Genomic DNA, 112,870 nt, shown 5'->3' with positions numbered 1-112,870 from the left:
AATAACAATTGCTTTATTAGGAAGTTTAATTCAAACTCTACACGAGGAGGCTGAAGAAGAAATGGGTTTATTCCAGGTTTCCACCCCCACAACACACTCGGCAAAATACAGAGTGACGAGTCACTGAACGAGTGGAAGGAAGAGGGATGACATTGCCTGCCATCAGGGTGCTATGCCCAGCAGGCAAAAGAGAGCTGCCAGGCGTCCGGACCCCCCTCTCCTCTTCACATCCTTCTGTGTTCCTCCTGGAAGCTGCTCATGTCCTCCTTGCGTTGCGATCTCGAGCTGCATTTCCAAGGCCCACAGTTAGCAGAGGTTTCCTTCCAGCACAGTTTGTGGTGTTGGACAGCATGATGCTGGGGGGTTGCTCACAAAGCTCTTGCAGCTTATCCCTTCCAGCATGTGGCTCCTCCATTTTAGCTCTGTCACAGCACAGAGGCAAGGCAGAGCCGGGCACTGTGCTCACACAAGGAGCTGGCTTTCGTTATCCACAAGCAAACCCTATTACGATGAGAGCCACGTTCCCAACAGCACCATGAAGTTACAGCTTTTACATAATGGCCCCATTTTTCCTCATAAACCCTCTCCTTCAAAGCCTTCTCTCATCTCTACCTCCTGCATTCTACTTTCCATCACCTGACTTAGCTTAAAACTTAAGCTGAGGCCAGCCTTCCACATCTGTCAGCGTCCTCCCCAGGAGCAGTGCTCCGGGGACAGCGCGGTGCTTACACGCCCACTACATTATAGACTAAGGAAGCTTCCAGCTTGAAAGCCCAGGCTGTCAGGAGCCTCTGCCCACAGAACAGGCACATCAGAGGGGACCCAGTTTGCATTTGCCGGTATGGCAGTGGAAAGCATTGGCTAACAGTCTAGTTCAGACAGCCTACCTGCCCTCCGTACACGCTAAATTGTCATATGAGTACTCAAGCTTCAGTTCAACTAGTATTGTGCTGCAGTCTACGTTTCCTCGCCTCTACAAAGCTCTCGGCTCGTCTACCATCCCACCTTGCCTCCTAGTCTAGACCACGTTTTGGAACAGATCCCTCCGAGAGGGAGGGCAGCTGCAGAGGCGTCAGGGCTGAGGCAGAGCCACCCACCCAGGCACCCACCGGGAGCAGCTCGAGTCAAGCTGCAGTGCAGGCACCGGCTCAGCATGACCTGTCACTGCGTCAGAGCTGATCAAGAGCCTGAGACTGCGCTCCTTGTAATCCGACGGTGAAGGGATTCACAAAACAGTCCAGTTCCAAAAGAGAGAGAAAGCAAAGGAAAAAAAGAAAAAAACAAAAACAACAGACACTCGAGAGCAAAGCCATGCCCGGTGCTTTGGTTTCTAAAATGCTTCCTATTTTGGCACTTGGGGTAGAAGATAGACACAGAGGTTGTATGTGTTCCAGTGAATGCTTTTTGTTCTATGAAGAAAAATATTTGCATTGATTTGCTCCAAGCTAACATAAGTACCAGAGATTGTTGAAACACACGAACAGAGCCCAGTGTTCACATCAGCTAACGCGGTCCTGGCACGTTTGTCAGATTAGGCAATGGATTTGCTCTTCCTGCTCGTGTCTCAAAGGCTGCTAAGCAGCGTATCACCGGGGACCAGCTCCCTTGGCAAAGCCCCACGGCAGGGACGGCGCTGACAGCCTCTGCAGGACACACGGCCCCGCAGTGCCACCGCACGGCCTCCCCTCCCGCCCGGCCGGGGGGCATCTCAGCCAGCCCGCTTTATTGCCTCTTCAAACCAAACGCAGGAGGGCAAAAACTCAAGTGCTGGAGCACAGAACCCCATTTTCCTCAGGCTGGATTTAAAAAAAAAAAAAAATCGATACGGCGTTCCTGCACCGCGCAGCTCTCGGTGGGGCTGTCAGGCAGGCAGAAGGGCTCTCCAGCCCTCGCAGCGCACTGGCAGAAAACGGGTGAGCTGTAGCTGACAGCAGGGTCTTCCTGGTGACAACTGGAAGGCTGCTGTTGTTCTGCTATTGATCTAAGCAGAATACAAAACACCTGAAGTCAGCAGGGAAAAATAGCTGCAGTTGGAAAAGAAACCGGAGGTACGGGGGAGGGAGCAGGGGGGAGAGCAGGTAAGAAGTTTCCCATGCATAAAATTAACGGCCGGGCGTTTTATTGCAGCTATCTTGCCCGGCTACAATACTGGATTAAACGTAGGGAGCAGGAACGCTGCCATCATTGTTTTTTGCAGCCTCTCATTTGACGAGAAACAAAAGGTTTCGCTCCCGTTCCTGCCAGCGACTTGCCACCAGCAGCTCTGCTCTCCTGTCAGCTTTACCTCCCCTCGGCCAAAAACATCCTGGGGACGATGCCTGCGGGGCCCAGCGTGGCCTCGTAGCCTGGAGGCACAGAGCCTCTCGGTGAGGAGACCCTAGGAAGGAGCAGCCCGGACCCCACACCAGTTTGGGTTTAGCCCAAGCACCCAGCACCGCTGGCGGAGCTGAGGCTGGAAGGGATTTTGCTACCTCCCCTTTCTACCCCGGCTCATCTCTGAGGCTGAAAGAAGCAGGCACCCAGCCAGCTCCCGTTCGGTAAGCAGCTTCCTTGGGAACCTTTCCCTGTTGTGACAGCTCCAACATTACAGGGACTGCCAGGACCAAACCACTCGAGGAAGAGGTCCCCTCCCCCTTTTGACATTGACAACCGCGGCGGCGGCGGCAGCACCACCGCGTGCGGGAGCCGACCGAGAGCGTCAGCGGGGCACGGGCTGATGGAGGACACCACGGCGTCCTTCCTCCGCCCCGGAGGTGATGCTGGGGCGGGTCGCTGTGCGTTTTTGTTGCTCCTCTCCCGTGGTCTGCGCCTGCTGCAGTCTGACAGCCTCTAATCGCTCAGCGTGAACCAGAAACGTCACTCTCATCTGTATTGATGATGGTGCTACTCACCAGCGCAAGAACATACGCAGGCTCAGCCACCCACCCCAAAAGCGTGCCCTTAAGCCATCTCGCCCCTCAGCTTTCACCTTCAGGTCTTTTCCGCCTCCCTGTCACTCGAAAGCTGCTTTTCCTTCTCTCTCCCTCTCCACCTGACGCAGCCACAGGGCAACTTTTATGTCGCTTAAAGGGAAAGCCAGCAGTTTCTCGGGGACACGGGGCACACGGTGGAAGAGCTCCAAGAGCCAAGCGCAGCGCAATCCCCCAAAAAGGCCCACACCTTCCCTCCTTGCTTGCCAGCGCCGGAGGGGCTTCCCAGCAGTGTCATCTCCTGCAGCAGCAAGGCCTGAACGAGCCACAAGGAGCACAGCACGCGGGAGGGCTTAATTCCTCGCTGCAGCAGCAGGCAGCTTCCTGACATCCTGCTCCCATTTTGCTGGGAGGTGGGAGCCATCTTGAGCCCTTTGCAGCCTCGCTCCTGGCACTGCCAACAGGCGCAGCAGAGGGAAGCGAGCTCATCCCTAGGGCTGCTGGTGCTCCTCTCCCCCCTTCCCAGGGCGGATTGCTCCTCTCCCCCCTCCTCTATCCAATTCTCTTGCTCAAGTTACAAATAAAGCTGATTTTCCAGGTCCTTCTAGGCCTTTCCACCCACGATTCAACCACTCAGCTCCCCCTTGCCATGCTCCCTCTTTGTCCAACCATTCAGCCCAAGAGCTGACCTAATTAGCTGATTGCCAATTCCAGCTGTGGATGCACACTGCTTTGTTGGAGCAGAGCTGCCTTTTCAAGCAATAATTTATATCCGACAGGATCTGAAATGACGAGGCCTTCAAAAGGCCTTCAGCAGAAAGGTGTCTAACAGGAATTTCTCAGAGTTCAAACAGATTCTGAAAATAATGGACTGGTTTTCTAACCCAAGGCCCAGCACTGCACAGCTTGGAGGGCAGGGAAGCGTTTGGGAGGTTTGGCAGCAGGAGCCCAAAGGAGAAAGTGAGTTTGTGACATCCTCTAGCAAGGGATCACCTCTGGGTCTGAATGTGCATGTCCAGTGCACCACGCTTGTGTGAGATTTCCAGGCAATAAACACTCAGGATGTGCTAATTTCCCTACTCTGCTTTTCACCACCCTGTTCACCTCTAACTCTTGGATTAATCAGGGACTCAAAGATTTTGTCAATTTTATCCCGACATAACACGATTCAGAGCAAGTAACTCCATCGTACGACCGTTAATCTGCCTGTAAGGTGTGAGCACCACCTCTCTTCCCCAGGCAGCCCTTCTCATCCTCACCCCGGCAGCGTGAGCTCGAAACCAAGCCAGAGGTGGGCTCTGCTCCCAAACGCAGCCAGATCCGAGTCCCCACACCTGGGTAACGAGCTAACACCAGCACTAACCCTACAGCTCCAAGCCCACACGTCGTGTCCCAGGCTCCCCAGCCCCCTTCCCACTCGATTTTACAGGGGCAGCACCGGTGAACAGCCAACATCCAGCCCAACCAGGCCACCCTCCACCCACCCACCTCCACCTCCACCTCCACGGAGGAGGAAAGTGGAACAAAGCCACAATAATCCCCCAAACAAAACGACACCAAGAAGGAACTAGAACAAAGAATTGTTTAATTGCTTAACTCTTTCTCTTCCAGGGACCACAGAAACAAGTTTTCTGCTCCTTCTAACGAGGGCAGTAAGGCTTGTGTGTTACCTCTACAACTGCAGGGGCAAAGTTTACGAGATGATCATCTTTAGTACTCGAAAAGGCTAGAATTAATAATGGTCGGCGCAACACTACGAATCCTAGAGTCTCCTAACGGAGAGCCCGTTGCTAGAATACAAAAATAAAGGAGGCATCCCTGCATATCCCAGGCTAGAAAGAGTTAACCAGAAAGAGCAGGAAGAAGCTTTCCCGAAGAGGGGGTCGAAGTAAACGGCAGAGGTCAATAAAGCAACATCTTCTCCCTACTTCCCCAGCATGTTTTTTCCTTCACCAATAAATACAAATTCCTCATTAACAAGCGCCAAAGCAGGCAATCTGCCCGCAAGGAGGGGAAAAGGGGCTAGAGGCAGAAAGATTTTTCTCTCCCCTTCTCTCCCATTATTATTTATCTTTTTAATCAAAGCAGCCATTAAAAAAAAAAAAAGCAATCCTCTGCAGAGGCAGGGAATCTTGTAGCTTTCACACTGCAACTGGCAGGTAAAAGAGCTGCACTGTCTCACCAAGGTAAAAACAACAAAAAATAGCTGCCACAGCAAAAGGTGAACGGGTGGGGACAGGTCTGTTCTTTTCCAAGCTTTCCATCTCAGTCTCAGTTTAAAAATCAAAGTCTGCAGACATTGTCTACTGAAAGCTGAAAAAAAAAGTTTGAGTGGGAGGAAGGGGGACGAGGATGCATCTAGTAGGAAAGCCTGAAGCAAAAAAGAAAAGGCCAGACCACGTCAGAAAGCCACCCGAGTGAGAATTTTCCTTTACCTCTGGGTTTTGAAGAGCACTGAGTGCCGGGGTGGCCTTGGGAGAGGTTGTGGACAACCAAACAGGTAAACTGAGCAAGCAGTCGCACCTCCTGCACTGGTACTGCGTGAAAACAAGCACTGTGCCCTCAGCAGCCAAGTGCCAGCAGCTATCCATCCCGGCAGAGCTCTGGCCAGTCGTTTCTGGTGGCAAGGGGCACGCTCCCGCACGACCGGGGCTTGCTATGGCTCGGTTTCACCCACGGGTGACAGAGCAGACGGACCTCGTTGTCTGAAGGGCAGAGATCAGATCCCAGTCAGCTCCACTGCGACTGCAAGGAGGGAGCTGGGGGGGCCTCTCTCTGCAGGGAACAGCATCCTTTGAGAGACGCTGCCAGCCACGAGGCTCCGTGACCTCTCTCCCTCTCGCACAAGGCTCTCTCATCTCACAAAGACTGTTCTGGAAGGGAGAGGAAGCCGGTTACCTTGATCAGCCAGCACTGTGCAGTCTCTCTCATCAACGCCTGGCGGCCAGAAGCAGCCGGAGGAGGAAGGGAAGGCCTCTCATCCTTCCACAGCAGGAACAGGAAGACCAGGGATTGCACCACATGGAAGAACAGCCCGAATGCAGCACACACACATGCGCACGCTCCCAGACACGCATCTCACCCCTGGGACCAAGGTTAGCGTGTTCAGACCTTCAGCAGTAAGAGACACGAGACAGCGCAGAGCAGTTAAGATCTCCAGGGGCTCTTTGGTCTTAGTTGATAGTCCTAGAAAAAAACAACCTCTTCAGATTGGGTTGTAGCACAGCTGTGTAAGATCTAGTCGATATTTAGTGTTTGGCAACTGCAAGAGGGGGGAAAACAGGGCTGCATGTTACAGGAGAGGGGAAGGAATGGAAGTACAGTGCTGCATTGCTAGGCGTAGTCCTGGCTGTGCAGCCAGAGCCAGTGCGTGGAGAATGGGAGGAGGAAGGAGGGTTCCTGAGAGGACCACTAATCCATCAGCTGTTACTCCACCAAGGTGGGAAGGGCCCGCCTCGGCCAAGACAGAGCAGCTGGCTGCATAAAAAAAGCTGCTGTCTGAAAGCTCAAAACGTGAGTTGCAACAAACACATGATGGCAACGATCTCAGCTCTAGCACAGGTGACACGGAGAGAAGGTGAGTACAGCTACACACGTTTTGGGCAATAGAGAGAGAAGCCCTGGGAGAGTGCTGTTACCAGCCCCTTTCCTCAGCAGCTTCAGCTACACAAGTCCTAGGCCTCCGATAAAACCTGCTCCCATTGCTGCCACCTTTCTCCCCAGGTTCACAGACTGTAGAAGAAAGCATCAGAGCTGGGCGAGCACATCCTGCCCTGCTGAGCTGCACATACTCAGTGCCTTCGCTGATTCATCAACTAAGACAGATGCCCAGGGAAAAAGACAGGCAATATCCAGTCCTTAATACAACACAGCCACATCTGATGGCAATATGTTAGAGATGGAAGCCAGAAGAAAGAAATTATGGGACAAAACAGGTATTTCATGGCCAACAACCCAAAGCCAGGGGCCTCTAGACAGTCTGGCAGCGTTAAGAGCAGAGTCAGGCTTTCAAGACCAAGATCACTGCAGTAAATTCATTCCATAAGCCCTGCCCTAGGTTTGTATTTTATTCAGGAATTTAACATCCCCTCTACAAATGCATGAATGCAGGCAACATTGCTCTGTACCAGGTCATACAGCAGCTCTGGAAAAAGTCACCGGCTTACACCGCTTACAGACAACTCAAAGATCCCTGTCGGGACTAAATTCCACTAAAGGCAAACCCCAGACTGCACTGCCATGCTGCTCAGTAGCGTGACGGGAGAAGGAGGAGGTGGTGGTGATGGTTTAAAGAAACGGCCGCTCCTGCCCCTGCCAGCTTGTCCTACTCTGTGCATAGTGCGATACAGTGCAGTCATTCATCAGAGAAAGTTCAGGACCAAGGAAACTAGGTTCCCTTTCAGCCAAACAATTGGAGGAAGGAGAGGCAGTTCTGTTTTAGCTGGGCCGGCACTGGACTTGCCCCTCTGAGCTGTCTTCGTCGTCTGAGCCTCCAGCCCCACCACTGGTCAGTCCTGTAATCCGGTACCCCATGTTGAGCAACATCACCTCCAGCGGGTCCGCATTCATTCGTCTCTGGTTCGCTTGGGAAGCACCTTCCATGTCCACTACCACGCGGCCATTGAGGGTTTCGCTCTGCAAGACAAGAAGGGAGAGAACTCAGCAAGACAGGGCGAGGAACAAAGAGCTGCTGCAACTGTCAAGAGATCCCAGGAGGAAAAAGGTCTGTGTTACTCGTTGAGTCACCAAAACAGTTGTTTATTGTGGCTCTTACCTCTGGCCTGGGATTCCACAGCCGTACAACTGGGTCAATGCCACTGGTGGCCAGGAAGCAGTAACTGGGATGAGGCTGGAGACAATTCACAATCGACTCGTCTCCCTGCAGCACTCTAACAAGGTTGGTGGTTTCTTTCTCCCAGATGAAGAAGGAGCCGTCATCCGACCCACTGACTATGTACTGTGCATTGCTAGGGTGAAAGGAGCAGAGACTGGAGATCACAGCTCAGAGCCAAAGCTCTAGCAGACACGAGAACCTCAGATGGCTTCTATCATCAGTAGGCTGCCCCTCCTTACGCTTACGGATCCAGATAAAGCTTTCTGTGATAGTTCCCTCCATCCCCAGAATTTGTTTTCAATCCCAAATGGCTTTTTGGAAACGCCAGCCCCACTGGGTCCTCTGTGGATCTGCTACTGAACCTGTTGTTCACGCAGCCACACAAGGACGAGGGTTTCCATCATCCTTCTCAACCCTGCAAACCAGCACCAGCATCACTTCGTGAACGCTCACACGAGCCTACACGTGAGGCTTTATCCGATGGATGGGAACATTCTGTTGCTGCTCACACTCCTGTCCCACACCCCTACTATGCTCTACCAACATACCTGCCAAAGAAATTGGCCTCTTTGATGTCTGTAGTAGTGTTACAGTGGCCACAATATCGGAATTTGTAGTCGTAGCTGCGCTCCCTCAGCACCATCTCATCCTCTGAGATGGAATCCTTGCGGCCTGTGGCTCGCAGCCGGATGGGGCCACCTCCTTTCTTGTCTTCAGCTGGAAGAACAACACATTTCCCTCATCACAATTCGGGGAGGAACACGTTCTACACAAACAAGGCACTCTAGAACAGCATCAGTTTCAGAGAACAATTTCATCAGGGAGCAGGGCTCAGGGCACAAGCTCCCTTCCATACCATCTCCTGGATGCATTGCACTACCTTATACCACGCTCCCACTCGACACCAAACCAGGACCAGACACAAGGAAAGAACGGGCTGAGGCCAGTTTTTGTGCACAGTAATAATCAATCTCCCTCAGAAGCTGGAGCTTTTTTCCTAGGAGCAGTTTAAGGAGGAGAACTCCTTGTTTGTTCATGAGATTTTCCCCTAACCTTGAAGAACCACGCCGAGCAGCAGCACTCACCATTATCACTCTTGGAGAAGAGGGCTGCGTTGATATCTCTGTCTAGCGCGTCGCAGGCACTGCTGTGTGCTTGTTCTGGGAACTTCCCTTTAAAGTCATCCAGACACTCCAGTGCTTCTGCCACGTACTTGAGTTCAAAGAGACAGCGGGCGAGACGGAAATGGGCCTTGAGGTGGCATGGATTCAAGGATATGGCCTTCAGGCAGTCTCTCAAAGCATCATAATGGTCCCCATCCCTGGAGAAAAGGGAGGGGTGGATTAGATAGTCCGGGTAGCAACAGCACACTTTCTCCACCGCCATTTCCCAGCCCTTGTCTCTCTCCAAAGCTTGTTGTTTCCAGCACTCTCTATGCAAGCAGACACACCACAAGCTCACGTATTAATAGCATTTGCTGTGTCCCAGGGGCACCATCTGACCAAGGCCAGCTTCTCGAATGCATCTCCACATGCACACAGGCAGCCCTGTTAACGTGACCACGCGGGGAAGCCCAGCAAGTCTTGACCTGCCATTTTAAATCCGACAGAGCAGAGCTCACTGATACAACACATTTAGGGAAGTCCTTTGAAGATGGAGGATGCACAAGCCCTCTGGCCAAGCAGAGGCAAGGCCTCTCCTGCAAGGCGAGCGGGGCCTCCTCGGAGCACGGCAGCTCACGCGTGCCCCTTTGTGGACGCGCGGGGTGGCAGCATGTTTCCTTGCCCACAGCCAAAGCCACTTGGAGTCCTCAGGAAGGAGCTGAAGAACCTCCACGCTTCACAGTCCTGCTGGATACGTACCTACAGCAGCAGCCTCTTCCCACCTTTACAGGAAAAACTTGATCATTTAGAAATAAGCAGTAAAGCAGATTGGTACTGCAACAGATATTTATATCCTAGGTACAGGAACCAGAGACTACAATTGATTTCCCTATGATTGATTTCCCTGAACTCCATGGCAGTGGGGGTAAGTGTTTTTGTTTGTGCCCTGGAAGGAGAAGAGACATGACAAGCCTCTCACACCCATGTCTGATTCAGGCTGATAGAGGCTGAGAAGTCAGCCTGGGCTAACCGGCAGGTGCTTGTACCAGCATTGAGCCTAAACTGATCAAAGCCACCACAACCTTTCCTTAAAGAGGGCCAGGTCTCCCTGCGATGGCTAATAAAACTAATTAGGTTCACACCTGAAACCCACACACACCGCCTGGAACAGTCCCAGGGAGCAGGGGGTGAATTGTCCCGTACCTCCCACGGGGTGAGGATTCGGATCACGTGGAGCCTTTGTTAAGCAAGAGGTGCTCCTGTATCTGTTCATCAACAGGAGCTCCAAATGGCTGGGTTAACACAGCGAGCAGTGCTTATTCAGTGCCACGAGCACGTTCTGCAAGCCACTCATCCCACTGCTCCCTGCCCTCTCTAGGTAGATGTTGGCCACAAACTGCAGCTCGCTGGTACAAAACGTGAAGTGCTTTGTCCATAACATCTGCAGCAGAGCAGGAGAAACATGGATCTTGAGGCCTGCATCTACCTTTGCAGCACCGTGTCCGTGTTAAACCAGCATCTCACCACCTTCACTCTAATGAGGAGGTAACACAAGTTACTTGGTATGATGACAAGACATTTTCAGAGCCGGACAGGCTACAAACTGCTCTGCCACCCTCCAAAACCCTTCAACCCCAACTACCAGGGACAGACAGCCCAAGAGACCTGCGTGAAAACGTACGTGTTGAGATGTAAAACAGGCCCTGACTTCTCCTGTTGTTACAGGCTTGACTCAGCTTGTGAAAAAGTGCTCTAACTAGGAATCAGCTGAAGTACTGTCAACGCAGACAGTTAAAAGCCATCAGGAGCGATGCAGTTGGCTCTTAGGAGCAAGTTTTAGAAGGACAGTCTTTGAAGTGCTGCAGAGTACGAGCAGCATCTTAAGGGAGGTGAGCAAGGGGAGGTTAGGAAGTTAGGGCTTCCTTTTTCTGGATCTCCCTGCTGCTTAGAAGGAGGCAAAAGCAAGACCTGCAGTGTTCTGCAGGGTGCCTGGTCGCTGTTCCTGCCCCAAACGTGAAGGACACCTTAGAGGCACGCTGCGGTTCAGTGTGTTCAACTGCTTCACCCTCCTCCTCAGCAACATCCCAGCCTTCCTCTGTCATTTACCAACAGCTGTTCCTAGCAGAAAAACACATCTCTGCACCTGAGAAGGTATGAGCTCAGCACCATTTACATTCTAATCACTGCACACCACAGAAAGCCATCGCATATATTTTCACATCTTCCTGCTACTGAAAGCTGCAGCGAGCACTAGCTGACACGCAGAAAGGTTCAGATCTGCCAACATCCTCCGGGAAAAATGATGCCTATAAGAAAAATGTCATTCACTGAGATCAGCACTCAGCTTCCGTCTTCCATTCCTTAATCCCAACCCATTGTTCTTCTCCCTCTGAACGCTGAGGTCTTTTTGAGGCAGCTCCCAAATCTCTGCTATTGCAAAACAGCCAGTAGGCCAGTTACCAACAGTCACAACAACTGCTGGCTGCTCTTTATCTTGGCAAGATGATGGGAGAATTCATTCTGGGGATTTCAGCAGGGAGAGAAGGAGGATATCCTCACAAAGCAAATGGAGATGAAGGGCCACAGCTATTTTAAATATGTTAATAGCAAGCCATGCTACTGAGTCTTACTCTGCTCAAGGGGACAGATACCAAAATAACCCAGCTGTGTCTTGCAGATGCAGCTCTGGCTGTTGGTCAGAGAGGACACTACCTACTGCAGAGGCTAAGAGTATATTTTGCAATAAAGAAGAAAGAACCTCCTCTAGACTCTGAGGCACCAGTTGCCACCTCACCAAATCCCTCAGAGAGCTGAGCTTCCAGTTGAGGGGAATGTGGGCTAGCTGGGCTAACACAGGACCAGGCCACATTTGACTATCTCCAATACCAGCCTCTTGGATCAGGCAGCAACCAGAGCAGCTCCAGGCAGGCCCACAACAATCTTACATCAGGACACGTGAAATTACACAGCACGGTAACCCATCACCTCATCTGCTGACAGCAAATGTAGAGACATCATCTAACGCAGATCAGAACTACCCAGAGACACACAAACACCTTTGGAGGTGCTCATAATGTCGTTGCTCACAAGTGGATTTCTGGTTTCCTTTTAAACAGGAAAGGAACAGAACGTGACTCAGCATTCCAGTGGGCAAACCCACAAAGCTGCTACCAGGTGTGCTTGCCTGCACAACGGCTGTGGCCACGAGTTCTCCAACACATGCTGCTGTGCACCCCTTGTTCTGTGCCAGGGGTGCCCCAGAGCTCTGCTTACTTACCACTTGCGCTTCATGTAGGCAGCAGCTCTGTTTCCATACAGCATGGCATTGTTGGGGGCTTTCTGCACTGCTTTGCTGTACAGCTGGATGGCTTGAGTCCACAGCTGGCAAGCAAAGGCCTCGTTGGCTTGCTGCTTGATTCTCTCCAGATACGGAGGCAACTCTACCTGGGGACTGCAGGGAAAAAAGGAAAGAAGCACAGCTAAATGTCTCACTTGCTAACACTCCCATTGTTAAAGTTAACTGTTAACCCAGTTAAATACCTGCAGTGTTTTGTTCTAACTTAACAGGTCCCAGCAAGTATTAGCTAATACCAGAAGTTTCAAAGGTCCTGCACCTGAGTAACCTGAATTTAGGAAGAGGGAGTTTCTTTTTGACCATCATTTGACTGTTTCTATCTTTTCTTCATATACAGATGCACTCAAAATTCAACAGTGTTTTTTTTAAAGTCTCGTTCCTCAGACTTCACCAATATATCTGTGCTTTGACTGCATAAAAAAAAAAAATCCAGACTTCCTTTAGCAACATCTAATGGGTTGCAAATTCAGAAGGAAACCAAGTGTCTAAGTTCACAGGGCTGCACACAAGGCCCATGCTCAGCAAACCAAAATGAGCATCTCCGGTGCTGTGGTGGAGGGGCCATCTAGAGGAAACGAGCTGAAAGCATTCAGCAGTGGCTGGAGGAACCTAGACTACCCTTATATGGTATTAAGCAACTGTGTCTTGACTTTTAACCACATCTCATCAGCTGGAGGAAAACCAGTCTGCAAGATGTGCTAGAAGTCTGCTTCTGCTTCACCCCAACTGCTCTTTGTTCGTAAGGAAAAAAGGCAGCAGGGACAGTAAAAGAGGGCTCTCCATCCACCCCTAGCTCATATGCAAGGGTAATGACAGCAGTGTCATCGTTGTAAAGCAATTTTAGCAGCTTCAGTTCAGCTTGCAGCAGGCAGGTGCCTAAAAAACGGCCGAGGGAAGAAAGGCTCTTTCAACCCGACAGCCACTCCCATCTGTCAGATCACAGCCCCGGCAAGGTCAGGAAGTAAAAACCATGCAGGACAACTAAGAACACTTCGCTTCCAGGACTGAAAAGTCATTTCTTAGTTTGGTCTGCAGTAATTCATTGTAAGAGGGGAAAAATCCTAATGGAATATGCTTCTCCTAAGATGCTGTTGCCTGATTTGACTCAGGCTCATAGCCCACACACCAGAAACAAATACAGCCCCTAGGACAGAGACCACTCAACAATCAAATCAACATGCCAAGTGGGTTTGCACTTCATGCCTTTTTTAGCAGCACCTAACCCTGAGGAGAGGAAGAGGGCCTGAACAAAGCCATCGGCCCCTCACTGAGGCAGATCTATCACCTTACCTCACATGTGCTCTTCCTTCTGACAAGCGGAAGCCATTGCTGTGGAGATGGATGCCGTTGGACACCCCATTGGTAGAGGTTTTTCCATTCTGCACTTCTGAAGGTTAGAAAAAAATATATAATCATGCAATGGTTCAATGTAGATTACACAAACTAATCCCTGAAATATCAGGGTTACATTTTACAGCATAACGAAGCCAATGCCTCAGCCCCATTCAGAGCACAGTGAAAAAGAATTCCACAATGCCACACGTTCCCGTCTTCCAGCCACCTAGACTTGATTTGCCTTCAGAGAATCCTTTAGGTTAGAAAGACCTTCAAAATCATCAGGCCCAACTGTCCACCTGACCTGACATCGACCCGACATCACGTCCCATCACTAAACCACATCCCTTAGTGCCATGTCCCCAGGTCTCGTAAATAAATGCCTCCAGGGATAGGGAAGCCACCACTTCCCTGGCAGCCCGCTCCAATGCTTTACCAATCTCTCCATGAAGAAATTCTTCCTAATATCCAATCTAAACCTTAAACATAGCAACTTCTTTCTAAATGCCTTTGTATTTTTCAGTGAGGAAAAAAAAAACACAGGCCCAAGTTGTTTAACATTTTATAGAACAAGGAAGATGAGTGGAACCACTGGAGATATCTAGTAAGGGAATTCCAGATGCTTTTTTCCTTTCTTTCTTTTCTTTGCTTACCCTATTACTCAAGGAGCAGTTACAAACTGAAGCAATCCTCTGAACGTCGTGCAGGCGGATCACTTGCCATTCTTATAGAAAAATATTCAAATTCAAGTTTTATAAACTGCATTTATGTTATAGCTGGGAATACTCCCGCAGCCATTTCAGAGGCTGGGAAACTGGGGACTCTTTCCAAGCAGTCTACTGAACAGCTCGGAGCTTTCAGTGCGCAGAGACATGCATGCACACGAAGTTCAGCCTTTGTACAGATGCTGCTTTTTTCACAGCCCTTGCCTGAACTTTCTGTACCCAGAAGGGCGGAGCGTTTGCTGAAACTGCACCACGGTGAACCTGTTCAAACCCTGCTCTGCCATTTAAAGCATGACCTCACCAGATACCACAGCACGGATCACCCACATGCAGCCAAGGCAGAAGAGAACGGCAGGCAGGGCATCTACTCGCTACCAGGATGTGAGTGTTAGATTAAGGCCCAAGGCAAGCTGAGTACACAGGTTGAACTCTGCCAGAGTGCTCCGAGCACAGGGCTGAGCAGGGAACACTCCCTGATAAGAGAGAGCCAGCCTCTGCCCGGGGACAGCGTGCTGGACGTTCACTGCACGCTGCCTGCAGTATCTGCGTACGAACAGGCCCTGTAAGAAACAGGGCCAGGAATAAAAAGGCTCTTGGATTGACTTACTTGTGGAGTAAATGACTTTTTGAATCAACTATCTCACCACCAGGAAGGAGATTAGTGCCAGGCCAGACTCTCAGACCGGGGACGAGATTGTTCTGTCTCCTTCTAATGGGCGTTTAAAGGGGTAACGGCTGCACAGCTTGTAAGTTTATAAACGTAAAAGCAGCACACCATTTCCATGTTTGTCCACATACAAAGTATTTCCTCCTCAGTTAAAGGCAGGGTGGTAGGACCTCAATCACTCTACAAAGTCTACTTTATCTTGAGGAGAATGCTTAAAGCTATACCTAAGTTGACACACGCACACACCCCTCGACAGCTCATTTCTTCCCTCGAGACACATTTTGTCGCTATGCGTAAGGGTTTTAGAGCTCAGGGTATGAACTGCACTGCAGAAATTGCCCAGCAACAGCCATGTCATAATTCCTTTCCCTCATTCCTGCCCAGATGGGGCTGCACCCTAGAAAGAGTTGCATTGTACATGATTCCCCTCTGCCTTGCGCTCACTTCCATGACAGCATCACACTTACCCCCTGACGTGTGGCATTTCTTTGGGAGGAGGAAAGTGTATGGCCGCTGCTTGTAAGTTAGATCAAACAAATAGACCTGAGAGATCAAGAAAGAGAGTGAGACAAAAAAAAAAAAATGTCAGTGATACACAGAGGCTTAAGGGACAGAAATAAAACAAGGCTAGATGTTTCCATGCTTGTTTTACTATTTCCAGTTTTTAACCTTCTTGTTTATAGACATGTTCGCACTGAATAACAGCAGTACCAGTGTCTTGTTGCATACCAGCACTGGATTCAGAAAAGAACAGCACTGAGAAACAGGAGCCTTGTTTAACTCAAGAGGTACAAACCAACCTGTTGAAAAAGCTCCGACTCCAAGAAGATATTTTAGCCATTTAATTAATACAGTGATCATAAACAAATTGAAAGCTTAGTGGTAGAAAAGCAGTACACTAAACCAAGGTGTCTCTAAGCTGAACCAAAGATTTCATGAGAAACTTCAAACACAGCCCTGTGAAACCCTAATTTAAACTTGTACCAGTATAGGAATTGACAGCCCTTATCCATTCGTGTAATTCAGTACCTCCTCTTAAAGAGAAGTCCAAGCATGAGAAAGATCTCTAGAGGACAACCAGAGTAACCTGCTCACAAGGGAAGTTCCTACTTAATCCACGCTGATTAATACTGTCAGGAGGATTTTCTCATTTCACTGATAAGCTTTACAAAAGAGCCACAAATATCACCCAGTGCTTAAAATTAAAGCAATCAATATCGCAGGTGAAGTCCTTTGCTTCTGTAAGTTCCTTATGTACTAGATTGTATTACAGAAGCAGTTTGATGTTTCAGGAATGAGTTAAGAAATTTTTTTTTCTGCATCAGAAAAGGTCAGTACCAGAACTTTTCTTTCTCTTTCAAGAGAAGGAAAAGTGAATTACAAAACCAGATCAAAATCCCACATAAATTTAATCACTGATAGCATAACAAATAAATCCCTAGTACCAGGTGTTCAGTCCAAACGCATCAGAGAACGGTTTAAAAGCCAACGATGTTACCCCACAGAGGAGTCACTACATCCGTTTTGAAGACAACCTACAGTGGCCCGACAAACACAGCCAAAATGTTAAACTTTCTACCAAACTTTGTCTTCTTACCTGCTCCCCTCCCATGTTGACTAAGAGCTCAGTGCCATCAGGACTGAAGGTGACATACGTGGCCACCAGAACTCTCAGCCGGTTGTTGTAGTCTGGAAGCTTCACTGGAAGGTGTCCTGTGGGGGGAAGAGGTCCATAAATATTAGTGTAATAGGAACTGTTGTCTTTGTCCTACATCAGCTCCTCCCTTTTACAAGAGGTTGTTAGGACAGCGAGGGCATGAAGCACACGCACCAAAGCGATTTTCCATTTCCTACTGCTGTCTGTTGAATCCTTCCACCAGCTACCAAAACACTTAGATGTATGGAGCTGCCTTTTCACAAGTTCTAGATGCTATTTTTGCAAGGCCATTTCCATATGCAGACAAGACCAGATTACGACTATCTTGCTAACAACTGCAGGCTGCAGAACCCAGCAAATCACAGTTTTATGGATTCACTCAGGATTTAGCCTCCGTGATTTGTGGCCAACTGCAAACAAATAGCTCCTTTCTCAACTCTCTAATCACGTTTCCTTAATAAAGCTCTTAGCACAATCAAACCACGGCTCCTAAATATTCAGCTCACACAAGGGTTCTTTTGCTTCAGACAGCAGATGTGTTGCATGACCAATTCAGGGGACCTAAGAAATCCTCCAATGGGACTCATCAGAAGCAAGACTGTCAAAACTGGTCTGTTGAACATGCTGGTTTAAGATACTTTAAAAAAAAAAAAAAAAACATTTTGGGAAAAAAACAGTAAATGAGCACTGGAGTAGAATGACGTCTAGATTGCCCAGACACTGCATTGCTGACTCTTCATGTGCAGGATGAAGACAAGCCATTTCCCTTCTGTGCCAAGAAGATTTTTAAACAGCATCCTTGCTGGGACCTGTTCCAGAAGAATGTCTAGAGCCCTCAGGTTACCCAGTCCTTGACTTTCCAATGAAGCTGACAGAAAGACATTTACGCTAGACAAGGAGTAAGGCCAGCTCACCAACACACACTGCTGCCAAGTCAGGGAAGGTGGGCAGGTGGCGTAAGCAAGAATTCACAGCACAGAAGAGAAATAATCTACAATTTCACGGAACATTCATGTATTACACAAACACTTTTCCAAGCAGTGGTTTCTTGTGTGATGGGCTGAACTCAGTTTCTTCAGGCATTAATTTAAAGCCCCATTGGTGACCCCCAGGACACGTTCCAGTACCTGCCACGTAGTACTGTGCTGCACCATCCGGGAGGGGTTTCTGCCGGTCACAGAACGTGTGGACTCCAGCCGAAGGACTCTGCTTCATGCTTTTTCTAGCCAGAAAGAAAAGCAGTTATAATCACAGCATTCAACTGCTGGAAGCCTGCTCTATGCTAACACTTCTTGTTCATACACAAGGGCAAGCCCTCAAGCCCGTGCAGCTGTGCAGTCACAGACCTGCCTCCCATCACCCCAGTGTACTTACTTAGATAAAAAGGCTCTGTGGGTGCTAGAAAACACTGGGTAAAACTGCACAGTGAGGCAGGCGAGTCCCAAATCATCACAACTCCCCCTTCCCCACTCACACGTGCCAAGAAGGCCCAGAAGAGCCAGCTGCTGTTACCTGTGGTTGTGGATCATGCGTATGTCGTAGAGCCGCACAAAGGGCCCACTTGCCCCCACCGCCAAGTAGTTGTTATCCTGGGGGTTGACTGTGAGGCATTTGGCCTCCACCAGCTGCCCGCAGTACTCCGTCAGGTCTATCAGGACTTCTGAACGCTTGCTGTTCTCCCGCAGATCATACTGTCTGCAAAGGGAAGGGAGAGTCACCACATCTACCCTGCTCTGCAGCAACCTGTGTTTAATTATCTGGCTTGTATGCGAAGAGCTGACACTACCACTAACAGGCGTTTGTGCCACAGGTTACTGGGAGCAAACCAGTTCAGTAAACACTAGGCCCCAACATCAGGATAATCACTAACACCAGCTCTGTAACACGCACAGATCTAGTCAAGCTCCAAATTAGACTCCAGGCCATGACCTAACAAACAGTACACAGTATGAACAGACTCTCGCAGTTGCATCTACTCATTAAGTCCCAACGACTCTGAAGGGAACCTTCGCTAAGTGTTGTTCCTGCCTTCCTACCCTCCATTTGATACAGCTTTTCCCTTCTTGTCCTCCCTTTCCAGTGGAGGAAAGCAGAGGAGCTGGGTGAGTACTTATCAGAAGAATCTGCATTTCAGGAAGAATCTGCATTTCAAGATGAATCCTTTCAGCTTCAGGAAAGGGAGAGATTAGCTTGAGCTCTTTAGTACAGAGAGTCTCTCTCTAGATTTATGCTCATCACATATCACAATGGATCCTAATCCAATTCATTTTGGGGCAGAACGCGTTCTGTACCTGATTAGCCCATCTTCTGCAGCACTCCAGAAGGTATTAGGCCACATGGGAGCTGTGGCAATCCGCTTAACTCTGTTTGTGTGGTCTCCGAACATGTGGATGGTTTCCTTGACAGTCAAGTCGTGGACATGCACCTTAGAATCGGCAGCTCCCGTGATGAGGATCCGATCCCCCGAATGCGGCAAGAACTGCGGAAGACAGATTTGACATTCAGACCTGAGAGGTGCTGAGGCTCTTCACAAACACAGCGCTGAGCTTCCTTGGCAGGTCACAGAGCAGCTTGTTTTGGGAACGCAGGACGTCCCATGTTACCCCCTATCTTCCACATGCACACTCAAGAGTCAGTAATGACAGTAGCACACAAAATGCTCTCACAGTAACACACAAAATGCTCTCTTCATCTCGTATCTTTAACTCCTGATTTGCTACAACCATTTCCTTCAATTCTACAGAGGTAAGGAGCTAAGCCCAGGAGCTGCATGAACTAAGAAGCACAGGTATTAGATGTAATGCAATTTTTCCTAATGTTACAAATACTCAATGATTGGGGTTGAGGGAATGGATTGCTTGCACGAAAACATTTCCCAGCAACATTTCAAGAGCTACTCTCTGGCTGCTTTGGCTGCTGATTTCGTTAGTCATTTAGTCTTTCTACTCAAATACCTTGACAGAAAAGATGTTTGCAGTATGTCCTGTGTGCATAGAAAGGAGTTTCTTGTGGTGCAGAGGATCCCAGACAATGGTATGCTGGTCATCAGAGCCAGAGGCCAACAAGCTAAAAGAAACAGAAGAGAAGTATGCATCATGGACTCTTCTGTTCCAAGCTGTGACCAATTTCTGAGAGTGGTTTGACCACAGATAGCCATTAACCTTATTCAGCTCTAAGAAGCCCCCTTCCTTCCTCCTTTCTCAGCTCTGTTTTCTTGATGCTTTCCATTCAGCCAGTCCAAGGAAGCAAAGCAGCCAAATATCAACTCCACAGAAAATAAAGCAAGTTTTTTTTTTTGATGCTTTAGCATCTTGACCCAGCTCACCACAGACTCAGATGGCACAGCAAAAACAATGGGAATATTGGTCAATAACAAAATGCAGGGCCTCCACCTCCCTCATTAGCCTGGCTGCATTAACTGCTCCCACATCACAGCCGAGCTCAAGCCAAGCCATTCATTCCTGGACTTGAGATGTGCCCAGGCAGTCCCAAGGCAGGACTCATTAAGTGATTCACAGACTGCTTTTTAAGTGCAGGGTGTGGCAGCATTGCAAGGTGCTCGTACATCTATCTTCTGTTAAAGCAAAAGAATCTGACATCCGCAGCCATCAGCTGTTTCAAATTATTTCCTTGGAGCCAGATCTCTCTCAAGTATGTGAAATTTTCACTGGTAAATAATTCTGAAGACTATCAGACAGCAGGCTTTGGATTTTACAAGAGGCATGTCAAGAAATGGAGGCTTTTTCTTCCATCCAGTTATTTTTCTTGGAGATGCTCTTTATTCTACTTGGTTAACCGAACTGTTCTCATGATGAGTTTCTCTCTAAAATTGCAGAGGGGGGTGAATGCTGCTGTGCCTCCCTCCATAATGTGCACGTCCCCAGCATCAGCATTTAGCATCACAGCGAAGGGGGTAGGGAAATGTCACTTCCTACCAGCTGGGCAAATCCTGAAGATCCATTATAATCCATAATGCCACTTAAGAGAAGAGAGCAGCCTTCAGCCTCCACTTCTTAGCCTGACCATCTCCCTTCTGAGCTCACTAAAGGGGCATTTCTAATAATATCCAGACATACCCAACAAAATAAAGCTTTTTCGAAGCGCGAGCTCTCCAAGTTCCCAACTTTGAGCTTGAGCCCTCATCCATTTTATTAGGAATTTATTTATGGGAAGTAGCTCCTTACGATAAGGTGACCTACATGCTACTCTTGGGAGAACCTGGGTTATCACTCTGCTGATCCCCCGAATCAAGTCGCATACTTACTCTCCTTTTTCGTTCCATTCTAGGCAGTTGACACACCCAGAATGACCCTGAGCAAAAAAAAAGGGGAAGAGAGTATTACACAAACTTCAGGCTTATCAAACAGAGCTGTTCTAAGACAAGGACGCAGCGAGCTCCCCACACATAACAACTTGTTCTAAAACAAGCAGCTTTTTATTCCGCAAAAGAACACCCACATGGCAGATAAACACCTCCAGAAAAGACAGACATGCTATAAGCAGCTGGGGTAGAAAAGACAAAATGAAACAAATAATAAAAAAAAAAACACGTAGTGTTGAATAAAATGGCAGTTCAGCCTCACAGGCTACTGATGAAATCCTGCTGTACACGTGGAAAGGTGACTTTGCTTCAAAAGCCCTTGGCTAGGCTGACAAATTACATGTGCAGGTTCTCTGGGATTGCAGGGAAAATGCAGTTCTGGTAACTCTTTCGGAAGCACCTTGCTGCTCGGTGTCTGTATCATACATCCTCAACCAAATTAGCTAACAACTGCAACGGGGAAGACTAGGAGAGCAGTGAGCAGCAGCTGAGAGGTGGCAGGAAAGGGAGACAGAAGAATCCTTTCCTCCCCCAAACCAAGACAATCTTAATGTGTGTTTTTTTTAGGTTGTGTCAGACTGCAGTACAACAGCCCATTCTTTAGACAACACGTTACACTTCGGCTTTACAGCTGAGTATCTGGAGGAGTTGACAGCTGCCTTTTTCAGACAGCACTGTTAGGGTCAGTTGATGCACGCCCAAAGGCTCCAGCAGACAGTTTAGGGGGCTTAATAACCAGCACCTCTCTCCCATATAAAAGAGAGCTCCATACTCTCCAGCCCGCTGTACTTTCCACATCCAGCTGTACAGCCAGTGGCTGTGTCTGCTGTTTGAGCACTGCCCACTCACCTGCAGTTCTGCTTCCAGGCCCAGGCGTCGAATGAACGGGTCGGTGACATGATAGTGTCGCTCAAAGCCCAGGGCGCCCCTCTCCTGCACGAAGCAAATAAACGTCACACTGACTACAGCAAACAAAACGCTCCTTGTTCCCTTTAAGAGAAGATTCATGAGCCATAAAAATCAAGCAGGGACCTTGCCAGATATTGGGGTGTCCATAGCATCAGGGACGTGTCCTGTAGAAGGAGGACATCACTCACAGCATCTCCAGCTGCTTACACAGTTTGCAGTCCTTGTCCTGGACTGCTCTGAAATATTTCTACCTAATTGATGGGCTCCAGCTGGGCAGCTAAGGCAAGGTTTGAGGAAGCCTACACCAAGACCAAGTTGACTGCTTTGTGCCAGAAACAGAAGATACAAAAGAGCTCGAGTACGCCCGCCTCAAACCCTTGGCAAGGATTTCAGAAACAACTGACTCCTCAGACTGCAGAATCTCTCCCGAAGCACCAAAGATGACTTTGAAACTTGAGTCAAGCGCTTGTAATCTCAGCATTCCCAGGTCATCCTCACCGTTCCCCGCATCTACCATCACCGTTGGGAAATGTAATGGGGAACACAACTGGACAGCATCCCCTAGAGATGGCTTATTTCATCAGAAACGGAGCAGGAGCGCGTGGCTGCAGCACCACAGCACAGCCTGTTCTACAGGGAAGGGAACAGCTGCCACAGAACTGCGTCAGTACAAATGAAGGTGAAGAAAAGCAGGACAGTTGTTTCCCCTGTGATCTCACAGAGTTCACAGATGCATCAGCAGATGGCTTCGATGAAAGAAGGCCAACTGCAGAGGCAGGCATGAAGGAAAGGGAAGGCAAGTCGTATTTTGAATGGAACATCAAATGTCCGAGGAGATCCCTTCCCAGCACCTGACCCAGCCCCAGCCCTGTCCCGTGATGTACCACGGTCAGGTGAAGACAGCTTGAGCCTCAGTCATCGCTATTTACAGAGGAGAACACTGATGTCAAAAGCTGTCACAGTGCTAGGAACGCACCAGGAGTCACAGAACAGCCCCAAAGAACAAGCACAGCATGCAGCCACTGCAGACCAATAGTGAACTGTGAACTCCATGTGCTAGCAGATATTTGAGAACAAAATGGAGACAGGTATAAGGAAAAGAAAAACAAAACAAAAAACCCCCTGGCTATTATAGAAACTTCCATTACAAACTTCAAACCTCTTGACTTATCTCCATGGATAGTGTTCCCAGAACACTCCCAGGTCCAGCACAAGGTGCTGCAGTTATAATTTCTTGCTCCTGCAGCCTCAGTAGCTTTGTGAGGTCAGTGCAGCAGGATATTGCTTCTCCTGCAAGGAACTGTCAGACTTAGCAACCTTCCCAAGGTCACGGATGAAAGCCTAACAGAACAGACAGCGTGAAAAAGTCCCAGGCTAGCGCTCCAACCACAGACCCATCCCTTCCTTGTTAAGGCAGCAAAATAAATCTTTGCACATGGATTAAATTACAAGCTTACACAAGGTTCGGTACCAAACTGCACGGTGAACTGTGGCATCCCAGCTCCTAGTTCCTTATTCGGGCCCCTAACAGGCCACTTCTGTGAATTCTGATTACCAACAAAGCTGCAAATGATTTAAGGCCTCCCAGTCCAAGCAGTAATTGTCTATTGTGTCTGCTGGAGCTAGTCCTTTCACGTTAAGAGATATTTCACTAAGGCAGCCATCAGATGACTGATCTGACCACAGAAGTTTCTCCCTACACAAAGGAAGCAAACACATCACTCTTTAAAGAAAAAAGAGACGGCAAAAAAAGACAGAGACACAGAGAGAGATCATTAGCCTCACTACAGTCAGAAAATACCTTTGATGGCAAGATCACACAAAAAGAACACAAAGAAGTCGGCAAAAAAAACTCGTGGGGGAAGCTAGCTAAGGGTCCTTTATGTTGCCCAAACACAAGCAGTCAGATTTCTCTCTTCAGCGGTGTACTGTAAAGGAACAGAGCTGCCAACGTGGAACCAGTCTGGTGCGTTCCTGCTAGGGAGAAGGATTGTGTTCTCGTTACGCCATGCTTCGCCCCAGCTCCTCATTAAGGACAACGCTAGGTCCTGTGCGTTTGTTCTCTTCAGCTCCTTATGCAGCTGATCAACACGCAGGTGGCAGGATCTCTTCAGAAGCACAGGCAACACCACGAGTATTTCCCAGCCCCGCGTGAACGCTGCTTCTCCACCAGCTCCCCGCTCAACACGAGTGGATGTTTGGTAGCACGTACCTTGATCTGCCTGTGGATGATGTCTCTGGTAATGTTTGCTTTTGCCATCTTCTTGCAAGAAGCTATCGGAAGAGCCGCTGTGCATCCAAGCATGCCAACAGAGCCAAGATCCACACCAAGGGCATTTAATTACCTGCAGAACACGAGAGGGAGCAAACAGAGACAGGCAAACACGTTAGGACGTCCATACAAACGGGGAAGGATGACCCACCCCCAAATAGCAGTGGCCAGGAACTGAAGGATTCTCTACAAAGGCTCCTTGCAGAAACTCAAGGATGGGCAGGAGCAACCCAGGACTGAAGGACACCCAACTGAAGAGGTCACCGCCAGTTTGCAGACAAGTTCAAGAAGAGAGGAACTCCAGGACAACATCAGCCTCAAAAAGCCATGCAAAGAGACCCTGCAAGTCCGGGGTCAGGACGCAGCCTGTTCCACGGTTTCCACCTTTGTATGTGCAGCCTACTTATGTCCAATTTTGCTTTTCCCATTTCCCAAAACCAACAAGAATTATTACACCGTGAACCTATAAGGCAGTGATATTTTCGGCCACCTCTCCTCCCTTATTTACTACATTTGATTATTTTATTTTTTTTAATTAAAAAGTAAATTTACTGTATTTGGTCATAGCAACTATTATTATAATAAATAATCAATTTATTTAATTATTTTATTATATTAATTTATTAATACAATAAAATTAATTTCAATTAATTTATTATAATATGTGTTCCTTAGAAACCACAACAGCCAACCCTTAGGTGACACTCCCATCAGAACACCCCGTTACATTAGCAATAAAAAGGGGTGCCCTTTTCTAGTTGTATTTTAGAAGAAATTAGAGATTTCCGCATACTTATGGAGCTCCACATTGAATTCACTCCCCTAAATAACTGAAACCCTGTAAGATCAGCTACACTGCTAGAAAATCTTCCAGCTGCAGGGTTATTGTCACAACCCTGCTCCAGTCAGGCTACCTAGCAGAACACCAGCTCGTCTCTGCGAAATGATGTCATTCACCTCATTTCCATACCACAAACCTTGTGCTGTCCCATTTTGGTATTTCTATAGTTCTCTGAAAAAAAAAAACCAACTCGTATTTTAAACACCATTTTGTCCTACATAAGCCGAGAGTTTTAAATTCCCTTTAACGAGCAGTCGCGAGCAGAACAAGCCGAAATATTCCAACGAGTCCTCCTGAACGAGGAAATGCTGATTCACCCAAACGAGGACGTTTCACAGAAACGCAGCACCCAACAGCTCCGCTGAGTTTAGCCTGACAAACACTGCCCCTGCTGGTCCAGCCACCAGTTTGGGTCAAACGAGGGCTTTTTGGTCAATGCCACAGCTGACCCTACAAGTCTCGAGGCTCCTGCACCTCGGCGTGCCCCACTCCAGCTCCACCTGGCTTTGGGCAAAGCATCAGTGTGTGGGCATTTCCCCGTGGTTGGTACCAGGAGTCCACCTCTCTTCCCAGCTTGCAGGCTTGCCTCCAAGCGGAGGCTCTGAGCTCCTTCCTAGCTCAGCTGGCTCCTCCACGCGACCCTGGAGTGAATGCAGAAAGGACATTAAACCTACAGGTGGCAAGGAACGCCATGCAAACTGCAGATCAGTTGTGCAGCGGGCTCCTAGGCAGGATTTAGGGTGGTCATAGAAGCTCTCAATACAGCACAGAAAGGCAGAGCTGTTTGAGGAGCTCTGAAGATCTCCCTGCTGCAGCAAGCAGCCCTTATGGTTGTGCTCGAGCCCTGTTTTGTCCATGCTGAGGCCAAAACGGATGAAATTCCCTCAGCCTTGGGCACAAGGCAGCAGGAGGGGAGGACCCAGCACCGTGTGGCCACTTGCAGCCAGCACGTGGGACCAACTCCTCCCTGGTGTGAGCACTGGCAGCCACCTCACCCACACCACGTGTAATTTCCCCAGCAGACACATCCCAGTAAGACCACAGCCTCCACACACCTCCAGCTCACTGCAGAGGAAGAAGCTCGACCCGTTCCCCATCCGCTGGGGCAATTGGCTGAGCTCGTGCTGCACCCCATCGCCTGCTCAGCTGAAGGACACTGGATCAGAGCTCCTTGAGAATCCGCTGGCCTGAAACTGTCCTCGATCACCAGATCTGGTGTGCGTGTGCTTCTCCAGCGTGCCATCACGTCAGCACTTCAGCCAAGTTTCTTCTGCTGCAGAAGTAGCACCAGGAAAGCCAGCACGCATGCCCAAAAAGGGACTTTCGTGTTTTAAGCTTCCTAAATGTTATTACCCTCCTGTTAAGTACGAGTCGCCTCCCTCCCAGGCTTAATGGCAAGAGGCAGGGCTGTGAACGCATCTCCTCATCAATATTTCACGCCAGTTCCTGTCGTAGGATGACGAGGCTATCACATTTTGATACCTATCCTCTGCCTTTCCAGGCGAGCTTAGAGCTGGCATCGTTCTGCCTGCTGATGGAGACCAGGTCTGCAAGGGGACAGCAGCAAAGGGCTCTCCCTCCTTCCTTCCCTCCCTCCTGAGCACAGCCCCATCCTTCCACAAACCCACTGGGACACACGAATGTTTCCTCCACCTGTAGCTACAGCAGGGCAGAGACCTTTATCCCCCCCACGCAGGATCTGAATCCCTCATCTCCCTGCTCCAGACCAGCTTGGTTTTCTCTGGATCTCAGGAGGTCTCTCAGGGCTAAAACCAAACCAGAGCACAGCAGGCAGTCGCCTCCCAGCTGACAAACACCCAGTGCTCTTCTCAAGACCTCTGGAAGCGTTTCTGTCCCATCTCTTACCTCTAGTCGTGGCTAATTTCTGAACAGCTCCTTTTTATTCAACCCCGACCTGCCACGACAGCTCACCCAGTGCCCTGAAGCACACGCCTGGAGGAACGAATGTTGGTGGAAAGGCACAGACCTGCCACACTGCAATTTGCTTCTCAATAAGTTACTGCAAACCCACTGATAATGCCATAAATCTACTCTTTGACTGTACGAACAGGGTGTTCAGAAGAAAATACGAGCATCAGAATCCCCCTGCTCCTTAACACAGACTCAAATTCCCTTCCTCTCCAACAAAGCCTCTTCTGCCACGAAGCTGTACGCGTCCTGGAGCTCATTTCATGCCCATCTTCTGCAGGAGCACAGGAACACACCGCAGGTTGGTATCTCTGTGAGTGTTTTTGGGATTGCAGCTGTGCTGTGGAGCTTCCCAGCAGTAACTCGGAGGCGTTCGTGGCTGATCATCCTCCAGCAGGTCTCAGCAAGAGACCAACATCTTAACTCTAGCTCTGAACAGTTAAAGGTCAACAAAATCACCCATGAGATCAGTCCTTTGCTTGACAAAGTTGGGCGAACAAGGGTTTAAAACGAAACATTTGATGCAAAACTGACTTTAAAGGTCCCACTGCCAGCATCCAAGGCTGCACACCAGCACGTTGCTGAGATGCCAATGCAAACTTTCTAGTGTTTGACTATTAAAAAAAAAAAAAAAAAAAGACAGGCTTGGAAAAAAACAGTCAAATGGGTAAACATCAGTCTAAGGTGTCTCTCTTGCTGACACAGAGGTTTGAGTGAATGCTGTTACACGCTTAAAGGCCTCCCACAACACACATGTGCTTGGCCAAGGGGACTCGTGGAGCTTTTCTTGCAGTTTTTTGCTGCTCGACAGGTATTCAGCAATGAGAAACCACCGCTGCCAAGTCTTTGGCAAGCTTAAATGACCGTGGAATCACAGGCTAGGAATTAAGGAGTCCCAAACTCCCATTCCAGGCCAGACTTTTTCCATCAGGCCCAGCCGGTCACAGCCCCGGCCCCACACTCACCACAAATACCTCGTTCTTCACCACACCGTTGCGCACGTAGGTCAGCAGCCGGCGATTTAGTTAAAAACTGACCCCAATATAAAGCACGAAAACCCCTAAGGCTTGTAGGTCTCCTGGAAAGTAACCACGAGTAACTGGAGAAGAATAAGCAGGGCCTCCGACCCCTTCCAGTCACCAAATCCCTTCAGAGCCCTGTCCAAACGTCCCCCCAAAGGGGCATCGCTCTCTATAGGGCATCTTTTGGCAAAACCTCACTGCCGTACAAGTTCTGCTCGCTTTCCAAACATCCTTTCCTAACCACTTGTGCAGTTCCCTGGCCGTTCACTACACCAGCACAGCCAGCTCACAGAACGAGAGGATTACATCCCGCTTACGGAGCAATTTGGGATAAATCCACGCTGTTGGTACCAGCGATGACCACAGAAGCAGCTCCGCTTTGCCTACACCTAAGAGACCACCGAGAGCTTTTCTGCTCCTCTATTACACGACCACTGCAGCACGTTTCACCGCCAGCCTTCAGGAGCATCTCCACCAGCCCATCCCGGCACCAGCCCCTTCCCAAACCGCACCCTGAAGCCCGGACCCTGTCCCACCTGCGGTTAGCGCTGGTTCACTTCTCCGACCCTCCTGCAGCGCAAAGCTCCAGAGACAAATAAACCCCAAACTTTCGCAACGCTTGGCCTTTAAATCCGCAGTCAAAAATTAACAAGCCACAGCTTTCTGCAGGCTGCGCTCTCGAGACCTGCTAAGGTGCATTGGCACTGACGGAAACTGAAGGGTTTCCAGGGAGAGAACTCTTCCAAAGAGAGCTTTGGGGAGGGGGCGCTTCCAAGATTTTTGGCTTTTCCCCAGCCGGCTCTCCTAATTTTCCTGAAACACTCACTCGAAGTCTAGGAGCAAAGCGTTGACACCCGTAACGCGAACAACTCCATCCTTTTACTATCAAACGGTCCCAAAGCGGCCGGTGTTGGAGGGGTGTTCTTGTGCCTCAATATTTCCCCTGGCAGAGCCACCCACACGCCCCCACCCCACTCACACACACGGCGAGGCAGCGCCACGGCCGAGCACCCCGCAGAGCTGAGCTCCAAAGTCCAAAGCTCTGGCCTGCTGCCCTCCCAAAAAGCTCCAGCAACGCGGACAGCGGCCCCAAAGCAGCCGGGCCCCGCTCTCAGCTGAGCGACGCGACCCCAAACCCTTCGGATGCGCCCGCGTTTCTCAGTCCCTGAACTCAAGGTCATCGGAAAACAAAAAGCACCGGCTCACAGCCCGCGAGTCCTAGCGGGGAGGTGATTCATCCCGAGGGAAGATCCCTCTTACCCTCCCCTCCAGCATCTATAAACGCCTTCAGTTGTCCAAACACCACCAGGACCCAGCTCAATCCCTCGGCGGGCTTCTTTAGGCTCACACCTCACTTTCCCTGCCCCCTTTACCTTGACTTTCCAAGAGGCCACGGCTCAAACTCAAAGATACACGGCCGGATTTCTAACGAACCCAGGGAAACGAGAGGAAGAGACCTCGTTAGCGAAAAGGCGGCTCTGCTACAGCTGGAGGAGCTGCCAGGAGCAGCAGCAGCAGCAGCTCCCCAGGACAGACGGCCCCGCAAGCAGCACCAGGGGAAGGAGCCGCTTGCACCAGGACAGGCAGGACCTGAACCCATTGCAGGTGGGCAGCAGCAGGGGGGGCTTTGAGAAGCCCACCCCGCAGCGCTCCAGGCTCCATCCTGCAGCTGACGTGGTGGGGAGAAGGGGAAGGTGCGAGAGCTGCCCGGTGCCTGAGCCACTCGGCCCCAGGAAGGAGTTTAATGGGATCAGGGAGCCAAGGCCGGGCCCCTGCACAGGTAAGGGGCTGCAGGGTGCCCAGTGGGGTCGGGGAGAGTCCCATGGGAAGGGCTGGGGGGGGAGAGAGGGGCTGGGGGGGGCAGGGGGCAGAAGGGCTGGGGGTGCTGGTAGATAGTGGGGTGTCCAGGAGGGATAGGGAATATGGACTAGGGGGGGGCTGGGGGGGATCTGACAGGGAAGGGGGGGCACTGGGGGGGGAAACTGATAGGGGAGGAGGGCGTGGGGGGGGGAACTGATAAGGAAGGGGGGTATGGGGGGGGTACTGAGAGGGGAGGGGGGACAGGGGGGAATTATTGACAAGGAAAGGGGTACGGGGGGGGCACTGAGAGGGAAAGGAGGTAAAAGGGGGGGGGTCACTGATAGGAAAGGGGGTGTAAGGGGGGGTCACTAACAGGAAAGGGAGTAGAAGGGGGGGGTCACTGAGAGGAGAGGGGGTATAAGGGGGGGACTGATAAAGGAGAGGGTATGGGGGGGTCACTGAAAGAGGGTACAAGGGGGGGCACTGAGAGGAGAGGGGGTACAAGGGGGGGGATAACTGACGGGAAAGGGGGCACGGGGGGGTCACTGAGAGGGAAAGGGCTGCGGGGGGGAATGCAAAGGGCACGTTAAGGGGGGGGGGAGCTGACAGGGAAAGGGACACGGGGGGGGGGGCGTGTCACTGAGGGGGGTGGGGGGGGTCCCGTGGTCCCGTTACCTGTCAGGCCTCCCGGCGGCGGGCGCAGCGGGCAGCGGGAGTTGCGCGGCTCCATCCATGCGGGGGGGGCGACACCGGGAGGGGGCGACACTGAGGGGGGGGGGGGGGGCACACGGAAACGGGGCCGAGCGCGGAGAAAGGGGGGGGGGGGGGGAGAGAGAGAAGCCAAAAGGGCCCCCCCTTAAAGCGTCAGGGGCCGCGGCCCGGCTACGAGGAGGTCCCTTGGGAGCGGGGAGGGCCCCTCAGGAGCGGCCTCGGCCGTGCCCCCCCGCCCCGTGCCCCGGTGCCCCCCCTCCGCCTGTCCGGGGCTCAGCAGCACCCCCCCGCCGCCACAGCCGCCGCCGCCCGCCCTACGCATGCGCTACGCCAACTGCGCCACCACCCCCCCGGCACCAGCCACGGCTTCAGCCCCGCGCAAACGGCGCAAATCGCTTTCGAGAATACCTTCCCCTGCCCGTCCTGCCGAGGGACGCCGCCCCGTGATTGACAGCTCGCCCCCGAGCCAACGGGAAAAAGGGGAGAGGGCGCTTCGGGAGGGACCGGCCAATCGGCGAGGCGGGGGGGCGGGACGTGTGCCGCGCGAGGGCTGCTGGGAGTTGTAGTCCGCGGAGGGGGCTAGGCCTCGGGCCTCTCCTCACGCAGTCCCCTCAGGGGGCTCCCGGGGCCCGCGGCGGCCCTCGCGGCGTCCCCCGGCCTCCCCCCGCCGCCGCCCGCCTGCGGGCCGGGAGCCTCCGGGCTGTGCCTCGGTGGGCACGGCGGTAGCAAGGCCAAGGCCTGGGCTCCCCGTCAGCCTGAGAGTGCGTCCCAGTGGAAATCCTCACCCCCAGCCCGACCCCAGTGCCCCTTCCACAAGCAATTCCCACCCGTTGCGCCTCAGGCTCCCCCAGGCAGCACAAAGTTATTTTTCTTATGAGGAGAAATAACCTTGTGCAAAGAGCCAGGGGGCGGCAGTGTTCACAAAAAACCTTCCCTTCGGCCTTCCAGCTGCCATGGGACGCCCTGAGGTCCAACGCTGCTGGACACGGGGGAAGCAGCGCTCCCGACACCAGGAGGCTGTGAAATAAAATATTTCAGGAGTTAAACATTCATCCCTCTGTGACTCACATCCCCAGCTAAACGTCCTGAAGCCTATTAATAAACTTTAATGAATAAACTCTCGTTGAGAACTTCGTTTTACAGCTCCGAGATAAACCCGGCTGCTCAACAGAAGGAAATCGCTACTCCCCTATTCTGTGTTAACACAGCATAAAGCCTCTTAGCTCAGTTATCTGCGAGCTTGAGGAATTTCCCATATACCTCTCAATTTATAAAGAACAGATCAACCATTAGCTTTAACAATTTGTCTTCATCTCGTAACCCATTAATTTATTTAGCTGTGGTCAAAGTTTTTACAGGAGATAATTAATTGTTGCCTCTGAGTCTGTCCAGGCTCTTTTAATTAAACAAAAAATAATCGGTATCCATCACTACCATCTGTACAACAGGGTTTTATCTTTTTTTCTCAGATGCTGTCCTCATGGGGATCTGAAGCTCCACGCAAAAATCCGTCAGGCTTCAGATGCCCTTGACATGTAAGTTTTGCTTGCTGACAGCGAGGAAAGTGGGGCATGGAAGGCTTGATTTTTTTCAGAGCTGGTGATAGACATAACAGTGGCTGAAGTCAAGGAGAGCCTGGGTACTTACTCTGAATTGCAGATCCGCAGAGTTTAAGGAACTCGCTGTGGTCACAAAGGGAACTGGAAGCATGTTGGGGAATGTAAACATGGCTTTCTCATCCCAGCACCCGATGTTGTTCCATATAAACACCACCACGGTGAGCGTCCTCATGAAATAGGGTGGCTGGATTTTCAGTCTCAAGAAATAGACAGGGAGGAAGGAATAAAACTGCCTGAGAGTTGGACTTGGCCTGCTTATTACACGAGGGAAAATAATTTAAGTCAGACAGAAGGCATTACTTAATGCTGTCAATAAGTACACGTCTCCTGTCATCAATGTATGCTGCACATATGTATGCAAACACACACAAAAAATAGCGTAAAAAATGTAGAAAATTCATGATAAGGTTAAGTTTTCCACACTGTGACATAGTGAGGCAGTCACAGTGAACATGAACACAGGTTTATAGGTGTAGACCTTGCTCTATGAGAGAGAAGCATCACGGTTTGTCTTGCAGACATCAGATAAGGAGTGCTGGAGCTGGACCAGATATTTTTTTTTCAGGCAGAAATGGTTCAACTAAAGCAGCTGAAATAAAATTTAGTGGCATGCATTCTTTACTTTCCACTTAACTCTGTTGTTTATTGGAGCAGACCAGAGAAAAAGAAAATCATTTGACAGCCTGACCTGCATCCACTTTGCCCAGCCAATTGTGAGTTGGAAGCGGGGATGGGGGAACAGCAGCAAAGTATAAACCAAGAGGCAGTTGTGCCGAGTTCATCTTTTTCAAATAAATACACAGAGGATGAGAAAGAAACAGCTGTGTCCAATATAGAAATAGACTATACATGTATAAAAATACTCTTGTAGCCAGTGTGGATTGCAGCCAGTATGTACAGCAAGGTTTGCGTTCCTGGCTTCTTTGAGCAAATCTACAGAAAACGGTTCCCTTCTCTCGTGTGTCTGCCTGGGTTTGCCTCCCTGAGCAATGTAAAAGATGTTTACCTTTTGATGATTAATGTCCTCTGGAAAATATTCAGACGCTCTGGTCAAAGCCTTGCTGCAGATTCAATATGAGGGCTGAATTCTGCATGACTTGGATGCAAACACAGCTCTGGGCATTTGCTGGGTACTGCATTAGTGTGTGCTGGGTTGTGAAATAGCGTGCTTCTGTGGCCTGGAGGAGCCTGGGTCAGTGCAGGTGCCCAGCTACACGGCTGCTTGAAGGAAAGAGGTGCAAAGTATTTCCAGGGACACACTTGTCTTTCCAAGGAAGACAATTATGAAGTTAAATGCGGAGGAGCTGTATCCACAGTGTGTGATTTTGCTCTCCAGGATACAATAGGATAAGCTCTGGTGTATTATAACTTATGCAATTTGCTTGATTGGACATTTTTAAAGCTCCAGGTGCCCATTCACACAGTAGTTTTGCTCTCCCTTTGCAGGCCAAGCAGCTCAAGCCTCGTTACGCTCCCTCCCAGCGCGAGAGTGGTGCAATTTCCAAGACTCTCAAGCGGGCGTCTTGGCTGGGCCGTAAAAAGCTGCAGGTAAAGGGACTCCTCTCGTGGCATACGAGCTAGAAATTGCTGGAAAAAAAGCACCAAGGCAGCAGCCCGCAGGCCCTGATGGGGATATTTGCCATTATCAGAGCACTGCAGAGACGATTCATTAACTCCAGTACGCGGATTTAATTGAATGTCTCCAAGTCTTTGTGTCCCAATCAGGAGGAAGCTCTCTCCCTTTTGTCACGAATTTGCACCAACTTAAGTCATTTCCAGAGCACCAGCCTGTTCCATAGGTTGAAAGGCCTCTGTCCAGCCAGCGTTATTCAGCCAGGCGAGTGCAAGCACGCTCCCAAAGTAGCAAGAAGTTAATTTGATGCTGCATCCCCCACTGGCAAAGGTACAATGGGGAGATACGAGACGGTTCGTGCCAGCCCACCACGGCTGTTGATTGATCTAGGCGTGAGGAGGTGGACGAATCTGACCCAGTTATTTCAAGGGAACACTGTACTGTTTTTAGCTTCTCAGAACTGTTTCTGAAAGAAAACCAGAGCCAGTGTTTGCTCCTGAAGCGGCGTCTAGTTGCCTGCGTGTTCCCAGCACCAATCCTGCTGCAGCTGAGACACAAATTAGCTGCCATAGTCTAGGATCAGGCTTCTCACCCAGTTATGACTAAGCTCTTTCAAAAGGAGAAACATTCAGGATTTCTTGCTTAATTGGTAAAACAGATTAATTTGACTATTGAGAACATAACCAAGCGGAAGAGAGGAATTGACACACCTAGCTGGTTCCTGCTCAGGCTCGTGATTCACGTTAATTGATGGGTCACGTTTGTCGTTGATCATTTCCACCAGCAACACGGCGTGCTCCCTCTTCCCGCCCAGGTCTGCCAGAGGACGAACGTCGGCGTTTCCTGCAGCTTTCCCCAGGCACCATCACTGGTAGCTGATGCCGTTTTAAAAGAGGAACGTCACTGATTGAAACCAGCAAGTGAAACCTTCAATGTCTTGGGTTTTAGCTGCCATGTGCCTTGCCAAGAACCCACGTCTTTCTCACACCAAGTGCCCCCAAGGATCAGGGGCTGCATCTTTAACAAAAAGCTCCATTTCCCCTGACTTTCAGTTGTTAAATCAGTTCAAAACTCGCGCCAGCTTTGATGGCTCCAGTGACGCTCAGGAACAGCGCGGCAGAGCCAAGAAATCAGGCGCGTGGTGCTGAGCAACCGCCCCACACTACGCCTGGGGTTTTATTAGATCCTTATCAGATTTCCTGCAGTCTAGGATGAAGGGCACGGAGCTACCAGCAGGCGCGGATGGGGTTACAGCAGCCCGTCGGCCTGGAATAACAACCAGTACCCACCAGGCCCCTTCTAACCCCGCTGGAAGCTTTGCAAATCCCACAGCCCCGTTCCCCTCTCCCAACAGCAAACACGGAGGGGGCAGGAGGCTGCTCTGCTCTCCCAGTGCTCTGCTGTCCCCAGCCCTGCAGTGCCACCCCCCTGCACCCCTCCAGCAGCACGGCCTGGGCCCAGGTCCCTGTTCCCTCCCTTCCTTTGGCACCTTGCATTATGGCCCCTTTGCCTCCTGGTGCCCACCTCGCCCCTGTGTGTCCTTCCACGCATTTTCACCCCCCTCCACGAGCTCAGCCTACCTCCACGCACCTCCCTTTGGCGCTGCACCACCCCGCACCGCACCTACCTCCGAGGCTTGCACCCGTGCCCGCCTCATGCTTCTCCTCCGTGCACCCTTTTCAACCCAACCGCGCCCTGTGCCGCACTCCACCTCGCTTTTAGCACCCCCTCGTTTCCCTGCCCCACCCTTTGCGCTGCACCCCGCTTTGCCCCGCACCCCTTGCCCCCACGCACCCCCCTTGCAGCTGCCCCCTGCCCTGCAGTAGCTCCCTCCTGCTCCTCTGCTCCCCCTTTTGGGTTCTAACCCTGCTTTGCAGCTGCCCCCCGCCTTGCCGTGCACCCCTTACCCCCGTGCACACCCCTTACAGTTCCACCCCACTTTGCAAACCCCCCCACACCCCTTCCAGTGCCCTCTTTCCAACTGCACCCCACTTTGGAGCACACTCCTCAGCCCTCCAACCCCCTTTTCCAGTTGCAACCCCCTTTTCAGTGCTCCCCTTTCCAGTTGTACTGTTTTACAACACACTCCATTGCAATGCCCCCTTTCCAGTTGCACCCCACTTTCCAGTGCCCCTTTCCAGTTGCAGTTTCAAAACACCCCCCCCTTTCCAGTGCCACCCCAATTTGCAGTGTCCCCGTCCCACTTGCAGCCTGTTTCACAGCACACCCCCACTTTGCAGGGCTCCCTTTCCAGCTGCACCCCGTTTCAAAACACCTCCCCCTTTCCAGTCGCACCCCATATCACAGCACACCCCGCTTTGCCGTGCCCCCTTCCCAACTGCACCATCCCAAAACACCCCCCCCTTTCCAGTTGCACCCCACTTTGCAGCCCCCCCTTCCCACTCGCACTGCTTCCCAGCACCCCCCACTTTGCAGCCCCCCTTCCCAGTTACACCCCATTTCCCAGCACCATCTCCACCCCCCTCCCCGCTTCCCCCATTCCCCGCTTCCCCCATTCCCCAGCACCCCCTTTCCGCGTGCACCCCCCTTTTGCAGCACCCCCTTTCCATCTGCGCCCCCCTTTCCATCTGCACCCCCATCTCCCACCACCCCCTTTCCACCCACCCCCGCTTAAATCCCGCACTCCCCCACCCCCTTCTCTTCTCCCACCCCCTTCCCCTTTATTTTTTTCCCCTTTTTCCCCCTTTTTTTTTCCCGCCCCTCCCCGCCCTGCCCCCGGCCCGGCCCCTCCGCCGTGCCCAGGGCGCTGCATTCCGCAGGCGCTGCGGGGCCGCCTCCGCCCCTGCCTCCTCCCCGCGGCCGCCCCGGCCGCTCCGGGGGATGTTCCGCCGTTCCTCCGCCACCCAAGCCCCGGTCCCGGTCCCGGCTCTTCTCAGCCTGCCGCCGGGGCTGCTCCGAGCCCGCAGCACCCGTGGGTCCCGGTCCCCAGCGAGCCCCCGCCGCGCCCTGCGCCCTGCGCCATGGCCGCGCTCCTCCTGCCGTGGGTGCTGCTGGTGTTGCTGGGCTCGCTGCTACCCGGGCAGGGCTTGCAGGCCAACCCCATGTTGGCTTCCGAGCCTTCCCGGAGACACCCGGCACCGCTACCGGGTGGGGAAGCCGGGGGTATCACGGCCGCGCCGCCGCCGGCCACGGCGCAGGAGATGCACCCGCTGAACAAGCAGGCGGCCAACCACTCGGGCGAGGGGCACAACAAGCACCGCAAAGCCTTCCCCGTGCTGGGCATCGACTACGCTCACGTCCGCATCCCCTTCGAGATCTCCCTCTGGATCCTGCTGGCCTGCCTGATGAAGCTGGGTAGGTCGGCGGTGGTGCTGGGTGATGGGGAAGGGTCCCCACCGCGAGCGACCCCGGGGTGAGCGCCCCGCGGTAGCCCCGGGAGGGACCCCCTGGATTCCCGGGGAAGGTGCTGTCAGCATCCCGGGTGCGACCCCCGGAGCATGCAGGGTGCGACCCCCTGGCTGGACGGGGCAGCATCCCCGGGCAAAGCCCCCTTTACGCCCCGGGCACCCCAGGATGGGGGGTGCATCGCTCTCCCCGCGACCTTGTGTCTGCTGCAGGCCCGGCAGCCGGCGCAGTGGGCACCCCAGCCCCCTTGGTTGGGGCAGGCTTGCTTGTCCCGATGCCCAGAGCATCAGCGAAGATGCTCCCCGAGCACTGACCATCCCCTCTTTGGGCAAGGGGCGTTTTAGGTTTCCCTGACATCATTCGGGAGGCAGGCAGCACCGGGGAGGAAGCGTCGGCTGCGTTGCTTTGTTTCCTTCCCGAACCACAGCCGCCTTTTGTAACCTTGGAGAAATCACTTACAATTTCTCCCCGCTTCGGCCTCCCCTTCCTCCCGGGCATTGGGCTGGGCATCCCAAACCCCCGAGGATCCCTGCGGGAAGGGTGGCGAGCGGCCGGGGGCAGAGGCTGGGAGCAGACCCCGCGGGATGAGGGCTCCGGGAAGGCAGCGGCGTGCCGGGGTGGCCGGCGGGTTTTGGTTGAGTGTTTCCCAAACTTCTGCAGCTGGATCGATCGCGAGCCAACCACCCCACAGCGTGCCGTGGTGCCACCACCTCGCACCCACCGGCACCCAAGGGCCAGACCTGGGGAGGTCGCGTTGGCCCCGCTCCAGCTGGGGATTTCGAGGGCAGGTGAAATGTTTGCCTGTCCCAGCCCTAGAGTGGGCGACGGGAGGGAGGGAGGGAGGATGTGTGTTGCCTTAATTTTGTTCCTTAATTACCGTCAGAGCCGTAGCAGCGCTAGCAGCTCCTTCTGGAGCACTGCAACAGATTGAAATCTGGCTGGGGGTCCTGAGACATCACAGCCAGGGACATTTCCCTCGGGTGCCTGCTTTAAGCCGTTCTCCATCCTGCTCCACTGGGTCCCAGAGACCCCAGATGTGGCCGGGATCGCGGACACTCCCTGCCAAAGTTTTCCCCCAAAGCACCTCACCCCGTTCCCAGCCTGCTGCGAGCGTGCACAGGCCGGTAAAACCCCATTTTCCGAACCCCTCCCGCATGTTTTATTCACGCGTAGGCAAACGAGTGAAAACGTTTCCATGCCAGAGGCTTCCCGGGCGAGCAGAGCGGCGTGGCGAGGCGGAAAGGGGACGTGTGGGTTTCGGCCCTTCCGGGCTTCCCCCGTGGAGCAAAGTGCTTCAAAAGCGTGGGTGGCTGAAGGCAGCCTCGCCGCAGGAAACGCGGCCCTGAAACCTCCTCTCCCATGGCTCACCTAGCATCTGTTAAGCGACCTCTGCTAGCTGCTCGGGGCTACTGCACCGCCGTCTCTGCCGCCTGTCTCGGGGAGTAAAGAGTGATGAAATCAGGAGGATCTGCGCGGAAGCCAGAGGAGAAAGGAGGGGCCAACACGGCTGGCCCCTCTCCAGCCAGGGCTCTGCTCTCGGACGAACTCAGGGCACGATTTGGGAACCTCGGCTCGCTGCCCGAAGCCCCCCGTGGGCAGCGGAGAGCCCGTGGGGCACGGGGACATCCCCACGGGCAGCCAGAGGCTGTTCTGGGAGCCTGCCCTGAAAGTTAGGGTTTGTTTGCCTTGCGTGGAAAGTTATTTCTGGCCGTCAGCTGAGCTCGGTTCGTTCACAGTAAAAGTATTCCGCAGGGCTGTGCGGTGATGGGGAGTATTTTAGGAGCTGCCTCGCAGCTCTGGCAAGGGTCCCTCGAGGACGGCAGGTGCTCTGCAGGGATGCTGCTGATGCCAAAACCGTACCTTCAGCTACCGACCTAGCAGGGGCTTTGGTAGCAGAGCCGTAACGGGGCTTCGTCCTCTTCCTCGGCCTCTTCCCCAGGGTTTTGAGGTTGCGTCAGAGCGAGGGGGACGGCGGGGCTGGCTTGGCGTGCTGTTCCCACGTTGCTGGTAGAGCTGAATATTCAGGCTCCCTCAGCTCCATCCCGTCCTGCATCAGAAGAAGTTACACAGAAGTCAGCACGTCGCCTCTGGGTGTCCCCAGCTGGGGTGCCAGGGGGTGACCGCACGGTACAGGCAGTCCAGGGGCTTGGAAGCACTTCCAGAGCTCTCCCTTGTGCCAGGAGATGCAGCCAGAGCCTTGTCCTGCTGCTGGGTTTCTCCTGATTGCTCTGGGTAATTCACAGGCAGCCTTTGGGGCTTAAAGGGGGACATAAAGGCAGCGTGGGGATGCCCCTTTGAGGCATTTCACCCCTCATTTCACTCCTGCACCCCGCTTTTTGGGACAGGACACGTCGCTTGTGGCCGCCGCGTGCCTCGCAGGCGTGGGCTGCTTCTGCGTTGCCTCATCCCAGCACGGAAGGGCACGGCTGCTGCTGCCTGCTGCCTGCTTCCCTTTGCGCTCGAGCAGCATTTTCAGCCTGTGGGGGAGAAAATGGGGGAGGGACAGCCATGACTGGGCTTTTCCAACGCCCCACCAGCTACGTGCAGGCCACATCTGGCGGTGACCGTGCCAGGAGCGGAGCTGGGTTAGCTCGCGGTGTCGCAAGGAGATTTTGTCTCAGCCTGTTGCGTGTCCCCAGCACGTCAGACCTCCAATCCCTCTGTCCCCGGCCTCCCCGCTGCCTTACTCACTTCCTCGAGGCTGTTTGCGAGGGCTTTGTAAGGGTACCGGGGGGTTTTCCTCAGCAGGGTGCTGGGGGAGCAGCTGGGGAAGGGCTGGGTGCCGTGCCCAGCACAGGACCGGCTGCACGAACCCGGTGTCCTGAGCCCAGCAGCGGGGGGAATGAACGACCTTTCAGCTCCAGCAGAGGATCAGGAGCATTCGGGTTCGGCTGTAAACATTTTTCTATTTCGGGGGAAAGGGAAGGAGTGAGTCAGGGCTGGGAACAGCCGCTTGTGGTGAGCAGTCCCCTCGCTGGCTCGTCCAGGCGTGGGCTGGGGCCTGGTGGTCGGAGCTCTGCTGCAAACCAGCTCCTGCCCACCTGCAGGGTTAGCTGCGTCCCCAAAGCCCATCTCAGGTCCTGCCTTTTGCAACAGAAAAGCACAGCAGTCCTATTTCCCTCCCGGGGTCAGGTTTGATGCAGGACGGCCGTGTTATTTGCAGGGTTAGCTGCACCAAGTGGCTGTCCTGCATCGGAGAGCTCCCAGGTCCTTCATGGAACAGCCTCACCACTGCACCTAGCAGCTCAGGCAGGTACCGGGGTCATGATTTCCTACACGTCTGCTCGAGGGACTGCTGCAGAGGTTACCTACGAGGCAGTGCTCTGTGGCCGAGCTCTCCTGCCCTGCTTTTGCTCGCTGGTGCGTGCGAGACGTTAATTCAGCGCCCGGTGCAGCAGGCTCTGCTCGGAGCCCGTAGCAATCACTGAGTCATTGCTCTGCCTTCTTTCTTCCCCCTTCACAGCCTTTTTTCTGTTTGTGTGCCTGGGCCGGGGCTGTTTGGGGTGTCTCCGTCTCTCACAGTCTGGCAGCAGCCAGCGCCGTCCCCATGCCTGCAGGAAAATCCCCCCCATGGCCCCTGTCCTTATCAGAGCCCCATAAAACCACCTGGGGAGCGTGTCCCTGCAGAGCCAGCTGTCCTGGCAGAGAGGGAGCCCAAAGCCCTGGGATTTGGTGTCACGTCTCAGCTCCGTTTGCAGGGCACGAGGCAGGCACCGGGTCCAGCTCCTGCGTTCAGCGGCGGCGCTGCGGGGGCGGTTGGTTGCCTTTGGCCAGCTCCAGCCGGCCGTCCCTGTCACTGCTGGTGTCTGGAGAGGAACGAGATTAAGGAAGTCCCTTGGGGCCTGCGGGCTGGTGATAGGAGCTGAAAAAAGAAGAGCAAAACGTGACCAATGCACGTGGGGTTGTGGGCAGAGCGAGCCCGGCGGGGGCTGGGGGTAGCTGTGGGCACGGCGGGTCGGATCCTGCGCTCGGAGGAGAGGGGACGGTTTCCAAATTGGCGAGGGAATGTTTTTTAGAGGCTGACAGCTGCAGTCTGACAGCCAGACTTGGGTGCTAAAACGCTTGAGCGCTTTTCAAATGCCACCCTCTGGTTTTCAGCCTGCCGCATCCATCTCCTGGGGCTGGGTGCTCCTGGAGGGGCCACCCCGGAGGTCTCACAAAAACCCGTGGGTTTGGGGCGAGGACTTGTTGGGGTGAACGAGCCGGGTAGCAAACCTGTCGTGCTGGAGGCAGGGAGCGGGGAACGGCAGGTTTGGGGTGCAGAAATTCATCCCTGAGACAGGACACGAGGGGACAGCACCGGGAGAGCAACGCCGTTTGCAGGGCTCAGGAAGGAGACGAGAAGAAACGTTCGGACGTGCTTCAGCCTTCATCATCGCGTCGGAAATACGTCTGCGTGACGTGTGGCGTGAGCACACCCGGAGTTATCTCTGCTCCCCGTTATCTGGGAGTTATCTCTGCTCGCCGTCTGCCTGGCAGGGCTCTCGGGCTCCTTGGGGTGAGGACACGGGGAGCACGGCGGGGTCACTCCGCTGGGATGGGTTTGGCTCCGTGAGCTCTGTCATCTGGGTCTGGGCTCTCTGATGTGGGTTCCCTCGGGGACCCCAAGGCTTGTCCTACAGCCTGCCTGCTCGTTACGTGCAGGGGCTGCAATTACCAAGGCAGAAATACAGGCTGAGAGCGCCCCAGACCTCGCCACGCGTCGCCCCGTTTGTGTCGGTGAGCTGGGGGCTGTTCTGCAGGGGACCTGAGGCCTGGTGAATAACCAAGGGAAGGAGCTGGAAGAACTGCTGCAGCTGGAGCCACCCAAGTGTAAATTGTCGTGCTAATGAATTTAAACAGCCTCTTCTAATGCTGACTTGTTGCGTTGGGCTTCCTGGTCGGGGAATGATCCAGCGCTCGCTGTGGTTTGCCTTCTCTCCCTTTCTGGTTTGCCTTCTCAGAAGGAACGTCCATGGCGTTGTTTTCTTCCTGTTCTGCCCGTTGCTGATGTCTGAGCAAAAATAAAACCTCCAAACTGTTCCCTCCGTGGATCTGAGAAAACCATTACATTAATTAGGGCTGGAAGAGCGAAAGGTTCCTGCTGTGGGGTACAGGATGGTGATGGAGTGGGGAAGGATGAACGCGTCTGAGCGCAGTGCTGCTAATCACAGCCCGGACCTCCCCAGCGAGGCATAATGCCCATTAAAACAGAATTATGTGTGTTTTGCAGTCACGACTTTCCCCTGTACGGGAACCTCGTCACCTGCTGTGCTTTCTGTACCCGAAGGCCATTCGGGAACTGAAGCTTTTGTTTCGTCCCATTTATTCATTGTGCCAGGGGCCGGGGAAGGGCGAGCTTCCCGCAAAGCTTGCAGGTGGGATTTGGGGTGTGAGTGTTGTTTGGCAAAGTCCTGCGATGGCCAGAGCCTGGATCAGCGCTGGCCCAGCTTTTGGGGAGATGTTGGGAAGTTGTCCCTCCCCTGAGACCTCAAATAGACCCGGGATGGTTTGGGGTTAGAAGTAGAAGGAGCTGATATTTGGCCCGTTTGGTTTACAGGACCCCACATCAGATGGTCCCAGTGATGTCCTCCACCCCAGCACGTCTCAGACATGCAGCCACGGCTTATCCACAATACCCAAAGCTGCCGGAGATCCCTTAGAAATTACTGGGGTGGAGAAGTAGCCTGCTGCCTTCAATTAGTGTGGTAAAACAGGTTGTGAAGCATTCATGGAGAAATGCAAACTGGCTGGAGCTGGAGGGAAGGGAGAGGGTCCTTCTTTGGGTTACGGCACAGGGAAGGGAGCTCCTTGTCTGCAAGGGAGGGACAGAGAGCTCAGGGGAACTGGGGAGCTCAGGGGGCTGGGGTTTGGCTCTGGGCTGTCCCAGGGTCGTGCAGGAGGCAGCCCTGTGCTGAGAGCATCGCCCCAGCCGGCGCTCTGTGGATGCGGCTGTGGGCACTGAAAGAGGAAACTTTAAGCAAGCAACGATGAAGATGAATTACTGCAGCTGCCTCGTAAACATTTGATTACTTTTTTTTTTTTTTTTTTTTTTTTTTCCCTTTTGGGTCCCCAAGGCTTAATTTGTTCAAATAAAACCAAATCCATCAGGAATACTCTGCGAAAACACGGGCTAGCTGAGCCGAGACGGAGCTCCGGTTCTGGTGCTGGAGCCGAGCTGCACTTCTCTGGTGCACCTCTCTCTGGTGCAGCTTGATAACAGCCTCGGGGGTTTGAAATCTCTGCTGGCTGGCTTCAAAGTGAAGCTTTGAAGGGGAATTGTGGCCACAGTTTGGCTTTGGCCAAGTGTCAATGCTCGGTTTTCCTGCTCATGGATGCGCTGCTGCTTGAGGCGAGTCGTATGATCACCGTCTATTCAATGTGATGCTTGATGGTATCTCGCTTCTCTCTCTAATTTTCCAGCACCTTCCAGTTGTGTATTAATTGCGGGAGGGATATCTTGCGGTGTTTTGTTCTCCTGCTCTGTCCTGGGGCAGAAGAACACCCGTGTGCTTCTGCTTGGGAGCGAAGAAGTGAAATTAAAATCGTGGCAGGCAGGCAGGCACGCACACGTTGCTGCTGCGGGTTGCTCAGCAGTGGTGAGATCAAAGATTGATCGCTGCTCACAGCCACGTAGGGAGAATTGGGCAGCTTGTGCTTTGGTGAGACGTCACCACGTGGCTCGGGGTTGCCTCCTAGAGAGCTTGGCCCACTTGCTAGCTCCATCCCCGGCACGATGGATGTGATGGGGACAGGGCTGACCGAAGGCTCAGGAAGTTGATCCCGGAGTGGAAAGTTGAAGAGTACAAAGTGCTTCTCGTAATCAGAAGGGAACAAATGCGTTTCCTTGGGTTGCCCAGGAGTGACTCATAAACATCATAGCATGCAGCAGTCTTTGTCTCCAGAAAGTCGTAACACAATCAGCCTCGAGGGACGGCTCTTGAATTCCACTTAATAGTGGGTGGTGGTAGAAAATCATTCCCCTCTCTCTGTTAAGCCTGCAAGAGGCACATCTGCAGTAGCAGGCTCCCTTTTGCAGATTTCCAGCAGGGTTTTTTCAGGGCTTGGAATTGTTTAGGAGTCACGACATGCCAAATCTTAGTGACAAATCCGCAGAGCAGGCAGCTTCTCGCCCTGGTGCTGGAGGTTTTAGCAGCACAAACGCCACAGGCACAGGCTTAGGCGTGCACAGACCTTTAAGCAGGAGAGCTGGAGTATCCAGCCTCAGTTTCCCTCTGCAGTCCCGGTCCCTGGGGTAACGTATGGGCTCTTCATGCCTGTGAAATGCCACGTGGAAAAGAGCATCTGCAACCAGGAGCATGCGTTTTAGGTTGGCTGGGTGTGAAATCGCACCGTGCATGCTCCTGCTCGGGAAGGATGCTGGAGGACCGGTGGTGTCGCAGCGCAGGAAGGCTGAAACGGTGCCTGAAGAGGTGGCTCCAGGCCCCTGGGACTCGTCAGCCCCTCGGGTCCCGGCGTGGAACTGCGTCACGGCAGCTCCCGTGGGATGCTCAGGAAGAGGATAAGTGGCTGGACGCTTGCTCCGGCTCCCGGCTCGCCGCCGTCGTGTGCTGCAGGTGGCGGGGCTTTGTCTGGCTTCGCCAAGTCCGGTAGTAATCGGGGAGATATTGCAATCGCATCCTCCCTCTGGTCGCAGTGGCTACCAGCAGGTTGTTTCCTGAAAAGCTTTTGTTTGTCTTTCCTGCCCCTGTTTCCGGGAGGAAATCTGCCCTTCCTGGGAAGGGCGATTGGCATTGCTCGGCCTGGGGAGTTTGCCAGTGGTCACCTTGGGCTCGTGGGGGTTTAACTCTTGCTGGGGCTCCAAGGGCCAGCAGGAACCAGTTAATAAATGCTGCACCGTGTGGTTGAAGGCAAGAAGCTGGGAGAGCGACTGCAGTCTTATTTTGGGTGGCCAGCAGTCTCCAAACATCGCCTTGAGTGTCTCCGACTCCAGAGCAGTCCAATATCTTCACGGAGCAGTGTGAGCTTCAGCTTTGTGCTCTACAAAGGTAACCTGGACGATTTTATTGCAGAAAGCCCACGGCTTCAGCCAGCCTGGCTGCACCGACCCCTCCTAGCCCAGCTATTTGTGGCATCCAGCGCACGCTGCAGCAGCTGAAGAAGTCTGAGAAAAATACGGCTGCCGAGCGGTTGTGTTTAGCTCCTGGCCCTTTTCCGTGGAGCTGGAACGGTTTTTGGTAGCCCTCCTTTTGTTGGGCCGTCTCAAAGAGCTCTGCCCCAGCTGCTGTCCCCTCTCTGATGCGGCTGGAGGATGCAGACCCAGACGAGGATGCTGTTGCCATATAGAAAAATCAGACTTTTGGGGTAAATGCGCCGAGCCCCCAGCGTGCCGCTGCGATGCCACCGGGCCGGGGACGAGGCTGCGGGCTCAGCCTGAGCCCTGCAGCAACCGCAGCAGAGCTTTGGCCCCGCGTGCCCAGCTGCTGCTGGACCAGTGCCACGGGCAGGGGCAGGTTCACATGGTCACGCCTTAGCAAAAGGGAGCGTGGAGCTGCTCTGCAGGCTCTCAGCAGGTTTGGTAATCCCAGCCCCTGGCTTGGGAGCGGCCGGGGAATGTGCCCGCCGGAGCAACGCCGGCACCGAGCTGGTGGGACCGGGGCTACCGGGGGTACCTTGGACTCAGTGGAGGTTTTTCACATCCAGCTTGGCACCTAGCGCCAAGCAATTCCTTCCTTGAGCGGTTTTCCAAAGCTCCTCTGGAGGATGTTGGGTTTTGCAGCATCTCGTCGAGCAGGAGCCCTGCTGAGGCTGCGTTACACCTCCCTCGTTCCCGTCAGGAGGCAAAGGGGCACTGCTGTGCTCACAGCTCTGCCCCACGAGGTCTGGGAGAGGGCTCCTCAAGACACCGAGCAGCCCAGGGCTCTTCGAGATGCCAGGCATCACTGCTTCCCTCAGCAGCATCTCCGTGTGGCTCCGTGTTTCCTCCCTGCTTGAAATTCTGGAGCCGTTGGGTGATGGTCCAGGGCGCCACGGGTCCCTCCTGTAAGAGCAAGTAGCTCTTCCTTTGTATCTGCTCCTCGTGCAGAGTGCCCTTGGCTTTCCTTTTGGTTTGAAGGGGAGGCATTATCTAAACATAGGACTGGAAATTGGGAGCTGCTGAGTTCTGATGCCAGCTCTCACGCTGTTCGCTTGGGGACGCGGGCAAGTCCATTTAATGTCTTTTGTTTCTCATTTCCTTTTTACAGCTGAGAGGAAATTAATACCAGCTCTGTAAAAGACTCCCAATTGATCTGTTAATTTCTTGTGAGTGCTTCGGAGATAAAATGAGGGTACGTGCCTTTTGTTGCAGTGGTTCTCCCTGCTCTCAAACAAATTCAAGTGCTTCTGCTAAACGCTCCTGTCCGCGGATCACCGTCACGGTGCTCTCCTGCGGCGCACGGATGCTTTGTGCTGGAGTTGGTGCTGCCCAGCAGCTTCAGCAGTGCTCTGTTAACCCAGCCCAGGTGCCACCGACTGGGTGACGAGGACCTGTGGGACACGGGAAGGCTTTGGGCTGCCCCAGCCTCATTGTCCTGTCCTCTCTTGGAGGCCATCTCCGTCCCACGTGGCGGCTGTCCTGCTGCTCTCCCCTAAGCCTTCTGCTTGTGCTGCGTGCCCCGTGTCAGGGCCAGCTCTCAGCGGTGCTGAGAGGGCTGAGCCCTGCACAGGCTGGTTGAGGTTGGTACAAGTGGCAGTAAATTGGTGCAGAGGCTCAGGACAGGCCCCTTCCTGCCCAAGGGCACCAGCACCGCCGCTGCGGTTTGCTGCCAGCAGCACGGCGCAGCACAGTGGAGCAAAGCGTTTAATGTCAGTTCGTCGTGGTTAATTAGGGCTGGGGAGGGAAGATGAAAGAGTGCTCGGGTTCAGCTGGCTGTGAGCAGGCATTCCTGGTCAGGGCAGTGAGGTTTAATTTGGGAAGAGCTCGGCCTTCGCCGGGGGCACCCTCGCTCTTGGTTTTCCAGCAGGAAATCCTCTGAGCTGGACGGGGTGCGGAAGGCAGCGCCTGCAGAGCGTGAGCCGGCGTGGGGAGGATGTGGTGAGGCTGAGCATCGAGATGTTCCAGCTCTGTGCTGGGCTCGCTGCTCTGCGAGGGAAAGCCCTGGTGCGTGCTAGGTTGTGCCGCGGCACGGCGCTGGGTAAGCTGCTGGGATCCCCCGGCGTGGTGAGCTGGGAGCCTGCAGATCCTCCGTGCAAAGGTCTCAGCGGGTTTCACCGAGCTGTGCCCTGCTGGGTGATTGGGAAGAAAGGGAGGGAAGAGCTGAGCTGGCAAATTGCAAATCCAGCAGCAGGCAGCCGTCCCCAGCTCCGTGCCGGAGGGGCTCTGGGTGCCTGCGTGCTCGGTCTGCGTTGGGCTCCAGGAAAGGGAGCTCTCATTGTCGTCGTCGGTGCCCTCACCGTTTGCGTAAGCAGCTTGTTTGTGAGTGCACACGGCAGCTCTCTGCAGGGCGCTGCACCCATCCTGGCAGGCTGCTAGCCAGGGTTCCTGCAGATGATTCAGATCTGCCTCGTGTGCCTGGGCTCGTTGCATCCTCCTCCTCCTGCGCTGCAGTACTGCAGCGCTGCCGTCAAGGTCCCAAGGCACCAGCATCTCATTTGGCTGCAGCGCAGCGGCCTCACCCCCTGCGACCTTCCAGCAGGGCTCTGTGCAGGGGAACGAGGTTTCCCTCACCGAGGGGGGAGTTTTGCCTCCGCAGGGGTGCACGCACAGAGGGGCATCAGGGAAAGGCAGGGAGCGCGGCTCATCTGCTCGCAGACCCTGCCTGCAGCTGCTGCAGGATGAAGGGGCGCTTTTGGTTGCGTTCCCCAGACTGCTCGTCTTTTTGGGACCCTTCTGCATCCCCAAATCCAGCCCTGCACTAAAACACAACCTTGTGTTTTCCTGGTGGGGGGCAGTACCTTAAGCATCTGTGAGTGTTTCTCTGCTGGTGCTGCCTGTGGCTAGGAGGGGGCTGCACCACCAGGGCATGAAGTTTGGCCCTCCTGTATCCCCCTGGGGCCAGACGACGCCTGCCACGGCTGGTACAGCCCTCGTTGGAGCCAGCAGCCCTGGGGGGGCCACACGAGAGCTTCCAAGGAAAGAGCAAGGCGCTGGCACCAGGGGCTGGCTGAGAGGCACGTTCCTGCGTGAAGTTGCTGCAGGCGCTGGGTTACCAGAAGAGGTTTTTCCCTTTCCAGGACTCCTCGCCCTGCCCTGCCAAGCTGTTCCAGACCCACGTGGGGTTCGTGGGCTGCTCCTCGTGCTCTGAGCCCTTCCCACCAGTGGCAGGATGGAGAGGAGCAGTGCCACCAGTGCCCTGCAGCGACGGCTGGTGCCACGGCACACCAGACCCGCTCCAGGTATCACCAGTCCCTTTGGCTGTTGCTCGTCCTAGAAGCCAGAATGCATTAAATGGCTCCAAAGAACCTCTCTCTGAAAGGCTCTGGGCACGGAATAGCACAGCCTCTCACCTCGGACAGGCTCTGAGCTGTCCTTCTCCTTGTCCCTGGATCCTGCAGCGTGCCAGGCCAGCCGTGCTGACACTCTAGCTCCTGTCCTCGGCGCACAAGGGGCACGAGGAGCTCTCACAGCATCCTGCTGAGGAAGGCTCTGGCTTCCACATTTTCTCTGTTTACCCCATTGTGAGGCATGGGCTGTGCTCCCTGAAGGTCCCCAGAGGAGATAGGGGAAAGGCAAGCACGTGTGTGCTTCCTCCAGCCACCCCGGGGGTGCAGGATGCCTCGACTTGTCTCCTCCATCCGAGGCTTTGCTGGGGGCTCACGAAGCGCTGCAGGAAGCTGGGGCAGCTGCCAGGCTCTCCGACTTCACCAGCCCTGCTGCGAAACCCTCGCCAGCCCCTCCTGGCGAGATGCGGAGGCACCATAAGCTCTTTGCCTGGGATGAAGGCTCTCTCCTGATGCAGGCTGTGGAGCTCTCATGGTTTGACTCATTCATGAGTCGTCCCAGCGCTATCAGCGCCGTTCTTATCTCTTGTAGAGCAGCCGGGGCCGGGCAGGTCACCTTCTCGTGCACGTTTGCCTTGCTGTATGCAGACGGGCTGAGCACACAAGCCTGGGCGAGCTGGAGGCTGTGCCAGGCACCTCTTGATCTCCTATCGCAGCAAACTCCCTTCCTTTCACCCCCAGCCTATTTGCTGGAAGGGAAGGAAAACAAGGGGCAATTCAGTGGCTGGGCGGGGGGACCGGCTGTTTGAGCACGGGCAGCGGGATGGGAACGTCAGACCTGAAAAAAAAGAAAAAATAAAGGCTCTATCTGCAGCAAATAGCAACGGGGCTTAATGGCTGTTGGCTGCCATGCGGTACCAAGGTGGTTTCTGGAGGCATATATGTGTAATCGAGCTCGTCGACAAGGTTTGGGAGCCAGCCAGGGCTCCGTGTGTGCGGGGGGACGGATCCTGCAGGGATCCAGGCCAGGGGCGGCTCCGTCCTGAGCCTTGGGTGGGTGCTGGCCCTGCAGCCCCGCTGCGGGATCTGCATTAACTCAGTGAGTCACGAGAAGCAGTATAAATTAATTAAGTTCCCATTTCTTGGCTTTTCTTCCTAATTAGCCACAGGAAAATAATGAGGGTTGCACAGAACGTTTTGTTTGATCTGGAGCAAATCGTTCCGCTTGCGAGCTTTTTATGTACCTGTACCTTAAAGAATAGAGGGAAAACGTCAACTCCCGAGCAGAAAATGGCATTTCGGAGGGGAAGATCAAAAGATTTCCATTCTGTGCATCGAGGCCGTGGGATGCTTTTCTAAAAGGTCTCCCCCAGCCAACACAGATCATTGCCGGCAGCCCGCCGGAGCTGCAGAAGTGTCCTCAGGAGACCTGGACCTGCATGAAAATGCTGCCTGTTCCGTGGTGGAGCAGAGCAGGGCTTGTGACCAGCCCCACCGAGCTGCCCAGGCTGGGCAGTCCCCGAGCGAGCCCGTTTGGTACCCCGGAGGGTTGGAGGCTCAGGTGGTGAGGCTGCAGCCTGGGAGCCACGATGGATGTAATTTAAGTGCCGTGCTTTTCCCACTTCCCCTTGCAGGGTGACAGGAGCTGTGGCTCTGCTCTATTTTTAGGTGTAAATCACCAGCTCTTTAATTCCTTCACAGCGAGTTCAATTTTCATCCCCTTCCCTGGAGACTTCCCCGCTCCGTCTGCTAGCGGCGGCGGGGCCGGGTGCGTGCGGCTCCATCTCCTCCCTCCGTGCCCTGCTCCCTGCTCATGTGCGCAGGCTGCTCGCTGGATCCTCTCCCTTTTACGAGGCAGACGGAGGCCAGACGCACGTAGAGCAGCCACGAGACGTCCCGGGAGGAGGCCGTGCTGCAGGCCAGGAGCAATCAGCAAAGCCTGGCTGAGCTTTGGACAACGGCAGCGGCGGCGCACGGCCGGGTGCTTCGCCGCTGCGCAGGGGAGAGAGGAATCTGGCTCCTTTTTTGGAGCCACGGTCAGGGTCTGGGAGCACAGGACGGGTTATTTCCCCCGGGGACGGGTTGCAAAATTCGGTCTTGATGGGTTGCAGCTGGGAGCTGAGATTAGAGGGGATGCCAACAGCGAGGCCCCGGGGAGCTGCGCTGCTGCGCCATGGGGAGCCCTCTCCTCGCAGCCCCAGTGGGCAGGACAGCAAGGAGGAACACCAGAGAGCTGGAATCACGGCTGTTTCTACAACCACAGGCTGTGAATGCCCTAAAAGCTCCCACACACCAAGGGAAGGGCTGGCAGAGCGCAGGGACCAGCTCCTTGTCCCCTGCCAGCCCTGTGCCGCGGGGCAGACGTCCCCAGGGACAGCATCCTGGTGCTGTGATGGCCCCGTGGAGCAGGGGGGACCCGTGGAGAGGGAGGGAATGTGGGGCCTCAGCAGCACGAGAGGTCTGCTGTGGGAAACAGTTGGCGGGTAAGGCAGGAGCTAACGAGACAGCAGCGTGGCAGGAGAGCTGGCAGCAGGGCTCTGTTCCTCCATCCACGTGGGGTTTTAGCCCTGCCTGTGGTTTGCTCACACATCCTCAACCCTTTGCCACCCCAAAATGCAGAGTCGGAAAGCCTTCCCCACTGCAGCACCCGATTTTGTGAGCCGAGGTGCAGCTCTGCTCTGCGAGGGGGTTGGGTTTGCTGGAGGGGGAACTGGGAGAAATCCCCCGGACACCACTTGGCTCCGAGGTCCCGGTCCTGTTCTTGGCCTCCCCGTGCAGGCACCGCCCGGCTCCGTCCCTCCGGCCCTGGCAGTGCCTCGGTGGGCTGGGAAATGGCTTTGTAAGTGCCCAGCCCCTGTGGCTGGTGACACACGGGTGGCTTCACCTGGGGCTTACCCAGGAAAGCGTCCGTGTGCCGGGGCTCTCCGCGGTTCCCGTGTCACGAGGGAAGGAGCCAGCACCTCCCTGCGTCTGTCACCGCTGGCTGGTGGCTTTGCTGATGGAGCAGGATCCACCTGGCTGCAGCCAGCCTGCTGCCCAGAAGGGTTAAAGTGGCTTTTGGAGGGGCCCTGGCGCTGCTGAGCCACGTGTGCCTCCTTCAGCCGGTGCTCTCTGCAGTGTCCTTCAGAAGGGCAGCCCTGCTGAGCATGCCTGCCCCCCCCTCGCTGCCTCCTTCCCGGCTTGGTGCCTTCTCCCTGGGCTTTTCCAGCACTGCTGCATGTCCCACAGCACATCCCTGCCCCAGCCACGATGCCACCGGTCCCACCGTGGGGTCCCCGGGGCTGCAGCGAGCACAGTGGCATGGCCATAGGACGTTGGTACACCTCTGGGACCTCCTCGTCCAGCCTAACCCCGTGCTCACCTCCTTCCTCTCAGCACAAATCTCCCAGGGGGTGGAAGGGCTGTGAAATCCCTGCCAAAATAACCCTTTGGGTTCTCCCCAGGGGCTGCCGCACGCTTGCCAAACCCTGCAGCAGCTCTTGTAGACTCCTGAAGCCCTGGGAAGGGGGTGTTTTTGTAACTGGCCTCGTTTCTCGTGCCTCCTCTCAGCTAGCAGACGTCCTCCTGGAAGCAGCGTGGCTCTGCCATAAATCTCGCTGCGTGGGCACTCGGGAAGCCGGGGGTGCAGCCGCAGGAGCGTGACATCCAACTGTGAGCGTGCCAACGCCGTGCGCTGCCTCCCCTCGTGGCTGCCGGCGCTCCCGGTGCTGCCCGTGTCAGAGGAGGGCTGTGCACAGGGTGAATTTTGGGGTTGAGGGTTGGGATGCAATGCCCGGCAGCAATCCAGCTCTGGGATTGTGGATGTGAGCATGTGGCAGCTCTGGGAGCTGTTGGGACCTGATAATGCTGGTCCCCAGGGCGGGCACGCCATGTCTCTGTACCCTGCGGGCATCACCGGGCACTGGGACGTGGGCTGAGGTCGTGCTGGGACCAGTGGTGGAAAACTGGGCTTAGCACTGGGCGATCTGAGGGGTGGGCTCGCCTTTTGAGTCCTGCCAGCCCCCAGTGCCTCGGGTCCTGGCAAAGAGCGTGAAAACGGAGCCTGGTGGGTTTTATTTCTGGCTTCTGACCATCAGCAATTTTTTAGGGGCTGGGGAGTTTTGTGGCTCAGACTCCAGCCATGTCCCCGGGGTGGGAGCTCGTGGCATAGGGCATAAGCGCATAAAGGCTTCTCCTTTCTTTCTCCATCAGCATTCTTTTAAAGGATTTGATTAAAACACTATTAAAACATTCCTTCTGCACTGCTTTGGGAAAGGTCCTTAAAGCAGGGGAGCGCTGCCAGAGCCGTGACTAAGCCCAACCTTGGATCCCGTGCCACACGGAGCTGTACTGCAGCATGGCAAGAGGGGACAGCACGGGGTGGGTGGGATGGGGGACTTGCTGGCGGGCAGGTGACCCCATGGGCACGCCGTGCCCCTGGTCCTGGGGGCTTTCTGCTGCGGGGTGAGGCTGTGCTGAGCGCCCTGAGGTGCCGCTGGCCCCCTTTCACAGCGGGTTGCCAGCTCCCGGGGCGGCTCTCAAGTGGCCTGTGCTTGGAGAGCAGCAAATTGGCCACTTTTGGCCTGGAGAGAAGATTTCCAAAGGGCTGCGAGCAGCTCAGGGCACTCAGATCGCCTCTTTGAGCTGCGGTGCCAGAATGGCAAACGCTCGTGTGGGGTCTGGGTCTCTCGGACAGCTGCGCTCCGCGGCTGCTGCCTCTGGGCTGCTTCCCAGCACCTCTCCCTCCGTATCCCTTCAGGCTGGGGCTTGGGCAGGAGGTGGGGGCAGATCAGATGTGGCAGGTTTCGAGTCGTTAGGCAGGGAAGGAGCAGACGCAGTGGGACAGGGCTTATATAATGCCAGGCACGGCACCCGCCCAGCCGACAGCGCCGCTGCAACCCAGTTACGGCGAAGGAAGGGGGGGAAAAAAAAAAAAACGCATGTAGGTTGGAGTCTCTCCCAGGCTGTTGGGTTGGGAGTAAATATTTACGTGGTGCTGCATCCATCAGCATCGAGGTCCTTGGGGAAAGCTGCCTGGGCCCCCCCTGGTAGCACATGGAGCAGCCGAGATGGGAGCCTTGCGCCTGCTGGGGTGCGGAGCAGCCCTTGGCTAATCTCTAGTACAAAGCTCTGTGATTTCCAAACGTCCTTCCTCGACCTTTGCTAATGGTGAGGCTGGGAAACCAGTCCCACAGCTGGTTTCTGCCCTGACCCAGCCAAGAGCTCGCAGAGTCCCCGTGTTTGCCTTGTAGGGCAGGGGCTGGGCAGTCCCACGCCAGCCAGGGTAGGAGCAGGATGCGTGATGTGGACAAGGAACCGTTGGAACAGAAGCCATTAACGTGCAGATTTCCCTTTCCGTGTTTGCCTAGGCCGTCGAGGTTGGTGTTTACTCAACTGTTCTTGCCTTTAATAGTTTTGATGTTCTTTGATAGCGGAGGAACCGCCTCTGTGGGGTTTGTTTTCCAAGGCAGGAATCACGAGTGGCTGTGCACGCTCTGTGCTGGGGGTCACCGTTAGGGCAGGGGGGGAAAAGGGGTCCAGAAGGAGTTCCCTACTGATGGGGCTTGCAGAAACCCAGAGGTGCTTCTCCATCCGTCTGTCGGAGACCGGGCTGCCTCGTCCCCTCTGCTCCTGCAGGACTTGGTGGCTCAGGGTGTCCTGGCAGCGGCGTGATGGGTGCTGCATACATCTGGTGGCCAAGCAGCCTTTCCATCCGTGCCCCTCGCTCTTTAGGGCAGCTCCTCTTGTGCCAGCAGCGTGAGGCAGCGCCCTCCCTGCTGGGGTTCCCACTGGGACCCCGCACGGATGCAGCCTCCTGCCCTTTTGCTGCAGCAAAAAGCAGTTGGTGCTTAAAACAGGGAAAAAAAAAAAAAAAAAAGGAGCGCTGCAGGTGTTGCTGTGCCTGCCCTGCTGCTCAGCTCCTGCTGGGTTTGCACTGGAGGCAGAGGAGGGGTTTGCAGCACGCACAGAGGGGAGCTGCAGTAAATGAGTCCCGGTTTGTGCAGAGCCATGTTTGTGCCAGGTAGCGAGGGAAGGGGGAGAGGAGGGTGGCAGCAGGTACCCGGCATGGCTCAGCCTTGGCAAATAACCCTTTACCAAAACCCTGGCAGCTGGGAGCAGGAGCAGGAGGTTTCCGTAAGGCTCAATCCACTTCCCTCTTCGCTGGATGTGTCCCGGCCACGTGCAGCATCCTGCTGCAGCCCCCCTTTTGTTCCAGGAGAGAAATTCAGAGGCAGAGCTGGGCTCTGGCTGCTTCCCCCACCTCACCTGGGTCCCTCGCAGCCAGAGCTCAGCTGCATTTTTCCCCACAAACGTCCCTATCCCTGCCACGGGGTGCCAGCCTGGCACCGGGAGCAGCATCCCTGCAGGATCCCAGCAACAGATTGGTGCCGAGGAGCTTTCAAGCGCTCTAAAAATACTCAGCGGGGAAAGTGGGGAGCGAAAATGGCTGAGATTCAGCGAAATCAGAGGCATAATTAACATGCAGCCCATGTGAATGTATTTTTAGGGGCCTACAAAAAGGCTCTAAAACATTGAATTCACATCAGCACGCGAATGTTCCAGTTTAATGGGATCCTGGGGCCTGTGGGGAAGAAGTGAGAGATGCTTAATTGTCAGTGTTTGTGTTTTATTCATGACTGAACGTACCCAGCAAGCGAAAGCCAATTTGCTGCAGGCTTCTCGCTGCTTGTGTAGCTTTAAACTTTATTCCGGCCAGGGATGGCATATGCTGAGACATGCGATTGCCCAGTGTGCTAGAAGAGCTGGTTGTTTCCAACGAGCTGTGCTAGGAAAAGGGATTATCACCTCCGCTCTGGCTTGGGCCCCAGCTGCCCCACTTGTGTGCGACCGTCCGGCACCGTGGGGCCCCTCGGCTTTGAGCTTTGGGGTGCTCAGAGCTTGTGTGGGCTCCAGGGGGGGCTGGAGACCAAATTAAAATCCCATGGGGGTAAATCAGGAACTGCACCCAGTCCGGGAATCCCTGAGTGTGGATGGCCAGACACTGGCAGAGCGTTTGGAGGAAGCTCAGGCACGTCCCCTGCTGCAGCAGCCCCTCCTGGAAGAGATTTGAGGGGGGCCACGACTGCCCCGCTCCCCCCATCCCCAGGGGGCTTTGCTGAGAGTGGGTTGAGCCCCGTGGTGGTGCAGGGACCGCAGCCCTCCTGCCCATATGGTTCTGCTGCCACAAAGCAGAGAGAGAAACCGGGCTTCTTGCCCCTTGCCACAAAACCCGAGACCTTCCCGAGCCGCCTGTGCTGTGCCGAGGCCGTCGTGGGGGCTCCGGGTGTCATGAACCCTCCATCCTCCGCAGTGCCAGGCTTGCAACTGGACAGCAATTGGAGATCTGCTCCTATCCTTGGAGCTGACTCACTGCAGGGTGTTTGGGGAGGCACGGGGGAAGCTTTTCCCTCCCCAGCCCTATTTGTGCGGCGCCGTCCCCGCTAGTGGAGGACGGATGAGCCGGCACCAAGGTGCAGCCGTTGTCCTGCAGGCTCGGGGAAGGTGAGGGCTCACTGCCAGCTCAGTGGCTCCAGGTCGGTGATGTGCTGGTGGCGAGGCGCCTGCCTCAGGAGGGAGGTTTTTATTGTTATTTTTTATTATTTTTTTTTTTATCTGCTGTGAAACGATGTGCAGATGGCACAGCCGCGCGGCCGGAAGGAACTGAGGAACATCAGGGATGCCAAGTCAGGGTTCCTTATTTTAAACCGATTCCCCTGCCAGGGAACAAATGTGCCTCGCTTCAAAATAATAATTATAAATCCTGGGAGGGTGTCCAGGAAAACCTCTGGTCCCAAATCCTTCTGTGGGTATCAGTGCAGCGGAGGAAGCGCTGCTGTGCCCAGCATTGTGCTGCCTGCCGTGTCGGGTGCCCACGTTGCTGCAGGATTTTTGGTGGCTGCGTGGCGTGCCCGTGGGTCGTCGCTGGCTCAGAGACCTGCATCTGGGGTCAAGCTTTGGTTCAAAAGGGAATAAAGAGCTCTGCCTTACCTCGCACCCCAAGGAATAGCTCTGCTCCCCAGAGATACGTCCCACCCGCCTCTGTGCCCGTGTCTGCGGGGACAACAGGCATCGCTGCAGCGTGCCATGTAAAATGTCCCTGCTTGCTCCCAAAGCTGGCAGGAGGAGGAACAAGGACCTGCTCAAATTGCTGTCCCCAAAACCCTCCAGCGCTGCTCCAATCCTGCCACGTGCTCAGGGCAAGGCACGGAGCGCCTCGGGTAGGAGCCAGGCTCCAGGGGCCGGGGACGGCGCTGCCGCCTCCTGCCAGAGCCTGTAACGGCATCCGTGTGGGCAGCCTGCCGTCTGACGGGAGAGAAATGCCAGTGCCTACGTGTGCTCGGGATTAGTAACTCTGACGGGAAGAGCTGGGGCCAGCGACAGCTTGTGTGAGAACCGCCTGTGCCGCGGGCGGCTGGCGCAGGGGCTGGGGGGCCCCGGAGACCCCAGGCAGCGGTCACCAGGTGTTGGGCTGGGGCTCTGCTGGGTTCTGGGCTGTGAAAAAGCAATGTCCAGGGGGTGTGAGCCTGGTGGAGCTGCAGTTTCTGCTTTACAGCTTGGGAGCACGGGGAAAAAGGGGGTTAGAAGGGGAAACTGAGGCACACAACTGGCCCCTCGCTCCCACAGGGGTGCCCTCCCTCCGTTCCTGTCCCCAACGTGTGCCTTGCTCTGTCCTTCCCTCCAGGTTTCCATGTCATCCCCTCGGTGTCCAACATCGTTCCCGAGAGCTGCCTGCTCATCGTGGTGGGCCTCCTGGTCGGCGGGCTCATCAAAGGGGTGGGCGAGAAGCCTCCCATCCTCAGGTCCGAGATCTTCTTCCTCTTCCTCCTCCCGCCCATCATCCTGGACGCCGGCTATTTCCTCCCCCTGCGCCAGTTCACCGAGAACCTGGGCACCATCCTCATCTTCGCCGTGGTGGGGACGCTCTGGAACGCTTTTTTCCTGGGGGGGCTGATGTACGCCGTGTGCCAGATCGGCGGCAGCGGCCTCAACCACATCGGCCTCCTGGCCAACCTCCTCTTCGGCAGCATCATCTCGGCCGTGGACCCGGTGGCCGTGCTGGCTGTCTTTGAGGAGATCCACATCAACGAGCTGCTGCACATCCTGGTTTTCGGGGAGTCCTTGCTGAACGACGCCGTCACCGTCGTAAGTGCAGCCCGGGGGCTGGACGAGGGGACGGGGTTTTGCTTTGGTGTGACACCGGGATTGGCACTGGTGAGCTCCGAGGTGCCTCCTGCCAGCCAGGCCGTGTAGCTCTCTGCTTGCTTCTAACCTTTTGCAGGTGCAGAGCTAAATATAGCAGCCTAAAACACTGCAGAGGTGGTTTAAGGTGAAACTTTGTGCTTGGCGGACTGGGGGAGCCAAGAGCACGTGCCCAGCCGGCTACTGCGTCTCGGTGATGAGCCCGGAGCCCCTCTGCACGCTCTGCTCCCAGCTGCGGGGCGAGGGGACGTGCAGGGAGGGGACCAAGGGACGCTGCTTTCCTGGGCCCCTTGTGCAGGGACCCTGCCTGTCCGCCCAGTGGAGGCGAGCAGGAGCATGGAGGAGCTGTGCTGGTTCCAAAGGACGTCTGTGTCCAGTTGCTGGTGTGCCTGTCAGCCTGGCGTCCTCCTCTCTGCAGTGCTGACCTCTAAATTTACGTCTAGCCCACTGCTTTTTCCTGGCTCTTCTCCCACATCCCATCTGTCTGCTTCAGGGCTGGCTGCTCGGCGTGCTGCACAGGGTGAGGAGGAACGCGCTGTCCCAGCACGGGGCTTTTCCCAGGCGTCGTTCTCCCCTTTTGGCCGGGGGCTCCCTGCAGGGTCTGTGTCCTCGCTCCCCATCCCTGGGGAATGCTTCTGCCTTCTGCTGTCACATCTGTCCCTGCCCGTGCCCGAGGAATCAGCTCGGGCAGGCTGGAGCTGGCACCTTGCCCTCTCACCGCTTCAAGTATCCGTGTGGGATGCTCAGAAACCAGCGTCCCCCTCCTGACACCTTGGTTTCTGCTTTAAAATCTCTCAAGAAAATGCATCTAGGGGTTGGGAGATGCAGCCCGGAGTGGGCTCCTCGTTGCCCTTTTAGCAGCAAACCAGCAAAAAGGTTTGGGCTGTTCTCCATGCTGAGCAGGGCAGGTGCTGGCTTTTCTCCCCATGTGGCTGTTGGGGGTCCCCCAGCCTGGATCCGTCCTGTTGGGAAGCAGGAGCGGTCTCCAGCTGGCTCATCCTTGACCGAAGTCCCTCCTGAGTGAGTGCTGGGGAGCAGAGCTGTCCTGGACACGTGTCCAGCTGCTCCGTGTCCCTGCAAGCCATGGAGAACGGGGAGCTGCCCCCCATGGGGCTGTGTCCGTGTCAATGCTGTCCCTGAGCAGCACTCCTCCGAGGTGAGGGTGTCTGTTGGCAGCAGGGCAGCCTGAAACCCCCTCTCCCTTCTCATCCCCAGGTCCTCTACCACCTTTTCGAGGAGTTTGCCAACTTTGAGCAGGTGACCATCATCGACATCATCCTCGGCTTCCTCAGCTTCTTCGTGGTGTCGCTGGGCGGCGTCTTTGTGGGCGTCATTTACGGGCTGGTCGCTGCCTTCACCTCCCGCTTCACCTCCCACATCCGAGTCATCGAGCCCCTCTTCGTCTTCCTCTACAGCTACATGGCCTATCTCTCTGCTGAGCTCTTCCACCTCTCTGGCATCATGGCGTGAGTTGGGCACGGGTGGGATGAGATGCCCCCCTGTCCCCAGGGCAGGACCCCGTTTTTGGAGGATTTTCTCTGGTGTAACCACATCTCTGTGGCAGTCCCAGCACACCCAGTGCGTGCCCGATGCGGGCCAGAGGTGTGTTTGAGCCAGGATATGCATGAAGGCAGATGAGGGAAGAGACTGTCCTGAGCTGTCCCACGGATCCCAAAGCACTGGCAGCCCGTTTCCCATTCTTCTGGGCACGTGGCAGCGGGCAGGGCCTGCTGAGCACTCAAAATGCCATGGTTTTGAGCTTCCTGGCTCCAATTCTCATTCCTGCCCTACTAGGGGGAAGGAGAAGCCTTGTGTTGTCTTCCCTGGAGGCCTTGGATAATTGCTGGTGTCTCACAAGCCCTGTCCTGCAGGGCCAGGGCTTGGGACTGTCCCCATGGCTGCTGAGTGCCCCGACCTTGCCCCTAGGCTCATCGCCTCCGGCGTGGTCATGCGGCCCTACGTGGAAGCCAACATCTCCCACAAGTCCCACACCACCATCAAGTATTTCCTCAAGATGTGGAGCAGCGTGAGCGAGACCCTCATCTTCATCTTCCTGGGTGTCTCCACCGTGGCCGGCCAGCACTACTGGAACTGGACCTTTGTCATCAGCACGCTGCTCTTCTGCCTCATCGCGAGGGTTTTAGGTGAGGTCCCGCTGTGAGGACAAGGTCCTTGGGGCCACTCCAGGGCTACGAGGTCCTGGTGTGCCTTGCTGGGGAGACTGGGGTTGACTGGTGGAGCACTGCTCCACCGTGGGCATTGGACCTTGCTGGTGGTTGGCTTTGCAGGAAGATGGGGTGAGGCCAAGACTACCCTAGACATGGGGTTGGGATGAGCAGGAGAGCACTCGCCTGCACCCGCGGCCCTGAGGGTATGACACTGCTCTGGCCTGCAAGCTGGGCTCTGGGAGGGGGGCTTCCTCAGGACCAGGGGTGTCCTTCACCATCTGCTCACCTGAGGTCCTGCCCCGCTCCCCCAGGTGTCCTGGTCCTCACCTGGTTCATCAACAAGTTCCGAATTGTGAAGCTGACGCCAAAGGACCAGTTCATCATCGCCTACGGGGGCCTGCGGGGAGCCATCGCCTTCTCCCTCTGCTACCTCCTCGACTACGAGCACTTCGACATGAGGGACATGTTCCTCACGGCCATCATCACGGTGATCTTCTTCACGGTCTTCGTGCAGGTTGGTGGCTCGCAGGTGGTCGTGCTGCTGTTACGGAGGGGCAGCGAGCGTTATGTGTGTCTGGAGAGCCAAGGAGCGTGGCCACAGCCTCTGCCACTGTCCTCTCGTTGCTTTGCAAAGCTCGTCAGGCTCACAAGTGACACCGGCAGCACAGAGCCCTGCGGTTCGGCCGTGCTGAACCCAGCCAGCTCCTGCAGGGCACCTCAACCTCCGCGGTGGGAGAGGCCTGACCTCCCTAGGGAAGGGTTACAGAGATGGTGAAGGGCCTGGGGGGGAAGATGTACAAGGAGCAGCTGAGGGCACTGGGCCTGTTCAGCCTGGAGAAGAGGAGGCTGAGGGGAGGCCTCATGGTGGCCTGCAGCTTCCTCACAAGGGGCAGGCACCGATCTGTTCTGTTTAGTGACCAGTGACAGGACCCGAGGGAATGGTGTCAGGCTGTGGCAGGGGATGTTTAGGCTAGACGTCAGGAAGAGGTTATTCACAGAGGGCTGTCACGCACTGGAACAGGCTCCCCAGGGACATAGTCACGGCACTAAGTGTCAGAGTTCAAGACTTGTTTGGACTGTGCTCTCAGCCATACGGTCTGAATTTTTGGGTAGACCTGTGTGGAGCCAGGAGTTGGACTCGATGGCCCTTGTGGGTCCCTTCCAACTGGGGATATTCGATGATTCTGTGATTCTTCCTGCCCCGGTCCCTAGGGCATGACCATCCGGCCCTTGGTAGACCTGCTGGCTGTGAAGAAGAAGCAGGAGACGAAGCGCTCCATCAACGAGGAGATCCACACGCAGGTAACGTGCTGCACCCAGCCTTCCCACACGCCTCTCTCCACCACCTTAGCCCTCTTCTGCTTCCACCACCTCCACCTCTGTAACCACATTAGGTTTATGGAGCGGGAGCTGCCCCTATATTGGTGCCCAAGGTAAGGGGGGACGGAGCGAGGGGCTCTCCCCCATCTGTGTCACCCAGTAGCCTGCTCCAACCCAGATCTCCACCTGGTAGCACTGCAGCCAGACCATTTGGGACTGTGCCACCCTACTGAGGCCCATCCTGGCCCCACAGCCCCGATTTCACACCCTATTGAGTGCCGTCACCCCTGGGGCAGGGGGCGTCAGGGTGGTGGGGAGAGACAGGCAGCAGCCCTGCAGGCTGCCCACACCCTGGGCCTTCTCTTCTAGTTCTTGGATCACCTGCTGACGGGGATTGAGGATATCTGTGGCCACTACGGGCACCACCACTGGAAAGACAAGTGAGTACGGAGCTTTGGTGGCTTGGGGGGACCTGGGGGTGAGGTGGGGAAAGATTTGAATCGCCACCTAGCAGGATGCCCCAGCCCAAGGCCAGGGTTTTCCTCAGGCTGGAGTAGCAGCACAAGTTCCCTCCCTGATGATATATGGCCCTGGGTTGAGCGTAAGTGAGGCTGCGGGGCTGCACCCCTTTGTCACACCACAAAGTGCACACAGCAGTGTGGGAACAGCTGGTGGCCAGTCTCTGCAGGAGCTCAGGTCTGTCCACTGTCAGCAGGAGCAATGGTGTGGTGTTTTTGGAGGCTGCTTGGTTCTGACCCGTGCTCGAGGGAGATGATCCATCTTCTGCTGGCCTCAGCAGATCGGGGAGCAGGGAGTGGGTGCTAAGGCGGGGGGAGGACTGACGTATTGTGCTATTTCTTCCCCTGTGTCCTCGGGAAGGCTGAACCGCTTCAACAAGAAGTACGTGAAGAAGTGCCTGATTGCAGGGGAGCGCTCCAAGGAGCCCCAGCTCATCGCTTTCTATCACAAGATGGAGATGAAGCAGGCAATCGAGCTGGTGGAGAGCGGGGGTTTGGGCAAGATCCCCTCTGCTGTCTCCACGGTCTCTATCCAGTGAGTTCTCCAGCCCTGGCCACCATGAGCCTCCCAAGGGCCCTGGCTACGGGGTGAACACTCCCAGTTTGTGGCCGCGGGGCAAGCAGCCGTTCAGCCCTGCCATGAGCTCTCACACTGTGACTCTGAATCTTCTCTGTCCTTGCAGGAACATCAACCCCAAGAATCTGCCCGTGGAGCGCGTCATTCCAGTCCTGTCCAAGGACAAGGAGGAGGAGATCCGGAAAATCCTTCGCAATAACCTGCAGAAAACCAGGCAGAGGGTAAGGCATGACCCTGCACGGTGCCTCTGCACCCCGCGTGCCCTCTTTGCTTCCCTGGGGGTGGCCAGCACAACTTCAGCCAGAAACCCTCGGGGCCAGGTCTGTACTTCTCCCAGGGCATCTCTGAGCTCAGCCCTTTGTGTTCTTAGTCTGGCTTTCTCTCCCCAAGAGGCTTTTTCTCTTGGGACAATGCTGAGGGGAAAGCTGGCTTGTTGGCTGAGCCTGGTGTTTAAATCCTTGCTGGGTCACGGTGGGTCAGGATGGGGCACCCCATGCTAACGTACAAGGGATGAGCCACCAAACTGCTTGGACGCTCTGTGCCCACTGGTGGCTGTTTCATCCCATCCCTAAGGGAAATGATAAGACCTTTCTTTGCCTTTCTGCGAGGTTTTTAACCCGTCTCCTTTTCTCGGGCATTTTCCCAGTTGCGATCCTACAACCGGCACACGCTTGTGGCTGACCCCTACGAGGAAGCCTGGAACCAGATGCTCCTGCGCAGGCAGAAGGCCCGGCAGATGGAACGAAGTGTATGGAGGGGACGCTGGGGCGGGGATGGGGAGGACAGGAATACAGACTGCTCTTCCCAGCCTAGGAAGGACAGCGGTGTGCTGTCTGTGGGTATCTGCCCTCTGATCGTCCCAGGCTCACAACAAGTCCTTGCAGCACGGGCGGGAGGACGCGTGCGTTTGTTCTCCGCATGCTGCTGTTGCTTTTTGCTCGTTCCTGTGGCCTGGGGTCCTGGAAGGCTTCCCCTTCCCTTTTCATCCCAGCCACTCACCCAGAGGCAGCCCCTCACGCTGCCTTCCCTGCGCTCTCATTGCAGAAACCGACCTACCTGACGGTGCCGGCTCACAAGCTCGACTCACCCACCATGTCCCGGGCTCGCATAGGCTCAGGTAGGGTGGTGCTGAGCTGCTGGGGAAGTGCTGCTGTCGCTGTCACGCTGAGCACTGCTGGCATTTGGGTGCTGAGGCACTCAGAGGCTGGGCTGTCCCGTGTCCCCTCTGCCAGCTCTCTGACCCGGATTGCCCAGAGCTCCCCTTACCTCGTCCCTGCAGCCGTATTTCCCAGCCCTGCCTCTCCCTGACCATTCTCAATCTCTGCTGGGGAGAGGAGCAGGATTTCCCAACACCCAGACCTTCCCCTGTCCTCCTGGCTTCTCCATCACACATTCACTTTGCCATCTTTGTCTCTCTTCTGCCCTGTGTGTCCTTCCCTCCGCTTTTGGGGACAGCTTGGAGGAGAGGAGGCTGAGTGTAACCCGCTCGGCGCGACGCGGCACTGCGCTGCTTGGGTGCTTGCTGAGACCGTGTTTAATCACCAGAGGGCAGCTTCGCCCCATGCAAACCCTGCAGTCCTGGGCAGCCGGGCTGCTGCCTTTCCAAATAGGATGTGGAGATGGGAAAAAGGGCTTAAACAGCGTCTCGGAAACAAGAGGGAGTGAGCCCAGGGGTCCAGACCCCAATCACCTGGAGTGCATTATAGCTGGAGGTCCTGAGATCCCCTTTCCCTGCTGGAACCCCCCAGGTTGACCCAATTTGTTCTTGACAGCAGCAAAACGTGAGCTGGGCTCTGCCTGACACCTCTCTGCCCCCCCAGATCCGCTGGCCTACGAACCCAAACCGGACTCGGAGAACCTGCCCATCATCACCATCGACCCGGCCTCCCCGCAGTCCCCGGAGTCCGTGGACCTGTCGAACGAGGTGCCCAAGGGCTGCGGCGGCCTGCCGCCCTCGCCCGAGGAGGATGAGGAGGGGCTGGTGATGCGGGTGAAGGAGCCTTCCTCCCCGGGCACTGACGATGTCTTCACCCCGGGGACCAGCGACAGCCCCAGCAGCCAGCGGATGCTGCGGTGCCTGAGCGACCCGGGGCCTCGGCCGGAGCCGGAGGAGGGGGAGCCCTTCATCCCCAAGGGGCAGTAGCGCGTGAAGCCTCGCACGTCTCCGTCTGGTTTCTCTCTCTCTCTTCGTTTGTTCTTCTCTCTTTGACCCCCCCGCCACCACCTTTTTGGTTCCTCTATCACTACACGCTGGGTTCTGGAAGGAGAGACCGTCCCGGCCGGCCGGGGACTGCCCGCAGGGCTCTGCCCAGCAAGCCACGGACCGGCCCCGAGGAGCAGGATGGAGCCCCTGAGCCGGCGGTGAAGGGGACGGGGGCACCCGGCACCGCCGTGCCCTGGGGGGGACACGGACAATCCCAGGGCCTGGGACTTGCCAGGCCTCGGCAGGGCTTCCCCAGAGGCTGCCCCCACCTGCGTTGACTCAGGACCAGTGAGCGGCTCCTCAGGGTGGCTCTGGCAAGCGCAGCGTGGGCTCTGGCTGGACAACTCGGGGGGCCCGCGGGGGCTGCCTCGCAGCACGGCTTTGCCTCTCCTTTGCTTCGCTTTTTATCCGCCTCCTCGCCTCGATTCTGGAGGGGGGCTGGGGCACACACCGCCTCCCTCGGCAGCCTCCCGGGGACCGCGGGCTCGTGTCGGCGTCCCCTTGCCTTGGCTGCTTCCCCTGCGGGGCTGGCTGCTGCCCGGGGGCACCTCCTCCAGCGCTGCATTTCACGCCGGGTCTTGTTAAATTTAATATCCTATAGCCATGCGAGGGGGACCCGGCTCCCCTCTCGCTCCGAGCGGCCCTGCAAGCGTGGGCCTCGATGCCTCTCGTCTCCTGGAGCTGCTACCTGTCACCCAGCCCTTCGGGGACCCCGCTGCGAGCCACCACCGAGTGCCCTGGAGGCCTCAGAGCCGTGGCGAGCACCTCCTGCTGCCCTCGCCTGCCCAGCAGCACGGCTCCGGCCCCGTGCACGACCCCTTAAAATCCCATACAGGGGGCACAGACGGCACCGGGTGCTCCTTAACCAAAGACAGCCTCCGGGTTCGATGTCCGCGGGGAGGTGGCGTGCGGATGATTGTATTTTCTCCAGGGTTTGGATGTTTTTTCCTTCCCCCACGACCAAGAGGAGCTCGGGAAGAGCTGGGGACCGGCTCCTGCTGCTCACCCAGCACGGGGGCACGGCGGGGCCGGGAGCTGGCAGGAGGGGGCCAGCTGGGGGTGCTGAGGGTCCTGAGCTTGGAACGAGCCCCGAGACTTTGCTGGGAGGGAGCCTTGGGTGTTCGGGTGGCTCGCAGCCCTCCCTGGGCTCAGGACCATCCCACGTCGTGCTCTAGCATGTCATCGTGTCCCCCGTGTGCCGCCTGGTCCCCACCACGTGCCATGGGGTGCTCAGCACCCCGGGGGGGGGCGCCCAGAGCTGCCTCCCCTTCCCCGTGCCGTGCCTTGTCACGCGTCCCTGTCCTGCTGCCTTCGTGCGCGCCCATTCCGGGACCCCCGGACCTTGCCTCGTGCCTGGCCCCGGGGTCTGGCATCCGCGCAGCTTCCTCCCGCTGGGGCGAGCGCCCGCCGTCGCTGTCTGTGTGTGCCTGCGTGCCCTGCTCTGTCTCCAGGAGGAAAAAAATAAAAATAAAAGCAATGAAAATTCTCTTGTATAAAAAGGAAAAGAAAAAAGGAAAAAAAAAATAAGCCACACACATGTAAAGAGAATCTCGTTTGTTGTTGTTGTTTTTTTTTTTTCATGAATAATAAATTAATGTTAATTTTTCGTGTTTTCTTTCCGGCTGTTTGGACTCCTGCCCCTGCCGCGGGGCACCAGCCGTGTCTCAGGGGGCAGCTGCAAGACCTCACCTCGCTCTTTGGTCTCTGTGGGGGTGCTGGGTCCATCCCTCAACCTCCCACCGGGGCTCTGGGGGCCCTGCGGGGCAGCGACAGGCTTGCACCAGCCCCGATGCGTCGCTGCTTGTCCCAGCACCCATGGGTGACGGCACCGGGCGCGTCCTGGAGCAGCAGGGCTGTCCCACACCCGCAGCTCATGCAGCACAAGCCAGCTCCGTCAGCACAAAGGATCCCGAAGGCAAACCCAGCCCTGATCTCCTCATCTGGGTGCTGGACATCGCCGAGCCCGGAGGAAGCCTCGAGGTGTCGGTGGTGCCCACCCCGGTGCATTGTCCCCACGCTGTCCCCAAGGAGGAAGGACAGACCCTGCAGCAGGGCACGGCCGAGCCTGTGATCCCATATCTCAGATCTGTGCCCAAATTCCTGCCCTCAGCTCACCCTCCTGGCCCGGGGAGCTGTGCTGGGGCAGCAGCTCTGCTGTGGGTGCGTGAGGTGCCTGGCGCTGGCTGCTGTCCCCAGGGTTGGGGACATGGGGACCCCTCCTGCCCCGCCAGCTAGAAGCCAGCTGGGTCTCTGGCTGCCCAAACTGCAGGATGAGGCCCTCCTGTAAACCCTGGGAGCTGTAGGGACGGCTGATTTGTGCTCCCAAGCTCCCTCCTCTTTTGGTTTTTGTTTATAATTGGGATGGGGAAGCGCAGGGCTGGCGTCGCGCCGTGCTGGGGAGCGGGGAGCGTGTCACCCGCCTGGTCGGGCTGGTCGGGAGCCTGTGATTAACACAGGGCCTTGGGGACCGCTCTGGGCCCTGCTGCTGGGGAAGCTGGCGTGGCCATGGGGCTACCAGCACGGCCATAGGGCCACCAGCACAGCCACAGGGCCACCAGCATGGCCACAGGGCCACCAGCACGGCCAGTGTGTGGCGTCAGGCGTGGGGGGTCCCCAATTCCCTGCCCGGGACCCACACCTTTCACCCAGCTGGGCACTGGGGGACGATTCCCCCATCCCCGGAGCAGGGCCATGCAGCAGCCCCGACCCCAAAGCCCCCATCCCTCGGGGCTCCCTCTCCCCTCCCCAAGAAGCCCCTGGCTTTTAGGTGGCCATAACTCGAGCGTGTTTCACCGCCGCGCATTACAGCTCTGATTCAGCGCGGCCGTGACTCACGCTCCTACAATCCAGCAAGCACATAAGTGCTGGCGTTGCTCATCTGCTTAAAATACCTGAAGCCCAGGGTCCCCCGTGCGTCTCAGGGCTGGATTCGGCCCCGCTGCTGCTCCGTGGGGCTTCCTGATGGCTCCCTTGGGGCAGCACGGTGGCAGCGGGTGCCGGCCTTTTTGCCCCGCACGGGGTTTGGGGTGCCGCGGGTCCCCAGGGCTGCACTGGGGATCTGGTGCTGGGTGTGCTGGGAGGCGCTGGCACAGCCCGGCAGCACGGTGACGGTCACCAAACCGGGCACAGGGGGTGACAGCAGAGCTCGGGGCAGCCCCGGGCTGCGGCCGGGTGTGAGCCTCTCGCCCTCCACACGTGCCAGGCTGCATCACGTGCAGCCGCCCTCCCCGTTCTGGTCATAGCTTTAATGCGAGAGCTCGCCAAACAAAGGCATTTCCAGGATATTCTTGTTTCTGTCGGGGGGGGTGAGTAACTTTTCTTAATGAGGGAGGAACTAATAATCCCTCCAGGGATGGGCTGTCACCGCTGAGCAACTGCTGAAGCGCACGCAGCGAGGCCACGGGGTGGATGGGTCCCGGCGAGTGTCCCCGAACCCGCAGTGCCCGTGGCCGTGCCGTGTCCCCGTGCCCTGCCCGAGCCCCCGGTTCCCCCTCTCCCCCCCTCCCCAGTCACCATTGCCAAGGACAGGGAGAGCAGCAGGACCCTGATCAGGCCACCCTTGTCCATCGCAGCAGCAGGAATCTGCCCGAGCCAGGGCCGCTGGGCTCCCCGTGCCTCAGTTTCCCTCCCCGAGGTGTGGCACGAAGCCCAGGCAGAGCAAATTGTTCCTTCCTCCGAGCCTTCCTCATCCTCCCTGCACCCACGGCGGAGCTGTGGCAGCTCCGTGATGAGGTTCTCCCAGGGGATGGGGCCGGGAGCCCTGCAGCTCACGGGGCAGCTCAAGTCCTGAGCATCCCATGGGATCAGGCATGGGCAGGGACTGGTTGCTGGTGACCCCATAGCATGGGGGGGTTCTCCCCGTCCCTAATGCTCTCATCCTGGTGCTCGGGCCCCGTCTCAGCTCAATCAGCTGAGTAGTGTCCAATTTGGGGACAGCCCAGTGCGTCGGTGACCACTTTGCAGGAGCCTCCTCAGCTTGGCAGGATCTGCTGATATTTACCCCAAAAGCTCCCGGAATTCCCGATGCTCCAGGCACACCCCAACGAGCTCTGCACACCCCAGGCTGGGTCCTGCACCGAACACCAGTACCAAAATCCCTCAGGAAGGGCCATGGCCATGAAGTCCCCACCGTTGTCACCAGCCTGGGACTCAGCAGCTGCCCGGAGCAGAGCTCCCGGCCGGGTCCCTGCTTTCCTCCAGCGGTGCCACCACCTGGTGCCATCACCTCGGGCCTGAAAAATAATAATAATAAAAAAAATCAAACAGAAAGGCCAGAATCCTCCCTGGATGGTGATGGTGACAGTGATGGTGACGGTGACAGCCCCAGCGTGGCTCAGGCAGCTGGGATGGGGCTCGGTGGCTGCTCCTGGCACCTCTCCGGGGACACCCAGGGGCCGTGTCCCCCGCTGCGCCCCGGGCAGGGTTTTGCAGCAGCCCGGGGAGGTGACGGGTGCCATTCCCCAGCCCTGTGTCACCGCCGTGATGACATCGTGCGCTCCCGCAGCGCCTTTCATCTCAGCCCCTTGGTGGTGGCCCTCGGTGGCTCCTGACCTCGCTGGGTGGCATCGTGGCCACCAGCAGTTATCGGTATTTCCGAGAGGCAGCTGGGGCTGGGAGGGCTGGGGGGGGGCTGGGGGTGGTCCCACAGGGACCCTGGGCTCTGAGCAGAGCCACCACGGTCCCCTCCAAATCCAGGTGGTGACAAATTTGGACCTGCCACAGCTGGCACGGGGACATCGCCTCGTGGTGGTGCCGCGCATGGGGGTGCCCGGGGTCTGGGGGCGGCAGGATGGGGTGGGGGGGTGCTGCACGCCCTGCCTCAGTTTCCCCACCTGCTCCAGGTGAGGCACAGCAGGAGTTGGGGGTCAGTGAAATCAGGGGGGGAGCAACACAACCAGCTCCCAAACCGCCCCCAGGAGCCAAACCCCTGCCCAGGTTTCTTCTTCCCTCTTTCGGCTTTTAGGGTGAATTCGGCAGAAATCAGCCAACTCCTTCACCTCTGCGAAGCAGAGCAGTGCCACTCCCCCTGCCACACCGGTGCCCTCACCTCGTCGTCCTCCTCCTCCTCAGCTTCTCCTCCTCATCCTCACCTCCTCCTCATCTTCACCTTCTCCTCCTCATCCTCACCTCATCCTCTTCATCCTCACCTTCTCCTCTACATCCTCACCTCATCTTCCTCATCCTCAGCTTCTCCTCATCCTCGCCTTGTCTTCCTCATCTTCACCTCCTCCTCCTCCTCATCATCTCATCTTCCTCGTCCTCAGCTTCTCCTCCTCATCCTCACCTCATCCTCTTCATCCTCACATCATCCTCTTCATCCTCATGTCATCCTCCTCATCCTTACCTCATCCTCCTCATCCTCACCTCATCCTCCTCATCCTCATCTCATCCTCCTCATCCTCCCCTTCTCCTCCTCATCCTCACCTCATCCTCCTCATCCTCCCCTTCTCCTCCTCACCCTCACCTCACCCTCCTCACCCTCATCTCCTCTCCCCGGAGCACGAAGCCATTGCCCTGCAGGGCCAGGAGCCCCGGGGTGCCCGCGGGGTCCCTGCTGCCAGCGGTGGCACCTCGGGGCCCGGCCGTGCCAGGCACGGGGCTGCTCGGGAGGGAGCGGGGCCGGTGGCCACCCGCAAACAGGAGGTGGCCGGGAGCCGTGTTTGCTGAAGGAGGCTGCAGGGATGGGACCCACCTCCTAAGTCTACAGCGGGCGCGAGGCAGCGGGGACGTGTGCGGGGACGGCGGCTCGGGCACGGGGATGGTGGCACGTGTGGGGGGGGATGGCACAAAGGGCCTGGGGATGGTGGCACCTGCGTGGGGACGGTGGCACCTGGGGTTGTGCGCAGGGACAGTGATGTGCGCAAGGGGATGGCTGGGGTCTGCGTGGGGACAGATGGTGGGGGCACGGGGACAGCTGCCATGGGCATGGGGACAGGCAGTGGGGGCACAGGGACAGGCAGAGGGTGCGTGGGGACAGGCAGTGTGCATATGGGGACAGCTGCCATGGGCTTGGGGACAGGCAGTGGGTGTATGGGGACAGGCGGTGGGTATATAGGGACAGTGGGTGCATAGGGACAGGCTGTGGGTGCCTGGGGACAGTCAGTGGGTGCATGGGGATAGACGGTGGGTGCATGGGGACAGGCAGTGGGTGCATGGGCACAGGTAGTGGGTGTATGGGGACAGCTGGTGTGCATATGGGGACAGCTGCCATGGGATTGGGGACAGGCTGTGGGTGTATAGGGACAGTCAGTGGGTGTATGGGGACAGGCAGTGGGTGTCTGGGGACAAGTGGTGGGTGCACAGGGACAGGCAGTGGGTATATGGGGACAGTGGGTGCACAGGGACAGGCAGTGGGTGCACGGGGATGGCCACAGCGCGCGGTGTCGACGCCTGGGCTGGCCGTGGAGGAGGAGCTCCCCCACCCCATGGGGAGCGCTGCTGCTCCCCGGGGTGACGCTGGGTGACGGAGGTGGCTGTGGGAGAAGGGCTTGGTCCCCGCTGCGTGCTCAGGGAGGCGGCACACGCCCTGGGGAACGGTGGGCAGAGCCGGTCCCACGCGGCTCGGGGACTCCCCGAGGTCTCCCCTCTAGGTTCGGCTTTTTGCCCTCCCAGCCCCACACCCTGTTCCCGCACGCCCGGCTCCCCGGGTGGGTAAATTGCCCAAAGGGCTGGAAAATGGCCCCAAAAAAGGGCTCCACCTCCCTGTGTCCCCCAGCCCCGTGCCACCCCATGTGGGTGCCGGCACAGCCCCGGTGCCACCCGGCCACCCCGCACCAGTGCTCCTACAAAGTTTGGGGTCCGGGGGGCAGGACCCCTCCATCCTTCACCCCCAGACGGTGATTAGCCCTTAATTGCTGGCAAAACAAACGAGCAAAGCCCGGCCGGGCCTCGCTGAGCTGGAAGGAAATGGTGGCGGGGCCGTTCGCTCGCGGCGCCTCTTTGGGGTGCTGCTGGGGATGGATGTCACCCAGCCACCCAGCCAGTCCGGCCGGGGCGCGTCAGCGCTTTTTAATGGCACGGGGTTTTCTCCGGGGCCACCAGCGTGCCTGTCCCCTGTCCCCTGTCCCCTGTCCCCTGTTCCTTGTGCCCTGTCTCCTGTCCCCTGTCTCCTGTCTCTTGTCCCCTGTCCACTGTCCCCTGTGCCTTGTGCCCTGTGCCCTGTGCCCTGTGCCCTGTCCCTTGTCCTGTGTCCCCTGTCCCTTTTCCCTTGTTCCCTGTCCCCTGGCCTCTGTCCCCTGTGCCCTGTCCCCCGTCCCCCATCCCCCATCCCCTGTCTCCTGTCTCCTGTCCCCTGTCCTCTGTCCCCTGTGCCCTGTGCCCTGTCCCTTGTCCTGTGTCCCCTGTCCCTTTTCCCTTGTCCCCTGTCCCCTGTCCCTTGTCCCCGTCTCCTGTGCCCTGCCCCCTGTCCCCTGTCCCTTGCCCCCTGGCCATGCCATGTGTGCCCCCCAGCTGCTCCCCAGCTTCTTTTTGGCACCCATCGCCCCCCTCCTGCCATCACCCCACATCCAAACCACCTCCGATCGCCCCCACCGCCCTGATCCTGCCCTGGGATCGTGCTGTGACCCTGCCACCGTCCCCTCGCACCCCGCAGTGTGGCCCTGGTGCCCCCTTCATCCCCACGGCCGGTGCGTGGCGCAGCACCCGGCCCACCCGCGGGCTCCTTCGGGTTCCCCGCACCCCTTCCAGGGGACCCCAGCGCCACGGGAGGGGGGTGCTGAGCTCGGGGCAGGAGCTGGGCCGCGTCCTGCACCAGTGACACCCTCCTCATGTGGTGTGGGTGTAACTGGGAGCAGCGTTAATCCCAGTGGGGAGATGCCCCGACTGCACCAACAGGGGAGCGAAACCCCAATACGGGGATGGAGCCGAGCTGGGGTACACAGAGCCCCGGACAGGGCAGGCACACAGGGTTTGGGGACCCCCCTGCTCCGTGGGGACCCCTGGGGACCCCCGGCACCGTGTCACCGCCCCGAGGCACGCTGTGTGTCACGGGGCTGGGAGGGTTTGGAGGGACCTGGCTATGGGGACACGCAGTGCCGCCTCTCCCCTGCAGCACTGAGGATGCTCCTGCACCCCCATCCACCCCAAAACCCCAATTCCCCCATTTCTGAGTCTTTTTTTTTGCAGAAATTCCAGCTTTTCTGTCAGACCCCTGTGCAGGGAAACCCTTGGAAGAGGAGAAAACCCAAGAGCAAACCTCGGCTCCGGAGACGTGGCCTCGAAGGGCTTTGCGGAGGCTCCCCAAAATGAGGTGCCCCCCTTTGGGGACTGCGGGGTTGGGGTTTGTGGGTGTATGGCTGACCCCGTGGGCAGCTGTGGGAAAAGTGGAGGTGATGGTCCGGCACCGAGGTGATCGGGGAAAGGGATCCGGGCTTATATGGGCAAGGAAAGGGTTTTAAGGCCATGGGCATAGTGGGGATGATAACGGCGGGTGGCCGGGAGCGGGGTTTGGGGCCAGGTTTAGGGTCTGGGGCTGAGCTCCTGGGGCAGGAGGCGCTGGGCATCGGCACCCTGCTCGGGGGGCTCCATCCCTATTGGTGTCACCCCCCGGTGTCCAGGGATGATGCTGGGGAGGGAGCAAGGGGCATGGGGTGGCAAGTGGGAGGTTGTAGGGCACGGGGCTGTGGGGCACCAGGCCATGGGGTGTCAGTGGATCGTCAATGGGAAATCAATGGGGAATGAACAGGGCAGCAATGGGATGCCTATGGGGCAGCAATGGGAGGTCAATGGGGAATTAATAGGGAATCAATGAGACAGCAATGGGATGTCAATGGGAATCTAATGGGATGTCAATGGGGAATTAATGGGAGGTCAATGGGGAATTAATGGGGTAGCAATGGGGCGGCAATGGGATATCAATGGGAAACTAATGGGATGTCAATGGGAAACTAATGGGATGTCAATGGGAAATTAATGGGGAAACATTGGGACGGCAATGGGAGGTCAATGGGGAATTAATGGGGCAGCAATGGGGCAGCAATGGGATGTCAATGGGACGTCAATGGGGCAGCAATGGGATATCTATAGGGAGTTAATGGGGCATCAATAGGAAGCCTATGGGGCATCAATGGGATGTCAATGGGGCATCGGTGGGATGTCAACTGGGAACCAGTGGGGCAGCAGTGGGGCCCTGTGCAGGAGCCCCCCACCCCTCCCCCAGTGCTGCGGCCCCTTTAAGCCACCGCCCTCCCGCGCTCAGGGGGCGGGACAACGCGGCAGAGCCCCGCCCCTCCCCTCTCCACCCCGCCTCTTTCCCCGCCCCTTTCCCTCGATTGGCTCCGCGGCGCTTCCCAACCCCTAACGGCGACCAATGGAAGAGCCAGAGAAGCGGCGGCGGCGGGCAGCGATTGGCGGAGAGACCGGACCAATGAGGGGGCGCGGCCGGGGGGCTATATAAACCGGCGGCGGGGCGCGGGCGAGCGCAGTGCCGAGCGCGGCCGGCGGCGGGCGGAGCTGAGCGGAGCGTGGCTGGGCCGGGCTCAGCATCCCCCCGGGGCCGCCGCCGCCTCCTCCGCCCGCAGCTCCCCGCGCCGCTTCGTTTGTCATTAATTTAAAAAAAAAAAAAAAAAAATTTTTTTCCTCCCGTTTTCCCCATTTCCGCGGGGTTTTCGGCGGTGATGCTGGCGGCGGCACCGGGGGGGCCCGCTGCGGGCTCCGGGGGGCAGGCGGAAAGCGGCGGCGGCGGCAGCAGCGGCGGTGGGGGCCGGTTCAGCGTCCTGACATGGGAGCAGGTGCAGCGGCTGGACCAGATCCTGGGCGAGGCTGTGCCCATCCACGGCCGCGGCAACTTCCCCACGCTCTCGGTGCGGCCGCGCACGATCGTGCAGGTGAGGACCGGGGACCCCCCCACCCCACCCCCGGGACCTGGGGAGCACCGGGGTGTGATGGGGTCGGGGTGGTGGGGGGGGCTGAGCACCCCTCATATCGGTAGGGACCCCAATTTGGACCCCCCGGTACTGGTAGGGACACCCCCCCGGGACTGGGGGAGCACTGGGACACGGTGGGGTCAGGGTGGTGGTGGGGGCTGGGACCACCCGGTGACCCCCCCCAGTAACAACAGGGACCCCTCTGGAATAGGCAGAGCCATCCTGCCGTCCCCCCCCAGTGCCTTGGGACCACTGGGATGTGGTGGGATTGGAGTGGCTGCAGCGTGCAGAGCCCCCTTGGGACCCCCCAGTTCCAGCAGGGACCCTCCTGGGGTCCCCTGGGACCAGCAGGGACCCCCCCTGGGGTGGACAGCACCATTCTGCCCCCCCCCCCAGTGCCTTGGGACCACCAGGGCATGGTGGGATCAGGGTGTTGGACAGACCCCCCAGAACCTGCAAGCCCCCCCCAGTACCTGCAGGGCCTCCCTCAGTTGCTCCCTGCCTCCCAGTTCCCCCCTCAGCCTTTGAGTACTGGGCACTGGGGGGCAGCTGGTGTGGGGTTGGCAGCCCCAAGTGTCCTCGGGGTCGTGGCACACGGTGTCCCCCCCCCCGATTAACGTCGTCGAAGAGTTCCTGTTAGTTCAACCATAAAGCAATAACTGCGTGTAATATTCAACTGGCCGTGCAGCTCGGCTACGCTGCTGCATATTCATGGTTGGGAGGTAACTTCGTGCCTCGGTAATGACTCATCAAATGTAAAAAATCGGGCAATGCCGGCTTCTAATTAAAAAGGCTGCTCACGAAGCCACGAGCAAACCGGCTTCACAATAAACCGAAGGTGAGGATCAGGGGGCCTGGGCTGCTGGGGGAGTATTTCTGCCTGGGAATGGGCGAGTGACGCTCCAGCCAGGCTGACTCCAAATTCCTCGAGTTCCTGCTGCATCTGCTGGGGGCAGGAGCTCTGGATGCCCGTGCTCCTGAGGTTTTATGCAGAGCAGAAGATGGGAGCTGACCCTAAGGTGTTGCCTTGGGGTCAGGAAGGGCTGGAGAAGCCCCAGTGTCCCCCCTGATGTGGGGCAGCATCAGATGTTCCCCCAGCGAGCTGGATTTTTTGGTGCTGAAGCTGCCCGAAAGGATGCTGTGGATGCCACCAGCACCTTGAGATGCAGCGAGGGGCTGGCGTGCTGCCCCCTGTGTTTAGGGCTGACTAACGATGTGAGCCACCCCAAAGGCACTCGTTTGGTGCGTGCCCGTGGCTCGGGCTTGCGGTGGGAAGCGGCAGGTCGCGGGCAGGCGCAGGGCTGGCGAGCGCCCGGCTGTCAGAGCAATTAGCTGACCCACACCCCAGGTGGGGTGCTGCTTTGGGAAGCAGGTCAGCAGCTGCATAACCCCCCAAATATCCAGCCCCCAGGGGGAGAGCACATACCTGCACCCCCTGCAGCCAGGGAGTGACTCCGGGTGCGCTCCGCATTGGGGCTGGGGGTGCTCATCCTGGGGTGCTGGGGCTGTCTGGGCTCCTCTGGGGCCAAACTGGGGTGGTTTGCCCCTTCTGGTGGGGTTTTCTCCTCTTTTTCCCACTATTCCTCAATGGTTCTTGTGTAGGCAGAGCTGTCTGCCCAGGGTCATGGGTCTGTAGGTCCCAAGCCTTGCCCAGGTTGATATTAAGCAACAATCTTTGATTGCGGCTGGGAAATTAATCTGGAATGAGATCTTAGCTAGGACCAACACCTGGATCTGTACCTGACACTTGTGACCTGTGTCCCATCTCGCATTAAACCAGGTAGAACAACCCCTAACCCCTACCAGGCAGCACCGTGGAGCTTTGCCTGTGCCAGCAGCTTGGTGACTGCCCAGCCAGCAGCGGTGTCCCACCAAGAGCTCATTAGGGTCAGCTCAGAGCTGTTTTCTATGTGTAGGAATAACCCAGCGCCTTATTTCAGGAGTAAATCTGGTTCTGGGCACCGCCTGCCTTGGAGAACAAACGCGTCCGTGGGGGGACTTGGGACTTCCGATGGTGAATAGCTCACTGGTTAACTGGTGCCTGGCATGTGACCGTGGCCATCGGGCTGGCCACGAGCCCTGGCGCATTTCCAGCCCGAGCAGCAGTTCCTAATGTCAGGGAGCAGTGGGGAAATGCCAGCAGAGTAGCTGCATCAGGAGATTTCGCAGCGCCCTGGACTTAGGGTTTAACAAGTTGATTAAAAAACGCTCCCAAAACCCTGCTGAAATGTCTCCTCCCTGCACAGGGGGCTGCCTGCTGGAGCCCTTCACCCTCTGCTGCTTGCAGACTGAGTTTGGGGGCAGTCCTGCTGCAGACCCAACGCTCAGCATCCCCCAAAAGAACAGGGCTGAGCCAACTTGAGCTCCTCGATGAGGTTTTGCATTTCTGTGGGGCTCCGGGACAGCCTCATGGGGCCGAGTAGCCCGGTCAGACTGGCTTCTCAGGAGATAACGTCTCCATTTGGAGCCCGAGCTTGGGCTCTTTCAAGCTCCAGCCGTGCACTGGGTGAGCAGGATGAGGCTCGCAGGGCTCCTGGCGGCGGGTGGTGGCTGGGGAGGGACATGAAAGTGACGGGAGGTGGGACGAGCTGGCGGGGGACGTGAGCCTCATCCCCTGGGATCCCTGGGCTCGGTGACACTCAAATTACAAGCTGGTGTCCAGAGCGGTTGATCTTATGGTCTTGGGGTTATTTCAGCCTCCTGCATGTTAAGTAATCGGGCGGGTGATTCAGCGCCGTGCCGAGCGAACAAAGCTCTGCAGGTCGGGTGGGTGTGCCGGCACTGAGCAGGCAGCATTAAAATCAGGGAAGTAACACCCCGAAGATGAAAGCTGCCTCCTGTGCTTGATAGCACGCCAAGTTCGGCACGAAGCTCTGACACACTGGAAATTGTTAGGATACACTTACTAGTTAGGACACGAACTTGGAGACACCTGGCTGGGGCTTTGGAGCAGCTCGGGCGTTTTGAGTTGCTTCTGATGAATGCTGACAGGTAAAGGGATGGCCGGGGTGGGTGGGTGCCCTGATTAAATCTGGTCCTAGAGGGAAGGCTGGCTGGCTGGCTGCTCCTCCCCTGGGTGTGCAGAGATCGGGGTTGGCTTAGGGAACATCTCACCCTCGGTGAGGGGAGGCAGGGAAGAGCAGACTCTGCCCTTCAACACTCCCAAGAGCTGCTCTTGTACACCAGGAGCCCCATAACTCAAAGGGGTGAGTGGGACCCACCAGCAGTTGGGGCTGGGTCACCCTCAAGGCTCTGGAAGCCTTCCAAAGTGACCTATTTCTAATGGATTAGCTTTTTATTTTGCTGTCTTGCCTTGGGGTGACCCGTATGAGCAGAGGGAGCCAATCCTGCTGCTGTAGTGGGGCTGTTCCAGGAGTGTTTGCCTGCTTCTCACCACGTTTCTCTCTCTCAGGTTGTCCGTAGTCGTCTGGAGAAGAAAGGAATCGCAGTCCATAACGTGAGGCTGAATGGCTCGGCAGCTAGCCACGTCCTCCACCAAGACAGTGGCTTGGGGTACAAAGACCTGGACCTCATTTTTGGCGTGGATCTGAAGACCGAAGACGTCTTCCAGCAGGTGAAGGACGTGGTCATGGATTGCCTGCTGGATTTCCTCCCGGAAGGCGTCAACAAAGACAAGATCACCCCCGTGACTCTGAAGGAGGCCTACGTGCAGAAGCTGGTCAAGGTGTGCAACGAGACCGACCGCTGGAGCCTCATCTCCCTGTCCAACAACAGCGGGAAGAACGTGGAGCTCAAGTTCGTGGACTCTCTCCGACGGCAGTTCGAGTTCAGCGTGGACTCCTTCCAGATCATCCTGGATTCGCTGCTGCTGTTTGGGGAGTGTTCAGAGAACCCCATGGCCGAGAACTTCCACCCCACGGTGACCGGGGAGAGCATGTACGGGGACTTCGAGGAGGCCATGGAGCACCTCCGCAGCAGGGTCATCGCCACCAGGAACCCCGAGGAGATCCGAGGCGGGGGGCTTCTGAAGTACTGCAACCTCCTGGTCAGGGGGTTTAAGCCCAAGCTGGAAGTGGATATGAAGGCGCTACAGAGGTACATGTGCTCCAGGTTTTTCATAGACTTCTCCGACATCGGCGAGCAGCAGAGGAAGCTGGAGTGCTACCTCCAGAGCCACTTTGTCGGGATGGAGAGCAAAAGATATGACTATTTGATGACCCTCCACAGGGTGGTCAATGAGAGCACGGTCTGCCTCATGGGACACGAGAGGAGGCAGACCCTGAACCTCATTGCCATGCTGGCCGTGAGGGTCCTGGCTGAGCAGAACATCATCCCCACCGTCACAAACGTTACCTGCTACTACCAGCCAGCTCCCTACGTCAGCGAAATAAACTTCAACTACTACGTGACCCACGTGCAGCCCTTCCTGCCTTGCAGTCAGTCCTACCCAACGTGGCTTCCCTGTAACTGAGCCGGGACAAGCTCCAGGGGCTGTCCCCCGAGGTATTGCCTTGCCTTGGGGAGTGGGGAGGGACGGGGGGACCCTTCCCAGGACTGCACCGAGAGGAAACTTGTTGTTTTTTTTTTCCTGGACTCTTGGCTCGAGCGTCTTGTTCCTGGGATGGTTGGGACGAGACCTGTCTGCTGTACACTGTGATGGGATGTGCAGTGCGATGGAAGCTAGATGACGTTTACGGGGACGTTTATGGGGAGACTCGACGGCTTCCCGAATTCTGTGGGCAACGGGGGGGGGTGGGTGTGTGTGTGGGGAGATTGTAGAATTACAGTAAGGTAGAGCTGCACTGCCCTGAAGCGGATCCGAATTCGTATTTTTTAGTGCAGGAGGTGTTATGGGAGTGCAGACTTGTGGTTTCTGAAGCCAGAAGCCAGAGTGGCTAATTCCTTTGAAGGACCAAAGAATCCTGTTTAAGTGCCTGTAACAATATAAACACAACTGTACTGTAAACCTTTATTTTTTTTTTTTTTTGCAGGGGCTGGCATCCCAAGAGCTTGAGTGGGATGTCCCGAGAGGAAAATATTTCTGTTGGGGAGGGAGGGTCGTGAGATCATTTCTAGTAGCCTCGCTGAAGCAAGGATGGGACTGCAGGTTATGTGTTGCTGAGGTTTTTTGGCATGGCTTGCTGCCTGTGAAGGACCAGCTGTAGCAAATAGCTCTCAAAGCTGAGTTGCATAAACAAGGGTGGGCTTGTAAATGCCTAAAACTTGGGGGGGGGGGAGGAGGGAGGGAAAGTGCATGGTGGAAAATGCTGGGCGAAGCTTCGTGGAGACAAGGCAGCAGGGACCTACCAATGAATTTATTGAAGCTCCCGAGTCTGCAGTGCCAAAATGTTAATTGTGTCCCTAAACGATGAGGCAGATCTGTCCAGGAACCTGCCCTAGGCTGCTGTACCAAACCGTGGATTTTTCTAGGAGAATTTGAAATGCTGTTTTCTTTTCGGCTTGCAGTGTGGTTTTAATGCCCCAAGCCAGAGGCCGGCTGGGTTATCTGGGAGGCTGAGGCTTGTCCTTGAAGCACAAACTGGTTAATGAGCCCGTTATCTCCAGCTGTTCTGGGGGCTGGAGCCTGTGTCCTTCCAGGAGAAGAGCAGACCTCTTCCAGGATCTCTTCTCCCAGGGCTGGGATCTTGCCTCCTGTCCCCAAAACAGCCTCTTCCCAGCTGAGTGATCCCACGTGTGAGCCATCGATAGCATTTGAAATTCGTTCTCCTAGCTAGAAGTGGAGACTGGGGCTCTGTGTGAGAGTCAGTTGGCCTTGGAGGGGGGTGGAAAAAAAAGTATGTATTTTCTGAACAAACCCTCTGTGTCTGGAGGGCTTGGCTCTGTTGGTCAGACGTGGCTTTGAAGCTGTTGGGTGTCCAGAGCACGAAATCTCTCTGAGACGCCTGGATTGCGGGGCCCGCTCTCGTGGAGCATCATCTCAGACTTAACTATGCACGGACGGGGAGGTGGGAAGGCAACCAGGCGCTCCCTAAAAGCTGCTCTGGGGACGCCGGGGCTTCATGGTGCTCCCTCCGAGGCTAACCTACTGGAGTTACCCGAGTATCTCTACTAACTTGTTTCTTGGTTTTTGTGACACCTGTACTAGCCGGGCAGACCGAACCCTAATAAAGTCTAGAATGCCTTTAGCCAGATTGCGACATTTTTTGGGGTAGGGGCGATGTGGGGCGGGGAGGGGATGCTGCGGGGGCTCTCGCACTTAACACCGACTAAAACACCAACTAACTGACCAGCTCTCAGTCCAGCTCTGCTTCCCAGCCGGTGAGCACCGAAGAGAAAGCACCAGTAACGGAGTGGGTGCCGCAGGTCCCTGTAGCTGGGGTTGAGACTTTTTGGTGCGAGGTAAAACTGCTTTAAGGGCTGCTTTGGACACCCCCAGTACGCCCCTTTATGCCTCTGTAGCTCCTTCATGGTTCCAAGGGATGATTTTTCTTGCATTTTAATCTTCAGCTGGACATAGATGACATGTAGCATGCTCTTTCTTCTTTTTTTACAGGCTTCTTACTCTCTACCCCCAAACACAGATGCACTAAACTGAGATTCCCTCCTTCCTGGTTAAGATGTCAAAAAAAAAAAAAAAAACCTACAGCCAACAGCTCGACAGGGCGACTTACGTTGAGATTGCACTTTTGGTTTATGATGGAGTGTGTGTGGTGGGACTCCTGTGAATGAGTTGAATCTGAATTTTCTCGATCTTGCAGTGATACTGTGCTGCCTCCTGTGAGGGGGCAACGGACGATTCCAGTAGCTTGAATGGCACTTGATTTTGTTTTAAATGTTTTTTTTCCTACACCTGTATCACTTGTCATGCGATGGGCTTGACATAGACTCACTAGATTCTTTAGAATCTGTTTCAAATAAATACAGTGTATTCAAATCTGTTGGGTTTTTTATTTTGCTTGTCCAGCAGGGCAGGGGGGTGCTCCCTTTGCTGCCCCCTACCCTGTGAAGAACCAGGTCTGAACCCACCCGTGGCCGTGGAGGAATCGGTGCGGGCACCCTGGGCTCCTGCTTCCCCATCCGGGCAGCAAAGCCTGGGAGCGTGTAGCTGCTGGCAGGCTGCTCTATGCCAGAGGTTTCTATTTATAATGCTGCTCCTCGGTGTCCTCTGCTCCTGGTGGCTCCTCGAATTGCTCGTGGCCCCATGGGCATCCCATTCCCTTGGTCATCTGAGGTCCCTCTGGCTGGGGTGGCACCGGGAGACGCGCCTAGGGGTCCTTTTTGGAAAGGTGAGCAGCTCCAAAAGCCTTATCTTCCCCAAAAGCTTGGGTCCTTGTGCTTGGGGCAGGCTCCCACCCTGGCTGGGAGCTGGGTGTGAGCTCTTCTGTGCCTGGCTGCCCTCCAGCCTCAGCTGCAGTTTCACTTCCCCATGCAGAGCTACAGGCACTTCTGGTTCCACCGCACCGAGCGAGCTGCCGGCATGCCAGTCCTTGTTTGGGACGAACTTGCTGGCTCTGCTTCTCCAAATTCTGGCAGTCCCGGGGCTGAGCTTCCCCCTGACATCGGGTTGGGGTTGTTCCTGCAGGGCTGGCGTGGGGACTGTCCCCATCACCTGGCTCAGGTAGGGCTGTTCCTGCAGAGCCGCTCCAGGAGCTCTGCCACCTTCCCTGACCCCATGCGTAGGCAAGATAGGATGACATTGCCTTCCCCAGGTGTCCCATGGGCAGGACTGACCCCAAAATACTCATTTTTTTGGCTCCTTCCCCTGCCAGCAGCTGGTGCTGCGCTGGGGAATAAGCTCAGGGTGTGTGACCCCGAGCAGAGCAGCAAAAGCCCTGACAGCGTCGGCTGTCATTGTTGGGGCGGATCAGGCTATACAAAGGGACAGTGGTGGAAAGTACTAGTTGTGGTCAGAAAGGAGCTCTCCGTGTTTACAGCTGAGATTTGGATCCCTCTTTTGTTAATTGTCAAATAAAACCATATATTTTTCTCACGGCCTGTATCTGTCTTTTTTTTTTTTTCCCTCCTTTGGACAGGGGGTGACGGACCAGCGCCCTGAGCACCTGGTGCAGGAGATGAGGGTTTCGGGTGCTGGGTGCTCTGCGGAGGGGCTGTGCAGGGGGCAGGATTGGTGCTGTGCCTGATACCAGAGACAATCTGAGTGCACGAGGAGCTCCTGCTGCTCTCCTGGTGCCCTTCCCTCAAAAGGAAGGGGAGCGCGGAGCCGTTTGGCTGCTGGAGCTCTCCGGGGAGCCGTGGGCGCTCCGTGTGCTGAGGCTGCCCGCAGGCTGGGTTTCCCTTGGGCTCGGGGCTCTGCCCTTATTTTTAGACCCTTGGTGCGGTGCCCGTGGTGGGGCTGGGCTCTGCTTGGCTGTGGCCAGCAGCTCGGGCGTGGAGGAGCCTGCTGGGCACGTTGGAGCAGTTGGGCGCTTGCCCTGCGGTGCAGCTGGATGGAGGGTACCTTGGTGGGGTCGGTATGATGGGGTGGGCTGCGGTGTGGTACTTTATTTGCAGGGCCTTACAGCTGCAGGGCAGCCTCCTGCAGCTTTTCTCCTGCAGCCAGGTCTGGCCAAGCTCCAGATCAGTGAAACGGGAGGAATTTGTCTCAAACCTTCCGCTTGCAATCCTGTTCCAACCCCTCAGCTGCCACCGCTCTGCTCGGCACCAAGGGTGGCACCATCCCGGTGCGTGCCAGGGCCGCCTTGGGGCCGTACTTCGGGCTGTAATCAGCCTCTTTTGGGGCACGCAGGAGCTTCTGTGCGCCCCTGCTCCTCCGCAGGAGCTGCTCGGGCAGCGCGGGTGTTAACCGTGCTATTTGAGAGCGTGCCGACCGCGAGAACAGCCTGTCTGTGCGGCTCCTCTTGCCATTTATAGCTGTGTTTGGGCGAGCCAGCGCACGGACCCTTGCGCTCCGGCGCCTGGTGCCAAGCACGAGACAAATGCTCCATTGATACGTGCGGGCCGGGAGGGCGGCGGGGCCGGCACGGAGCTGAGCTGCCGCGGGATGGCACCGGGGGCCGGGGAGCAGCCAAGCCCCCAGGGAGCAAGGGCAGCTCGGGGCGAGAAACGCGTGGAGCGCGGCTCCGCTGAGCCCTGGTGTCTTATCTGCTGGCCCTGGTGGCGGTCTGCCTGAGGTCCTGGTTTAGGCTGAAGGGTTGTGAATGGGATTTCAGCTTCACTCAGCACCGGTTTGGGGGCGGGGAGCGCTTTAAAGGCTTCTTCTTGTGCCTTTTGTGGTGTGCTTAGATAGAAGCGCAGCTTGGTGCGTTGTTGGGCGAGGAGGAGCAGCAGGCCCAGTGCCTCGACTTGTTATGAACAACCTGGAGCTGGGAATTCAGCTGTCCCCTTCCCTTGGGAGCCACCAGCCAGCATGGAGCAGCTCACCCATGCCCCAGGGCCAGCAGCCCGGCTCCCTGAAGCACCACGGGCATCCCCACGGCTGCTCTCCATTCCTCCCCGCTGCTCCTCTTCCCTTCAAGGCTCAGGTCGTGGCACCCGATGGTGCTGGCGAGCACAGCACCCGCTCCCTGAGCACAGCACCCCTTCTCCTCCACCCAGCACCTGGGCGCAGCCCTGCCCGGCCGCTGGTGCCAGCGTGTAGCAACTCGACCGATGTGATTGAAATCATCCGCTGGCATCCAGCGTTATTAAGGGGATGAGTGACAGCCCTCGCCGAGTCATGTTTTCTTGGGAAAGGAATGAAAGAGATTATCCGCAGCCTCCAGCTCTTGCACAACGGAGCCGGGAGATGCAGCGGGGCTGGGATTTTGGGGGGTCTGTGAGCCCCCTGCCCCAGCCACTGCTCGTCCCTAAGGCAGAAATAGCAGAGGGTAGGGGCGAGGAGGGGTGGGAGCGTGGTTTTGGGGACAGGCATTGGGCTGGAGCAGTGCCGGCGAGGTGCAGGGTGTTATCTCTCTCTGCTGTGCAAGAGAGAACACGTATTTTTACTCCTCAGGCTCTCATCATTTTTCCAGAGTCTCATAGCCAAGAGTGGAGGAGCCGTTCCCACATCGTCCCGGCCAGGAGCGACGTTTCCCTTGGGTGATGGATGGGAACAGCTCCCCGACGAGGACGGCTTTGCCCTGCGTGCCCGGCTGTCCCGGGCTCAGCACCGGGGGCGGTCGATCCTTGCCCCGTGCTGCCACCACGACATATTTACCCTGCTTATCTCGCCGCTATCAAAACCCAGCTTCAGCAGGAGCAGTGTCACCCTGCCTTCAAAGGGAGAGCGCCAGGCAGCGCGTTTCCCCGTGGCGTTGGTGTGGCCTACATTTTTGCCCGGTAATTTAACGAGGGGCTGGCTGCATCACGCCCCGGCCAGCCCTCCTCCCTCTCCCCACAGAGGCCGGGCCGGGCCGGGCCGGCCGATTACTGCAAGCATCCCTCCGCTGATGTGCAATTACAGGTCGCTTGGTCTCGAAATCCCGGCTAAATCCGCATGGCCGCGGCGTGACTCACGGGCCGGCTGCTCCCCTAATGGATCCTGGCTGCATTCCTTCCAGGCTGGACGTAAGGCGAACGTGCCACTTACTAACCACCCTCTTCCATCTTCGTCAGCGCGACGGGTCGAGCCTGTTTCTTCCCCTGCCCCTCCTCTGCTGGGGCAGGGATGGCTGGAGCCGGCCCTAAATGCTGCAATTTGCCAGCGTGAGCATCCAGGGTGTAATTCCCCTTAGCAGAGGGGTTTTCTCGCTGCTGAGCCAGGATTCAGGGAGCAGCCTCTGCCCCGGGAAAGGAAAATCGCCTGCCCGGGTGTCTTGTAGCAGGTGAGCTCCCAGGCAGTGCTGCCATCCTGGGAAAGCCAAAAATGAGCCCTAAATGGGGGAGGTTGTAGGGCAGGAGGGATGCAGACAACTTCTTCCCATACACGATGCCGGGAACGCGGCGCCTGCGTCCTCTGCAGCTCCAGGGCTGCTCCGACCGCAGGCAGCTCGGGGACTTTGCGAGGCTGCCGAGGGAAGGCAGCCTTTGAAGCCCAGGCTCTAATTTGGGGCAGGATTCAGCTGTTCCAGCTCCCAGGCGTGCCGAGGCCTCCCATGACAGCGGGCGCAGCGTGAGTAAGCGCACCCTCCCCGCGCTCCCACGTCACGGCCAGCCCTGGGAGGGAACCTGCGCCCTCCGACTCCCCTCAAGGGCCAGGGAATCGGGGGCGGGTGGCATCACCGAGGGTCAGCCCTAATAATGATGATTACCTGACCGTCACCGTGCCGATGACTTGTTTTATCCAGCCAGGCCGTGCCAAGTGTGGCAGGGAGCGACCCCGACCCACCCCGAGGGTGCCCCGTGCTGTGCCAGGGCGAGAGGAGAGCCAGTGCGCTGGCTAAGCCTGGTTTGCCCCATGGCAAAACCCAGCCCCGTGTCTTGGGCTGCTTCTTACATGGCAGCTTCTTACCCACAGCCCCCAGGTCAGCCCCAACCCCTCCAAACACCAGCACCCACCCGGGCTCCCCATGCCCGCAGCATCTCCCCATCTCAGCATGGAGAAGCCGCAGGGCCCCTGGGTGCTGGTGTGGATGGAGGAGGCCGGGCTCATCCCCCCTGCACTCATCACTCACAAAAACCTTTGAGAGCCAGGATTGTGGTGTTACCCTCTCATGGAGGAGATCCAGCCTCTCGTTAGCCCCGTTGTTCCCTCCTTGCTGCTTGGTGCAGGGCCAGGGGGATTCAAGGTGAGCCCACCACTGCCCAGTGCTGCAGCACCGAAGCTGTTTGGGGTTTTTCTCTCTTTTATCCACAGGCCAGCAGCTGCAGATCACCTCCAGGCTGCTGTGGGGTAAAGCATAAAGGTCTGCACCAGGGTTTCTCTTCCATGGAGCCATCCACAGGCACCGCAATGTCCTGAAAACAGCGTGGTTGTGATGAAGGAGGGGGAGGTAGCGATGGGGACAGCGACAGCTTCTGCCCCCTGCACCCCATGGAGCAGTGACCAGCCTGTGCTGGGGGCACTGCTGAGCCTATAGGACCCCACAGCTCGGCCCCACACTGTGGGCTGTCCCTTGCCAAGCAGGGATGCTCCCCTGCCAGCTGCCTGGAGGGTTTGCCAGGACGGGGAGGATGCTGAGACACCCAAAGGGCTCACACTGCACAAGAGCACCGTGCCACTGCTCACCCACCCCATGGAGGAGTCAGCCCTTCGCAGGCTGCCTGGTGGGTGCGGGTTCAAGCCACGTTATGGCTGTGTCTCGGGGGATTAACAGGGTGAAGGGAGCTGTTGAGACCCACCCCGGTGTGTGGGGGTGTCCGTGCACCCAAGGACAGGGCGCAGGGCTGGAGCACGCTGCAGAAACAGGGGCTGGCACCTTCCCCGTGCTGCAGCCCATGACCTGAGCTGCTTTCTCAGAGCTGCCTCAGTGCCGTGCCCTGGGCAGGAACCAAAAGGATGCTCCGGGGCTGCGGCACGGGGAAGTGGTGGGGCAGAAAGGGACAGGAGGCACCACCAGGACAGGCCAGCGGGAGAGGCGTTTTGTGTTTCACCCTGCGTGGAGCAGAGCCCGGCCCTGGCTGGACTTGGCCGGCCCAGCCCTGCAGACTGGAGCGGGTCCAGCTCGATAAGCTGAGTGCAGCAAGGCTGGGCCAGTGCTCTCGGGGCCACGTCCAGGGATCGCTTGGCCGCGGGACAGGACAGCGCCGAGCTCATTACCGCGGCTCTCCCCTCACTGCAGGACGCTCACCGGGGTCTCCACCCCATGTTCCTGCAGGTTGTCCCCTGTGGGTACACCTCGCAGAGCCTCCAGGAAGGATTGAGGAGTCTGCTTAGGTTGGAGCAGCCGTGTGAGGGCTGGATTTCAAGCTGCAATATCGACCGAGAGGGTATTTAGCAGTGGGGGGCATTAAAGGATGCCCCGAACCACAGCTGTAGCCTGTGGGTGTCTGAATTGCTGACTCAGCTGGCTGTGTTCCTAGAGGAATGGGGTGCCCGGGGTGCCATACACGAGGTTTTGGGCATCGTGAAGGGACACGGAGCCCAGCAGAGCCTGGGGCCACCTCTCCTGCCTCATCCCACCAGCACCCACAGCTCCCTCTGGCCAGAGGTGCCACATGTAGCTCATCCTGCACCCAGGGGATGAACCATCCTGGCAGGCGTTGCCTCTCCAGCCACCCAGCGAGGCTGGAGGGGAGGTGGCTGCCACCAGCCCGTGGCTGTCCCAGGGCCCAGCGATCCGGCACGGGGACGGCCGGGGGAGCAGCACCCTCCCAAACCAGCCTGGGCAGCCTGGGGAGTCCCCACGCCGTGTGTCACGCCTTTAATTGTCCCCTCGCAGGAGATGGGCTGGAAAAAAGGAGGTAATGAGGAGCTGGGCGCTTTGTGATATCCATCTGCCCCTCTCCAGACGTGGCTCCGGGAAGCTGTGCCGGACGGGTGAGGGAAGGACACGGCTGTCCCAGCCTCTCCCCTCCCACGTAGGGGGCTCAGCTCTCCAGCACCCACTGCACCCATGCTGGGCCACACCAGGACAAGCACACGGGCTGCATCCTTGTAGGGTTTTTCTGCAGCTCCAGCTCTGAGCAGGGATGCTCAGAGGCTGCGCTTAGCTCCCCAGTGCTGTCCACGGGCACCTCGCTGCTCTCTGGGGCTTCACAACCCCTCGAGGTGCTGCTAGCACAGAGCTCCGGGTTCTCACCTCTCGCAGCACCAGGAAAACCCCAAACCTGGAAAGCAGCAGCGATAAGGGGCCGGCAGGAGCGGCCGCAGGAGCGGCGGTGTTTGCTCACAGCGGCGCTGTTTGGATTTCTCCTCGGCGGCTCGGCCAGCCCCAGCTGGAGCAGAGCTTGACAGCAGGTAATAAATTCACCTGGCCGTGCCCTGTTCTTCGAGTATTTCAAGATTACAGCAACCTTTGTGTCCTGGCTGCTTTCTCTCGGCGAGAGCTCTGTGCACAATCCGGGAGATTAGGGCAATTTCGCCTTATTTATGTACATAACTCCGGGGTTATCAGAAGAGCCTAGGAGAGGGAGATAGCGCCATTAAAATAGCTTTGGTTTATAAGGCAATTATAAGGCTCAATTGACGGGCTTCTAAAATGCACGAGCCACGGCGAGCGTAAATACTGGGCTCGTTGCTGCCCTTGGCATGGGCTGCAAAGCCAAGGGCACGTTTTTATGGGTTTCATCGGCTTCATTGACCATATCGCTGCCTGCTCTGGTGGGCCGGGCTGGTAGGAGGACAGAAACGGGCTGCTTGGTCAGCCAGGGCCAGTGGCTAAGTGGTAGCCAAAAGAATTTGCCCTTTCAGATGCAGTTTTCCAGTGGAAAAACTGAAATAGGGGGGGTGTTTCCAGGCTTCGAGGTTGTGGACGCGTCCGTGGTTCCCCCTCATTCCTCAGCACTGGAGGTCATGCACCAAACGCTGCTCCCAAATCGAGGGAGAACTTCCCACAAGCTTTTAAAAAAGGGGAAAACTAGGGAAAAAGCAACACTGAGCCCGTTTCAGAAGAGCTGGAAAGGGAGTCCGGGGGTCCGCAGTGCCCAGCAGCTCGATGAGGCCGGCGGGGACTTGCTCCAAAACCCTCAGCAGGAATTTTCCCCTCTGACGTGCCGGGCTGTAGATCAAACCCCGGCTGACCTGCGGGGCTGACAAAGGGACAATGGTCTCTGGGGTTTGTTTAATGTCCCCGGGGCTGGGAAGGGACGTTCCCGGCCTCCCGACCTCCCTTTGTTCCCTGCTGACCATTGTAGCGCGGAGCCCCGGGCACGGGCTGTGGAGCCCTGGGGTTTCTGCGCTGGGTCCTTGTCAGATGAAAGCCGCGGGGATGGGGTGCTCCCGAAGGGGTTTTGGTGGTTTTTAGGATTGTGAGGGGTCTGTGCTCCAGGTTTTCATCCCCAGCTGCAGCGAAGCAGATGAGGGGTGTTGGTGCCATGCCGGCAGCTCCCCAGGCTGGGGGGAGCAGAGGGGCTGCCCCGCATGGGGTTGTCCTGGAGCGTCCCCAAAATGAGAACAGGGCAGGGTCCCCTCTCTGCTGTCACCATCAGCTTGATGTGTCCCAAAATACAGGCACGGGTGCCACTGGGATGGGCTGTGAGGAGCCCCCCAGCCTCTCCATTGGGGCTGGATCTGCCCCTACAGGGGTGGATCTCTGGAGGAGGAGGATGCTGGCACCACCTGTCCCACCGGACCACAGGAGCAGGCTGTTTTCTGCTTTTCAACCCAATTTTTGCTTTGAATTCTCCGTCCCTCTGTCCTCCTGCCAGCAATGAAAGAGGAATTGCTGCAGGCTGGGTGCAGCGCCCCGAAATTTCTCCCTCCTTCCCCCACGAAGCCCCACTACATTTCACCCCAGTGGCTCCCCCAGAGCATGGCCCTCACCCCTCCCTGCAGCTGCCCCAGGGACTTGTTTCACACCCTGGGTCGGGTTTATCGATGCCACCGCCTTTTTTTCCACGAGGGCAAAAGCAGGGGGACGGAGCGAGGGTGTGCAGGGCGGAGAGGAAGGCTGTTTGCTTTACCTATCGGAAGGGAAAGGGCAGAAAGCAGGCAGGAAAATAAACACGGCCCCAGATGGTTCGTGCTGCGAGAGCCCTGCTGGTGGTATCAGCAAAACTTTCCATGGAAATTGGTGGCACTGGGCGATAAGACCTCACCCCCAGCCCCTCGTCCTCCAGCTCTCCTTACCTGCATCCCACAGGTGATGGATGCGGGGAAAATCCCTCGGGTGGCCAGTCTGAAACCCGGTCTGGGGGCTGCTGGTGCCATTACTGGTGTCCCTGGGCAGTGCACAGGGGTCGGGATCAGATTTGGGCACAGGAGATGTGGGGCAGGGTCCCAGTTCTGCTGGGACCAGCCAGCAAAGCTCTGGGCAAGCTGCTCGGCTTTGCCTTGCCTCAATTTCTCCATTTTTCCCCCTATTTTCTTGCATCACCCCGGAGAGCACACCCTGCAGCTTGCAGGCTGCTCGGTTGCGCTTTGTCCCCCCAAGGGGACAACAAAGCTGCCCCTTACATGCATCCAGTGAGTGACTGGTGCCCCATGCTGGAAACGGGCTCTTTGGGGATGCAAACCCAGCACCACCCCGTGTCGAGGCTTCCCCCGGCCACAACCACGAACCAAATCAGAATCAGGACATTTCTACCACGAGGAGCCACCGCAGTGAGCCAGAAGGCCAAGGCAAAGCCCCCAAAACCATAAAAACCATTCCCACGGGGGCCAGGAGCGGGGTGGGATGGGACCCCTGCCCGCCTCCATCCCCCCGTTGCGCGTTGCTCCTGGCAGCCGCGGGCAGGAATGCTTCCCGCTGCCGAGCAGAAGTGGAGGCAGGAATTGCTGGAATAGCGACAGGCTGAGTAACAGCGCTAACTTTATTCTCCGAAACAAAGGGCAGTGTCCCAGACACCGAGGGCTGTTCCAGCTCCCGGCGGCCGGCAGCGCGGAGGCCAGGGCTGGGGAGCGCCGGGAGTCGCTGCTGCCGGTGGTGGCGGAGGGGCCCCTGCCCCAAATTCCTGCTCCGAAATCTCCCTGCAGCCACCGGCGAGCCCTCCTGCTGCAAGGGGAGCTGGAAGCGTGGCTGTGAGAGCAAAGGAAGGTTGGAAAATAGCCCAAAAGTGTTGGGATAGCCCGCTGATATCCCTCCACAAAGCGGATTCCCAGCCCTTCCCTCTGCTGAGGTCTCGCTGGGTTTTGGAGAGGTCCCCAGCGTGGTGCAGACACCTGAGGGCCCTGAGCAATTGGGGTGCTGTGGGATGGGCACTGGCATCCCCACCGCCCCGCTCTGTCCTTCCTTTGGGGATTCCCAGCCCTGTGGGGGCTTTGGTGGGGTAGAGGAGGAGGAGGAGGAGGAGAAGGAGGAAGATCCCCTCCCTGGGGCCATGTCCTATGGCCCTGCTGCTATCTCCCCATCCCAGTCCCACCCCAAGGAAGGTCCCACAGCCCCAAGGAGCAGCCTGGAGCACGGGGCCAGCCCCGGGGCTGTTTTTTCCCTCAAATCAGCCCCCGGGGCTGTCTCTGAGCAGGATCCCTCCTCGGTGCCTGCTGCGAGCAGCCAGGGCCGGCCTTGGCTGCGGGGCTCGGGGCAAGGCAGCGCTTTCCAAAGCAAATATTTGAGCAGCTCAACAACACGTGGGAAAGAGCAGGGGCGTTCGCTTCCCCGGCTCGGGGCAAGGCAGCGGCTCCACGGAGCTGGACCCGGGCCGGGGAGGGGGTTTGGCCGTGCCCTGACCCGTGCCCGTGCTGAGCTGCGCAGGTTTCGGACCTTTTTCTGCTCCGTGGGTTTGCACAAAGAGGCTTTTAGTTTGCACCCCAGCAAAGGGGCATCGCTCTTGGCTGGTGTTGAAAAGCCCTGGGCAGCGGGGCCGGCGGCTCGCGGAGGAGCTGGGCTGCAGCGGGGCCGTCTCCTCTGCCAAAGATGCTCTCAAAGATGCAGCTGCGGTCCCCGGGGGACCCCAAACCCACCCCAAAACCCGTCTGCTAACGAAGTGAGCAATGCTGTGTGGTGTCAGCACTGAGGGATTAGGAAGGGACATCACACTTTGCCACCAATGCCGCCCAACACCAGCCACCCTCTTCCACACCGCCCACCCTAAACCTCCCCTTCCTCCACACCACAAAGCGAAATATTCCTTCCAAGACCTTCCCGTGACTGCTTGCCTACAGCAGCCGAGCAGTGGGCAGTCCCTCGTGCCTGGCACCACCCGGAGCTGCTGCTCCTGCCACCGCAGCCCTTATTTTCCCCTGCCACACGGAGGTTCACCTCCTGCCTTGCTGCCAGCGTGACGGTGCTGAGCCGGCCCTGGCTGCTGAGCTGCTAGCTAAGGGCTTCTCCTTCCTGCAGTATTCCTCCGAGTGTAAATAATTTTGCAGCTTGTGCCTTCACTGTGAGGAGAGTGCCTGGCCCCAGCTGATGGAGGGGGGACCCCATTGCACGCCCCAAACCCCCCCGGGGTGGCACCGGTTCTGGGAACGGCGTGGTTCCCACCCGCCCAGGGTTTTTTCTTGGAAATGATGCTGGAGCTGGGAACTGAGCCCGTGCAGAAGGCAAGGGCTGGTTCCCCAGCACCTGCCCCGACCCGCCGGGCACCCAGCAGCACCCAGGGCTGGTGCCACCCGCTCGTGCCCGTGCCACCTCAGGCAGGACGGGGCTGGCAGCCTCGGCCGCCTGTCCCCGAGCACCGAGGCTCAGCGCCGAGCAGGTGTCAGGAATAGCTCGCCAGCTCTTCCTCCTCCTCCTCCTCCTCCTCTCCAGGAGACACCAGCAGTCATGGATACGGTGTCCCCAGGCGGTGCCGTGCCCCGAGCACAGAGTCCCCACGGCGTCCTGCGGGGCCCAGGAGAGCTCGTGCGAGCCAGGGCTTCCCCAGGGCTTCTCCATAACGGGAGCTGCCCCGGCCCCTCTGCCCTCCTGCTCCGCTCCATAAGAGGAGCGGCGGCGGGGAGCGCCGAGCCTGCGCTTGGCTTCCCTCGGCGGATTCCTTTCCTGCCTGTCACCGACCGATATAGTCCCCGCGTCAGCCCAAGAGCGTCAGCCGGGGCTGTGGCTGGCTCTCGGTGCCCAGGGGTGCCGCAGGGTGCCGGGGTTCCTTCTCCTGGCGCCATCGCCCTCCCACATCACGGCAACCACCCCTGGTGCAAAAAAGGGAATAGAAAGGAAGGGTTTTGGGTTGTTTTTCCTCTCTTTTATCATTCTGTGCTCCTGCCTCTTGCAGCTTCAGGGCATGGAAAAGCTGCTTGGCTCTGCTGCCCTGTGGTACCCGTGGGGAGCCAGGCAGTGGGACCCCCACCATGCGCACCAGGCTGGGACCCCTCGAGCCCTGGAGAACACCCGGTGTGTAGCTCTGCCGTATCACCCCGCCTGGTGGAGTTAACCTCCCTTCAAACACCACGTCTGGAAAAATCTGGGGCTTTTTCCCTCAAATCCCCACCTCCCGGAGCCACGGTGTAAGCCCAGGCACTGCGGCACCAACATTGGGGTGCGACCGCCATGCAGGCAACGGAAAGCCCCACGTGTGGGGACTGGGATGTGCCAGCACCTCGCAGCCCGAACCCCAGAGCGCTGCCTCTCCTCCCTCCTTTTTGGAAGGCAAACCCCAAAAACCTCTGACTCCAGTTCGGGGATTTGGGGATCACACCACTGCAGCTTTTGGGGCTCCTCGCAGACATGCGGGGTTCAGAGCCCCAGGAGTCACAGCACCGGGGAAGGCAGCACCGGGGGGGGGGAGCCGTGACCGTGCCACCGCGAGCGATAAGCAGCGCTTTTGGCAATTAATCCCTCTAAAACCCTTAAGGAACCACGATCAGGTTACAGGTCTCCCATCACATCGGATCGCTGAGGATTAGCGTGGACAGCCTAAGGAAACGTGCAGGGCGGCCTGCCGCGCTGAGCAGCTCTGCCCCATCGGTCCCTATAGGGGGTGGCCTCAATATATAGGTATAGGGGCATGGGGGGACCCGCTCCCACTTCTGCCAGCCCCGATGTGTGGGGCAGGGGGTGGCGAGCAAGGTGCAGCCCCTCCATGCACTCTGCCCTTTGAGGCCGTGTGCTGTGCACATGATATAGTTATTTTGGGGTGCAGCCCTGTCTCCATCGCCCTTCCCGGGGCTTGCAGCAGATTTGGAAGCTGTGGGCATGGGAAAACGCTGGAGCTGTAGGAAAGGGACCCGTGGGGGTGCCAGGATGCTCGGCATCACCCTCCAAGTGCCAGCTCTGTCCCACGGAGAAGGGGCCGGAGCCTGCCCAGCACCTGCGGGCTTGGGGCAGGAGCCGGCGGAGGCACAGGCGGAGGCGTGTGATCAGATTAGGGCTGAAAATAGAGACACCGCTCCGCCGAGAGAGGTTTGTGGGGCACTTAAGCCAAGCCCGGGTCGGAGGCAGAGATATTTGAACCCTGGAAAATCACCACTTGGACGCTCCCCGCTGTTGCCCAACGGCCTTCTCCTGCCCGGCCTTCCTGAAAGGAGAAAGGCCCTGAGAAACCACAGCCCCAAGCCTGCACGTAGCAGGGCTGATTACCCCATTTCCCTCAAACAATTCCTGTAACAAATTGCCCAAAGGCCTGCAGAAAACCCTCCTCAAGAGCCAAAAATGTGGAGGGTGTGCGGGGAGGGGGATGAGGCGAAGTGAGCCACTTTCTTCTGCACTTCTCCACCCAAAGCTCCGGGATGGGGACGGCTCCAGAGCCCTACCAAGGGGTGCAGGACCCCATAAAGGCATCACATCGACCCCATATCGCAGGGTGTGGAGCATCCCCAACCTACCCAGCTGTGTCTCCGTGCAGGGTGAGCATCGGGAGTGCGGCGGCGGGGAATTAGGTGCGTTAACTCGCCGGGCAAAACAAAGTGATCGCCGAGGTTTAACCAGATCAGTGACTTAAGGAGCTTAGCGGGGAAGGAGAACTGGACCAAGACGGGCTTAGCACAGTAAGGCGGGCGTTGGGGAGGCAGCCCCGAGCCCACTTGCAGCAGGAACAGGCTGCGGGGGCCTGGAGACCCCCAGGGTTGGGGCTGGGGGGGGGGGATGGCACTGGTGGGGAAGGGGTGACGGGGTGGTGGGGACCGGGGGTTCTCCCAAACGGCTCTGGTTTCACCCAGGGGATGGGGCAGCCGCAGACCCCATGGTGACAGCCCCGTCTTTGGGCACAGCAGGGGGGGGTCTGGGGAGAATTGGGCCAGCAGAACTGGAAATAAAATGATTTAATCAACATTTCTCAGTGTGTCCGAGCTGAGGGTTGAAGCACAAGGGTGCCCACCACGGGGCAGATGGCACAGGACAGGGTGGGAGGTGGAAACCTTCGTGGGCTCAAAAGGAGCCCAAAATGTGCCAAGGCACACCCCCAGCCCCTGTTTTACCTCCCGGGGGGCTGGAGGAAGGATGGAGGCTGAAACCCCCACTGTGGTGCCTCCAGACCCCCCAAAAAATAGCCTGGGGCAGTGCTGCGGGATGGACTCAGGTGCTTGGAGGAGCAAATCAGGGCTGGGGGAGGGGGGGGCAATCCCACTCACTGGGGCTAATTGGGGCTAATTGGGACCTTTAAGGGAATAAATGCTGGAGGCTGGGGGAGAGAGTGGTCTGGGTGGCAAGGGCTGGGGACCCCAATGTTGGTAAAGACCCCAGGGAGGTTGGGGGCCCAGGGAACACCCGGGGGGGGCCGATTCCACCCCACGAAGCCTCTCGGGGCCGGGCTGCGCCAAGGCGGCTCCTGCAGTGCCCTCTGCTGTCGCCGGCCCGCAGCGGGCGATGGAGCCCCACGCGTGTCCCCCCCCTCCCCGCCCCGTCCCACGGCTGGGAATTAAGAGCGAAAAGCAAAAAATCTGGGCTTGGATTTTAGCTTTTTTTTTTTTTTTTTTTTTTTTTCCTAGAAAGTTGTTTAACGCAATAACCTCATAAAAAGGCGGCGGGGGTGTGGGGGGGTGCTCGTTGCGCAGTGTTTTTGCTGGCAGAGGTGCTGGGGGTTATTTAAAGCCCTGTGCTCTCCCGGCAGCAGGCAGGGAAAGGTCCAAATCCTGGGCTGCATCTCCCCTTCTGACCATGTGCTGGGGGTTTTCTCCCCAAATCTGACCCCCAAACGGGTCCAGGACCCCCCAGCAGGTTGTTGTCCCCCCACAGTGGGTAAACGTGGTGGTGGGGGCAGCACAGCTCACTGGGGGTGCCAGGAGGTTACTTGCCCAAAACCACAGCCCTGGGACTCGCAATGATTTGGGGTGTGAGGGTTGGGCAGGGGTTCAGGTGGCCGTGTCCCCCAGCAGTCCCAGGAGGGTTATCCTGGCCTGAAGCAGCACCCTGTGATGGGACTCGGGTTAGTTTTTATTTAATTATTGTTTTTCCTAAAGCAGGTATCACTTCTGGCTCCGGCACCGGCCTGGGGGAGCTGCTGTTGTTCTTTTACTCTGCAGACCGGGCTGTGAACACGGACACCACCAACCTCCCACCACCCCCCTGCATTTCAGCTGCAAGGTGATGCTCTGTGAACGGGGACATTCCTCTGACTTTGGGTCTCCAGGAGGCCACGACTGCCTCCCCCATCCTTTAAAATCCCTTCTGCCTCAAGCACAGCTTTCACCGTGTACCCAAAGCAAAAAGGTATTTTATTATTATTATTGAGCTAAACGAGCGCTTCTTTGCAGAGTGAAGCTTCAAGGACGCCTGGGGTTGCTTCTTGCTCTCCCACCAGCCCTCCCGTCCTCGCTAGCAGCAACAACCTCCCCTATCTGGTCGGCAACAGGAATGTGGGTGAAGCACAATGAATCTCACACTGCGGCTGCAGACGCTGCAGGAACACGGTGTGACGAGGCCGTAACTGTACCGAGACCGAAGGGTGGGGACGAATTGTTGCATCGAAGTATTTTTTTTTTTTTTTTTTTTTTTTTTTTTTTTGAATGATTCTGGTCTTTCCGGGTTAACAGAGTGGATTTTTTTTTTTAAGGTCTTTCCCTGCAATTCCTTTAAGTAGGTTCGGCTCTAATCAGGTCAAAAGCTGATTTGCGAATAATCACCAGAGAGGGGGAAAAAATAAAATAAAATAAAAAAATGAGAGATTTAAACCTAAGCTGTGCATTTCATACTATTAATTGAAAGCCTGGGGGAGATCACAGAGAGATGATGTGTCCTTTCTCCCGGCTGAGCCCTGTAAGCTGCTATTAGCAGCAGCCTCCCACCCTGCTGGGGGTGCCTCCTGCCTGGGATTATGGCTGGGCACGCAAGGGCAGAAGTCGGGGAGCAGCGAGGTGGGATGTCAGCAGCACGGGGAGCACAAAAACGAGCAGCTGTGCACCAAAATCAGACTGAAAACTAATAGGAATGAAGAGGAGAGACACCTTCCCAGCCAGTGCTGCCTCCTAGCTTTGTTAACGTGAAGGTGACGCTCAAATATTGCTCTGCCACGCTTTTCCTGCCCATATTTACAGGTGTCATAATGTGGCCTTACAATATAATTTTTTTAGGGCAGACTCAATGTGTTTACATGTATTTATAAATATATTGTTGCCTTGCAGAGACCAGATGCCCACGGTGTCCCTTTCTCATTCAGGGAGCCCCTATCCCCTTTTCCAAGCCCCCACGCGCCCAGCTGAAGATGTCACTAATCAGTGAAATCCACCCCGGTATTAATTACATGCCATTACCGGGGCTTATTTGCTAATCCCCGTTCTAATCACCCTCTCGGTGATGTTCCAGCCAGCACCGAAGGACACCCAACGTAAGGAATAAAATATCTGGAGTTTACTTCTGCCTGTGCCCCGCTGCGGAGCGGGGGCAGCGCGAGGCGGGCGGCAGCCCCAGCCGGCGCGGACGCGAGCGTTACACAACAGACCTGCTGTCTGACGGGAAGGTAGGAGCAGCACATTCATGAGTCAGTGAAATCCCCCCCACACCCCGACCCGAACCGAGCGTTTTTGTCTTTTAAATTAAAAAAAATAACACGAAGCTGAGTTGGGATCTTCCAGCAGGAGGGAGGACGCGTGGAGACTCCAGGCAAAGCCACGGCGAAAGCTTGGCGCAGCGAAGCGAGCCCCCAGCTCCCTGGCTCCTCCGTGGGGCTGAGGAAAGCTGCTAGCCCAGGGGCTACGAGCCCTGTGGCCGGCTGGAGAGGAGAGCGTGGCCAGCAGGACCGCTGCGGTGCTCCCGGTGTGATGGGGACGATGCTGTCGGGTCTGAGCCCTCCGTGGCGAGGCCGGCTCGGAGCTGGTGGGGCGCAGACGGGGACAGCAGTGGGGTGGCCCCAGGCAAACCTTCTGCTCGGAGAGGGGGCTTGGTCCTGAGCCCACCTCCTTGCCCCTTGAGATCCCACAGCACGGCTCCCCCAAGGGCACGCTCTGCGGCAGGGTGACATTGGGGTGCCCGCAGGACGCTTGCTCGGAGCTGGAGGCACGGGGAAGGGAGGCTTCAAGCAGCATTTGGCCCGGTCAGAGCAGTCCCAAACATCCAGTGGTCGGTTGAACCCATCGGGAGGCAAATGGGGTCGGTGTCGCGGCAAGGAGCAGTCCTCTTCTGCTCTCTGCCCCCGCAGAGTTGAAGCCTGAAGCTGAAATCACCGTCTGGAGGTGGTGGATGTGGGGCAGCCCCCAGCCCTCTTGATTGCTCCAAGGCTTGTGTGGGGCACGCTCAGGATGAAAGCGGGCACCGGGGCTGTGGTGTGAGGCTGGGTCCCCCCCGTTGTCCTGCTGGGTGCCCACAGGGCTTTGGGGCATCCCTGGGGAAGGGGCCCTGCCCCACAGCAGCTGCTCTGAACCCGCTGCCTTTGAGGGCTGCTGGCAGCAGATCCCCCTTTGTTGCCCCCACAGCCAGTAAAATCCTCCATGGACCCTAGACCCTGAAGGGTCCCCCAACTCCATAGGGGCTCGCAGACCCTGCTGGGGCCCCCAACCTCACTGATCCCACACACACACCCCTACTCTGCACACCCAAGGACCCCAGACCCTGCAGGGTTCCTCAAGCACTCCAAACCCCGTGGGGTCCCCCAGGGACCCCCACCACCCATTTTCCTCAGGGTACCCCAAAGTCCCCAGACCTGCTGGGTCCCCTGGAGCACCCCAATCCCACGGGGTCCTCTAAGGACCCCCAAACACCCCGGAGAGTCTCCCCTCATCAGACCCAAGCCACTCCCACAGACCCTGCAGGGTCCCTCAAGCACCCCAAACCCCACAGGGTCCCCCTGGGACCCTTCTCCACACATTTTCCTCAGGACACCCCAAGGTCCCCAGACCCTGCTGGGTCCCCTGGAGTACCCCAATCCCACCAGATCCCCTAAAGGCCCCACAGAGTCTCCCTTCATCAGACTCAGGCCACCCTCGTGGAACCCAGACCCTGCTGGGTTTCCCCATCCTTTAGACTTCCCTCAAGATCCCTGCAGGTTCTCCCCACCCCACAGACCTCCCCCATCCCCTACAGGTCACCCCACCACCCCTTAAGGCTTCCCCAATTCCCTGCAGGTTCCCCCTAAACCCTCCAACACCCCAAATCCTCCATCTTCCCCACCCTCCAGAACCCCAACTCCCCAAGATCCCCCCTGGCTTCCCTCAATATTCCTGCAGGTTCTCCCCCCCCATAAGGCTCCCCCCACCCTCCTAAACCCTATAGCACCCCAAACCCTCCACCATCCCCCCACCCACCCCCCAGAACCCTAATCCCCAAGACCCCCCCAGCCTCCTTCAAGATCCCTACAGCTTCCCCCCACCCCATAAGACTCCCCTCACCCCTTTTATCTTCCCCTTAAACCCTCCAGCACCCCAAATCCTCCACCATCCCCTCACCCACCCTCCAGAACCCCAACTCCCCAAGACCCCCCTAAACCCTCCAGCACCCCAAACCCCCCACCCACCCCCCAAAACCCCAAGTCCCCAAGATTCCCCAAGATCCCCCCAGCCTCCCCCAAGCCCCCTCTTTGGGCACCCCCTTCCCCACCCCACTCCCCTTTCCCCCCCACCCCTTTTAGAGCCCCCCACCCCTTATATCTCCCCCCGTTCCCTCCCCCCCCACACTCCTTCAAGCGGGGCTGCGGGGGGCTGCGGGCAGGCGGCAGGCGGCGGAGCGGCGGCTGCGGGGGGCTGCCCAGGGCACGCAGCTGCGGAGCGCCCGAGCGGCGGCGAGCAACGGGGCCGAACGGAGGCGAGAGCGGCGGCGGAGCCCCTTCTGCAACCTCTGCCCTTGGGCTGCCAAAGCCAGCTGGGCTTGTGCCACCCCGGCCCCTAAACGCCCCAGGGTTTCGGCCCTGGCGGCCAGGCGCAGCTCGGCGTGGCGCAGGGCGCAGTGCACCTGCAGCACCCGCCCCTCCAGCTCCGCCGCCGCTTTCCGCCGCCCCTCGGCCGCCACCAAACGCCTCCGAGCCGCCGCCAGCTCCCCCGAGCCTCCGCTCGGTGCCGGTGCCGGTGGTGGTGGTGGAGGTGGCGGTGCCGGGGAGGATGCTGCGGTGCGCGGGGAGCTGGGGCTGCGCTCCCGGTGCTGCTCGCCCGCCGGTGCTGGGGGTGCCGGGGGTGCCGGGGGTGCCGCGGGTGCCGGGGTCGGTGGCGGTGGCGTTGTTGGTGTCGCCATGGGAAGGGGAAGGGGTGCGGAGCGCTGCGGGGCGGTGCGGAGCGGATATACAGCCCGGGGGCGGCGCCCGCACGGAGCGGTTCGGCCCCGGTTGGGGGCGGCACCGGGATGGGGATGGGGAAGGGGTGATATGGGGTGGGGATATGGGGTGGGGATGGGGATATGGGAGGGGGATGAGGATATGGGAGGGGGATTGGGAAGGAATGGGGTGGGGTAGGGTTGGGGGGAGGATGGGATTAGGATGGAGATGGGGACGGGATTGGGGTGATATGGGGATGGGGTAGGGATGGGGATGGAGATATGGGATGGGGTGGGGATGGGATTGGGATGGGGTAGGAATGGGGATGGGGATGGGGTGGGGATGGAATGGGGAGGGCATAGGGGATGGGGATGGGAATGGGGATGGGACGTGATGGCACGGCATGGAGGAGGCAGTGGGGGCGGCCCTGGTGCGGTACCAGCATGGTGGGGGCAGCACCGGGACGCTGGGAAAGGCTGGGCTGGGGTTAATGGGAAAAGCTGGGGGGGCTCCTGGGGGTTACTGGGAAGGGCTGGCTGGGATGCTGGGGGTTACTGGGAAGGGTTGGGGGCAGCCTGGGCTGGGCCAGGCTCCAGGGTTCAGGTCTGCAGCCCCCCAAGAAGCATAAAAAGCCCCTGGAGCTGCCTGGGGATAGTGGTGGTGGTTGGGAGCGAGCAGGGGGACAGCCCCCACATCAACAAAATCACACAGATGGGAAGGTCCAAGTAAAGGTCCAAGAGGTAAAAAACAGAAAATCCTTTGTTGGTTTTTGCTCTGCTTGGGTGAAACCCCCAAGGCTCCTGGCTCTGCCATGCAGCCACTTCCCCAGTTCCCCCAAGTGAAACCTCAGAGGGACCTCTGGAGACAGTGGGACCATCAGGCACCTGCTCATAAAATAATCACTTGGGTGTTTGGTCTTTTTTTTTTTTTTCTTCACTATCTAGAGGCTCATATAAACAAATAATGGAATAAAATAAAATAAAATAAAATGTCCCTGAGCCTCTGTTTCCTGGGGTGAATTATTCCCCAGTCCCAGCTCCCCTCTGGATGCTGGGGCCCCACAATAGGCAGCGGCTCATTAACACTCGTGCAGTCCCAATCTCTCTGCAGGATTTCTCCCTGGTGTCCCAGTTACCAGGGCACTGGGGGACTGGTGGAGGGCAGGTGCTGCAGTGCTGCCATCTCACATCTCACCTGCGGATTAAGGGGAAGAACCTGGACTTGGGGTTTTGGGACTAAGCACCAGGACCCTGCTCATCCCCGTGGTGCTGGGGAAGGGGGGCACTGATGGGGGGCTGGGGCCAGGGGCTGTGTTCGAGGCACCAGGCGGAGGAGCCGAGGCACTGCCAAGCAGCGCATCGAGCTGTACAGAAATGAAACCCCAGCCAGGGAAACAGCCCTGTCTGGAATTAAGCACGGTGTTCCTGTGCCAGGGGCTTAAATAAATAAACACGGTCTTCATGCCCTTTAGAGAAGGAATGAGCTTCTTGGCACTCTCGCCGTCCTTTGAATTGATTTTTCTCCATCCTTCCCTCAGAGCCCGCCTGGTGCATCTCAGCCGAGCTCTGCCTGCAGCGTTTCTGCTCTCCTCTTCCTCTCTGGGGAAGGATTTGACCCCAGGAACGGGAGTCGCCAGCACTTCAGCCACCGAGCAGCAGCAAAGGACAAGCTGGCACCCGGGCAGTGCCCCATGTCCCCATGCCACCCCCATACCGAGGCGGTTTTGAGCAGAAAGGACCCTCCTGCTGGGAAAAGCAGGACAGACAATGCTGTTTGCTGAGCATACGGGGTGAAATCACCCCTGTGGAGGGTGCAGGTCCATGGGGCAGGGGCTGAGGGCCTGATGTGGGTCCAGGCCCTTCACCAGCTTCGTAACCCTTCTCTGGACACGTTGCAGGGCCTCGATGTCCTTCTGGTAGTGAGGGGGAGGAGGAATGGCTTTAAACTCAAAGAGGGCAGATTTAGGTTAGATGTTAGGAGGAAATTCTTCCCTCAGAGGGCGGTGAGGCCCTGGCACGGGCTGCCCAGAGGGGCTGTGGATGCCCCGGCCCTGGGGGTGTGCAGGACCAGGTTGGAGGGGGCAGCCTGGCCCAGTGGGTGGCGTCCTTATGTAGGGCAGGGGTTGGAACTGGATGGCCTTTGGGGTCTCTGGGCGGCCTTTGGGGTTCCTGGGCAGGCTTTGGGGTTTCTGGGTGGGCTTTGGGGTCTGTGGGAGGACTTTGCGGTCTCTGAGCTTTGGGGTCTCTGAGTGGCCTTTGGGGTTCCTGGGCAGGCTTTGGGGATCCTGGGTGGATTTTGGGGTCCCTGGGTGGGCTTTGGGGTCTCTGGGTGGGCTTTGGGGTCCCTGGGTGGACTTTGGGGTTCGTGGGTGGGCTTTGGGGTTCCTGGGCGGCCTTTGGGGTCTCTGGGTGGGCTTTGGGGCCCCTTCCAACCCAAACTCTGTGACTCTGTGACCTCGGTGGCCATCGGGCTACCCCCCCCCAGGCATATCCCTGCCCCCCTTGTCCTGGCGGACAAGAAGAGGACCCAAACACTCCGACTGCACCCAGGGATCGTGCGGGAGAGGGATCCCGGGTGGGGGGATCCCTGGGACCCCACAGGGCAGACACTGTGTGTGTGTGAGGGGGGGGGGGGGCGGCTGAGGGGCAGCTTCGCGAGCGGCTCCTTTGTGACCCTCGCGGCGCCCCGTCGGGCCGGGTCACGTGGGCGCACCTGGCCCAGGTGAGGCGGGGCCGGCGCCGCTCCCAGGCTCGCAGGTAACCGGGGCCGGGCCGGGCCCCGCCGCTGCCCCCGGCCCCCCCCGGTCTCGGCACCCCCCGGGAGCCGCTCCCCAGCTCCGCCCTGCCCCGGGGTCCGTCCCGTGCCCTCCTCCCCCTGAGGCTGAGCCCCCTCTACACCCCCTCCCGGGCACGGCTCGGTCCCGTTCGGCCCCGCCGGGCCCGGGGCTGGCGGCTGGGAGCTGCCCGCGGCCCTCACGGGGCTTTGTGAGGGGCTGGGGGGCGGTGGGGGCGGCCCTGGGGGGCTCCGGTCTCACTCCCGGTGGGTCCCGGGGGGCTCCGGTTTATCCCTGGTCCTGCCCCTGGGGTCTCCATCCCTGCCCCGTTGGGCCCCGGTCCTGCCCCGGGGGTCTCCGGTCTCCCCCCGGTGGGCCCCGGGGGTCTCCATTCCGTCCCTGTTCTCCCCCCGGTCCATCCCCGTTGGGCCCCAGTCCTGCCCCGGGGGGTTCCTGGTCCATCTCTGGTCTCCCCCCGGGGGGCTCCGGCCTCTCCCGGTGGGCTCCAGGCTCTCCCCAGGGGTCTCCAGTTACCGGGACCGGCCAGGCTGTGCCCAGCCCCACAGAGCCTGCCGGCCACCCTCCGGGGGTTCTTTAACCTCAGCCCCGTGGGGAACCGGCCGGGCCCCGTGGGTGTCCCGGTGGGCAGAGGAGCGGCCCCTCGGGTGCCTTCTCTGGGAGCCCCACTCCGGCCCCATGTCCTGGAGCAGGGGAGGTGCTGGGGGGGGTGGAGGGGCCCGGTGCAAGGCGGTGCCTCCTTGGGTTTGGTCAGGGTTTGAGGGGGGAGGCTGGACGTGGGGAAGTGGCTGTGTTATTCCGAGCCAGGGTCTCCATCCAAAGGTTGAGCTGGTGCCCCGTGAGGCAGCTTTCACTGCTGATGGGGCTGGGGGAGCTACGTGGTGTTGCTGCTTCCACAGATCTCAGAAAAGCCATATCTATGCCTAAATCCTGAATTCAGTACCCATAGATCTCAGAGAAGTTCTATCTATGCCTAAATCCTGAATTTAGCTCTTCTGGCCCATTTTGCAATGCCTGCTTTGACTTCCCTGGTGCCTAAAAACAGGGACACTGTGGTTATTGGCAAACCAGCATGGCTTTATTGAGCGTCCTCACAACCTAATTTAGCTTTTTTTTTTTTTTTGAAACTTTCGAAGGAAATCCTGTCCTCTGAACAATGAAGATCTTAGACCCCGGCTAACTCTCAGACGCGCAAACCACTTGCGGCTCCCCCGGCGCTCCTCTGGTGCTGGAGCTCTTTGGAAAGCTCCTCCCGACTGGGATAGGTGCCTGCGAGAGAGCAGAGAGCTCCCGGCGATCCCGTGAGTATCAGCCTGGCGGTGGGTTTTAGCCCAGGAGCGTGGCTGTGGCTGTGCTGAGCTGCTGGCTGCGTGTTTCGGTGCCTGTGCCAGAGGAACCTGCCGAATTGATGGGTTGTGTTCTGGATGTGCTCACTGGGATGCTTTCAGACGGGTGTTCTGGTGGTCTTATTCTGCAGAGCTGAGATCGTTCCCTTCATCAAAGATGCCTTGAAACTTCAGGATGTTATATTTCCTTCCGTAAACGATGGCTGCTCTTCAGGGGCAGTGCATACGTTAGATCTGTTGACGAGACCGCCCTATTAAGAGAAAGATCCCAGAAAGTGTTTCTGTGATTAGATCAGCTCAGATATTTTTTGTTTGCTTTTAAATTTTGGACCTCATTACACAAATGGTGAAGCCAAGGAAAAAATAAAACTTCTGAAGTGAGAGCAATGAAAACTCCACTGGTGCAGAGTCTCTTGGACTTGGAGCTTGGAGCTTCTGGGGCTTTTAGGTTTAGCATATCACCCAGGAATGTGCGAAGGGAGCTCCTGGGACATGCACTACTTACGAATTCTTATAAACTGATGGAGCCAGCAGGTTCCTGGAAAGCAGCGGTGTGATATAACCGCCTGGGGAGTGTTCTCAGTCTGCATCTGCAGCTTGGTGGGGGCAGCGTTGCAGCCGCGGTGTCACGCTGCCTGCACAGCCCGCTCTGAGGTAGGACAGATTTACTTATTCATGCTTGAGGTGCCCCATAGAAAGTACAGAGCGGAGCAGCAGGCGCAGTCCAAAACCACTTACGCTACGTCTGGGCTCTCGCTGTTTATTAATTAGCCTAATTAGTATTGAAAAGGATCTCTTGGGGGTGAAAGCGGTGCTAGCCAAGAAGCTTAGGAACCGTGGACAATTTAGGGGCCCGGCACAGAATGGGATAAAAGCACCAGCAATAAAAATGGAGAGCGCCAGCCCTGACCTGACTTCCTTTGGCACTGCTGAGCTTTCTTCATCATGGGGAGATTTCGTGTGCCAGCCTCTGCCTGTGGGAGCTGTGCAGGGTGACAACAGGAGCCTGTGAAACTATTTTGCGTCCACACCTGGGCTAGCTGTGCTAGAATGGTGGCAAGGAGAAAAACAGCTCGCTCTAGGATTCCTGCGGCAGGGCTCTGTAAAGGTTTTGCTCCCGTGAGGCGTGATTTCAGATGGACTCACTGACGAGATCTGTGATCCAGATGCAGGCAGCAGTTTTCCTGGCGAAGCCTTTACCATAACACGGCCGTGAGTGGCAAAACTCAGCCTGTTAGTAACGCCATCATTGCCAAATCCTCCAAATTCGAATGGCATCAAATAACCTGGAGCCTGAATTGGCAGCTTGCACAATGATTGATTACCTGTCAGCTCCTCCTGGGCACGGTGTGTTTTGAAATGGGTAAGTGCTGTCAGAGCCCGGCGTAGTCCCAAAGAATGCAAGGCAAAGGGGAAGCTGGTTAAAAGGAGAGAAAAAGGAGAGAGTTTCCCTTCAGAGCCTGTCAGTCAGCTCCACCTACGGCTGTGCTGCTCGGTTATCTCCTGGAAGCAGCGCCTCTGGAGCCTGCCTTCTTCAGCTGCCTAAGGAAAACCTCTCCTGAAGGCTGCAGGGATTTTGATGCCTTCAAAGGGGCTCCTCTAAAAGATCTCCTTCCTGCACCTGCTGAAAGGAAGCAGGGAAGCTGTAGGAGTCGGGGAGCTCTGAAACACAGGGTGGCTGTCTTGTCTGTGTGACAGAGAAGAACTGAGTGAGCTCTGATGCAAAACATTTCTGTAAATAACTGAGATGCAGGATTTGAGCTCAGGCATCACAGAATTTGAAGGTTAGCTCGCTAAGGTGAGGCTGGGGGCAGCCAAACACGCTCTGTTTGACTTGAAGCCTTTTCGTTCTCCAGGTGCCTGAGCAGTGAGCCATGCTGGGCCGGAAAGCAGGACTCCCCCCCGACCTGAACAGCCACCGGCAGATGAACCAGCCCTACCAGGAGGCCGTGCCCCTGAGGACCAGAGCATCCAAGGAAGCCGATGTCAGCCTGGAGGTGTTCAGCGGCTCCACGCCTGAAATCAAGCAGGGCCGCACCAGAGCCCAGCAGATGCGGGACAGGAAAGGTCGCAAAGCCGACCTCAAGGACTCCAACGGGCGAGAGGCAGAAACGATTACCTTTATCTCTGGTTCAGCAGAGGCTCCCCCGAGCCAGAGCTTTTGCTGTTCCTCTCTGTCTCAGGCCTGGAACACGTACAAGGCCGTTTTGTGTTGTATAGTGACCTGTGGGGGCTGCTTTCAGGACTGCAGTGTCTGTATCCCCTACCCGGGGCCCGCTGAGACCTCCACTGATGATGGGAAGAACGGAGATTATAACGGGCGACTGCCCAACAGCCCTGCCAACGTCTCTCCCACCGAGAAGAACGGGAACCAGATCAAAAAGTCCCACATGGGCAGCAGCTTCAGTTACCCGGATGTCAAACTGAAGGGCATTCCTGTCTATCAGAACAGGAGCCCCAGCCACCAGCTGGAATCGGATTCGTACTTCAAGGAGCTGCTGCCAGAGAAGCCCTTCAGGAACAGCATAGAAAAGCCGCCGCTCCCTAGCAGCCACCGGAGTTCAGAGGAGTATTATTCCTTCCACGAGTCCGACCTGGACATCAGCGAGCTGAACGGCTCCATGTCCAGCAGGGAGATCGACGTCCTGATCTTCAAGAAGCTGACGGAGCTCTTCAGCGTCCACCAGATCGACGAGCTGGCCAAGTGCACGTCAGACACGGTCTTCTTGGAGAAGACCAACAAGATCTCGGACCTCATCAATAGCATAACTCAGGACTACAACCTGGACGAGCAGGATGCTGAGTGCAGGCTGGTCCGAGGCATCATACGCATCAGCACCCGAAAAAGCAGGGTCCGGCCCCACATTTCTGTCCCAGCCAGCCAGAGCCACGAGGAGAAGTCCAGCAGAGGCAACGCGCCGGACAGCGGCAACGAAACCATGCTGGAGTCCACGGTCATCAGCCAAGACGGTACGTGCAGGTCCCTTGGTCTCACAGCTTCGTTACAGCAGGACAATTTAATCTAAGCCGTGGGGATTTGGTAATGGTGTAGGGTTGAGAATTGGTGCCTGTCTTCAGGCTGGGCTTCTCTTCCCAGGTGGGTGAACGGAGATCTTTGAGACCTCTGCTTCTTGCCAGTCGTTGTGATGCAGCTTTCTTGGTGTAGTACCTGTCACTGCTAGGAAAGCTTGCACCGAGCAGTGCAGCGCTTATTCTGCTGCTTCTGCAATGATTCTGGCTTTCCTCCGAACCTCTCAGCTAGGCAGAAGGACTGTGAGTCAAACGTAACTGGTATGACCAGACAAGCTGGCTTATTGCAGAGGATGTCCAGCTACCGTGCTGTCTCTCTTCCCCGTGTTCCAGCAACGTTCCTGCTAATTCCCCTCTCAGACCGCTGTGACAGAGGGCTGCGTTGGAGCTGAGACTTCCTCTGCATGGGGGGGACAAGGACAAAGTAGTAAAGAGCCCTGCAAGGAGGAGGGGAGGGCTGTGGCCACAGAGTAAGTGCCTCGTGGCTATTCCAAGGATATTCTCCTTGTCTGGGGCAGCCTGAATTGCCTGACCTCTAGAACAGGAGAGCCTGTTGTAGAAAGACCTTGACAAGCTGAGTCCGGGAAGCCAGGAGACACCCAGAAGTAATGGAGGGAACGGGTTGGCTGTCGTGCTTCCTCGCTTAACAGTCAGTGCTGTTACTTCCTGGTGGTTGTGCGCTATAAAACTCAGATTACCGAGACAAAGGTGGAAGCAATCTGGGGAATAAGATGCTGCCTCTCCTGTTACCTGCGGGTGGTGCCCTCTGAAGGAGAGCCCCGGCGTTCCCTGACAGGTAACCTCGCTCCTGAGTCACCGTTTCCTGTCTCAGGCCCTCTTGGTTTTTCCTTCCAGACTTGGCCGTGCAAATATCGGAGGAAACGCCGGCGGACGTGATGGCCAGGAACATGAGGCGGCACAGCAGTGCAGGTAACGTGCCCGGCTGCAGAGGCCTCGCTGAGGGAGGGGGTCTGGCAGGAGTCAGGGGGGCTCCCTGAGCTGCTCCTGTTACGAGCACCTTCAGCTTGCACCGCCTGCAAAGGCTGAGCTGGCACCTGCCTCTTGGGTTACCGTAAGGTGTGTCATTTTGGGGAGTTTTGGGAGCGAAGGGGGCTCAGTAGGCTGGGGTCTGCCCGGGTTCTGGGTCCTCCTAGAGGGAAGGACACCCCCGTGTGGGGTGCTCTCTGTGCACAGCGCCCTGAGAGCTGCCAGGACCCTGACAAAGTCTGGGGCTGTACCTGGGGTGTGCCCAGTGGAGGTCACAGCTGGGTTATACGGGAACAAAGAACTGTGCAAAAGGGGAGCGGGGCAGGATGACTGGCTGTCCCCTCAGCCCTGATCCTCGCGGCGTGCAGGCTCCACTCCAAAGAGCCGCCCAGGGCTAAAAGACAAGTTTTCTCCTGCATAATAACAGATCTCTCCTCGGAGATGGCCACAATACAGGCAGGGTTGATCCCTGCCTGTGGGCTTTGTGTGGCTTTCTCCTCCCTCATGATACACAAAGCCTTTTGTGGCAGCTGCTTGCCTAACTGCCAGGCACTTGGCTGCTACAGTTGCCCTTGTCTAATGTCACCATCTCTTCTCTTTCCTCTCCAAGGCTCTCCAACAAGCAGAGATTCCTCTTTCCAAGACACAGAGACTGACTCATCTGGAGCACCTCTGCTTCAGGTGTATTGTTAAGGAAAAGGACCCAAGCAGCAGGCAGGCATTGCGAGGCTTTGCTGCCATCAGCTTTCTCCTCTTTCAATATGGGGCATGCTATGTCACTTTTTCCCCCCCCCCAGTCTACCCTTATCCTTTTGTTGAAGCCAAACTACTTCTGCTGTCTGAGTTTCACTGGATTTTTATTTTTTTTGGACAATGTAGAACATCAAGGAAGTGAACTGTGGAGCTGATGAACTTGGGAGGTGGAATGTGTGCCCAGGGAGGAGATGGACAAGGAAGTATTGGATAACTTGTGCCTCTGTGATTTTATTTCCTATCTTCACGTTTAGCTTCAACAAGCCCAGTGGCCCAGGTCTTTCCCTGCTTTGAGAATTTGCTGTACAGTTTTTGCTTTCTGGTGTTAAGCTTAAGTTAACCTGGGGAGGGAATAATCAGATGGTGTCTCTGTGATTGTGATGGTGCTGAGGTGAAAGCCAAGCATCTGCCCTCTAGGGACCCAGATCTCTGTGCCAAGGGGCTGGGTTGGTGGTCCCAGGAGCGTTAAGTCCTCTGTCCGTGGTGTTGCAGTGGCCAGATAACGCCTTCTTCCTCCTGACACCTTCCTGGTGACACCTCAGCGGTGTCATCTCCTGCTGCCTTGTAAGGAGAAGGTTCAGGTAACGTGGTTCGTTTAACCTTTGGCCTCTTGGCGTGTCTCCCAAGATAGTCAGTGCCAACTGGAGGGTGGCGAGATGCCTGGACTGCTACCCTGCTCGTCTCCCAGTTGCTGCCAATCTGATGTGAACAACCAGCACCAGGTATTCTAGTTGCACGTGGTGACCTGTGGCTTGCACGCCAGTCAGCTCTTCTCACTCAACTGCCAAGCCCTCTGCATTTCCCCATCGGGCTTGGTGTCATTTGGTGCTGACTGCTGGGGCGAGCCTTGAACTTGGGTTATGGCAGGTGAGTGAGAGAATCAGTTCATTTGAAGGTTTTTGTGATTAAGAATTGGGCTATTGGACTGTTCTGCCAGAAACTCCCTTAAAAGTGGCTCATTTTGAAGGAAAGCCTCCCTTGGAGAGCATCTCCAAAGGGTCTGCGAGGAGCTGCTTGGTCCTGCCTTCCCCTGGGGGCACTCGGAGCCTTCTCCTTCCCTTTGCTCTTCTTTAAGAGCCAGTAACGAGCACAAGATGCGGAATTGCCAACCTGAGGGCACGAAGCCAGGCGACCTTGAGGGCTGCGGCACGAGGAAGCGCTATCTTTCTGCTGCTGCCACTTGGTTATCGTAAAGTAAACATGAGAAGCCATGGGACTTGGCTATATGTTCGGGTGGCCTTGGACGTGACTAGAAAATGCTTAGTTGAATTTACCGGCAATGGAATAAACACACCCGCTGTTTTTTTGGGGAGGGGAAACCAAAATAGGTCCCGTGCTTTGGTGTGGACCATGTTTTTGTGCCTTAATTGAACTGAAATGCGCCTTAATTGAACTGAAATGTGCCTTGAGTTCGTAGCCTGTGATTACTCTTCAAAAGGTTGGGTACGGGTGTTGGTGGGGGGAGAAGATTATGTTCCTTACGTAAGCAGTCAAGCTTATTTAACTGGCCAAAGCCCTTTGAAATGTACAGTTTAAGTCCCTGTTAGAGCCTGTTTTTGTAAACTGCTTGCGTTTCGGAGCATGCTTTCATAAATCATGGACGTTTCTGAGACCACACCTTGAGACACTGACTGGAGAGATTTTGACAATAAAGGGGAGAGACTGAGACTTTGGTTTGGCTTCCCCTCCCTGCTTTGTTTTTAAAGCTGGCCATTTGTGAAAAACCCTCTTCATGCAAGAAGAGACGCGAGGCCAGGACAGCCCGGGACTCCCAGATGAGCTGTGTTTCGTGACCTTCCTCGAATGCTGCGTGTACCGACGGACCCGCTGGGCTTCCTGCTTCCAAACGGAGCTGTACATACATAATTTGGACAAGTTTACTTAGACCTGTGCACCGAGGCGTCGGCATGGGTCACACTGACACACAGCTCTGCGGCGGAGCTTTGGAGACGAGGGGGTGAGAACGGACGTGCAAAGAGCCACCGATGCCTACTACAGACGCAGTGGCCCATTTTTTTTGTTTAGTCTGTGTACCACGAGTGAATGTGTATGGATCTAACTTGCAAAACACACACAAACCAAAAAAAAAAAAAAAAAAACCCTCAGGTGGAACACTGTCAATCCCCTGGTCCCTGAAGCTGGTGCACCTGTGGTGTCTAGCGGGATTCTTTTGCAGTCCTCACCCTTAAAATCTGATTCAGTCTTTTTTTTTTTTTTTTTTTTTTATAAAGCAGAAGGTGTGCTCTTTACCCGGGCTCTGTCTCTTACGTTCTGTTCATGTTGCACTGGTGCTGGGGGAGCAGGGGCCAGGAGGGCGGTTGGTGCAGGGGGAGGTCTCTGCCCTCCCAGCAGCACGAACACGGAGGTGATTTTGTCCAGCTGGGAGCCCTTGTGTGCACAGGGGGATTATTTCCTGGACTGAATGCAGAGCAGGTGTGTAAGACATGGGAAAGCCAGATGCAAATAAGGGATGCTCTGGGGAAGTGCCTGTTTGCATGTAGGGAAACCAATGGGCGATGTTCAGAAAGCTGAGCCTGGGGGGAGAATTTCCAACTTGTTCCCCGGGGGCATAGAAACCTCCTGCTAGAAGGTGCTGTGACTGCTGGCTCTGTCCCACTTCTGGTCAACGACTGCAGTTCAACCCGACCTCCCCCCGTCAGCAGGCAGCACTTTTTGCAGAGATGTTTCCTGGAAGGTTTTAAAACCCATAAAAAGGTAAATGCTGCCTTTTTGCAGCTGGAAAGGGTCTGCCAGAGAGGATGCTTTGATCCTGCAGCCCTTGGACCAGCCTGTCGGGGCCCCAGGGGAGCAGAGCGAAGGCTGCTCACAGCAGCGTGCTCACCAGCCTCTGGCACCGTGCTGGGATGTGGCTGTGTCACTGCTGTCTCTGCTGTCCCCACCGGCTCCTAAGCTGCCCTGCCAGTTCCTCCTGCAAGCCTGGGCCACGTTATTCTGTCCTCTGTCCTTTCTACCTGAATTCCTGCAGTGCTCTTCCTGGAGGAGGCCGGTCTTCCCTGCGAGGGAGTTTGCCCAGGTGGGGTGGTGCAGAGCAGCTCTTACCGGTGCACGGTGCTGCTCCTGCTTCCCTCGGGTCTCCTGAACGCCCACCAGAGCTGTTTGGATGCTTCGGGTTGTGTGTGCACAGCGTAGGAGCTCATCCCCTGCCCCAAACTTGCTGGCTTGTTCAAAACACCTGCTGCAAGGTCATTGCTGTTCCTAGAAACATCTGAAATCTTTGCCTTTAGAACTGTGATCTCGTAGCTGCTCCCTCTCTCGCTGTCAGTCTTGTGTTCTGTGCCTCTCCCGCTTTGGGGCGTTGGATTGCTGCATTGACCGGGCATTGATCCTGGCTTGCCTTGCTCACGGCTGCCCAGGGAATGAATGCAGTCTGGCTGCCTGCTGAAGGTCGTTTGCCATTGACCGAGCTGTCTCAGCTGCTGCTGGAGTGGTTTTTGCTCCAAGCATCAGCGCCGAGTGTTTTGTTGGGTGATCTGACGTGGTGGCCAAAGAGATCTTAGAAATACAAGTCCCTTTACCCAGCTAAACGCACAGAAATGTGATTTTTTTTTTTTTGCCTGGGTGCTTCCTTTAGGGAGCATGACTCAGCACCCTCCTTTTCCCAGAGACTTCGGTTTTGCTGGGCTCGGTTCTGCCAGGAGCCTCTCCCCGAGACCATGCAGCGCACGTGGCCTCGCCGTGCTAAGCAGCACTCCCTGCTGCAGCCAGGACCAGTGCCTCCAGTAGCACCCAGTGCCTCCAGTAGCACCCAGTGCCGCAGTCCCCAACACCCCACTGCCAACAGGTTCCTCGGCTCAGGGTTCAGGAAGCTCAGTGGCTCTGATCGGAGCAGACCCACACTGCTCTGTGCTAGGGAAACCTCCCCGTCCGCACCTTGAGCTACCGAAGGATTTATTTCAGTGCAGCTCATGGGGTAGAAA

General features: G+C 57.0%; 4 protein-coding genes and 1 long non-coding RNA gene across 9 annotated transcripts; 4 read left to right on the top strand and 1 right to left on the bottom strand.

Annotated features, from left to right (window-relative positions):
• Positions 1-5,511: 5,511 nt before the first annotated feature.
• Positions 5,512-31,299, bottom strand: WDTC1 (WD and tetratricopeptide repeats 1). Of its 2 annotated transcripts, none has more exons than XM_082777405.1 (16): positions 31,279-31,299; positions 24,028-24,160; positions 21,756-21,839; positions 20,850-20,896; positions 19,540-19,651; positions 18,877-19,064; positions 18,098-18,280; positions 17,713-17,807; positions 16,526-16,641; positions 15,396-15,471; positions 13,492-13,588; positions 12,124-12,297; positions 8,829-9,064; positions 8,292-8,460; positions 7,684-7,876; positions 5,512-7,544 (listed from the first exon to the last, which is right to left on the bottom strand). In XM_082777405.1, exons 2-16 carry the CDS (start codon positions 24,118-24,120, stop codon positions 7,347-7,349), a joined length of 2,061 nt encoding a protein of 686 aa, XP_082633531.1. In that variant the 5' UTR covers positions 24,121-24,160; positions 31,279-31,299; the 3' UTR covers positions 5,512-7,346. The 2 variants fall into 2 exon arrangements, with proteins under 2 accessions (XP_082633531.1, XP_082633530.1); XM_082777404.1 differs by lacking the exon at positions 31,279-31,299 and adding an exon at positions 30,355-30,685.
• On the top strand, positions 28,984-35,370 carry LOC309886486. The gene is made up of 3 exons (XR_014318929.1): positions 28,984-29,659; positions 31,860-31,925; positions 34,397-35,370. It is a non-coding gene; the product is annotated as an uncharacterized lncRNA (long non-coding RNA).
• A 1,002-nt stretch (positions 35,371-36,372) lies between these two features.
• On the top strand, positions 36,373-65,881 carry SLC9A1 (solute carrier family 9 member A1). Its single transcript, XM_082777782.1, has 12 exons — positions 36,373-36,897; positions 56,972-57,432; positions 58,705-58,955; positions 59,416-59,633; positions 59,969-60,171; positions 60,870-60,959; positions 61,347-61,417; positions 61,857-62,030; positions 62,179-62,293; positions 62,719-62,820; positions 63,117-63,189; positions 63,893-65,881. The coding sequence occupies exons 1-12, from the start codon at positions 36,564-36,566 to the stop codon at positions 64,213-64,215; spliced, it is 2,415 nt and encodes an 804-aa protein (XP_082633908.1). The 5' UTR covers positions 36,373-36,563; the 3' UTR covers positions 64,216-65,881.
• Positions 65,882-73,709: 7,828 nt separating this feature from the next.
• TENT5B (terminal nucleotidyltransferase 5B) lies at positions 73,710-82,377 on the top strand. 2 transcript variants are annotated; one of them, XM_082777483.1, is made up of 3 exons: positions 73,710-74,099; positions 77,551-78,602; positions 79,091-82,377. In XM_082777483.1, exons 1-2 carry the CDS (start codon positions 73,890-73,892, stop codon positions 78,568-78,570), a joined length of 1,230 nt encoding a protein of 409 aa, XP_082633609.1. In that variant the 5' UTR covers positions 73,710-73,889; the 3' UTR covers positions 78,571-78,602; positions 79,091-82,377. The 2 variants fall into 2 exon arrangements, with proteins under 2 accessions (XP_082633609.1, XP_082633608.1); XM_082777482.1 differs by having other exon boundaries at positions 77,551-82,377.
• Positions 82,378-102,757: 20,380 nt separating this feature from the next.
• On the top strand, positions 102,758-111,132 carry KDF1 (keratinocyte differentiation factor 1). Of its 3 annotated transcripts, XR_014318948.1 has the most exons (6): positions 102,758-102,781; positions 103,953-104,117; positions 106,019-107,132; positions 108,048-108,122; positions 108,790-109,799; positions 109,900-111,132. XR_014318948.1 is itself a non-coding variant. In XM_082777507.1 (5 exons), exons 3-5 carry the CDS (start codon positions 106,037-106,039, stop codon positions 108,870-108,872), a joined length of 1,254 nt encoding a protein of 417 aa, XP_082633633.1. In that variant the 5' UTR covers positions 102,758-102,781; positions 103,953-104,117; positions 106,019-106,036; the 3' UTR covers positions 108,873-111,131. The 3 variants fall into 3 exon arrangements, 2 of the variants coding, with proteins under 2 accessions (XP_082633633.1, XP_082633634.1); XM_082777507.1 differs by having other exon boundaries at positions 108,790-111,131; XM_082777508.1 differs by lacking the exon at positions 102,758-102,781 and adding an exon at positions 102,926-103,064 and having other exon boundaries at positions 108,790-111,131.
• The last annotated feature ends 1,738 nt before the right edge of the window (positions 111,133-112,870 follow it).

This window comes from Aythya marila, assembly GCF_965140915.1.
Source record: "Aythya marila genome assembly, chromosome: 22".
Classification (NCBI taxonomy): Eukaryota; Metazoa; Chordata; class Aves; order Anseriformes; family Anatidae; genus Aythya; species Aythya marila.
Note: the sequence above shows the minus strand (reverse complement) of the source record. Positions and strands in the feature narration are given on the sequence as shown.

Excerpts from the sequence above, each read along its gene's own strand:
- WDTC1 (XM_082777405.1), bottom strand. The coding sequence starts at position 24,120 with ATGCTTGGATGCACAGCGGCTCTTCCGATAGCTTCTTGCAAGAAGATG. Across the intron at positions 18,281-18,876 it reads GCAGAAGATGGGCTAATCAG|ACAGTATGATCTGCGGGAGA; the intron begins GTACAGAACGCG and ends TTCCCTTTGCAG. Across the intron at positions 16,642-17,712 it reads AGCACAGTACTACGTGGCAG|GACACCTTCCAGTGAAGCTT; the intron begins GTACTGGAACGT and ends TTCCCCCCACAG.
- SLC9A1 (XM_082777782.1), top strand. The coding sequence starts at position 36,564 with ATGGCCGCGCTCCTCCTGCCGTGGGTGCTGCTGGTGTTGCTGGGCTCG. Across the intron at positions 59,634-59,968 it reads CCTCATCGCGAGGGTTTTAG|GTGTCCTGGTCCTCACCTGG; the intron begins GTGAGGTCCCGC and ends CCGCTCCCCCAG. Across the intron at positions 63,190-63,892 it reads CCGGGCTCGCATAGGCTCAG|ATCCGCTGGCCTACGAACCC; the intron begins GTAGGGTGGTGC and ends CTGCCCCCCCAG.
- TENT5B (XM_082777483.1), top strand. The coding sequence starts at position 73,890 with ATGCTGGCGGCGGCACCGGGGGGGCCCGCTGCGGGCTCCGGGGGGCAG. Across the intron at positions 74,100-77,550 it reads GGCCGCGCACGATCGTGCAG|GTTGTCCGTAGTCGTCTGGA; the intron begins GTGAGGACCGGG and ends TCTCTCTCTCAG.
- KDF1 (XM_082777507.1), top strand. The coding sequence starts at position 106,037 with ATGCTGGGCCGGAAAGCAGGACTCCCCCCCGACCTGAACAGCCACCGG. Across the intron at positions 107,133-108,047 it reads CACGGTCATCAGCCAAGACG|ACTTGGCCGTGCAAATATCG; the intron begins GTACGTGCAGGT and ends TTTTCCTTCCAG. Across the intron at positions 108,123-108,789 it reads GAGGCGGCACAGCAGTGCAG|GCTCTCCAACAAGCAGAGAT; the intron begins GTAACGTGCCCG and ends TTCCTCTCCAAG.